This window comes from Ambystoma mexicanum, chromosome 7q (genome assembly GCF_040938575.1).
Source record: "Ambystoma mexicanum isolate Mex_15411 chromosome 7q, UKY_AmexF1_1, whole genome shotgun sequence".
NCBI classification, from domain to species: domain Eukaryota; kingdom Metazoa; phylum Chordata; class Amphibia; order Caudata; family Ambystomatidae; genus Ambystoma; species Ambystoma mexicanum.
In genome coordinates this window covers 591,977,120-592,121,298 of record NC_090941.1, presented here as the reverse complement: position 1 = coordinate 592,121,298, position 144,179 = coordinate 591,977,120, and the positions used below count along the sequence as shown (strand labels likewise).

General features: G+C 41.3%; 1 protein-coding gene across 16 annotated transcripts; it reads right to left on the bottom strand.

Moving 5' to 3' along the window:
- Positions 1 to 32,271: 32,271 nt before the first annotated feature.
- On the bottom strand, positions 32,272 to 139,024 carry POSTN (periostin). Of its 16 annotated transcripts, XM_069640500.1 has the most exons (25): positions 138,658 to 139,024; positions 135,128 to 135,226; positions 105,737 to 105,801; positions 103,738 to 103,895; positions 102,786 to 102,950; positions 101,324 to 101,470; positions 96,658 to 96,799; positions 86,047 to 86,259; positions 84,360 to 84,494; positions 82,991 to 83,139; positions 82,300 to 82,436; positions 79,433 to 79,563; positions 77,626 to 77,756; positions 73,607 to 73,709; positions 72,190 to 72,257; positions 66,329 to 66,374; positions 63,750 to 63,827; positions 54,668 to 54,733; positions 53,180 to 53,239; positions 51,863 to 51,961; positions 46,720 to 46,809; positions 42,987 to 43,070; positions 41,188 to 41,265; positions 34,580 to 34,624; positions 32,272 to 33,299 (listed from the first exon to the last, which is right to left on the bottom strand). In XM_069640500.1, exons 1-25 carry the CDS (start codon positions 138,777 to 138,779, stop codon positions 33,205 to 33,207), a joined length of 2,706 nt encoding a protein of 901 aa, XP_069496601.1. In that variant the 5' UTR covers positions 138,780 to 139,024; the 3' UTR covers positions 32,272 to 33,204. The 16 variants fall into 16 exon arrangements, with proteins under 16 accessions (XP_069496601.1, XP_069496602.1, XP_069496605.1 ...); XM_069640501.1 differs by lacking the exon at positions 34,580 to 34,624; XM_069640504.1 differs by lacking the exon at positions 41,188 to 41,265.
- Between the last annotated feature and the right edge of the window lie 5,155 nt (positions 139,025 to 144,179).

Here is a 144,179-nt window from a genome sequence, read left to right as displayed (position 1 = left end):
TTGTATGTGCAGAATTTGTCAAATGGCATGGGCACAGTCACATGTATACATTGCATTGAGTCGTTGGCTCTTTCGAATACGGGGCTCGAACGGTACTGCCGCCCATAATGCGATTGGCTGTTCAAAATAGGTACAAAGTCATGAAGCCGCATCAATGTAACTTTCAAAGTGATTGGGCCTTTCATTGATGGAGCTACTGCCACGGGCTGGTGCGACTCTTCATTGGTGATGTGATTGGTCAATAGTCTTGCCGCAAACACGTCACTGCACTTGGGAATACCCACTCATACGGAAAACACATTCTTATTCGCTATTTCATCTACCGTGGTTACACCCCTCTCCAAAACACCTTTTTCATGTTTTCTGTCATTGCTTTTCGTGTCTTGTTGGGTGAACTTCATTGTAAGCCTTCAGGAACTTTTAAAAGCAGTACCATGATATAGCCATTTCTTTTTTACCTTTCTTCTTCCTATACCTTTGTCCTTTGTCTTGTGCTTTGTAGTTTGTTAGTTTTTGTTATTTTAGCTTGTTATATTTTTAAAAAGCTTTTTGATGTTAAGCGGCAGAGTTCTTTTTGTGTTATGTATTTTTACACTTTTTATTTTTCCTCCATGGTCCTGTATTTCAATATGACTATGGTTTCACTGAAAGGCAGGGATCACTGTCTTCCAGACTCTGGGAAAAATATTTGTGATATCTGAAAAATTGAGATCTGGAACAATAGATTGTCAAAACATTTGAATTATCGACTCATACATGAAAATCAATAATATTTATTGGGATTTCTCAAAAAATATATTTTCATGGGAAATACAAACAATAACAGATTGCAGCCACTCACTCAAGAATTCAATTAATTCAACCCTTACACAACATTCAATCCATCCATGTAAACAGAGGAACTGTTGATTCATTATGGACGTGTACAAAAAACATTACAACATAAAGGAACACTGTAGATAAAACAACAACAAAGCCAAAGAGAGACTGTTAGGAAACAATATATGATTTGAAATGTAGACAGGAGATGACTGGAATGGCTCATTTGTGCCAATGTTGGCTTCCTGCTATAAAAAGAACACTGACCGGTTTTGACGTTGACAAAATGATTCAGAATGTCTTCATCAGCGAAATTAATAGACCTAAAAACAAACATATACAGATTTTCAATTAAAAATACAGCAAAACTTCCTGAATTTGTATCCAAACACCTAAAATCTAGAAGACAAACTATATGTACTGACAAACTAGGTCATCTATTTCACGCACAACCAAATGTGGCAATAGGCTTCCATGGTGAATTAAGAAACTTGTGCAAAAGGAACAAAAGGGTCATCAACTATAGGTGTCACCAGTAATTGGGACCCCGTCAATCAGTGAAAGACATGCTGACAAGCCAGCCAAACCTAATCAGAACCTCGCTGTGAGACTATGAGTGCCTAATGATGGTCACAGGCAGTGGCGCACCATCTCCAATGTCAGTTGTACTAACAACTCAAGTGTAAATACAACATTTAGCAGCTCAACTACCTTGTTGAAGTCTGCCAACCCATCATCAATAGCTACTGCACCAGCTACTGAGACGGACATGCAACAGTCAACAGTGCTAGCACACCATCACAACTATCTTCTGTGCCAACCATTGAAGTGAGAAAAGAACACATGACAGTTCAGCTACCTGGACAGGGGATGTCAAGGGCTCCAGTGCAGACAGCTCGGGGATTAGCAGGGTGAGAATGAATCTGCATCAGGGTGTGCGCGTACACCACTCAGAATGCATCTCGATTTGCTGGGGCTAACTGCTGAACTGGGCAGTTTGCAGAGGGAGGCAGAGCTGGAATTACTGCTTGGCGGGGCACTAACAGTTGAATAGTGTGTGTGCCAGGAAATTAGCTGCGTAAAAAGGAAATGAGACAAAAGCCCATAGTCAGAAGCCGAGCCCAAAGAAATGTTAGCAGTGTCTCTCAAACATCGCGGTAGGCCCTGCTGACTCTCAATATGACCAGTAGTAACGGTGAGGTGGTTTGGGTGGCTTCAGCTTTACCACCGTGGAAGACGCAATGTGCACAAAGAAACAAAGCTGACAGTTGGCAATATTTCCATGTAAAGGACCATCAAAGCAAAAAGGAAATCGGGGAGTTCGGCAGTAAGGCTTTTGCTGAGGGGACCATCACACAAGCCACCGCAAAGCTTGGGACAACTATATTAATTCAACATCTTGTCCATGTTCACTGGGATGCAGTGGATGAATCCTATAAGAAGGCTCATGTGAAACATAAGGTCAAAGAACATGGAGTAAGATCAGCAGAAACGTATTTGTCATCTGAGTCACAGACTTCCAACATGATTACTAAATATTTTCCACCATCTAACACCCAACCTCAGTCCATCCTGCATGCACTTGATCTTTCTAACTTTATTTTGATGTGTAAAACCTGTTACAACTTGATCGAGGTGGGAGGTGGCACCCTACAGGGTTTGGGCAAGGCTCTTTCAGAAAATATGGCCAATTGCCAACGCTAGGTATATTTTAAAGTTTCCATTTTTTAACCCTATTCTTTGTTATATGTATGAATCCTGTTTTTCCATTCCAAGTTCCTAACTCTTTTTTCCTTCTTCCACGAAACGGTCCTGTTCAGGGCCAACTTTTCAGTTATAAAAATAGACAATAAAAACACATGCTGTATATATGGATCAACTTTAATTGATACTTTGAATACAGTGGGCCCCATGACGGGTCCGGCATTAACCCTGCGGGTGCTACCGGTGGGTTGCCGTCGAACCTGCAAATATTTTCCAATGCCTGACTTCCTGGTGCCATGGTGAGATTACAACCCCGGCGGCCCGGGAAGTCAGGCACCTGTATAATGTTAGTCCCCATTCCCATAGAGTCCCATAGGAGAGTGGGAAACCAGAAGCACCGGCAGAGTGCTAACAGTGCCAGTGCATCTGTAACCGGTCTGCCCACCATGGCCGCTATGCGCAGCAGGGTCAGACCTGTTTTTTCATTGAATTTCACAGTTTTTTATTTGTGCAACTTAACCATAACGTCCCCTTAACAATGCTTTTTCATTGAATATATATGTATATATATATATATATATATATATACATATATATATATATATATATAACAGGGCCTGGAGAGGTGGCCCTGTAGTTATGGTTAAGTTGCTCAACCCATAGGAAGAGCACTTTTTGGCCGACTTATAACTTTGCCCCTCCTAGACAAATCCTTACGAACCTTTGTAAAACCAGTATATGGACATATACGCAATGGAAAAAAGAATTAGCTCTTGCCTACAGCCCAAACTGCTGGACGGAATTTAATGAAATTTGCGGCAGGAGTGGGGGCTTGGTCCCGAAAGCATGCTTTTGTAAATCTGGTGTAAATCTGTCCAGTTTTTTTTTTAAATGACCAAAACGTAGGTTGAAAAAAAAATTGTGATATATGGGTTCGGTTTGCAGACTCACTTCCCTGTTCGGTCAGTGGACGGGCCTCCGATTGGCCCAGAGGCCGATGTTTAGTGTGCAGACAGACGCACCGGCTGATTGGATGGCAAAACGCATGATGGGCGTCATATTTTTGGAAACGCCCGCCATGTTGGATCCACGGACAACTGCCATTGTCCGCGAACACCGCAGTAAAAATATATTAAGAAACACAACATTGCCCTTGCCAAACTAATGAAACAATCTCTGAAGTGGTGAGAGGTGATGAGGATGAGATAAGATATGGCCTTAAAAAGTCCTAAAACAGGTGTTTTTGTTCTCTGGTGTTTATGAACAGTTGGGCCATTCCTGAGAAGTTTGTGAACATCTGAAATGTGGGGGCATCTATGCTTACTTGTGCATTACAGGGTTGGTGAAAATCAGTTTTTGATGTCTTATAACTTTGGTGCCACTCAATGAACCTGCATGAAATTCTGGACTTTCATTCTAACCCATGACTCTGAATGGTTCTGCAAAGTGTGGTGCTGTTTTGTCAAGAGGGAACAAAAATATGTTAAAGGCCTATAAATGTGGTACTATTTGACAAATCTGAACATCAGTTTGCAAAATGATTGTAGAACCTAGTTACGCATGTTTTTGCAAAGTTTGGTGGGATTTTGTCAAGAGGGTGCAAAATTAGAGGGGGGTCTCAACATTTTTAGATGGCTTATAACTTTATTGCTGTTTGACGAATATGAACAAAGGTTTTCAGAAAGATTGCACACCCAAACTTGAATGTTTGTTCAAAGTCTGAATGGATTTTATCAAGTGGGGGATAGGTTATATGACTTTTGCATGTACGTACATTTTGACATTTTTGAGAAGAAGAAAACATGGGCGGATTTGCAGCAAACTCATGTAAGGAGCTTTGGCAAGGACCTGAAAGCATGGTTTTTCAAATGTGCCAGTGTTTGTTTTTTTTTTAAGTGTCATAATGTAGGTGAAATACCTTTGGTGACTGAGGTATAGCCTACCGCCGTGGGCAGTGGCCAGAATGTATGGGGCATGGCCTAAATCCATGACATGACCTAGACAATCTGGCTACTGGCCATGACCACGAGGGACCATTAACAGAGTTAATGTGGGCATGGCCACCAGGGACCGCCTATGGTTCCATGTAATAATGTCCGCTCCAAAATATTGCCATGCAAATAAATTGGTGAAAAAATTGCTGTTTTTGTGGCGCCATTATTACATGAAACATGCGGGGGACAACCCCACAACCCCTTAACCCTTTTTTATTTTTCAGGTGGAACCACAACCTCGCAGCCCCCGCTGCCCATGTCCCTATATATATGGTCACTTATATAATGTTGCCACAGAATTTTCCCAGCCACATTATATACAGCGACCATATATATAGGGATATAATTACCTGGTACCCCGGCTATGTGATAAAGATTTTCCAAATTGGGATAGGTTTGAATGGAGAAAACAATCTACTTGCGGTTACATCCTGAATTGGTGGACTTGATAACAGAAACCCTACGCGACAAGGATTAGCAAGGACCTGAAAGCATGTTTTTGGAAATATGTCTTGTGTTTTATTTTGAAAAGTGTAAGAATGGAAGCAGAAAAACTAGTGATATACATTTGGTGTGTGTGTAGTGCGCCTGGCCCTCGTCAAACACAAATGTGTACTCTGATTTGCTTATTGGGAAATGCAGCATGGCTGAAGCCTATGCCCAATGGATTTGAAGACTGGCCATGGCTACAAGCCATGAGCGCTGGCCATTGGTTACATTATTAGAGTGGAGTGGACACTAAGCTAGGATGCAGGGTAGGTGCAGTGAATAATAGGGGTGGCTTGGTTTGGCTGGGGTGAGTGTGGAGCCTTATGCCATAGGCAATTGAACGATGATTTCCGTCCCCAGCATGCAATGCTGCTAATGACAGACATAAGTTTATGTTGCAAAAAATATGTTTTTTAAAGGAGATTTATAGTTCTTTCATATATATGAAAAGTGGAATTATGAATAACTTTTATGCAGTGATGTAGTACCATGAAGCATTCTGACCTATAAAAACCTATAACATTGACAGAAAAAACTTTGTTAAAGGGATGTTACGTTAAGATGTTTCCCAGCCTTGGGACTTCTCTGCTCCAGTAGTTATCCAGTGGTGTCCCACCTTGCCATCCCTTGGCATTTCCATCCTGGGTTCTCATGAAAACTTGCCCATTTGTACTGGTCCTTCTATGCATGCACTTCTCTCACTGCACCATGCATGTGTGCATTTATAGGGGCATTGTGCACAATTGTTGTGTATAAGCAAGGGAAATGCAGATGCAAAACATAAGTAAAAGACTGTTAAGTGGTGGTTGGTGTGTGGAAGCTTAGTGTGGTCATAAGGTTATACGTACAGTTTTTGGAAGTGATTGGTGGTTGGATGCGTGACTGTTTGAAAGCAGTCATTGTGATAATGTTACACATATAACATTAAAAAGAGTAGAAGGGCTGCCCTGTGCAATGGTGTGCACCTGCCATTTGGGTCTTTTAATGATCCATGGCCTGGAAATGGGACTCTGGAAACGGGCCCGTTATTAGCTCGAACTCCTTTCCCACAGAGCCCTATGGGGGCTCAAATGGGAATGTGGATTGGATTTGTGAATGAGGAATTACTGGGTCCTCCAAGGTTGGAATGACCCTGTAATTCCTCATTCACAGAACTCAGAGCTGGAACCCGGTATGGAGGCAGCCATGCCTTTATTAAAGGCATGGCTGCCTCCATACTCGTAATGAGGCCCTATATATTTTTTCAATTTTTTAACTGTGAAATGAACCTTTTTTTTTAAGGAGAGGTCAGAAAGTAAGGTCAGGGGGAATGAGGGAAGAGGCACCAACTACTAATATGGAGGGGCAGGTGGACAGAGGAAGATGTTGCTTGTGTGTTACATCTAAGGTAGGGGGCAGTGTTTCTCATTCTGCTTAATTATAGCTTCAGAACTATTTTTATAATTGCTCCCCCATGGGGATTGGTGTGTTACAATATATACAGAGTCCTGTTGTCTTCGAAAGATGTGGACCAACAGCCTCTTTTATCACTTGCAAGGTAGCTGGTGGGATTTTGTGTCACATAGAAGTAGGCTGTGTGGTTACAGTATTGGTTGAGGAAGATGAGAGGGAGGAAGACTACTACCTGCTAAGAAAGGATCAACTTTTCTGAGAGCATTGCAGTGGTTGTATTTGGAGTGGTGGTTAATGGAGATGGTCCCATAGGAGTACTGTCCAGGTATTCCACGACTGAGTACAATGTTACAATGAGTGCATTTTACTTTGGTAGCTTTAGCCTTTGGTATATTCCCAACAGTGGTAAATAACTGCCACACCCATTTTTCTCTCTGGGTGCTAGAGGTAAGCACTTCCTCTACCTCATCTTCTTGGTCCTCTTCATTGTCTTTGGAAGTACTGCACTTTTTTTGTGGTGTAGGTCCTCCAGCTGGTGGTGGTGGAGGTGGTGGCTCTTGGGGAGGAGGGATGGTAATAGCTGATGCCATTTTTAAGATGAATAGCAGTTTTGCTAATATTCTTCCCAGTATGTGCTCTGTGCTATATAGTTATTGGATAATGAGTAAGAATAAGTGTAGGAGCTGTGCAAGGGTACATTTTGAGCTTGAAGGTTCCTAGATCAGCAGAAAAAGCAATTCTGAACAGTTTGCAAAACACGGACCAGATCGTGAAGTGTGTACGCGATCGTGGACACGTCGTCATGCCACACTTGAGTGCGTGGCCAAGTAACACTGTCCGGCAAGTCTGTAATTATGTCAGCTGTTCGCGGACGCCAATGAACAGAAGAATGCTGGAAAAAGTTGCAAAAAGTGTATATAAGTGTTATAAATAGAAGTTGGAACATTGCTGAGTTTCAAGGTAAAATTTTGTAAATTGGACACAAATGTTCCTATATTGCGGTAAGCATAATATTAGTAAGTTGTAAGAAATTTCTATGCACTGGTAAACACTCATGAAATTAACTGAAACATCTTTGTTAAAGGGACGGTATGGTTAAGTTGCACTTATATAATAATATGAAATTCACTAAAAAAACATTATTAAAGGGAAGTTATGGTTGTTGAAGGGAAGTTATGGTTACAATTAAAACCGAAAATCCCCAGGAATTCATCAGTTATGGTAAGCTAAGCCACCATACCTCGTGCCACCACTGTGCACTGATAAGACCCAGGACATGAAAGATGACATCACAAATGCCATTGATGACATCACTGATGACATCACACATGAAGTTAATTTTAATAAACAGTCCCTGCAAGGGTTTAAGTTTAAAATGCTGGACTCAAGATATTAGGGGTAATAGGGAGAACTATCATGAACTACATAATGTATTAAAGAATGTCCTCTTGTAAAGAAATAATCATATTCTATTATCGTTGTTAGTAAAGGAACTTAATAATTCATACATATAGGCAATGGTTGCAGCATGCAGCATTGCCTGGTAATTTCCGATAGTAAAATAATGAATGCTACCGTGTGAGAGTTTTGAGTAATGTTAAACATGGAATAAATAGGTAACAATTGAAAACTTATAACACACTTGTGTTAGTAGAAAACATACATATAAAACACACAATGCATACAAATTAGAGGCACATACAGCGAAACTACACTAAGGAAGAAAGAAACAACAGCACCAAAAAATGACACTAACATTAGATTTATTCATCAAGTACACACATTTATTGTATTTATGAGCTGTTATTACTGCTCCATGTATGTGCACTATGGGCTCAGATTAAACTCTAACAAAAGTACTTTAAAAACATACAAAAAGGTTAATGTATAGATAAATAGCAACTTTTAAATTCTGGAAATTCTCATTGTCATCTTTCATGTTGTTGCTTAGCTTACCATAACTGTCAAATTTCTGAGGTTTTCGGTTTTACTTGTAACCATAATCATACCTTCCATAACAGACCCATTCTGCTGGGCACACTCTTGATACCCTTATTTCTTCTGACCTTCCCCTCTCTGTCCCTCTCTCCACTCCTCTCTCCTGGAGTGATCACTTTCTCCTCTCCTCCCACCTTACCCTCCCTACCCCACAGGCAAAGCCACCCTCATCACTGCCATCTTCCTTCTCGGTCATCCGACCCATGAAGCGTGTGTCAGTTGAGGCTTTTGCTGCCACCTTCTCGCCCCTTCTTCCCCCCTCGGCTGACTCCCACCCTGACACAGCCCTCTCCACTCTCTACTCTGCTATATCTGATACTCTTGATATCCTTGCCCCGTCATGAGAATCCGCCTGAAGCCCAAAGCCAAATGTAACTCCTGGTATGACTCAGATCTCGTCACCCTTAAACGCATTTGCAGGGTGGCAGAGAGGAAATGGCGTGCTTCATGTTCATCCTCTGACAAACTGGCCTGTCACCTGCTCCAAAGGAAATACCGGCTCTCCGTTCTCACCAAGAAGAGAGCCCTTATCCAAGCCCGCATCACTGCGGCATCTAACAATTCGGCTGAACTCTTTAAAATCTGCAAGGAACTGGCCAACCCTGCTGCAGTCTCTACCTCTCCTGTCCCCTCCTAGGCCCTCTGTACGGCATTGGCCTTTCACTTCATTTCAAAAACTCAGGACATCCTGTCCTCACTCTCCTCCCATCAACTCCCCCCCTCTATTCCCTGCCCGTCCTCTGACCCTTCTGCAGCCACCCTCCTCTCTCCTTCTCTGCCTTTCCCCTTTTTTCTGCTGATGAGGTTTCGAGACAAGTCCGATCTTTGAAAGTCTCGTCAACACAGGTCCACCCCTGCTCCTCCAAAACTATTAAGGACCACACCGACTCCTTGGCTCTTGCCCTTGCTGACTTCTGAAATCACTCCTTCACCTCTGGAGTCTTCCCATCCCCTCTCAAGCACTCCCTTGTGCACCCCCTTCTTAAGAAACCCTCTTCCGACCCGTCCTGCCCAGCTAACTATCGCCCTAACTCTATCACTCCTTTCCTGGGCAAGCTCCTGGAGAAACTTGCCATCTCCCAGCTTAATCTCCATGCCGGATCTGTTGGCAGCCTTCATGACCATCAGTCTGGCATCAGAGCTGCCAGAAGCACGGAAACTGCTCTCCTGAACATCCTTGAGGACCTGCTCTCGAATCTTGACTCTAACATTCCATGTGTTCTCATTTTGCTTGATCTCTCTTCTGCCTTTGATACTGTCAACCATACCATCCTGTTCAACCGTCTCCGTGATAACCTGGGTATCACTGGTCAGGCTCTGGCTTGGCTGACCTCTTTCCTCTCAAATCGACCCTCCCAGGTTCAACTGGGGTCTTTCCTGTCTGACATCTTTTTCTCTACCTGTGCTGTCCCCCAGGGTTCTAACCTCTCTCCCTGGCTGTTCAACCAGTATCTGGTACTTCTCGCCCACCGCATCGCTGCTCTCTGCCCCAACTTTCAGTGCTATGCGGATGATACGCAGCTCATTTTCAGGCTACCCTCGGCCTCCTCTTCTCCTTCCCTCATCTCTGACTGTATTTCTGCTATCCAGAAATGGTGTGCCGCCAACGATCTCTGCCTTAATGCCAGTAAGACCGAGGTTCTACTCATCGGCACACCCACTCCCTCCTTCCCTGCAGCTCTCTGGCCGGCCTCTCTTGGCCCTCTTCCTGCTCCTACCTGCAAGGCAAAAAACCTCTGGGTCATCTTCGACTCCACAGTCTCCTTCTCGCCTCACATTTCTGACGTTTCTAAGAAGTCACACTACCAGCTGCACCTCCTCAGAGGTATCCTTCCTTTTCTCTGCTTCCCCCAGAAGCTCACTGTCTCCAGAGCCCTGGTTCTCTCGAAGCTGGACTACTGTAACAGCCTCTATCTAAATCTTCCTGCCTCTACTCTCCGCCCTCTGCAACTCATCCAGAACAGGACTGCAAGACTTGTCCTTGGCCTCAAGCCTCAAATCTCTCCAGGACTGAAATCGCTACACTGGCTCCCTGTGGCTGCGAGGATTAAGTTCAAAACCCTCTGCATTGTCCACAAAGCTTTCTGGGGCCAAAATACCTTCAACTCTCCCTTCCTAAATATCTTCCTTCTCAAGCACTTTGCTCATCCGCCTCCAACTCCCTCAGGGTCAGCCGCTTCTCCAAGCAACGAGTTGGGGGGAGATCTCTCTCTGCAGCAGGGGCCTCCCTCTGGAACAGCCTTCCTGCCTCCCTGAAACTTGAGGAGAACCATCTCCGGTTCCGGAAGCACCTCAAAACCTTCTTCTTTGCTTCTGCTTTCTCTCCCCCTCTCCCCTGCTAAATCACTGAAACTGTACTGAATCAGCAACTGGGCCACTCACCAATCTCGATCTTTGGCCCAGCCACTCTCCCCTGCACTGCCTTCCTGGCAACCCCTGCACTGCGGGACTGTCTCTGTATCCCTACAGCCCCCCTTCCCAGCACTTGTCTGCACTTATCTTGCACTTGCCACCAGCTGGCCCTTATTATTTATCTTGTTTATCTTGTTCGTTACTAACCCTGTACTGCACTTTCCTCTCTCCCTTTCTCCCTCCCACTTTTTCCCGTCCCCCCTACCCATGCACTTGCGCGATCTGAATGACACCTGGCCTAGTAGGATCGCTGTCTGTCTCCCCTTGTTCCCCCCTCCCTGCCTCGTCGCGCCTTGAAACACTTGTGTATAGGCGCGTTACAAATGCCATATCATATCATATCTTTAACCAAGTTTTTTTTTATTGAATATATATAGATACATATAACCACAAGAGGCTTCTCTGGGAATGCCAATCAGGAAGAAATTGCCTCATCCCAGCAACACCAGGAAAAATATCAGAGATTCCAACCATGGATGGACTATGCGATCAGGGAATGGGTGCAGGAGCTAACAATGGGCCAATTACGACCGGCCCGTTGTTAGCTCCCTGTTCCCCTCACGGGACCCACTCTGGACGTCTAGTAAAACCAGACGTCCAGACCTTGTAATCATGCGGAATGCGTTTAATGGCGCAGGTAATTGTGCGCCGTTAAACGCATTCCGCAATAGTTGTAATGAGGCCCATAGACTCGCACAACAGTACACGATGACTACCGGCTGCAAACACCCCAGGCCCAGCCAACGGACCCACCGGGCTGAGGCCGGCAACAGCACATCACTGCTCTCTTGCACTTTTCCAGCTTCCTCCCACTAACCCCCCTCCCTTCCTCTTTCAGAGCCGTCAGAGCGCCAGGGGACCACTCCGGTGGTGATAGTGTGCGGTACAAATGTCCTTTAACATTAACATTAACATTTGATGCTGAAGAATTCACATCTAATGGTAGGGGCATTTGTAGATGGAGAGGTGAAGTGATCACCTTTGGATGAGAGGGAATAGATGTTCACAGCTATGATGACAATGGTGTGAAGTATTATATTAAGCACGTTTTTGTGATGGGAAGAATGTCCAGTTCTCGGCTGAAATTAAGTCATGCATGTTATGGGTGTGTTAACTGCTAATAGGACGTTGAATTATGCATTTGCAGCAACATTTCCCTTGCATCTGGAGTATTGGGTGATGTGTTAATGTTGGAGAACAGTTAGTCCACAGTGCGTACCCTTTGTGAAGCATTTCCTAGGTGACAAGGTTTGCAATGGTATTCTTGTTGATAAGGGAGTTTGTCCTGTGGAATCAGACGAATGGCTGCTGTGTGTTCCGGGATTTGGAGGCATGGTGTAATTAGATCTTGAAGATAACAAGGTCCTTGCTTTTGTATCCTCCTATTTGTCAGCGGGGCACACCAGTAGTCATGAATGTTGCCTTGTCATTGTCTGCCCTTTGCTAGAATAAGTATGGCTGAGAAGCACTTAAATGAATGGAGAAGAGGTTGAGGTGTAAGGTTTCACCCAATTTGTGAGATATTAAGGGCCCATTAGCCCAGCAGTTTGGTATGTCATTCATAGAATAAAGAACACCATGCTTTTCATTATTGTGATCCAAAACATAGGGCCTCATTACACGGATGGCGTTAGGGATTTACCGGTACCGGTAAAATACTGGTACCGGTAAATCCCTACCGCCTTACTACGAGGTCCCTTTGCGGGTTGGGGGGTTTAACGCCTGCTTTTTGCAGGCGTTAAAATCCAACCCGCTAAGGGACCTCGGAGCTAATTACGGCACCGCAAAATTGCGGTGCCGTAATTAGCGCCTTCCCCATTCCCATAGAGCCCTATGGGGCAGAAATGGGAATGGGGAAGGGCAATGGCGGAAGGGGGATTTACCGCCCCTCCAACCTTGGAATGGTGCAGTAAATCCCCTTTCCGCCAAGGCGGTGCCGGTATTTTACCGGCATGAGCCATGGCGCTAATAGCGCCATGGCTCACCGCCTTCCGTGTAATGAGGCCCATTGATAGTAATTCAATGGAAGTCTGCTCATATTTGCTGCGATTTACAGTTAAGGGTACTGCTTTGTTTTGAATGAGTTAAGGATTATGCAAATCACTTTGGCAAACCCTGTGTTGATGCGGTTGCAAATAGTCACTTTTTAGGATGACTAAAGCATTCACATTTACCAGCATGTCTAAAGGGAAGGATTACATCAGGATATGCAGTTGGTATTTGCACTTAATGTTTTCTTTGTTTTGTTTATTTATCTATTGTGCGCGCCGGACCCGAGGGTTTCAGGGCGCAGGTGATAAGAGTACGTACAGCTTAGTTACAAAGGTTGCAGAGCATAGTTAAACAGTTTCTCCTCAGAGTTACAGAGGTTGAGGATCAGGGGAGGCATAGTGGACATATACGTGTCGACATGACATCAAAACATAGAAGGCACAGGTACTAAGTAACTATCATGACTTTGTCTAGAGTACATTACAGGATACAGAGATACATGCGGGCAAAGCGAATATTAATGCAGCAGGAGGATGTGTAGGAAGGGCATGCTACTTGCCTTTCTCTATGAGCCATTTGATTAGATTCTGCCTGAATTTGGTGAAAGTTTGGTCTGACCTTAGTGTGTGTGGTAAGGAGTTCCACAGTTCTGCTGACCTAACTGGGAAGCTGGAACCTCCAGTGGTAGATCATTTGAAAGGTGGCACTTGACGACAGTTGCAGTTGACTGTTCTTGAGGGTCTGATTGAGGTTTTTCTGACAAATCGTTCTGTTAGGTAGCGAGGGGCTTACTTATTTAAGCATGTGTGGATGAGGGAAGCAGTTTTAAGATAGATTTTTTCTTGGGTAGATAACCATGTATATTTCCTTCTTATTTCTGATATGTGATCTCTTCTTGGAATGCTTAGAGCGGCTCTAAACTCGTTATTTTGCAGTACCTGTATTTTATGGATAATGGCCCTCATTACGACCCTTGCGGAAATCGACTGACCGGACCGCAACAGCGTAAATAGCGTTTCCGCCATTGCACGAAGGAGCAAAGTGCGGCCAATCACGACCCATCGGGCACGAGCATTACGCCATGGCGGAATCCGAAAGGCTGCGATGGCGGAAATGACCCCAAAACGGCCCTTACCGCCGCCGTACGCTGCACCAGGTGCAATACCGCCACCCATCTTAGCGGTCACCGTAATGAGCGGTCACCGTAACGAGCGTGCACCGCAAATTACGGCCACCGTAAATATACGGAAACGGAAGTAAAAGCATGTGGCCGGAACGGGAAACAGCACGCCGCACAACTATAAAATCCGAATCCCAACACAACCATAAAAAATCCGACCCTGACACATCCCAACCCGTTAGCAACCCCAGTTAAAAAAATAAATATGGGAAAGGTAGCCAAGAAAGCGTGTGACCGCAAGCGGCAGGTACACTTCTCCCGAGAGGAACTGACCGTGCTCACCGAGACCCTACAGGAAAATTCCGCCGTCGTCTTCTCCAGTCAAATGACCAGGACGGCCCTTGCCAACAAGAAGGCCATATGGGCCCTGGTGGCACAGCGCGTAAGTGCGGTGGGGACAACACCCCGCACGCCACAGCAATGTCGCAAGCGGTGGGACGACCTGCGGATCCGCGTACGCAGCATACTTTCTGCGAACAGGAACATCGCCACAGCTACCGGGGGGGGTTCAGAGTCGCCCATCAAGTTGACCCCCTGGGAGGAAATCTGCGCCTCCACCATAGGAATGGAGAGCATAGAGGGAGTCGGAGGGATGGAGAAAGGAGTGCCGACATCCGGAGAATCAGGTAGGTTGGCCAAGAGAAACAATGCGAAATCCACAAACCACGAACATGTGCAGTACCATGTGACCCCATAGTGCAATACATACTTAGCCCTGACAGCGCCCTCTAAAAGTCAGAATGAACAAACAAATCAATCAAGAAGCCATAAACAACCCCTACATGTGCAGCATGCACCCCCTAACTGCAGGCAGCCAAATGAATGCATCCTCAATCCACACGGAAATGAGACCACCTCCAAGGCCCAGTCCCAAACCAGCCTCATGTACCACCCCAATGCATTTGATACGTTGCCATTCCAAATCCGACAGACCCATAACTAACGCTCGCCCCTCTTTACTCCACCACAGGGTCCGATACCAACGACGAGCTGCAGGACACCCCTACCAGCACGCCTGCAAAGAGGGCCAGGACCAACGTCCCAAGAGCCTCCACCTCAGGTGCAAGGATCAAGACACGGCAGCAGCAGGAATCAAGTGGCAGCACACTGGAGGGGACTGCAACAGGCACCCCAGCAGCCAGCAAGTCCACAACCCCAGCACCACAGGTCCCCCCAAAGAACGTATCTGATGGCACCGCCTCTGGTGGTAGCAGCACCATAGGGGACACAGCTGTCATGCCAGCATGCTCCGACACGGAAAACAGTGCTGGCGACGTAGGTACCATCCATGACCTTTCCCAATCCCCCTGCATGTCCCATCCCCTACACCATGACGAAACCACGCAGGGGCACCCTGAAGACGACGACTGGCCAACCCCCACAAGTCCTGTGCCAAGGCAACATGTGTTGAGCAGCCCCCCTGTCACACCACCGCAAATGTCCATGGCCCAGCAGAGGCAACAATCCCTCGACCTGCTGATCGAGCAACAGCAGGAAGCGTCCACGCTACTCAAGGACCATGCAAATGAATGCGGGGGTTCCAGGGCAGCCATGGAAACATCCACCGAGACACTCAGGGCACAAATAGAGAAAAGTAGTGAGAGCCTCAGGGGAGAAATGGAGAGAAGCACCGAGAGCCTGAGAGCACAAATGGAGAAAAGCACCGAGAGCCTGAGGGGGGAACTGCATGCGACGTCCAAAGACGTTTGTGCTGAACTTGCTGCTGTGCGCCGTGTGCTCTCGGAGCTCTCACAAACCCTCAGAGACATGCATGGACGCGAGCAGGCAGAGACCTCATCCGTGGCAAGTTCCGTCCAGGGCAGCCCCCAACGCAGATCTGGCAGGAACCTGCGCTCCACGGGCAGGGGTGCCCCTGATACCCGTAGAGGGGGCTTGCAATAGCGTCTACCCACGGACAGCATGCATATTTGGACACTGGTGTTGGGGGGGAGGTAGTAGGGTGGAGGGGGTGTGTTGGGCTTCACTGGGTGGCGGGTCCATAGGGTGTATAAATCAAATCACATCAACAATACAGCACCACATTATCATCCAATGACATGTGTGGACATTGATATTTGCGTACGAGGCCTTCATAGGCGTACAGTCCACAATGTGCCTGTACTACACACACACAGTGCCACAGGTCCCCTTTCCGTGTAATAGGCACCATGCGTGGTTGCTAGAAGCATGCATCTATGATGCTCTGTCGGATTGCACGTGCATCCTGTGCCTCATGGACTCCTTGAGGTGCCTCCACATCCCCACCCTCATCATCATCATCATCTTCAGGTGCATGCAGTACAGCGTCAGGGGGCATGGGCACATTCCTACGTATGCACATGTTGTGCAGCATGACACATGCCATGACCATCTTAGAAACCTTCTCATGGCTGTATATGAGTGCCCCGCCAGACCTGCTGAGGCTGCGGAAACGAGCCTTCAGTAGGCCGAATGCCTGTTCAATGACCACACGGGTACGTGAGTGGGCATGGTTGTAGTCCTCCTCATGCTCGTTCTGTGGGTTCCGGATTGGTGTAAGGAGCCATCTCTTCAGTGGATACCCGGCATCACCTGTATGAGACGAATAAAGGGTGTCAGTGGAATGATAGTGCTAAGTACCCCCCCCCCCCCCCCCCCTGCAAGGACATTGACGCATCAAATGGGCCACGATGTCATGCATGAAATGAGACTCACCGAGTAGCCAGGATCTGTGCCCTGCGTGTCGCTCCATGTAGCGTGGTATTCTTGTGTTCCTCAGGACCATTGAATCATGGGTAGATCCTGGAAATCTGGCACAACAATGCGTAAAGATCTTGTTGGAGTCACACACCATTTGCACATTGATTGAATGAAATTGTTTCCGGTTGCGGTACTGGACCTCCATGGCATGTGGGACAACCAATTCAACATGGGTGCAGTCGATGGCACCAATGCAACCCGGGATGCCGCCAAGTGCATGGAATCCCACTTTAGCGTTGGTAATCTCCTGGTACGTGCGTGGTAGTGTGATGTGGTCGTCGGCGTGCTTCAGGAGGGCATCGTGCACTTGGAAGAGTGTCCGTGAGAACAGTGGCTGTGAAATGCCATGCAACTGTCCCACTGTGTGCTGGTAGGTGCCTGTGGCCAGGAAGTGGAGTGCAGACACCACCTTCAGTAGGGGTGGGATGGCGGTTGGGCTATCTATCATGCTCACGAGGTCAGCATGTGTCATGTCCACAATGGCGATTATGGTGTCCCGGTCCAAACGGTAGAGGGTGTGGATCTGCTCAGCAGTGAGGTTGAACGGATCGGCTCGGAGGCGTGGGATTGCGGGCCGCCTGCGTGGTGGTGGTGGCAGTGCTTGTGGGCCTTGCTGACCCTGCCTTGCCCTCCTCCTCCTCCTTCTCCTCCGTCTCCCCTGTGCGCCCGGTTGTTGTACCTGTTGTTGTTCGTCGTCTTCTTGTAGTTGTAGCACTTGCAGTGCTATCTGGTACCCCAGGCCCAACATCGCTAGTCCTGCCGGTAGCATTTTGGAGTGGGAGTGGTTGTGGGAGGGGTTTGGGTCTGCAATATATGTGCTGTCGGCCTGTATGGCCTCCACCTGTGCTGATTGAATGAATCTGTGGCAGATGCAATCCCTTCTGGTCGAGCACGGCCCGCACGTAAGGCTGCATTTGGCCGCATGGCATCTTGGGATTGGAATCATGTATCAAATCCCGATGGCAGTGTGATGTACTTTGACTGATTTTCATGCTATGCTCCCATTGTTACACATGCTATGATTGCAGCCGCTTACATACCTGTGAAGAGTCAGTGGTATGTAGGGCTCGATCGATGGCCGACCCTCATGCAGCACAGTAACGTACTTCACCGACGGGCGTGGCGTGCCATTTGTGATTGCAGCCAGTTAGCATCATGACACACAGCCGCACTACATTGATGTAATTGTGAATGCAAGCGTTCACAGAAGCCTTTTCGACGTAATGTTGCAAGTGAGGAATTCGAAGGCCAGCATTTTTGGTTTTGAAGTAGCGGCGAGGATACGCCCACAGGTCTGGCTGGAAATGTAACGTTCTATTGTAGAATGTCCTTGGGACATGGCCCATAACGAGCAGGCAATGAATGATATGAATTGAATGGGATGCGCAATAGCGTAGTGGACGATAAGGCAGGACGTTCCCAAATCCATCTTGCTTCACAACACTACAGATCCGGCCGGGGGCACAGTGGTTTTTGCGGACTGCATTACGCACAGACGCGATGGAAGTTTCACATATTATGTGAGTGAATATTCATGCGTTTTCATTGCGGGATGAGGGAATGATGTGTGGATGCATGGACTGATGAATCCGTTTAGGGTCTGCCATGTACATGGGTTTCTTGGTTCACTCCCCTTCCCCTGCGTTATGTGATGCAAGGCTGCCATAGTGGGACATACGTCTCTCTGCCCTTGTCGGATCCTCCCTGTCTCGACGCGCCTTCATACACGTGTGTCTAGGCACGTTACTAATCCCATGTCATGGGTTCTATCTTGACGGACGCATGCACAGTAACCGACGTTGCCAATGGTGTATTTAGCTCGATTGGTTTCGTTGTGATTCGATACTGGATTAGGGGTGTGTATATTCCTTTGGAGTGGGCTAGCATGCATATGGGTGTGGATTTGGTGTGTTGAATGAAGATTGTAATGCATCATGAGTCCCGTAATGCAATCGGTTGATTTGTGTTTCTTTTGGGTGACAGGTATCTCCTGCCCTATTGCAGATGCCATCTCTACGCCACTCCTCCAGATGGTTTTTACTCTCGACTCCTGCAGCTTCGGGTGAATCAGTGGAGCACCATTTCGATCATATGGGACGATCGCCAATGGGCCACATGCCCTTACGCTGTACTGGTGGCTAGGTGCAACATTTCGGCCTTTCAGCTCGACTAGTGCCTGCCTCATGGGACGGACCTGCGGTTCTTGCCGCTTCCATGTTGCCTTTTGGAACGTTGATGTAAGCCCTGTGTGCCATGATGGTACAGGGCGTCACACAAGTGGAAGCCGGTCAATTATTGCAGATGCAGCCCTCGGTGATGATGGTTGTTTTGGTGGGATTTTGCAAATTGATGTGGGGCCTTTGTCATTTGGATGTGCATTTATATTGTATTCCGATATTTGTCGTGTTGCGTTGTTCTTTGCAGGTGATGTGGCGATTTTCGCTTTGTGGCGGTATGTATTGCATGATGATCTGCTTTGTGTTCCGCCTTCTGAGTTGACTTGTGTGGTACATGCTTCTGCTGATGGTTGGTTTGTTTACTGGCATGAGTACAGGGCTGGTGCAATCCCCCTCAGGATGCTGTTGTGGATGTTGCCTTGCGCTGGTGGCAAGCGATGGGGGACTACTGTTGTTTTGTGTCATGTGTTCTTGATTTTCATTTTGATGTGTTGTACCTTCACATGCCTGTGCTGCGTCAGTACGGCTATGGTGACATGCCGTACATGGATGCCCACTCACGGGGCGCTTTGAGCCCCTGCATGCTTTTCTACGTTGGCATGCATGGGTGAATAGTGGATTTCACTGGTTGCATAGTGTGTGTACATTGCGCCTGCCAGGAGTTGTGCAATGAGGCCAGGGAGTGGAGTACAGGCACTCAGTGGGCCATTTACGGTTGGTTCGCGTTGCCGTATTTCTCGCCATGGCGGAATGGTACTTTACGACGTGCTTGATGGCGTTCAGTACATGTCCGCTAGGGTCAGAATTCGCGTACCGTTGCGCCATGGCGGTGATTCCGGTTTTGCAAGGCGCGCGTGCGCGTACTTGGTGCAGTTAGCGTTGCCGTTCACTGCGGTGTCGCTAATGGCATCGTACTTTACGGTGACGGGTCATGATCGCAACGAGCGGTGTTCGATGGCGGTATTGCATTTCCGCCATCATTTTTCCATTTCCGCAAGGGTCGTAATGAGGCCCAATGTGTTTATTCACCCCTATGTATAGGGCATTACAATAATCAAGTTCTGATAAGATGAGGGCTCTAGATAAGATCAGACAGCTGTCAGCTGATAGGAATTGTTTCACAGCTCGTATTAATTTGCATGTGTATGCTGTAGAAGAGGCCAAGGAATTTACCTGTTTGCTGAATGATAGTGGTGAGTCTAAGTAAAAGCCTAATGTTTTTACTTCTATGGTGACATTGATAATGTTCCCATCGATGATGAAAGACGAGTAGACAGGGCTGAGTTTGGTCATGTGAGATGAGGTGTCCAGGATGATGAGCTCTGTTTTGTCATCGTTCAGACACAAGCCGTGATTGGCCATCCATGCCTGAACGATGCTATGGACTCTGTTCACCATTGCCAGATCCTCCTCATAGTCCCCAGTGAGTGGTAAGAGGATCTGGGTATAATCTGCATAATTAGTGTAGGTGAAACCCAGATGGTCAAGATCATCAAAGAGTGGCTTGGTGAAAATGTTGTAGAGCGTTGGATAGACACATGATCGCTGGGGCACTCTGCAAGTAATGGGTATAGAGTCTGCTGCTGCCGATGGGGAGAAGACCCTCATCATCCTGTCACTGAGGAATGACTGTATCCCTACTATAGCTTCTTTCGAGAAGTGTGCTGCTGAGTCCAGGTGACTGCATAAAAGGTTGTGGTCCACCAGGTCAAATGCAGCCAAGACGTCAAGTAGGAGGAGAAGTGCTCATTTTCCCTTATCTCTGAGTGAGTCTATTTGGGCCTTCACATAAATAACTGCTGTTTCTGTGCCATGTTGTGGCCTGAGCCTAGAAGCAGGTTCAGCTCTAGGATGTTTTGAGTTTGGGTGTATGCTACCTCATCTAAGATTTTTAATAGGAATGGCACAGTGTTGATGGGCCTGTAGTTGGTAGGTATATTGGGGTCTAATGTTTGTTTTTTCAGAAGTGGGAGTACCCATGATTCTTTTAGATTGCACAGGATGGTGCCAGTGGTGAAGGAGGCGTTCATGAGTTTAGTGATGAAGGGAGCTAGATCTCTGGCTGCACCCTTGATCAGTTGAGCTGGGCATTGGTCACATTTACCGTTAGATGGTTTGAGAGCAATAATTGTTTTCTCAACCTCAATAATTGAGACTTTGGAGAAGTTACATTGAATATAGCCTTTAGTCTTGGGCAGAGGTATTTTATTGGGGGGGGGGGTGTCTGAGCAGTCAGTAAGGCTTTCTTTTGAGCTATTTTGTTTTGGAGGTTGGTGACATTGTTGACTAGTGCATGCTGAATGTCCGAGCACCATGTTCTATCTTTGATAGAATCATCCTGTGCTATGATAGGAGTTTCTAGTTCTTTTAGAATGGTGAAGAGCTCCTTCATGCTAGAGTTTGCTTGTGTGATTCTGTCGTTATAAGTTTCTTATTTGGCTATGAGGATATACTTTTTGTATTGAGTTGAGATATTGATTAGATTCATTGTATTTTCTACTGTGGAATGTAGTTTCCAAGCCGTTTCACATCTTCTTTTCTCTAATCTTAGGTTTTTTAGATGGGGTGTAAACCAGGAGGTGAGATGATTTTTAGGTTTACTATTCCTATCAAGAGCAGTAGTCATAGGGCCTCATTACGACCCAGGCGCCTGCCTGGGCCGTGACTTTACCACCATGGCGTAAACTATGTTTACGCCATGGTGGTTGGCGGACTTACCGCCCCATTCCGACCTTGGCGGGGCGGTAAGTCCCCAATCCCCATTTACCCTTCCCCATTCCCATTTTTGCCCCATAGGGCATAATGGGAGTGGGGAAGGCGTTAATTACGCCACCATAAATTACGGTTGCGCAATTAACTCCATGGTCCCTTAGCGCCATGGATTTTAACACCTGCTAAAAGCAGGTGTTAAATCCGCCATGGCGCTAAGGGACCTCGTACTCAGGCGGTAAGGGTCGGCGCTGTTTACGCTGCCGTAAACCCCTTACCGCCTGGGTCGTAATGAGGCCCATGGTGTTATTATATTCTTCTACTAATATACTTGGGTCTGAATGGTCTGGTAGAGAATTAAGATTGGGTAAGATATGGGGTAGGAGGTTGTCTACTGTAATATTTTTCTTGTTTCTGGTTAATGTGGTGGGGTGGTGTTTGTACAGTGGGCCTTTTAGTATCTAGAGTAAAGGAAATAAGTTGGTGGTCAGTCCAGGTTTGTGGAGCGATGGAGGAGATGGAGACATTACAATTGTGATTGGCTACCCAATTGAGAGTTCTCCCTTTAATATGTGTAGGTGCGTTCACTCTCTGTGTGAAGCTAAGTTCAGTTAGGATATTAGCTACAGAAGTAGCCTGGTGGTCCTTGATATCATCGAATCCTAGGTTAAAGTCTCCAAGCAATAAGGTTTGTGAGGTATTTTTTAGATTTTCTGAGATGATGGTGGAGATGTCTTCATTAAAGGTGCTGCTAGGGCCTCGTGCTCTATATAGGAGATGAATATTTAAAGTTTGGGAGTTGGCAGTAGGTAGTTTTATGGATAGTGACTCAAGATTTAAGATTAGGCATGGAGGTTATTCTCATAGAGAGATTAGTTTTTGCAATGATCGCTATTCCTCCGCCGCGTGATTCTAGTCTGTCTGCTCTAAGGATGGTTTAATTGTCAGGGACTGCTAAGGTCAGTGCAGGGCCTGCTGCATCATGTAGCCAGGATTCAGTGATGGCAATTAAGTCGTAGTCATCTGCTAAGATAACGTCTGCTATTTCTGTTGCGTGGGCAACTAGGGATCTAGCATTTATTAGGGCACCTTTAAGGTCTGGTCCTGACTGTGGTAGTTGAAGTGAGTTGAGGGGGGCATGTGAGTTAGTAGTGGTCTTGCTTTTTTTAGAGTGAGTCTTAGAGTTAGGTGGCGGGGTGGTCTTTGTTAGGTTATGTAGTTTAGGACGAATATGGTCTAAATTGATGCCATATCTGATGAGGGGTTCACATATTTTAGGCAATCGTGCACAGAGTCTAAGGTTTCTCTGTGCTATGTTGCATGGGTTTTTTGTAATAGGTACCACCATGGGTGTGCCTGCATTGTCTAAGGACACTTTAGAGGACATGGTGATATGGGCGACGGCAGAGTTTACTGTATTAGTGGACCATGCCATAATAAGTAGTACTATTAAGTTAATTAATATGCCCAAGTAGGCTTGGGTCGACAAGGTGAGGTACATAATGTATTGAGGCAAATTGGGCAGTGTGGCAAGAGGGCAGATCAAACACTAAAGTATTGACAGTACAGTGGTAAACAATTGACAGGGCGCAGTAAGGTGGAAGAATTACTAGCGCAGTCAGTTACTATGCCATATAAATGTCTAGAAAATCATATTGCACATTGCAATTATAGGCAACTAGGATTGCTATTGGTGCAAGTATGTAGGGCAGGAGTGTAAAATTAGGCACATTAAGTAGAGGCAGTCCAGAAGGCCACTGGCAAGTGGACACAATCATGTAGTAGCATCAGGAATTCCTATAGGTGCAAACCTGTAACTATGACCAAAAGATATGTGAAGTCAAATAATGATTATGCTAGACATAACATACATGAGGACATAGAGATAAGCTTGCTACCAAAATATTAAAGGCTAACACGCGTGCAATTCTTAGTGGTGATAAGTATGGTGAAAGCGCACAAATTGAAGCTTAATACGAATATAGTGGGCAACGGCTAGATCAAGCTATGCAAAGCGCTACCTACTGCAACATTATAAGGGTTAGATTTGAGCGTTTTAGGTTCCGGGAAGTATAACAGTTGGCAAGTAATGTTAACTATATACAGATAGCTTGTATAGTTGTGCAAGGCAGCGGGATGATAAGTAGTTCTTACCCTGTGTTTAGGATTTTGTGCAGAGTACGAAGTCTAGATGTAATGAGCAGATGGGCAACAATGGCTGGCGCTTCACTGCCGTAGAAAAGGTGAAAGCAATCGGGGGCATATAGCACAGTGAAGGCAATCAGGGGGCGTGCAGGAGTAACATATAATCGCTACATAGTCTTTCGTATGCAGTATCAATTGAGGAGAAATAGCATTTGGTGTGATGAGTAGTAAATACAGATGAGCCAGGTTATGTATCAGTGGCAAGGTTTTGCAGTGAGGCCAGTTATCCTCAGTTGCGAGCGCAGTGTGGGTTGGCTGGCAGGGAACAATGATGTGGATGCACGGCTGTCCTGTGTCTGCTAGGCATAGCGAGGAAATAGCGCTAATTTAAGTCAAATAATTAATGCTATACATTATGGCAGGCTGGTTATTAATGCAACAAATGGTAGTGGATCACGTGACTTTCAAATATAGTTCATTAGATGCGCGGAAGTAAACGTTTGGGTGCAGTGGCAGTCTGTACTGGTAGGGTGATAAGGGGGTACCTCTAGTTGTGCAGAGCAAAAGGGGGTAGGCTATGCTACGCTTCCATGAGCACAACAGGCGCAGAACAGGACCTTATCCTTGTGGGCCTTTTCAGCAGTGGGCCAGATTCCTGCGGAAATGGTGCATTTAAAGAAACGCTGGCTGTTGCTTAGCAACAAAAAAATAACAGCCTCGTTTTCATGCCGTACATGGGACGGCGGCAGCCATTCAACTGATAGGCAGCCTTGATGGGTGTGCGGTTGATACGCCTACTGTGAGAAATCCCTTGATGTCATGGCTTCTCCCCAAGGGAGGAGCCCCTTCCCATGAGGTCAGGGTGGTGAGGCAACTAACCGATAGTCCCGCTGGGGGTGTTACACAGTGGGAGGATCTCATGGGGAGGAATTCTGCCTCTGGGTTTAAGGACCACAATCTGGGTGCACAACTGGCCACACCATTACACCCTTGGATCTCTTTGTCTTCTCCTTACCTCTTCTTCTTGGACTCCAGGTCCATGGTTCCTGTCAGTTGGAGGAGTTGGGTACTGAGATGAAGAAGAAGTGCAGAGCCATCAAGAACAACTCATGGCAGAAGAAGTCTGGTCTTCTGCGGAGAAATGACCCAAAGCGGAGAATAGTAAGTGAGGAACCTGCTCAGAACGGAAAATCCATAGGGCAGGAGATGAAGATGCTGACCGAGGAGAAGGAGCATCTCTATGGGGTCAATCAACAGCAGACCCTCAAGGCTGGTGAGGCAGTATCATAGCCTCCAGGCAGAGGTGGACCGTGCAGTCCATAACTAGGTTGCAGACTACAGGAAGCTGAGAGCCATGAGATGCCACAGTTTTCAGGATGCCAGAGAAGACATAAAGCAGGCAAGTGCAGACCCCGGGAAAGACTGGAGCTCTGCAGGAATATCACAGAAGGTATGAGAGAGATGCTACAGGAGGGGGATCAAAAGGGTCTTGGCTACCATGGGATAACATCTGGTTCAGGAGGGGCAAGCATATGTCCCCTGAAAGGAATGAATAAGAGGTACGGGTCCGGGACCCTTACTCTGAGAAAGACACAAGTCATATTCTTGGCATTACCTGGCAGGGAAGGGAACCAGGTGGGTAAAACCAAAGAAGATCTGAAACCCAAATGGGATGTTACAAGTGTAAAAGATGGGAGCCATTACTATTGGGTACAGTGAACTGTGAGCAAGACATCAGGAGAATGGAGCAATTCTGGAGCTATTTTCCTGATAATTTGAAAAGCCAGCACAAGCTGGAAAAACCTGGGCATGGGACTCATTCCCCCAAGCTAGCTGCAAGTAAAGACCTGGGAAGGAAGTAATTCCCCCTGGGTACCGTTGAGCGTGATGTTGACTGTTAAACGAATATACCAGGACTAGGGAGTCATTCCCCGGCTACAGCTACATCTGCAAAAAAATGGCAGAGAAGCCTGGGGAAGGGAGCCATTCTCCAGGATAAAGAAAAGCCACAGTCAAGAGAAGTTAGTCAGTCAATTGAGAAAGCTGACCACAGTAACTTCAGCCAGGGGATGGTAGTCATTCCTTATGACAGAGGTATAGCTAGGGGGAGAGAGGGGACTATAGCGCTGGGTCTTTTGGTTGTAGCCCCAGATAGAAGCTCAGGGGTTGCAACCAAAAAGGCTAGCAAGCCCCCAGTTCCGACAGTCCCAAAATTAGCATAGGGCCGGATCTTTTCCAGACCTAGCAAAACCCCTGCCCTATGTTGTTGTTTGTGAAACAGTGAAAGTCAGATACCAAACCAAAAGGCCAGGGGATGGGAGTCATTACCCCTGAACAGAGCAAGTATTGTGCTAGGAACATTTGATCCAGGGAAATGGAGTCATTCCCCCTGGAGTGAAAAAACTGAAAACCTTCTGATACAGAGTATTTTAGGATTGGCTGTGCTTTATTTGTGAAGAAGTGGGACCACGGGAAGGGAGTCATCCTCCTGGTAAAGAACTTGCAAGGCAAATCATGACAAGTAACTGTGATACCCTGGCCGGGAGAAGGGAGACATTCTCCTCGACCAAGAGCATTGCCACAACATTTAGTTATGTTATAAGTGGAAGGGACAGAGATAGGGGGCCTCATTACGACCCAGGCGGAGGACCATGGTGCTATTAGCACCATGGTCCATGCCGGTGTCCGCCATGGCGGAATGGGGAATTACCACCCCATTCCGAGGTTGGTGGGGCGGTAATTCCCCATGCTGCCATTGCCCTTCCCCATTCCCATTTTTGCCCCATAGGGCTCAATGGGAATGGGGAAGGCGCTAATAACAGTACCGCAAATTGCGGTACCGTTATTAGCACCAAAGTCCCTTTGCGGGTCCCTACTTTAACGGCTGGAAAAACCAGCCCTTAAGGTCAGGTCCCACAAAGGGACCTCGTAATCAGGCGTTAAGGGTTTAACGGCGCCGACACCTTTTACGGCGCCGTTAAACCCTGAACGCCAGGGTCGTAATGAGGCCCAAGGACTTTTTGACACAGGGCGGTGGACTCTTTAAGTTACAACGACATTCTGACCACCTCATTAGTATTTAAATTGAGGCATTGAACCTCCTCTTAGAGATAGGGAAATGTAGGTTTTCTCTTTATTTTCATGCCTAATGAAAGTCTAGAGCAATCACTATGCTACAGTGTGTCAGTCTCCTGCTTCTGCACCCCTACACTACGTGCTGACTATGTCAACTGGGATTGAAGCCTAATAAGGGTGTCCATGGGAATGTGAGTCTACTAATAAATGTGGCGCCAACCAGTACGGTAGCTGTTTTGGATATATTAAGAGAAAGTATGTTGTCAGTCATCCTGATCTAAGTCATTGCAACTCAGTTTGTCAGTTTGTTTTGGTTGATATGAGCATACTGTGATCAATCATAATGATAATGATGTGGAGTTTATATAGCACCTTTATCCAAAGTGCTTTACAGAGTACATATTTACATACAATATCATCCAACTGAAATTGGTACTCATTTATCGACCTCGGAAGGATGAAAGGCTGAGATGGCCTTGCCAGGATTCAAACCTACGACTTGCAAATCACGCTCAGATCGCAGCAGTGAGCGCTCACCCCGCTGAGCTATCTTACTGGCTATCATATACTGACAGTCATTACCATGCAGGTGGAAAGGGAGGCTGAACTTTGTAAATGGTTGTATCAGTGTTTTGGGGTGAACAGAATTAATTCAGTCTGTTATGGAGGATGTGGTTGGATTTGCAAAATGTCTGGATTAGTATTGTGGGCAAATGTTCAATTAACTTGGCTATAAGTGACAAAGAGGAAACAGGTCTAAGGATAGGCATGTCTATTATGACAGCATTCATTTGTATTAGGGAGAGTCAGTAGCCTCTTTAAGAGAAGGGGATCAAGGCTGATTAAAAAAACAATAGCATAGTTTCATAAGGCCGTGCAAAGTTAGCCATTGTTCCTTAATAAGTTTTATTGAACAGGGAACGACTTGGTGTTATGTGGTGTGGAATACTTTTATCCATGCCACTGCACCACACTGCACCCCTTTGCCAATGGGGAAAGGAAATTGCCAAGAATAAAATTGTGCAGAGTTCATAACCCACCAAAAGAGCTGCAAACCCTGCCACATACACCGGCAAAGTGGTGTAAAAGCAGGAATCACTGCTGACATCTGTCATCACTGTTGTCAACTGTCATCTGTCACTGGAAAGAAGCCCACAGACTGGCTAAAATCCGAAAATGCCCCTAAATACAGTTTCCTAATCAGTGGCAATCTTCAAAGTGCTGTTTTGGCGCTAATCTGTGTTATTTTCCCCAGTGAATTATTGATAGGAAAGTGTGCTGGAATCATGCATCCTCCAGGCAGTCAGAGGAATCCAGGCATCACAGCCTGACAGCTGTCTAAAGATATTGGCTGCAAAACTCGGCTTAAATGTATTTTCTTTGTCCTGAAAAATTGCAAAATCCACTATTTCAAGCATGTTGGTGAAGGGCTAATTCTTTTAAAATGTGTACATCCTTCATACACTGTGCTTATATTTTATATTTGAAATGAAAATAATTTAATGACCAAGAGCCCAGTATGGGGCCAATCCACATGTGAATTCTGATCTGATAGTGCCTGGCCTGCGAACACTGACATCTCCGTATGACACTCCCTTGAGAACAGGAAGGCTAATGGATGTTAATGGTTCATGCATAATCCGAGCAAGCCGCTCAATGGGGCTGCATTAGACATTCGTCTGCTGGCTTACCAAAGAACAAAGGATGTGCTGAATTGGCCTCTGTAAGGAGGAGCAGGATGTGGGGGAGGTTTCTCAGTGAACTTCAAAGGACTGGCCATCTGCTCACTTTGGAAGTAAGAAAAAAAACCTGGACTGGATTTTGAATGGATATTACTTGTTTTGGCCTCAGAACCTTATGACATTTAACATGACAGCCAAAAAAAGTAGACAAGTGAAACATACAAACTTATACATCTGAACTCATGCTAGACAGTTGAAGATGTGGTAGGAGTTCTTACTACATAAGGAACCAAAGATACACTAAAACACTGACTGTGGCAAAACTATTAATGTTGCAAGCTTAAAAATGTATGTACACGATCCACTGATCAGCACCCAGAGGTGTATCGAATTAGAAATGATTAATCCAAAGTGTTATGGGTAAAAATGATAAAAATCCATAGAATGCCAAATACAGCTCTCACAAAGATTGAAATTGAATGTAAATGTAGACAATCAAATGTGAAAAATATGTGTCTAATTTTATGAGGGTACATAATGGTAGGCATTTACATTTATGCAAAAGTATGTTTTGGGTACAAATCCAGGTGGGAGTTCCTAAATCCTGTCATTAGATGCCAGCTCTGTTTAGGCTGCCAACCAAAACAAAGTGCACGCCTGTAGCCACTCACAGACATGGGGGGCGGGAGGGTGTTTTGAAGTTCTGCCCATGCCATAAAATTTGTAATGGAGAAATATAGGAAGGGCACTACACATAATAACTCGGCTTCCAGAACACACTGCTTCCAGGACACACTGTTTCCAGAACCCATCCAGATGTCTGTGCAGCACCTTATTGCAGAACTTTTCAACTTGTAGCTGACTACAGAAGTCTTTTAAAGATCCAGATTCTAGCATTGCAAAATTATTGCTAGCCTGACCCCATTGCAAAAATCCCAAACTTGAAGGGACTACATTTTAATTCAGCTTGGCTGGCTACCATTAGGCTTGCCCGCTGAAAGCTTGCATCTGGATATCTACCGTGTCCAATAACCAGAAGTGGCCCTTCCGAATCCAGTCTGAGGTGCAGTCCAAACTTGGCCAGAACTGCGCCGCTGATCCAAATCCCTCCAGAGGTGCCTGTTTGCTGGTAGACCTGCCCAATCCAATGACCAGAACTGACGGTCCACTTTAATTACAAAGGACTGTAAGTATGAATAGGAAGAACAGTGACCCATAATATATTTGCATTGTATGATCCCAATCTCAATCCCATCCCATCTTTAATTCAGAACCATAGTATTGTTAGAACTATTCTTGCTCTGACATTTCTCTCATCTGTGTTACTAAACCATAACTCCTTATTGATTTGATTAAGAAAAGTAATTCCCAAACCAAACGGAAACTAGAGTATCACCCATGAACAGTTATGATTAGCCGTGAATAACTGATTCCTGTGTGGCATTCTCTTTTTTGTAGTCCTTAATATAGCATAAGAAAACTCATCTGTCATTTTTAAACCCAAAATGTTGTTTCCATTTTCGCGCCTATTTCGAAAAACCGCCTCTCATGAAAACCTCTATAACTCCTTCAGTTTTAAAGATAGAAACAGAATTTCACCTCTCACTGATACCTAACATCCTTAGCTATCTCTAGAATCCACACAGAACCCAATCTAGAATTTCCACAGTGCGAAACAGGGTGATCGACCCGTTATATCCAAAATCGCATAAGGAAAAGTTTGCCGCAAATTGACATTTTGAAAAGTTTACACATGTGAACAGCTTTAAATTATTTCCCACTTTGACTTTGAGATTCCTATTGTTTCCTATTGATTAAATCATTGCTTTTGTTTGCTTGCATCTGTTCAAAGCGGCTCCCGTATAACTGTATAATAATTTAAGCATTTTTGACCACATTCAATTCCGTTTTTCTCTTGTGTTGAAAGGGGAAGGTGAGAGTGATATTCTGTTTCACCTGTGTTATTCCTGAGAACCTACTCTCTACTCACAACTATTTATATTGTATATTGGTGGGTTGAGGGGTGTTGCAGGGGGGACCCCTAACCGTAGTGTTATCTGTTCCAAACCAAGCCAAATGTATTCTTTTCTTTGCTGCATTTGTTTTTGTGCTCATTACTTGATTCCTAGTGCATTCAAGATATTATTCAGTGTTCTGTCACCCATTGGTGATTGTTGTTACCTAATTAAAATATATTGTGATTTAAATTCTAAATACATAAATAAATAGTTACTTGCCTTATTCCTGGTTCAGTGTTACTGGGGCAGGGGGGGAGGTATCAGGAGAAGGGTGTGAAATGAGTGGTATATCATTTAGAATATTGAATTTATAGATAAAAATAAATCAGGGTTGCATTGCGCACTACACGCTGGGCGAGTTTTGGATGTGCTCCAGATTGAAATCACTTACAGCTGGAAATCTTGATGTTAAACACTAGTATTTGCAATTGAACTGTGAGGGAATATTCTCTTTTATGTTTGCATTTTTTTCATTGACTTAGGATGCCATGTCATTGGCCACTTTTTTGATTGTTTGAGTGCAGAAATCTCTTTGCTCTCTTTAGTAAGCTGTAATTTGAAATGAGAAATATGTGTGCTGATTTACTTTAGGCTTTTTCATTTTATAAATGGAAATACACAGTTGTTTTTCACAAAATAGTTCAATGATAACCGTTCGAGTGGGTTAAGCAGAGCAACTCAAAAGGTTTTGGGGAGGAATGGACATTTTTCCATGTTAACTTAATTTACCTGCCTTTCATTTTTAGTGCGCCAAGGTGTCTAGCAAATCATGTATTGCTTCTTGCTTTCATTTTAGAAGTAAGTTTTTGCAAGCACAACAGGTCAATATTGACCTGTGGAGGGAAGATACGTTGGTATGAGGGACAGAGGAAGCTAAATTCTCCAGCAATGTGTTGGTGAAATGATGAGAAAGTGCTTCTACCGTTACATTTCTTTCAGGTCCTACGAATAGATGGTGATCCATCCAGGAACGTAGGGGTGAAACTACATCTGAGATCTTGAAGGTAGGCATGACATTTAGATTGTGGCCTAAGTAGTATAAAGGCCTCAAGTATGCTGGGTGAATTCAAACCTGAACATGCTACCTACGCGGTCAGAACCATATGTTTAAATTATCAAATGGCTAGCAGCTTGTCAGCTGAGTACACTAACATGGCAATGTGGTCTGTGTAATCTTTGAGGAAATTAGGTTTGGGAAGGTATTTCATAATTGTCAGCTCAGCCCTATATATGAGGCAAAAGGGAACAGTGGGTTGAATAACTAGATCAACATTTGCATAACATATTATGGAATAATACTTTTTGATGTTCATTTTGCAGGAATGAAGATTTGATACTGGAGTGGTCACACTTAAGTTAGTTTCGAAAAACATGAAACTTCTCTATGTATGGTTAGTTCAACTGGTTGAAAAATAAGAACTGGTAAACAGTTAATGAAGCACAAGCATGTTATTATGTTTCAGGGTTTTAGGAGAAAGGTTTTTGCTAGACTGAATTTTATTGTCAAAGCTACTTTATTATTATTTGCATTTCTTACATGCTTGTTAGTTGAATTGCTTAATGGTCTTCCTTTAATGTGTTCTATGACGCAGCAATATCTGTAAAGTTAAATCGTATGTAACAAGTCTTATTTAAATTGTTTGTAAGCAGCTATTTACAATGTGAGCACTTATCATTGGTTTCTATAAAAATGTGAAAATAAATATATGATTTAATTATGCAGATACAATAAAGAGAAAACAAGTATACTCTTTCAAATGTTTTATTGAATATTTGTTTCCAAAACAGAGGTAAAAAAGGCACAATTTGTGGTCACTTTGTTAGCCTTCCGACCTCAAACATAAGGCCAGGTGATGTGACTAATGTATTTTTTATTCCAGACAGTTGCATTGCAACATTTGAGATAAAATCAAGTGCAGAAAAGCATACGATTTTATCAATTTATGAATACAAAACATGAATTAAAAAAGTCATAATTTACAAACAAACCCATGTTAGACAATACCAAAAAGTAGCAAAGCTTTTTATATAAACGTTTCATACTGAGCACCAATTATTTTGTTTACATTTGAGTTTCTTGCAGACGTAACTGCTTGCATGCATTGTTAGCCACCTAAGTACTAACAATCCAATGGCTTAAGCTTCAAAAAGTGATAAGGTGTGCTTTCCTTTTGTATAAACTGGAATCTTTGCATTAACCACGCTTTGTAAACAGCTTATAAATTGCCATGAAGTCACATAGATGTTTGGGAGTTTTCCTTGAAAATTGGAAATCAATTACAGCACCAAATGGTACTGTTAAATGTATCATTTAAGGTAAACCCTTTCAGAAATGTTGTACACCATTCGTTTTATCTCAGTGATGATAGTTGCTGATGCAATTAGCACCATATCGATGACAATGTCCTATTTTCAGAAATGCAAATCATACTTCATTAGATTGAAAGTGCTACATTTGTGCACCTTGCATTTCACCCTTTAGTCCTGAAGCAGCACTTCCCTAAACCATAAAAAACAGTTGCCTACTTCTAGACCTCCATTGTACTGTATGTATTGTTCTTATGGACAATCAAGTGACATTTCCAATTGAAACATTGACATTGTCTATTTTCTTATGGCTCAAGATCCAGGTCTTTAAAATCGTTCACAAAAAAGTTTCATTTAGAGCTTAATATTTCTTCAGTGTCCAAGTTTTTCCGGTTTTGCTGCAATTTGTCTTTGGATGGGTCTTGCGGGATGGCGGGTTTTTCTTACTCTCCTTCTTAATACTGGACCTGAAATAAACAGCATTGTATTTTGTGTAAGTACACTTCAAACTGCACAATACATCTTTTTTCCTAATTGACTCACTAACAGAACCTAATACCTAAAGTTATGACAGTACTTCAAGTAGCAGGGGGTTCATATTTCAAATTCAATGGTTTTGACACACACATAATCTACCCAGTTACAATAACAAAACATACAAGAGAAGTGTGTATGATTCAATTATTTCCAATATGTTGAAACTTCACATTAAATGAAATGTGTGAGTGGTGTTATTGACCAATTGTAGATAATTTACTAATTATTGCATTGCACTAAGTTGACATTCATGTCAGATTTTAAAATGCAAGCAGGATGTTCATATTAATGAATAAGACTGGGTGACAAAATACAAAATACAAAGTGAGATAGAGGGGTAGGATGGGAGAAAGAGAAAAAGAGAAAGACTAACTGGTATGCATGTTTTATAGGTTGTGTATTTTTGTAACATGTGCATACAATAAGGATATTAACAATAAGTGAAAGGAAAATTACAGTTCCTTGGTGTATTAGACCGAACTGAATACTGTATATAACACAATTCATCATGGCATTATTATAGGATGTGTTTCACCATTTGAGTGTAATACAAAATTGTTTGCTTTCATAAATCTTTTTAGTGACAATTTAGATGTGTAATTTTTCTGGGATCATTGCTCATGATGTTGAATGATTCAAGCTGAAAAATGGTAGCTCGTCGAAATGTGAATACTGCCAGCTTCCCTTTGATTCTTGGTAAAACCAATTGATGATGTGTTTAAACGTTAGAAAATGGTGGCTATTAATTTGTGCTAATCTGTTGCTGAAGGTTTTCTATGACATTTCAGATCTGTGTATCGGCTTTGGGTTGAGTAGATTTTTGCAAACCAAGCAGCATCCTGAACTCCTTTGGAAATGTAAAAGAATAAGGAACATATTTTTTGAGCACTGTATCTTCTAGCAAACATTTATATTCACTGTAGAAACTGTTGGACAAATGCATTCAAAAGAAATCTTAAAAGTGTGAGAAGAAAGCAAGAAGAGGGAAGTAACTAGGTAGTCAGGCACGGCACAATTAGACTACTAAATGAGTATGCAAGAGAGAAGGTGACTATTATTGAATTTCTGAATTCTATCTTGATAAGGCAGCACATTGAGCTCTTCACTGAGATATAAATGTATGTATGTGTGTTCATGGGTCCACACATATAAATATATATATGTATACATGTAAGTATATATACATATATATATTTAAAGCATCCTATACCTTGTATCCTTCTGCTGCTGGTTTGTACACTCCTGGCTTGTCCATCTAGAACAATAAAATAGGAATTATTAGCAGTTGTTTACTTTTATTGGGATTTATAGTTCTATGTTGTGCCCGTGGTCCTTAGTCTTATGATCTGGAATTATGACGGATGCGCATCTTTGGAAATGATAAATACATCCCTGTGTGGCGAAAAGTGTGTTGGAACACAAAACCTTCTTTGCAAATGCATCAGTGATGCTTAAAACTGGGCTACTACCTCTGTTCCGAAAAGAAAAAGAAAACACTGAATGCCAATGATTTTATCAACTATAACCTCATCATACACCTTCCTTTACTAAGCAAATCCTTGAAAGAGCTGTACGCAGTCAACATCAAGCACACATCGACAATAACAACCTCTTGCTGACCTGCAAATTTGGCTTTGGACACAGATGCAGATTAAGGCCTGCCATCATACACACGGTAGACAATTCTCTCTGCATCCTTAGTGATGAACACTCCTGGTACTTTTTGGACTATCAAAAGCATTCTACTTAGTGGGTAATCAAACCCTCATTGTCATACCCCACAACTTCATGGGGACTTGAGGGACTGATCACCAGTGTTTCACCTCATACAAAGAACAACAGATTGTCCAGATGCATAACTCCATATCACTGCAAAAACGTGTTACCTTTGGAATCCCAATAAAATCCATCTTCTCATCCTTGACCTTCACCCTATACAATGGAGCCTGTGGGACCCATCTTTGCTAGCCATAACATCCACATTCATCAATACACATATGATACTCAACTCTAACTCAAAATATCTTCCATCAAAGACATCTGGCACCTCAAGGCCTGCCTTACCCCGATACAGACCTGTATGTCCAGTGCATACCGCAAACGGAACCGCACCAAAACAGAATTCCTCCCCTCCTCCTCCCCAATAACACCAAACACGGCCAGATACACCAATGGCCATCCACCTTGAACATAGATATTGTCAATCCATGGCTCACACCATGTGACAAGTCCCTGGGATTTCACACTGACAGGTATCTCTAAATGTAAACAAATGCAATAAGGACAATTCAGACAGAGTTTAACCAACCAATTCTCTTGAGGAAAATGATGCCCTTTCTTCCAGACAAAACAATTTGATTCATGGTAAATGCCCACATGCTTTCTCACCTGGATATTGGAAATGCACTGCTCAGTGGCCTATCCTCCTCCACCCTGGCACCAATAATAAGCATCTTGTACTCTGGAGTGTGCCTGATCAAAGGCCTTTGCAAATCTTACATTTTACCCACACTTGTTGAAGTACATTATTTGCCCCTCAAGCATACATTGGCTTCAAGACCAGCTGCATCATTTACAAAGCTGTCACCTTGCATGTTCCTTCCTACCTGACAAACAAGGCCACCATCGCTGGTGGTCAATGCTCCACAAGAAGCCAGTATCTGACCAGAGTAGAGCTTTCCTGAGCTACTTCCCCAGGCTGTATCAACATTAGACTGACACCCACCATAATGAAATTCAAACAGGTGCTCAAGACTCCCCTTTTCAAGTAGCACTTTCTTCACAGACAATAACACCCCATCCCAGCCAGCCCCAGCCAATGCCACCTCACCTGTTATTACTGTTCCTGCTATCTAAATGTAATGTAAAACAGCCCTGTTGTAACCTTTCCCCGTAACTTTTAATCCTATTACATTCATATGAACGGTACTGTGATTTCTCTTGAAGCTAAGTCTGCCCTCAATAACTACACAAAATAAAGTAATAAAGAAATAGCAATCTGACAAGGTAAACCAAGATAATTTAGCAACTCTTATGTGCAAAGCAATGTAGGGTAGCTAAAGACAAAAGGTAATGAATGACCTTCCATTAGGCATGTAACTACTTTAATAAGTGTGCATTGCATTGGGAGATATTTACAAGCAACATCATTTCTACATGGAAAACAGTTTTTGAAAAACTTATATCATCAATCTTAAAATTATGACATGTCAGCCTTTAACTGACAATTATGCAGTCATATCAGCTTTAGCTTTTGAGATTGTCTAGCAAACATATTAGTGTCAATGTTTTTTTTCCAAAAGCGTGTTTTGAAAATGATTTAACTAATCGATTGTATTAACAAATATTGAATAGAATGAATAATAGATAGTGCTATTGCAGGTACAAGAGGTAAACTATTAATATGTAATGCATGTTGACTATTTTAGATGGTGGAGTCATCCTCAATTTAACAATTCTATATTTCTTTTAAATTGGAGTAACATTTCAATACAAAGCAAGTCAGCTTTACACTAAACATTGAATACAGATACTGTACAACTGCGAGCAGCAAAAGAGCATCACCTTCCAACTTATTTGAAGCATTCGATTTAAGTGATTCCAAAGTACTGCTTGCCAGCGACTTTATTTACAAAAGTGAAATTATTACTGCAAATGCCAGAACCACTCATTACAAGTGTGTGAATACATTTCGCATTTGATACAATGAAATGTATACTATTTAATATAAGAAAATGAACAACAGATGTATAGTATGTTTTTAGATACATTCCCACTGACACACCCACATACTTTCCCCTCTTAACAGTTTGATGTGTCTGTTACTTTTGTAGAAAATAGAGGTAACAGTGCATGGTTGTAGTATTGAAGATCGGGATAGTTCTTATGTAGCTACATGGTGTGCTAATTCCTAAATAAGAAGCATTCCATTATTGCTTCAAAGTACTTGTGCAATTATAACAATGGAATATTATCAAAAGGAAACAAGTTATCACAAATTGTTTCAGAGCTGTTGATATCATTGCATGTAAATTACTGAAGTCCAGTGACAGAACATTTGGTTTAACATACATGCCTAACGGAAATCACAAGAGTAAATAAGGGGCCAAAGAAATGGCAAATAATCTTAGTGAAGTCATAATGGAACTGTGTCCAAAATCATAATGTGATTGCAGGAAGCCTGCAAATTCGGTGCAAAACAAAATCAAGTGAAGATTTAATGGCATTGTAAGGGGAAAAGATCAGGTTTTTGAAAGTGAATGGCACTTTGCTTAAAGATTTTGAAACAACATAATACAACTCTGGAACTAGAGCCTCTTGGCCAAGGCAGAAGGCCATTTGTGCTCGGAGGATAACTTTAGAAAGTCAGTAGACACCTACCAGTTAAAGAGAGATTAAAATCATGGATAACTGATTGACTACTGATGAATAGTCATATGAAACTTTTGAGTTCAAAACAATTGCATAATATGGCTCAATAGGCGGCTGCTCCAAGAATTTTAATGAACATATTTTTAAAGGAGAATATAACATGAACATTAGCCATAGAAACGTAATTATGGGGAAACTAGAAGAAGGGGCAAAGTATAGAGATGCATAACAAAAGTGATGATTTGAAAACAAAATCATAGAAGTAGAAATTGAAGGCATCAGGAGAAATGCAGCCCTGTCTATCATCTTTGTGATACCAGAGTCAGAAAATAAATTGCAATGGCAAGTAACAACAATACCCTAGTGTGAGAACATCTTGCAAGAAAGGGTTAAATAGAAGTGGTAAATGTCAGTTTCTACCAAACAAAAGGGCATCATTGATGCATTAACATTAAATACATATTTGCTCCCATTATTATGATAATAGGAATTACAATTTCACAGACTACACTTCTTACTGCACACTGATCATGTTGTTGTGGTGACACTAGCTGGCACTAGCTGTCAGCCCTTATCATCGGGTAGTCATTGTTAGAAAGAGTTTGCTTTAAAGACTAGTGTGATGAAACAACATTACACATTATTTTTGAGTTTTCAAAGGTGCATATTAGTAGATGCTTTGGGCAAGTTTTAGGAGCAACCATTCTTTTAACAACTGATGAGTACACACTAAGAATATAGGACTGACAGTGTTCAGCCTGTATGTTTCCTTTGGATGAGTATGTGCACATGAGAATTGTTTTATTGTCTTTCAGTCAGTCAATTGATAGCAATACATATTAAAGATTAACAAGATGGTTGGAGTTGTTGTCAATTATGTGTTTATTTATTTATATTTATTGAAAATGTGTCCGGATGTAGCTCAGCGAGTTATGTACTCAGTTCTGGATACGGGGCTAGACGGAAGTTCACAAGATCCAAATGGGACAGGATTAATTCAGATTATAATAATTCTAATGCCAATAAGTAGTGTACCATTCTATTGTGATATCACAGCTGTTAGTAGTGGAATGAATATGGCATCAATCAATATTTAAAATGTGACATTATTATACAGGTTGAGGGATTTCATACCCTGCATCAGTAGCCATCAATTGTTCCCAAAATGGTAATTGGAGTTGGAAACAGGTAGTCAGTAAGAATATTTATTAGAAATGTGAGGCCACAGGCCAGTGGGGTTCACAGAAAGCAAAGGGTTCACAGAAAGCAAAGAAAAACCCAGTTCAGACAAATGTATTCAAAGATCATAACTGTAAAGAAGTAGAATGATGATGCCCATTGAGGATGCCACTAACATCTCAAACAAGAAAGTCAAATTTAAAGGTGGTTCAAAATACATGACTTGAATTTTGTTGTAGATATTGACTGTGGCATTGAAATGCTAACAATAATATGTCAATGTTTTATGGGGCCACATCATTGACTGGAATCCTACAAAATGGCCAGGTTATATATATGGAGGAAGAAAGGAAATATTTTCAGGTGGATTACATGCTCTAAAATAGGGCAGAAATTAATAGCGCGTAGGACCAACACTGGGTTCACAAAGGATAAAAGCAAGGAATTACAGGTAAAAAGAAAGCTGTCACAGATGCAAAAATCATCATCCCAGCAAAAGTGGCTAACATTAAAATGAAAAAAGTTTTTTTGGTGCTATTTAACAAAAATTAAGATGCTCAGGGATATGCACTAGAAGCAAAGATAACTGTTTTGTGATTCCATTTAATTCTGAAGTTATCATCATATAATAGTATGCTAAAATTGTAAAGAGTATAATTATTACATGATGTCATATATTTACATCACTGAGTTAACTTATTTTCAAATAAAATGGAACTAATAATGACAACCTTTCCTATTACCATTCGATTTTGAATTACTGTAGTTTGCTCCTTTATAGCTCTGAAAATAATCATTTAAGGAATATTTTGCGGCACCAGTTTTGTCATGATATGGTTTCTCACAGTAAGGAACATCAATGTTGTAACAAGAGCTGCTAAAACATGGATTTTAGATGACTGAAATGTACAGTAAGTAAAGGGGTGAAGTTATATGAAAGGATGTATAAATCAAAAGCAACTACAGTTCTGCTTTCAGTCCATGTCCCTCGTGTCCACTTTAAATCTCATCTTTGATAGGAGACCAAGGCTAACAGCATTAGGAATGTATGAGAAAATGTCAATTTCTTAATGCATTAGTGATTCATTATTTTCTGGATAGGTATGAGGGTGTCTCTCTTAAATGTATGTTTACATCTTACAGAATTGTCTACAATTAGAATAGTTGATGGTACTAGACATATAATGAGATCACTTTCCTGTTCTCATGTCAAAAATGAAACATAAACTTTAGTTAGAGATCATTTCTTAGCATGTTCTATTCAAAGCAGACCACCAACACTGTATTTGGATACATCCCTAAACCAGAGAAATACCTTAAAGTCATTGCAAATTGTTCTAGTTCAGGTCACTCAAGACAGACCCTAACCTCCGTAACACCTTACTGAATGGTTATATTCCTCAATGCATTCCACAGTAAATCCTTTGGAACCTCTGAACTATAGCTCATATCCAATCTTCTTTGGTTCATCAGGAGTTATTATTCTATTCAAGCAAATACTTATGTATTACTTATGAACAGTCATAATTATGCTAGTCAAAACAACACATTTCCAGGCATATTTTCAATGTTATGGTACATCAATGAAATGCAATACCTTTTCTTGTGGCATCATATTAACAGATAATCATTTGGAGTATAAGACAGAGGAGGAATGATACATTTTAAAAAAATTATTCTCAAGAAAAGGTTATACAGATTGAGTATGATGTTAGAATGTTTAATAGATGCATTCAAACATTGTATTTATTGAAGACACTTGTTAATCAATCCGTTGATCAAAGTTATCAGAAAGAAAAAAAAAACATCTGTTCAACATGCCTTACTTATTAAATTTCATTGTAGGAATGAATATTCATTTCATGATTGTTGCAACATTCAAATTCATAAATTGGTTTAGTTATATTCATGTTTTTGGAAAGGTTATTAATTGGCAAATAGTGTTTGAAAACACGTAACGTTTGGAATGAATATTCATTGCTCACCAATATTTCTGTTAAGCCGGTTTTGTTTTAAAAACTGAAATGATGCAAACGAATCAGTAATTTTCTATATGTATTTTTTAATGTTCTGTCAATAATTGTATTTATCAATTTTTAACTGATAATTGAGTTTCATTTTCCCATACTCAACAAATGTGTAAGTCGCCAATAATGTTAGATTTCAATTTCAGTCTTTAAAACAGAAAAGAGCAACTTAGAATTGAGGTATCCACCACCAGAACCTGTTATAATGTATGAGGTTAGTTGTTCCAGCGCACTCACTAACCTCCCTGGAGAAGCCGTTTGAGTTCTTCTTCATCAAGTGAGTGAATATCACCTTCAAACTTTGTGACCTTGGTAACTTCTGATAGAATACATGTGCATAGCATCAATTGTTTTGTTATCAATGCAATGAACATAAGACATCGGCATTCATTAAATGGTGTGGATGTTCTACTTGCATAATGTGATTTAACCCCACTTCTTTCTTGATGCCACTCGGAAGCTATTCCTATTTGTTTACCAACCCACAGGTCTGTACACATTCTGAATCTGCAAAGCATAACGCAAATAACACATTACAAAACGATTTCCCATAAAACTGTATGAAGACTATACACAGAGGTGTTCACTGCACTAACTTCAAACCTATAATGTTATCCTGTAATGCAGTATGGCCTAATAAAGTGTGATATTGCCTGGATGAAAGTATGACCTAAGGCAAAGATGATGGTGATGGCTTGTGCAGGGCAAAGATTTCAAGTGATAGTAACCTGTGCCAAAGTCTATGAGGCAATACGCCTACTCATGTGGTGATGACATTATGCTACAAACACTAAAAATAGATGGACGCATGCATGGCCCATAAAAGATGTCCTATCTCTCTTGCTATCCTGTCTGGAAGCAAGACAGAGTAGGGTGGGATATATGCATTTCACGGGAGGAACATCTGAAGCAGAGTAAGAGCAATAAGGGCAGAGAAAGCACACACACAAACCACAATGTGCGTGTTTGTGTTTGTGTGTGTGTTATCTCAGTGCCCTGTACATGAAGGATCTGGTCTTCTGGTAGTGCACCATTCTATAAATTAATATAAAAGTCAATTTATATTTTGTGCAAATTTCAATTTGGCAGACAGAATACATTTTTTCATCTTTGAGTCTATTTTTTCTTTAACCGGTTTCTATAATGTGTATATGGTCATCCCATTGCATAAATGAATACACCTAAAAAGAATCATGTGTATATCTATATATGCCAAATTATATTCCTCTTCATGTGTTAGATATCATAAGTGATTTAGCATTCCGCAATATACTTGTTTTAAGTCAGGCCCTGCATTAACTGAAAATATATATTACTAACATACAATAGCCCAAAACTAGAACATACATTGTTATGAAGCTTTATAAAGCTTGGTATATGATTGTATGTAAAATGTGTGAAAAGAGGCTACCAAGTTGAGTGTGACTGCATCTCCTTGAACGAGATGTGGCAAAGGTCACGTGTCCAGTTTTCAATAGGTTGCACCAGGGCAAATGCGTACATTACAGCTGCCATCCTCATCAAAGGAGGCATTTTCCATTAAATTTGTTATACAGTGCAGTATTCATACTTTCTGTACAATGGAACGTTGTTCATTCTCTAGTTTCATGAATATCTATCCTATGTCTTATAATTTTGTTTCCATATTCTACAATTTGGCATTTCACGCAAATGTTCCCTAAAGTTAAGAGAAGTTATTATTTCATTCTCCAGCTGAGACCAATAAATGTAATCATTAAATAAAATATATTCATGGTTCCTCAAAGTTCTACTGTCTGTTTAATACTTCAAAGTATTGTATGTGTCTGATTGAGTTCAACAGCACATTTTGGTCAAGTTCAGGTTTTATAACCTATATTTCAAAGGTGTCTTTCTTGTCCTAAACTGTTTTCATGTATCTGCGAATGTGCTTCTGCAAAGCGGGTGTGCAAAAAAATAGAATCCACAATATGTAATACCCCCTTGGATGTTTTGTGTTGTGGCTGTGAGCTGTCCCTGTAACCTGCCTTTTTATTAGCGGGCCCTGCTCCCCATACTAACCTGATTCAAGCAATTTCTTTAGACTAGCTTCATCAAATTCTGATCCATCACCTGTTGACACTCTGGTGATTGTGAATTCAGGACCTACATTAAATCCGTAAAAGTCAAGTCAAAGTAAGAACACAGACAGGCTGCAGGGTTGACTTTCAGCGGATTTAGAGTTCTTCTCGGAAAATATAAGCAAACACTTCTGTACAAGAGATCATCCATCAAAACATGAGCGTGACACTAGACAAGTAGACATATGTTACATTAACATTGCCTGACGGAGGTCAATTTCGAATACCCTTTCCAAAGAACATTTAAACAATGCATGACTTCTGCACATTTTCACAGTTGGTCTGGTGTAACTTGGCGTTATAGGTTTTGTGTTTCAAGCCTTCCAACATAGGTTTTGTCTGTAAACCTAGTCACATATCTTAACAACGACGGTGAAAGTGAACTCTGCAGACACTGGAATACAGGTAAAATCTACTTGGGAGTGCCAGCATAGCTGATAACATGGGGACGTTGTGAAAAGGAGCATTTGTGGGTCCGAAATATAGGCCGATTCCATACTTTATGAAATTGAACCACGCCCTATAGATTTTTGCAAAAGAAAATTTAACGAACATGACACAAATGCAACATCTAACCCTAATATTTTGGACTGAAGGGGGACAGTATTGCAGCATGCTTGTATCACAAAAACCACAAACCACATTTTCCCAGAATAATGTTTACGTTTGGGGTTGCTTTCTCATGGTCACATTGTGGTGGGTACTGCTGAGTATATATTTTTTACCATCACATACTATGTGTTGATTTAACTTAAAACTAATGAAACCATCAGCGCATAGGAGGAAACACTGTGGATATAGGCCTGACACGGCACATTCTATTCACAGTGAGTGAGGCCACACAATACATCTGCAAATATACCACATCAAGTTGCCACTTCGTCCCTATACCTTCGTACCATTAAAACATAATGAGACGCATCCAAAAACTGACGACGGACCCTGCCATGCCGATGCCTTTTCTATTTATTGTTGGCGGCTCAGCTTCTATACATACGTTTGGTTGACCTTTTGAGGAGTTGTAAATAGGTAAAGACCTGCAGGTAAATGTTCTGGGGCCAATACTGACTTCATGCTGAGGTGGGAATTTGGGTATGGTATATTTCCATGCGCATCGGTAGATTTCTGCTGGACTTGCAGCCCAGTTTACATTTGCAGCATATCATGGGACAATGCAGATGTACTATGACTATGCATTAGGTAAAAGGTTCTATGCTCCCCACATTGCACTGATGCCCCTAGTACATAGGCACAGCAGACATTGTGCTCGGGTACCATTTGCATTTTCTTTGTCCCACGAGATAATGCTCACCTACAGATTGGACTGTGGCTGGTAGGAAAGGAGTACATGTGCCTGTATTACGTCTGCATGACTAACTACAAGATGGAACCCATCCGTGGATGGGAATGTGTATCCTACTTCTATGGTGTGCACCATGAGCATGTGTACTATTGGTATCCACTTGGGAGCGGACTGGTGACGTGGATGAACCAGGTTTCTTTCTCTTTTCCTACCATGTATAAAAGAAACATCACGCATCAATGGAAGGAGGTATCTTGACAAGTGGAAATAAGTGTCTCGTAGGTCATGCATTCTGTGAAAGGCTGATCTGTGGATCTTATTTTGAGCAAGAAGGCCACCATAGTGGTAACAATGTTTCTTATGTGTTAGGCATATTTGTCCTTTCATCGGCTCCTTTGAAAAACAGATGCCTGAGGTGGTATCCCTAAAAAACCCACAGAGGCACTGGGACTAGAAGTTTAATGGAGTTTTCATGCCTCTACTGCTCCTTGGGAAGAAACGTGGCCTTTGTTTAAGTAGATGTCTTGGCACATATTCCTCCAAATGAGCATTCACATGGATTACATAGTCTGGTTGTTGTCGATAACATATATTAAACATATTTTACTTCTTTGCCCAGAACCAAAAATCATCAGGCAATACATTTCTAAGAATGTGCTGAATTATTGAATTAATATCTCTATCAGAATCTGTGAGTTTTAATTTCTGATGCTCATGGCAAGCTATTGCTTGAATAATGCAAGCAGGCTACTACACCCACACTGAGGTAAAGCATTAGATCACATTTTGTTTTGTGAGTGGAGGAATCTGGACAGAGTTGCACTTTTCGGAAGTATGGATGCATGATTGCACTTGGGGGATCAGGTGGAAAATGAGGTAATGGGGTCTTTTGACCACGCACCTTTTAATGCTTGTCAAAAAGACTGAATAATATAGACATCATTTAAAGCCTGCCCCTCGCTATGCGCAACAGCATCAGCCAGAACTAGGATGTTGAAGCTGCCGGCTGCAGTCTTCAGACACGGTAGGTGTCTGTGTGTGGGAAGCAAGCAGTGGGATTGTGTGTGTGACGGTGAGCAAGGGATGCAGCAATCATGGGAACAGAGGACACAGGATTTGTTAGGCTGCAACCAGCATTGAGGGATGGGTGAGGCGGCTGGGTGGGAAGTCACTTTACCTAGGGTTAAGGGGTTGTATGTCCCATGTATCATGTTCTGGCTGTTTGAGTTGGGTGAACCCCCCCGATTTTGATAGAAATATGCCTGTTGAAGACTGTACAGAATTGGGCAATAAAAAGCAATAGTTTTGGTGTGTGGCCTGCAGCGGGTGGGTTTGTGACATAGAACTACTAAGAACTCTCCAGCACAGCATAATAGAAAACTGTATCTAACCTGTCATCCTTCTAAAGTGGTGGCAAAAGACTAGAGGCTGTGCTAACAATATGATGCTGTGAAAGGATGAGTGCAAGGTGTCACCATACATGTTGGAATTGTGAAATCGTGTTCTCTAAGCAGGAAACAGTCTTTCATACTACAATGATCAAAGTAACTATTATTAAACAGAGTTTGCAATACCATAAGCAGAGTAGCAGGACTGTTTCTAATGTTTTGAATTTCACAACCATTTGGTGTTGTCTTTTCTGTCATTGGTGCCTTAAACCAAATATATAAATACAGGCCATTCATATGGACAGGCCTGATGCAGAATGAAACATGATCCAGCCTGCTATAAAGTTCTTACCCTTCATGTGCTGAAGTTGCAAACCCTTTTGAGCTGTGTACACTATACCAAAAGTTAGAAGTTGGCAGTAGATGTCTTACTCGGCAGTCAGTTAGTCATTAGTGGAAAGGAACTGCTTTTACAAGTGCTATTACTTCAGTACTTGTTTATGCCCACTAGTCATTCAGTGTAAAATGTATTAGTCTCTCAAAAGGTCTTAGAGTTGATTGCACCATACAGAGCCACACATACTAGCACACCCGCTTCCCGATTGTAACCTTAGCAATTCAAGCAGTTGTTGAACTGTTATTCATCCATGTCAGTGATTTTTTAAAATTATTTTAAAAAATTCAATATCCTGATCAAACAATTCATATACATAAGTTAAAATGTATGTTTACATTGTTCACATTTTCATTGGTGGTATACGTAAACATCTTACGTTATTTTTTTGCATGCACATTTGTGGCAGTTGTGAAACCGGTGGTATACTTGTTACTCTGCAAGGTTATTCTTAATGTATATATTGTAGGCCGTATCTGATTGTGTGTAATATGTTAGACCTGGACAAGGACTTCCTACATTTTGTAACCATGGGAATCTCAATATTATTACATTGGACGCCATTAGAAATACTAATCAAGCACTTTACCTTGAATTATTCTTTCTTCAGTGAATCCACCTTCATTCAGACCAATCTGATCACCATCAATGACTTTGGTGAATGTCTTAACAATGGGCTCTGCGGTAAAATAATTGTATTACATAATCAAATAAAGCAGAGAAAATACCCAGAATGGATAATAATATGCTTTCACAAGTTCTTCATTTGGTAAGTGCCTATTTGCAAAACAAAATTGATTACTTCAACTTACATCATAGGACTGTTTTTTATCAATTAATAGGAAAAGTTAAACATTCAGGGTGTTATCATTGTTGGTGTTAAAAAAGCCCAGAAATACTACTCTTCATTCTCACAATACTGCAAAATAAAAACCACCAAATAAAATCATTATTCTTTCTTGACAACAATATTTCTCAGTACTTCAAAAATATCTACACACATCATAATGAAGGTGACCAGATGCAACAACATAAACTGTGCTTCAAACCAGTTGTACGTAAACTCAATTGATCTTATTCTATTAAATTTCGTGTGCATGAATTCTAATTGTTTCACTGTTATAATAGTCATACTGAGTGTGGTAAATCACACTGCTCATGTTTGTAGCCTATGAACTGGCAATGTCTCAACTTGCAGGCAAGCATATCATTGTTTTTATACAAGCCCAAAGGAGTTGTTGCCATGTTAAATTGTTCAATTTAAACTGTTTATGATAGGCTTTCAATGATGTTCACAATTGTACACTGAAAGACCTTCACACAAATATAATGATTTAACAAAATGCACAAGCAGGGTATATTTAAAATCCATGATTGTGACAGATTTAATTTTGAAGGAGTTATATATGAGTGACTAATGATTTGAATTATAGGAACATTCAACACAAAATGTGTTATTCCAATTTGGTCACCTCCATAGATCACTCTCGTCCTGTGAGTCTCGCCTTCATTAAACATTTTGAAATCTGGTTCACCTTCAATCACCCTAGTTACTTTCGTTATTATGGGCTCTGAAATATATTTTTACAAGAGATGAGAACGTTATGATTTGGAATGTTCTGTTATTTACAGCAGTCTAGGCAAACAACAGTCGATGTCTAAGAAAATAACCTGTATCATTGATTCTACTATATGCAAGAACACACTTTAAAACAATAAATAGATGATGCTCAAATATCTGTCACTCTGTATACAATGGGGCTTATCATTCCCCAGAGGAAATAACATAAAGCAAGTACATTTGGAGTGTTAGACTATCATGCACCTCGGAAATTACAAATGGAAATATTGTAAATTATGAAAAGAGATGCATATTAAAGATCGTAATCACAAAGGCAGAAGCTTATAACATATTTTGAGAGCTAAGTATTATGATCCCTGCACAGTCCCATCAAACATCTGAAATGCATTGTTGATCCAAATAGTTCAGAGATTAAATGCACCATTGAAAGGTCTGAGACTTCCTGTACATTTTATTTGTTCACTAACTAACCAGTTTAGATTCACAACCTCCTCCATATGGATCATTAAATGAAATAATTCCCTTGCTGTCCTCTTTACAAAACCTATCTTTCATCCCTTGACCTCTCCCAATCTTTTAAGTATAACATACTATACCCTGTGCTCTAAAAATTAAGTATCAAAGAGCTTCCACATGTCAAATAAGTACAGCAAGGATGAACATTAGATTCCAAAATAGGGCCAGGTTCATAAACTTCTTCTCTCCTCTATAATATTCCTGCCCACTTTTGGATGCCATGGTGTCTGCCTGCTGACGTCATCCACCTCAACAATAATTTGGAATCTGATTCAAGGGTTTAGGACACAGTAGGAAACAGGTGTTTTGTCCAGATGTGTGCACCTACAGCTCGCCTCATCCCTACCCAGTAAAGCCAATTATGAGGTATCATGGGAGTCATCGTCCAAGATATCTTGCATGCCACAGGTTGCCTACCAGTGGATTAGGAAAATACAGGCAATTGATGTTATGTGTGGAATTCTGGCCATGACACCCTCTTGAAAACAATATTCTATACAGGGAATTTTGCATTTATATCTGCAAAATCACACCGGGAATTATGGGGTTAGGAAAATCTAAAGCAGCTACAGGTCAAGATGACTTTTTCAACAGACTTTTATGGTTATCAAGTCCAGCTCCTAATTTATATGTACACAGTGAATTGTGCATTAGCTGTAGTTACCATTTTGGAGAGCCCGGGACAATGCAATTGTGGATGTCCATATGGAGCAATCCAGAAGCAGTTCTTTCTCAAAAAATCCCATATGACATCAATATGAGTGACTGTGCTAGGAATATTCCTTGGTTACAACATAACATTGTCCAGCTCAGGGCAATTAACTAAATTAATAAGTTAGATCATAGACCACACTACGATTCAAAAACGAGATATTACTATATTTAAAAATAAAATTTGTACAGTTTTGAAGGCAATAGAGAACCAGAAGAGCTATTAAAAATTAACAATAGATTGCACTTTAGCATTAGCCTTTATAGGTCCATTTAACCATATTTACTGTGGTGTCAGGACTTGAAATGGGCGAACCAACTTGAAAATGATGCATGCCTATTTTAAGCAATGGGGTTCAATTCAGCTCGAAAGAATGGAACCGTTTGGAGCTGAGTATTTGTTAGCTTGGCTTGGCTTGAATCCAGCTATTTGGTAATGCTGAATTCTAGGATGCTGAAACAGTATTTTATAAATCAGTATTACTGGGGGGGGGGAATTATACAACAGGACATAAAAATGAAGGCAAATGAAAAAAGTCAGAGGATGCACTTTTTCATTAAATACATTTTAGAAATGTGTAGCTCGCCTAATCCACACAGGTGATCTTTGCATTTCAGTGGGGCTGCGCAGTGGCGCGAACGATGTACTGGCCGTCCCACTTGCATAAAGTAGTCCTCGGACCGCAAACCCAGCACTAATGAATGACAGGCTCTCAGCATCTTTAGGAATGCTGAGAGCACATTTCACAATGATGGGCACTTAAAAGGCCCTTCATCATGAAATGATGAAAAGAAAAAAAAGTATTTCTATCCTTCTTTGAAGGATAGAAATTGAAGTGGAACAGCAGCAGTCCATAAAACTGCTTTTTCCTTAAAAGGAGCATGCATGGCAGTGTCCGCCCTTGTGCATTCCAGTGTTCCTACCCGCACACTGTGCAGCGGAATGTGACTATTTTCTGTGCATTTAAAACATTGCATTTGTGGATTCAGGATGCATTTTGAAATGTGCATAAACACCCTCATATGTGTACAAATGTGCAAAGTGTGTGAAAAGGGGCATCTGGATGTGCACATTTGTGATGCACACATTCAGATGCCTTTTAAGAATATGATGCACTTTTTTTACACAAGTGATGAGATGTGCAAGTGCATCTCACCACGTGAGGCTAAATATTTTTCTGCATCTGTTCAATTCTCATGGATGTTAAATGTTGTTTATCCCAATTTCGGCGATAGTGATCCATGGCCCTAATTGGCTACAATCAGTTCTTGCCAAATAGGACATTTACCGAATCTGAATGACTCGCAAGACTTCTCTGTGGGTGCTCGAAAGGCTCAAGCCGATTCAAACCTTTTCTTCCAAGGTTGGAACTGGCATTTCAGCTGAGCACTTTAAGGCTCATCCACCCCTAGTCAGCAGACAGGAAATGGATGTCTTGTTTAAGAACTAACCTCCTACCAAGTGGCAAATTCTGTGGCACAAGTTCGGGAAAGGTTGACAAGCTCAACCTGTGCCCTTTAAGCATTGGGATGGAGGAAACAATGCAGCACTTTCTATTATTCTGACCAGAATACCCTTACTACTGATAGTAGACTCTTGTACCAATTTTAATGAGTGAAGGTCTTGTAAACTATACAATACTGTCAGGAGGATAGCTCAGGGGCAACGCTCTCGTCTTGGAAGCAGGGTGACACGGAACAACACAGGTTCAATCCACAGGTCTGCGCTTAGAAAGCTCTGGGTATTAAGCATGTTATAAATAACCAATTATTATAGTACATTTATTTTGGAATGCTTCTCTTAGGATTCGACTATCTGCGAACTAGAGATTAATAATAATTAAACGCTTGCAGCTGCCTTGACTTTGTTATTTAAAATTACCTTTCTGGTATGTTGACTCTATATTTATTGACTTTATTGTTTCTGTAAATAATTACATGAATCTCCAAATCAATAGGGCTGCTTATTTCTTCTTTTAGTTGAACCTTTTTAGGTGTTTTGAGATATGATTACTGCAAAACATAAGGATTTTTTTTTTCAAGCAATCCTTTGTATAGCATCAACCGAAATGTTGCACGGGCTATTTGCATTGGGTTTTTCACACTTCATTGTGGCTTTTGCATGATGAAACATATTTGATGTTATTTATGGATGTTTTATTGACTTTCAGATATTGAATATGATTATCACGCACGTCTGTTTTCATAAATTATTTATTTATGTACTGTATCGTTTGTATTATGTTCTTTTATGGTAGTTTATCGAAATACACAATGTTGACTGATTGACGGTCTTCACTGCTCTAAATAACTTTGCAAACCTGTTTCTGGCATGGTGTCTGCCTGCTGAAGTATTCCACATCTTCACTTATGTTCAATCTAATACAAAGAATTAGGGCAGGGGTCAGACACCTGTGATTCTCCAGAGGCTTCGGCCTGCAGCTCTCCTGAGCCACAGCAGTATAGACAATGGTGAGGGAGCATGGAAGTCAAATTCCAAGACATCTAGAGAGCCAAAGGTTGCCTCTCCTGGATTAGGAAAGATAGGGCTGGTGCATTGACATTTCTCAACTGCTCATTAATGACTATTCCTGACAAACTCCCCTTTCCGATCCCTGCATTTTGGCTGGGTTCAGGATAGTGTCATTGTGGTGCTGGGATGAGTCGAAGGAATTGAAAGGGAAACATTATTAAAATGTAAGGGTTCCTTTGCAAATATGACATCGTAGCATAGGATGTGTGTTTTGCAATCCGCTGTCCACCTACATCCAAGCACCTCAACAATTGAGTTATGTAACTATTGCTTAATCAATATTCCAACCTTCCTCTTTTGTCATCAAAAAATGTATGCATAAATAAATAAATAAATAAATAAATAAATAAATAAATAAGCAACCTTAAAGTGGCAGATTAGTATACTGACCTCCTTGAATAACCTTAGTCATTCGCGTCTGTCCTTCCTTGACCAGTTTGAATTCTGGCTCGCCTTCAATCACTCTAGTGATTTTGGTGATAGAGGGCTCTGAAACATATCGGAAAAGGGGACGAAGGAACATTGTCAGTGTACAACTATGAAGTGAGGTCATGGAAGCCCCAGGGCGCAGTTCAAAAAGCTGCAGGTGTTCCCAACGTAGAACAAAAATATGCACACATGGAAAACGTAATCGGAAGCACCCGCATATATTTACTTCACGTCGAAACAGCTGCAGTTTCTTACCCAGAATCATGTATTTATTTCACAAAGATATTGACTGTCAGGGTCTCACTCCAGAGCAAAACGGGAATGTAAACATTTTTAAATCATGCTGTGTCTGGCAATGCATAGGGTGGCCATGCTCTCTGTGAAGGTGAACACTTCTTCATGAGACATTCCATACAAGCATTCCTTAAGTGAGTTTACATCTCATGCAGGTGCTAATCTTTGATCGGAAGCAGGCATGTGTATCCTTGGCAGTGCTGTGCTTCTTTCCTCCACAGATGTCCAGCTTATGACCATATAGGTAACTCGAGCATCTTCAATATACAATTAATATTAGGCAAAATGTGTGACAGTCAGGCATCAGTGTGCGGCTTGTGACCGGCGTGGTAGCTAAGAGTGTGAAGCATTGCATTGTGCGTGGATCATACATAACACAAGCAAAGTGCAGCAAAGTAATAAAAGAGCAAAAGACCCATAAAAGTACACGTTCATCGATGCAGAAGTCACATGAGTTATAGGTCATTGCATGGTGAGGAAGGTCCCACCTCAAGCTACCACACAGCAAGGTTATAGATCAGGGACTATTGCTCCAGCTTGTGGACCTGAGCAGTGTAGGTTACAACCTTGCAAGCAGTAGCTCTGAGGATCACTTTGCCTATGTGGTAATACCAATACCATATGATGGACTGTAAAGCACAGCAGATGAATTGAACAAAAGAGGTTATATAATCACACTCGTATCATTAATACCACATTTGAACAGCTGTTTTGGTTTTCCACTCAGGATGCAATGAGCCATATGCATGATATTTCTGTATGAACTAGTATCTTTTACTTAGGCAGATTGTGCATGATGTGACACCAACTAGGATTCTTATTCTTCAGCAGTTCTTGTGTGCTCACCCTGGATTAACCGCCATTAGATAGGTCACATGTCGGCAAGTACCTGCCGTATCGGCGTGAACAGCAGTGAAGCATGTACTTAAAGCCGAGCAAACGAATGAGTCGTTCTGTGCTCACCACGCTCCATATCGAGTGTACCTGTGAGTGTCTCCTCGGGCGCATCGAGAAGTGTGGCTTCTTCATCCTTTGACATATGTTCTAGTTGTGCAAGGTAATATACAATATCCTTTTGTTATATGAACATGAGCAAGAGCATTGGAGAAAGGTATCAGAAAACACAGGGCCAAAAACACAGTATTGTCGAAATTATGTTAGAAGGCGCAATGTCATAGACAGGTGGAAGAATACGCATTTGGTTGATAGTAGTTTGAAGCACAAAGAAACATCTGTAACACAATATGTTTGAGAGTATGCAAGGCTAAAGGAGAAGTGGGCATGAGGGTGAGGATTTTGGAAAGTGTGTGCTGGGAGATATTAATGTATTTTTTATCAACTACAGCACAAAGCTTTAAGACTCAGAATGTCTGTCCCATCATCTGTTGGTTCTGGGCAAGATGAGGACTGTGATGTTGAGCAACAGGCATATGTACTTAAAAAAAAAAGTCAGAGTTACTATAAAATAAGTCTAACCAGCTGCTGCTGTTAATTTAGATTAAGGAATTACAAACATGAGGAATTTGGTGCAATGACCAAGTAAAAATAGGTCTACTGCATGCAGATGGTATTGTCATTATGACACAATATAAATGAACACTATGTTTTTATTGCACAAAATTGTCTTCAATACTAATGGCACCATATGTAAAACAGTAAAACACCAAAAGCAACACATAACCATGGACTTAAGACGGTTTGATTCTAGACCCGTGTGGTTCATGTTACCCCTGCATTCTGCAGTGTAGCACTTCCTAGGCACATACAATCAATGACATATGTGCTTGTGTTAGCTATTTCTACTGACTAAAGGTGGAGCCTTAGCTATTACTATTAATAGGCCAACCATAGATAATGACAGATTTCTGAAATGTACAATGTATAATTGGAACAGACTTCAGTAATTAATTACCTATACATTTGCTGCGAGGTTATTTCTGGGAGAAACCTTTAGATAAAGGCATTACAAAGATGGCGTATGTCACATGATATTTGAGAATGTTCCTCTTCATTCTCATACTATGTAGCAATTCATGGCTACTCACATAATTGCCTGGGCTTAATTCCTTGAGTTAGATATTTTGAATGTTGGCTTAGCCATTGCTTTCAATGGCCGAGAAATGGATAATGACAGATTTCTGAATTGTGCAATGTGTCATTGAAGCTAAATTCAGTAATCCGGTTTTTAATGCCATAGATGTGCTTGATATCCAAATCCTTCCCCACTTACAGACAACTTATGATACCCAATAGCTGCTTTGGTCCTTTTCCTAAATCAATTCCAGTGACTGTCTAGGACCCCAATCTAGTTTCACATTCATAAATAATAGGAATTGGTGACTGAATTTTAAGTGACAGATTTCGATTTTGATTCCTGATCACTAAAATACATGAATCAAATTGAGAGGAATGAGGAATCTCAGCAACAGGCAAACAAGGCGTATCAAAATATGTACAATGATGATTTCTTACCTTGAATTACTTTTCGAATAGTCTGGCCACCTCCAATCACCTTTGTGATTATTTGAATTGGCTTCTCTGAAAATGGGAAGGAACACAAACAACAGTATGAGAATGTTTGAAAATAACAAGGCCTTTCCACGTATTAATTACTGCTCCATCATCTTACCATGCCTGTTGGGAAGTGTTTTTTTAGTTTGAGTGAATGCCAATGGGTAGTTTGAGTGCACATTGCAAATCAAACATAAACACTCAACTTCTACGTTTCCAGCCACTTCTAAATGTGTATAAGATTGTTCTTACTCATACTCCAATTGGAAATCCCTTGTAATGTTTTGGGCATCTGATATTAACAATATTCAGTAAATCCGGTCTGAAAATGTGCTTTTGTGATCTTTTGTGTATGGCGGGCCACACAAAAGGAGGTTGAGTGTAAAAGACACAGAGAGCTTTGCAAGAGAGTGGCAGAATGTGAAAGTGTCCAATGCTTCAGGTGAAAGAGTGGTTTATGTATGGGTATTATTTATATTTTATTGAGCATGTGTAAGGCGCTTATACAACAACATTGTGTTTCAAAGCGCAACAAGGCTAAATGGGAAGGGGACAGAGGAAATAATAGCAACAATGGCAAAAACAGTAAATATGCAGTTGTGGTCCTACTAATCCCTATGGCATTCAGCCATTTAAGTGCATTGAGGAGAAGTGCAGGGGATGGGGATGGAAGGAGGGGGAGCAGAGGCGTGGAAAAATGCTGGAGGAGGGCCCGGGAGGGAAGTACTAAGGGGAGCCAAGGAGATCCTCAGGCTAAGTGCTGATGCAGTCGACTCTCAAGGGTCGGGTGCAGAGCTGACAAGCAGGGGCCCGCAAGGGCAGTGCAGTGGGCAGGATGCTGGTATTGACCGGGAAGAAGGGCCTGGAATGCTGTGAGATACATGAGAATCAGGCCACCCGTCACAGTGGCAGTGGGGTATTTAAGAGGGAAGGGAAAAATATAGAGAAGATCAGAGGTTAGAGTAGTTTTCCGGAACTTAAGGAGGTCCAGCTCAAGTCAAAGAGGGGCATGGAGGCTGTTCCAGAGGGAGGCACCAGCCGAGAAGAGAGACCTGCCCCCCCCACTCTCTGCTTGGAGTAGCATTTGACAGTCAAAGTGTTGGAGCTAGAAGAGTGTAGGGCTCTAGCTGGGGAGTATTTAGGGAGGGGAAGCTGGAGATTATGTGGTCGCAGAAGCCCTGTGGATGATGCAGAGGGTCTTAGATTTGATCCTTGCAGCCACCGGGAGCCAGTGGAGAGATTTTAGGGCCAGAGAGATATTGCCCCTGGGCTTGAGGCCAAGGATAAGTCTTGCAGCCCTATTCTGGATTAGTTGGAAGGGTGAAAGGAGGAAAGATGGAGATTGAGAAAGAGGCCATTGCAGTAGTCCAGCTTGGAGAGGACCATAGCTCTGGAGACATTGAGCTTCTGGGGAATGGTGAGAAAACAAATAATGCCTCTGGAAATGGGACTTCTTGGTAAAGTCCATGATGTGAGAGGTGAAGGAGAGAGGGGAATCAAAGATGACCCCAAGGTTTTTGGCCTCACCAGATGGTGGGGGTAGAGGGCCCAAAAAGGGTGACCAGAGTATAGGAGGAAAATAGGGCACAGGTGTCCTGAGCTGTTGCAAATATGTATTCATAACATTGAATGTATCTGTTTGCATTGTGCACACTAGAAACCAAATGCCAACCTACTCAAACTTGAGAGATTGCTTTTATGGCCTTTCTCGAAGAAAAATCATATATGTGTGAAATTTCTTTTTTTAGACTTTTGTATTGCATTCATGGTAAATACAGTTGTATACAATAATCCAGGACATACAAATGCCTCAAGGTGTATCAAATCCATTGTAACATTATCACAACAAGCTATTGAAGTGCATATGCATTTGCATGAAGTGCATTCAAGTGCTTCCAAATTATAAATATGTAGATATGAAAAATAAGAAGAAATGTCCTATATAAGGATTGTTTCGTTATATACATTTCAGAAATTGGACATTCATGAAAAAGTCTATCAGAATTTTGACTCTTAAAATAATGCAAAATCTACTAATATAATATAGCCAACAGTCAACTCGATTCCAACTTCTGAATGGCTTCCTCTTCTTAAAGTGCTACTATGTAGTTACAAAGTGCTTGGATGTGTTACAAAGCACAATACAAGTATATAATTATACACACTAGATATATAAACACATTGTGTAATATGGTACTACTAGGAGGATTAGTAATACATAAATACTGATGAGATGGAATTATCAGAACAACAAATAATATATTGCAGGTTTATATACAACATTAAACAAAGACATCTTTATTCCCCAGACAAATGCAGATATATCATTAATAAACACCATATAATTTTAAACAAGATACCTTTTGTAAGCCTTTTCTGAAACCCTCTTCTCTAGACATAGCTGCCCTATTAATTGTGTATACTAATGTCCTACAGAGGGAAACAAACTCATCCGTCCATGCCCTTGTTTCTATTATGTGCCCAAACAGGATTGATGTAAATAAAAAAAATGGAAATGAACATCATCTTGACAGTCAAGATCTATCCTGAGCATACCTTGTTCCACCAAGAGATATATTGGTTTAACTACAATTCTAGAAAGTTTCTCAATAATATATTTCCAGATTTTAAAAAGAAATGTTGTGCAGGTTACAAAACAAATGTCTAGTCTACACGTGCACCATGTATTCAATTTCATGGGTGGGTGGTGTCACCAAAACACAATCTTAAATGGCTGAATCCCATTGCATAGTCTACATGTGCACCATGTATTCAATTTCATGGGTGGGTGGTGTCACCAAAACACAATCTTAAATGGCTGAATCCCATTGCACCTGTGCATATTTTCTCTGTCAATTAAAATATTTTCATAAAGGAATAACTAAACTGGGCTCTGAGATGTAGGTCTACGGGTAAGGATTTTCAGGCGGCTGGATGATTTTGGGAAACAATCCACTAGCGTACACCTGACTGTCTTCCTGGCTACAAAAACACAAGAATGTGTAAATAGGAAGCATCAAGTCCAGAGATTATGCTGGGATTCTGTTGTAAGTGACTGAGATGCTGACTATAGTCGTGCTGAGATTGGGAGTAACCAATAGGATTGTCTGAGGAGCAAAATAACTTTCTTAGGGCAGCAGTAGTATGGGTGCTGATGCTTAAGTCTCTTTTTTGGTAGTTTTGAGGGTTTTTTGTGAATTTGGAAAATGTGGCCACGTGACAGAAGGCGTTAAAGGATGTTGAATGTCTTCTATCATTGTACAGTTTTAATATTGGGTTAGAAAGACTAGAATGTGCAGTTGAGTGCCATCGACCTATGAACATTAAAGGAGGCTCATTTTCATGCGTATTGTATATATTTGGAGACAGTGCATGGTTATCAAATCATGGAAGGAATATCTAGGAATTCATAAAAACTTGTTTGAGGGTTAATGTTAATGTTAATGTTAAAGGACATTTGTACCACGCACTATCACCACCGGAGTGGTCCCCTGGTGCTCTGGCGGCTCTGAAAGAGGAGGGGAGGTTGTGTTAGTGGGGTGAAGCAGGAAAAGCACAAGAGAGCAGTGATGTGCTGTTGGCGACCTCAGCCCGGTGGCTCTGTTGGCTGGGCCTGGGGTGTTTGCGGCCGGTAGTCGTCGTGTACTGTTGTGCAAGACTATGTGTGTGTTTTTTTTTGTTGTTGCATTGTAGTGAAGTTTGTGCGGTTTGTTGTGATGTAAGTTTTGGTTGTGTTTGGTTTGGAGTTTGAGAGGTGTATGTGGAAAGGGAAATTTGTTAGTAGGGTTGGTTAGTTTGTGTCTCTATCTTGGTTGAGGCGCTCGGCTTGCGTAGTCTCCCCTGATGCGGCTCTGCCCTGCTCCGGGTCCAACTGGCCTAAAGGTTCCTTACTCCTCTGGCCCCCACCTCTAACATCCTCTCTCATAGCCCCCCTTAGCCTTCCTTCATACTCTTTTGGGTATTGCACCTGCCGATGTCAACCTCTCAGGTAGTGTGGTGATTTCCATTATCTCAACAATTCCACACCATTGTGGTACCTGCTGATAACTACGGGGCGGGCGAAAGTGTTGGTGGGATTGTCTGGGGTGGTTGACTCAGTCTCCGTGCATGCCGCCTGTGTTCCAGTCTGTCCGGTGTCACCCGTCCAGGTGCCGTGGGAGCTACCCTCCCGGGTCGTGGATGTCTGTGTACTTTCCGGTTTCCTTTAGTCATCCATTTTTCATTTTTTTGGTTTCCAGATTTAGTCTGTGGTGTTGAAGAGCCAGATTTTTAGTGATTTCCTGAATTTTAGGTGATCTTCAGTGTTTCTTATTTCTTTTGGGATGTTGTTCCAGGTTTTTGCGGCTAAGTGGTAGAAGGAGGTGCCTCCAAGTTTTTTCTTAAGGTATGGTTTGAGTTCCAGGCGATTTCGTTGCTTGATCAGAGGGGTCTTGCTGGTTTGTAGATTGTTATTTTCTTTTGTAGGAATTCTGCTCCTTGTCCGCTGATTGCCCTGTGTGTTATGCACATTGTTTTGAAGGTGATGGGTGACATATGTCAAATACCAGAGGGGTGTTCCAATTGTCAAATGTCCTTATCTCGGAGGCCCCGGTAGCGACAGAGAGTTATCCAAGCGGGGTTACAAATACCCTTCCTTTTGCAGTACAATGACCATGGATGGACAGCTAGAGCTACATTTAGGTCTGTTGATGTAATATAGTTAGCACCTTTAAGCTCAAAGATGTGGCTGTCATCATAATGTTAGCTGGACAACATTGCAGCACTGCCCTTCACAATGCAGGAAAACAACAGCTCACATTAATGCTTTGCTGTGTAGCATGTGCACGTGATATATTTTGCCCTTAAATAATGTCAATATTACTGGCAATTGATAACACTTTTGCATTGACAAATATTTCCCAAGCTCATGCAACATATAAAACAAACTATCAGACAATTACAAAAATAAAAATTATAATAATAACGGCTAGTACGCAACGTCAGCACAACTCATTCAGTCAAACTCACTCTGCCTTTTACCACCTTTGCACACTGAGCTTGTGCCCCACTTCCATGCCAATGATACCAACTGCTACGTTATGATGCCTTATGCAAGACTAGACATCACTGCCCCTTCTCAGATAAGACTAGCCTACCGTTCTGCCGTTAAAACCTGTGACAGGCTAAAGGGCTGTATTATGCTTCAACTGATATTTATGTCAATGCCAATGCAAGGAATACTATTAAGGATATTCTGCTCGGACCTATCAGTGAGAAAACTCCCATATCTAGAATACACACAGGCTTTCCCATCTAATTATCCACTGTATCAAGCCAGAACATGGCACAGTAAAACACATTTTCATTACATTTTAATATGGTCCCCTATAGCATAGACTAAGGTCAGGCATTCCTGTTACACAAACTTGCACTCCCATTCTCTCCCCGCCACAGGATGATGTCAGAATGTGGCTTCAGCTGCAGGAGATTCGCTTATCATTTCAACCTTTTGTGTCCTCCAAATTTTGATTCAGCACACAGCCAACTCTTGGCTCTGACACCTCTGTCAGCTGGCTCAGTCTAGGACACCTCATGAGGGACTTACTACGAATATCTGGTCTCTGAAACGCCACAAAATCCAGGAACTCTTCAGCACATCTCAAGGCTTTCGCACTTCCATAACCTTACTTAAAATGAAACCTACAACACATTGCACTCCTAACAGACAAGATAATTGATTTGTCCATTACGGACAGTTTCTGATTTGTTTCATGACCATTTCGGTCTAAATCTATATTACGATACATTCATCCCAGCTAATGCTTTCACTCAATCCTCATGTTATCTTTACCTTTTCTTTATTCACCTTTGTCTTTTGTTATTTCTCTAACTTTCTCCTGCTGTGCCAATTCCCACTTACCTTTATCCCCATTTCCTTCTCACTCCACAGATCACGGTCTGGTTTACACCCTGGGTAGGGTCACCGTTCACCCAAACGGACAAGGTTTTAGCACTTTAAGACCACTACAGTGGTGATGTGTGCAGAATAAAAGTGAATTAACATACCATAACATGACATAACAACAATAATAGTGATGATAAATAACCATCTGTACTTGGCAAGAAATATCACAGACATAACAAATTCCTATGCCAGGGTAGTTAGATAAAATACTTGTGACTCTACTGTTACCTGCTTTGATGACAATTGGCTGCAATTCTTTAGTTATTTTCATGCGTATTGTATATATTTGGAGACAGTGCATGGTTATCAAATCATGGAAGGAATATCTAGGAATTCATAAAAACTTGTTTGAGGGTTAATGTTAATGTTAATGTTAAAGGACATTTGTACCATGCACTATCACCACCGGAGTGGTCCCCTGGTGCTGTGGCGGCTCTGAAAGAGGAGGGGAGGTTGTGTTAGTGGGGTGAAGCAGGAAAAGCACAAGAGAGCAGTGATGTGCTGTTGGCGACCTCAGCCCGGTGGCTCTGTTGGCTGGGCCTGGGGTGTTTGCGGCCGGTAGTCGTCGTGTACTGTTGTGCAAGACTATGTGTGTGTTTTTTTTTGTTGTTGCATTGTAGTGAAGTTTGTGCGGTTTGTTGTGATGTAAGTTTTGGTTGTGTTTGGTTTGGAGTTTGAGAGGTGTATGTGGAAAGGGAAATTTGTTAGTAGGGTTGGTTAGTTTGTGTCTCTATCTTGGTTGAGGCGCTCGGCTTGCGTAGTCTCCCCTGATGCGGCTCTGCCCTGCTCTGGGTCCAACTGGCCTAAAGGTTCCTTACTCCTCTGGCCCCCACCTCTAACATCCTCTCTCATAGCCCCCCTTAGCCTTCCTTCATACTCTTTTGGGTATTGCACCTGCCGATGTCAACCTCTCAGGTAGTGTGGTGATTTCCATTATCTCAACAATTCCACACCATTGTGGTACCTGCTGATAACTACGGGGCGGGCGAAAGTGTTGGTGGGATTGTCTGGGGTGGTTGACTCAGTTTCCGTGCATGCCGCCTGTGTTCCAGTCTGTCCGGTGTCACCCGTCCAGGTGCCGTGGGAGCTACCCTCCCGGGTCGTGGATGTCTGTGTCCTTTCCGGTTTCCTTTAGTCATCCATTTTTCATTTTTTTGGTTTCCAGATTTAGTCTGTGGTGTTGAAGAGCCAGATTTTTAGTGATTTCCTGAATTTTAGGTGATCTTCAGTGTTTCTTATTTCTTTTGCGATGTTGTTCCAGGTTTTTGCGGCTAAGTGGTAGAAGGAGGTGCCTCCAAGTTTTTTCTTAAGGTATGGTTTGAGTTCCAGGCGATTTCGTTGCTTGATCAGAGGGGTCTTGCTGGTTTGTAGATTGTTATTTTCTTTTGTAGGAATTCTGCTCCTTGTCCGCTGATTGCCCTGTGTGTTATGCACATTGTTTTGAAGGTGATGGGTGACATATGTCAAATACCAGAGGGGTGTTCCAATTGTCAAATGTCCTTATCTCGGAGGCCCCGGTAGCGACAGAGAGTTATCCAAGCGGGGTTACAAATACCCTTCCTTTTGCAGTACAATGACCATGGATGGACAACTAGAGCTACATTTAGGTCTGTTGATGTAATATAGTTAGCACCTTTAAGCTCAAAGATGTGGCTGTCATCATAATGTTAGCTGGACAACATTGCAGCACTGCCCTTCACAATGCAGGAAAACAACAGCTCACATTAATGCTTTGCTGTGTAGCATGTGCACGTGATATATTTTGCCCTTAAATAATGTCAATATTACTGGCAATTGATAACACTTTTGCATTGACAAATATTTCCCAAGCTCATGCAACATATAAAACAAACTATCAGACAATTACAAAAATAAAAATTATAATAATAACGGCTAGTACGCAACGTCAGCACAACTCATTCAGTCAAACTCACTCTGCCTTTTACCACCTTTGCACACTGAGCTTGTGCCCCACTTCCATGCCAATGATACCAACTGCTACGTTATGATGCCTTATGCAAGACTAGACATCACTGCCCCTTCTCAGATAAGACTAGCCTACCGTTCTGCCGTTAAAACCTGTGACAGGCTAAAGGGCTGTATTATGCTTCAACTGATATTTATGTCAATGCCAATGCAAGGAATACTATTAAGGATATTCTGCTCGGACCTATCAGTGAGAAAACTCCCATATCTAGAATACACACAGGCTTTCCCATCTAATTATCCACTGTATCAAGCCAGAACATGGCACAGTAAAACACATTTTCATTACATTTTAATATGGTCCCCTATAGCATAGACTAAGGTCAGGCATTCCTGTTACACAAACTTGCACTCCCATTCTCTCCCCGCCACAGGATGATGTCAGAATGTGGCTTCAGCTGCAGGAGATTCGCTTATCATTTCAACCTTTTGTGTCCTCCAAATTTTGATTCAGCACACAGCCAACTCTTGGCTCTGACACCTCTGTCAGCTGGCTCAGTCTAGGACACCTCATGAGGGACTTACTACGAATATCTGGTCTCTGAAACGCCACAAAATCCAGGAACTCTTCAGCACATCTCAAGGCTTTCGCACTTCCATAACCTTACTTAAAATGAAACCTACAACACATTGCACTCCTAACAGACAAGATAATTGATTTGTCCATTACGGACAGTTTCTGATTTGTTTCATGACCATTTCGGTCTAAATCTATATTACGATACATTCATCCCAGCTAATGCTTTCACTCAATCCTCATGTTATCTTTACCTTTTCTTTATTCACCTTTGTCTTTTGTTATTTCTCTAACTTTCTCCTGCTGTGCCAATTCCCACTTACCTTTATCCCCATTTCCTTCTCACTCCACAGATCACGGTCTGGTTTACACCCTGGGTAGGGTCACCGTTCACCCAAACGGACAAGGTTTTAGCACTTTAAGACCACTACAGTGGTGATGTGTGCAGAATAAAAGTGAATTAACATACCATAACATGACATAACAACAATAATAGTGATGATAAATAACCATCTGTACTTGGCAAGAAATATCACAGACATAACAAATTCCTATGCCAGGGTAGTTAGATAAAATACTTGTGACTCTACTGTTACCTTCTTTGATGACAATTGGCTGCAATTCTTTAGTTATTTTAATGCTTGGTTCAACAACGGTGGTAATAATTTTAGTATCTGAAAGAAGAAAAGATCAACTTTAGAAAAACATAATATAAGAAAGCATGCACAAAGCACATGTTTTGCATCTCGAAGGAACGTGTGTTTGCCATAACTGGCCTATAAATTAACATTCCTTATTGTATTAATGCATAGTTTCATATGCATGTTTTGTAGTTTGCTAGCAGAGTAAACGATAGGTGTCACTAATATGCAACTTTTCTCATGATCTCTGAGGCAACTCAAGAGGAACTTATTATGCTTTCTTATGCTTGATTCGTTTTGAAATAGAGTGTAATTAATTTGAGTTCTTGAATAACATGTAATACTAGATTCCTTCCCTATCTAACCACTGCAATAACAGGTGGTATTATCACCCCATATGACACTACATTTATTGAACTGGGGAGGATGAAAGGCTGATTTGGTGACGAGACTCAAACTTGCAGGTGAACACATGAGCTATATGTTGGGACATAGGAGAATGTCTTAGCTGGTTTCAACTGTGAACCATATTGTACTGCTACTAATGCTGACACGTGGTACATGCTTCAAGGGAGGTTAGATAGGTATTGAAAATTGATTGGAAAAAATAAGACATCTCATCACCCAAGCACCTGCTGCTATTGCAGATGTGTATCTCTGATACGATACTTGTGCAATTTGGAATATACAAGCATAAGTGAAGTTTGACTGAAAATGTCACGGGAATAACTGTGAGTGTAGCTGTCATAAAAAGATTAGGAGAAAGGGTTACATTCTATTCGGTAACAGTAGGAAGTAGTCTGAAACGCATTGATTACATGTTTTGTGAAATATTCACCAAAGAATGCGAACATAGCTCAATGTATGTGAGAGAACTGTGCCTTGTGAAACACCTGCCACAAGAAGCGGATACATCTTCAGTGTTGCTCTTTTAGTTTTCCAGAAAAGACCTCTCCTGATCTAACAAACACACGGAAAAGGCAAACAATTGCTTTCACATGTTCGGCATGCCTCATGTATTCATTGTTAGACGTAATCTTGCTTGAAATATGCCAAAATAAAGTACATGAGAATAAACGAAGAACTGTGTCAGATGGTATGCCATTTGCTTTAGGGGACCACTACAATACACTGTCCTCATCAATCTCGAGTTGAGATATATCATAGCGTTCATTGTTTTCATGGGTCTGGGTGCTTGTTTTGTCCTTTTGTGACTTGATTTGATCATTCTTACAAAGGTGAAACCATGAATAGTATAGCAGAGCTGACAAATCCCTTTAGTATGAAAAAACATATGGCACATCAACTTGCATCCAACAAAATAATAATTATAGAATAGCCCTGAAAATATCACACGCAACCACTTTGCCACCCAATCTCTGACACAAAAATCACCTTAGATCACCCAGTGTCAGAGTTCAACATTAAGAAAATGCCAACCAAGCTGGCAAATAACTCACACTTTCTTTGTACACTTGAGGAAAAAGAGGGTGTTTTTTTCCCCCGGTCAGGGTATAGGGTCAGTGAGAATTTTCGACTCTTTTTTCAACTCTTGTGAATACTGTATCCAAAGCTACTCTCCTGTCCAAAACAGCACTTGACCATCTAAACTCAGGAAGGGGGAGAGTCACATTTTGATGGGAATGATATTTCCATCAAAGGGATTTCGGATCTAAAGATACAAAACTGGTGACATTGGTTAAAACACCCAGTGATAGTCGTGACTACAGAGAGCACACCTTGTTTATTGGGGTACGATCCCCTTCGGAGGTTATCACCTCTGATCTACTGTGTGAACAAGAGGTGTGCTGCTGAAAAGGTAAGTGGGTAGGGGAGAGGTAGGTAGGGGGATGCGGCGCACAGTGAGCTATGTGATGGAAGTCAGCATTTTGAAGGTCAACACTATGGGTGGTGCAGTGATCACACAGATTCATGAAAAATCAGGGCAGGGGGAGCCCTGGGCAGGTGTGGCTCATCCATAATGGGTGAGGGGTCGTTGACCCATTGGCCCCATCACCCATTATGGAGGAGCTGAGGAGCCAGCCCAGTGAAACACTGAGCACTTCCTCTGCTGCTTGTTCCAGCTGAGGGAGTGCTGCTAGGCTGGCTGAACTGTCAAAGGGAAACACTGTTTCCCTTTGCCTTGTGCAGCACTTCCAATACTGAGCATGCCACCATGACCTGCTATAAAAAATAAATGTGATCAAAAAAGCTAGGAAAAAGAGACTTGAGCAGCAACATAATCTCCACCTTTCATCTTTGGATTGCATTTAAATGGAAAGGTAAACCACCTCTGGAGTTGTTTAGTCTGTTATGTTCCGATAGAGGAGAGGCCATCTACAGAGACAATTATCACATAACATAAAAATCGATAACTTTTAAAACATCAATGGTGAACCCTAAACTGCACATAACCGTGCCTTTAGCATGAAGAAGAAGGCTTCTGAAATTCAATTCGATTTGTTGGTAGCAAACTATTGTTACACGTTCTTCCTGAAAGAACATTTTCAAATCAAATGTCAATGGCTACTTACAATAGGTGGTCTTTGGAATCTCTTTAAAGGTGCTTCCCCTGACAAACTGAAAAAGAGTAATGTGATACTGTCAGTTTTTATGATATCGAAACATGAAGTAATATGATCATTTTACTTGAAAGCTCAAAGTAACATTCTTTCCACATGGTGTTCATAAGAGTGAGGGGAGGAGGATTCACAAATGCCAAAGGAAGCATAGCAAAAACAATCTCTTGCACTCACACACACTGATGCACTAAACTGGTTTGATTTCCTACTATGATACTTTCTGGCTGTTACTAACAGACCTACAAGAAATGGATGCATGCTTTTGTAGTAACAGGCATGAAAGGATCTCAACACATTCTTCTTTGATGTGTATGTCAACGTAATCAGCAGGCTTCCAAAGAGATAGTTCTATGTTTTATTATACATAGTCCTATGGTCTACATAGATCTGAAGGTGTCTTGCAGAGGATATGGAGAAGTCAGATAGAGCTAACCCGGAACGAAGCAGGGATTTTGTGTTCTTTTTAAGGTCAAGTGATCAACACTGGACCAACGTAACAGCAGGATCACATGCCCTAGATGAGGGACCAAAGCAGAGAAGTCATACCTCACATCTCGCCTGTTTTTGAAGGGAGAGATATAAAGTTGAGCAAATTCGATTGAAGGAATTTAGAAGGAAGTGGTATCTGAAAATCCTCCTCAATGGAATGGGAAAACAAAGTGAGCAATGCCAAGATGCACTCCAAACTTCCTGCCTTCTGCATGTTACATAATTATTCATGATATAATCCCTGCTACCACCTCTGTCAGATTGTGTTTTGTACACTGAAGGCTCATCATTTCAATAGATTTCAAGTGTCCTCACCATCTTAGTTGGAGGTATTGTCGTGAGTCAACCATGTAATTATATGTACGTATGTGAGTGACTTTAGGTTCAATCAAAACCCAGACAATTATTCTTATTTAAGTAAGAATAAAGAAGAACATAGAAATCAAATGATTTTAAATCAATACAATGAAATACTTTCCAAAAATGCCAACTATATAAATGAATGTTCTGTGCACGCCACCAGGAAAGTGTGCACTTTTTAAGCAGAATGCTCATCAAATCACAGGTCTGAATTGGATAAGCATTCACAGTGCCTAGCAAAAGAAGCAGCAGTAAATATGGATTTACGGGATCAGAATTTAGGATGGCATTGTACATTGCACCCTCTGTAAAACTCTATAAAGATTAGACTAAAAAAAGAAAAAAACAGTTTTGACTGCTGGGAAACAGGTCTTCAAGGTCCATCAATTCTAATCCATCTCCTGCCTACACTAACACAACATTTCCTCTTCACTTCTGAGCTTTCATATCTGCATCATTTAGTGACATGTATTTATCCCAGTGGGATGGCATTCCACTGAACCTTTAAAGAAATATTTTAAGAGCAAATAATAGCCTGTTACCCCACAGTGCCTTCCTAATACCTAATTTCTGTTTGCTACCAGATATCTTGTGCATGGAAATAAGAAAGGAGGAATGCTTGTGCCACAAACGCCAGTAGCACCATCCAGACGTTTATACAGGTCGAGGCCACATGGCAAGACCCATGCCCATCGGGGTAATACTTGTCTCAGCCCATCAGGATTAGCAGTGGAATGCATCCACTACAGCAAACCATTGTGAATCAGCACACCACTCGGTGTATGGACTTTAACACACCAGCCTTCATAAAGGCAAAACATATGTCGTTTGACCACCTAGATCATCACATCAATAATAAAAAACACAATGAATTACAAATTACAATATAAGGAATAAGCATTCCTCCTTTCTTATATCTATGCTCAAGATCTCTGGGAACAAAAAAAACAACCATATACAGAGGTGTGGGCAACACCTCCACAACCCATAATTTATCCGCAAAAATACAAAATCAATGCTTTCAGATTAATACATCAGGAAGTACCCTAGTGTAGCATAAGTGGATTCAAATCCTAGTGCCCAAACACTTCTACTCTTCTTCTTAATACAATTGTTTCAAATCTTTGCTATTCCAATTAGGAGTTATTAAATCTCAAGTTGCCTTAATATGTCTGATTCAAGCATGGAAACAATACTGAATGTAAACTAGGCTGAAGTCTGACAACAAGTGACATTACTAGCTCAAGTCAATTTAACAAGATCTGAACCAATAGGGAACAAGCAGCACTTACAGTGTCCAATGACCTTGTATTATGAAAGCTAACTTCTTTGCTAGTGATCTGAATTGCAACAGAATAAGTAATTTCATGTTCTGACCCCTGATATCTTCCAGGGGCAATCATAAGTGCCGAAGTCGCTTGTGTGTGGTGACTGTCCCAGATATTTTCTTGAGTGACGGAAGTGCACTCCATTTGTTAAGGTTAATTTGACATTGCTGTCAGGCACCTGTTTTTGCATCTACAATTGTTTGCCCTTACGTTTGCCATCAGTTGATGATCAAGTTTGTGCATGCAGTTTGGAATTTGTTTATCTTCACTTGTCAAATTATCAGAAAGCTGGTAATGAATGTAACTTCTCTGCCAGTTAGTAGGGACCTTGTTTGGAAAATATATGTAAATATGTGCTAATTTAACCCATATTAGAATAGGTTTTATGTAAAGGTATTGAGTTTGCGTGATGAGAGGGTTTGTGGGTTTGAGTAAAATAAATGAATAAACTGAAAACACAAAAAGCTGCAGAGTCCTAGTAAAATTATTGTTGCACACAAAGCAAACGTTTCTTAACAGAAAAGGAAAGAAAAATAAATGTGAACAAATTAACTTGAAAAATAAACTGGTTTCAGTTTATTTGAACTAAGAGGCATCCTAATAATCAAAGGCCTCCTGGAGTTTAGGCAAAAATGTAATTGAAAGGCCTGTACATTTAATAAACTGAAAACAAAATCCTAATGGCCCTGAACAAAGCGGTTTTAATGGCACTTTCTCATTTAAAAAACGATTGTGTAAATCAGGCCCAATAGATACAGTTTTGAAAGTAAATCCAGCTAAAGCGTAACATTTCTCTTTTTTACCAACCAGTCTCTCTTCTGTTCAACTACACCAACATCTTCCAACATTTGTCTTTGACTGTGTGGTCAACTAAGTCGAAGAACATGTGATATCTGTTTTCTTCAAGTTTGCAGTAAAACCCCCTTGAAAACTGCTCTCACCCATGTCTCCAACTTGTTTACCACTGCTCACCATTCCTATCTCTTTTCCATTCACATTCTACACTATATCTCTATATGTATGGGATTTATAAACTAGGAACTTAGCTGGAAATCATCAGAATTCTGTACACATTTGTGCACCCAGGCGTTTACAGTAGGGTATGGTGGTAGCAGAGGAGCTGGTATAGATACGGGTAGGAGGAGAGGGTGATGTCTATGACCTTGTGGGTCACCCATTCCTTCTCAAAATCACCCCACCCCTAGGTCTTTAGGATACTGCACTTAACTGGGTGACCTCCCATCTCCATGACTGGGCCTTCTCCATCTCATGCATTGTATACATCTCCTTCTCCAATTTTCTTCCAGTGGGCATGCCACAAAGACCAGTCTGGTGGCTGCTAACATTCTCTGTATCCATCTCCTCCCTGGGTAAACTAATTTAATTCTACAGCTATCATATCTTTTTCTTTCTTGCCTTCACACCTAGCATATTGGAACACATCACCAGAAGATGCACTGCCACCCATCACTGTATGGATCTATGCTGCCTGATGTCAAAATTCACCAAAATGGAAATGATCTTTCTCCAGACCTCCAGTGCCATCTGCACTCGCCCAGACCCAATTTAATTTCTCCCTAACCTGTTCAATCCATTACATAAGGCCAGAGACTTTGGAGATCTATTTGACAGAAATCCTGATTTCAAGCACTTCACCAGTGCCAAAGTGGCTAGGATTATCCATCTTAACATCACATTGTATCCCCCTACTTTTGCCAAACCTCTAATCTTTAATCAGGTCCTCAGCAAACGTGATTACTTCTCTCTACTGCTCCTGTACCTTCATCTCTACTCCCATTAACAAAGTACTTAGTCTTCAATGTCAATACCTTGCTGACGGCATCTCACTCTCACGTGCAACGCTGGCCCTCTTCTACTAAACCTTCAATAACTGCTCTGTTCACCACATCCTATGAGCTACCTTTTACTTTTGCTCCATCTCTTTACTGTCCCCACTTTTGGAATGGACTTCTTCCAAATCAAAGGAATTCAATCAGTGGATTTTTTTATGACCAATCTCAAGCCCTTTGCTTCTCAGAGAAGTGGAACTGTATACCTCGTTTACCTATTCAGCAACTCTACATGCACTACCCCATTAAGAAACAACTGTATGCACATATGAATATTGTAAATAGTATTCATGGAAAAACTGAGCCATTACCCAAATGTGCACCACATATGTGTATGTCTAATCCCCTTTTCATATACCATTGCACTACCCTGATACCACCAATCTCGCCCTCAATAATACCATCAATATACATTTGTAAAGGTATAAACCAAAGGGACTTCCTCAGCTATCCACAATATTGGCCTGTATAGGATACTTCCAATGGAGGTTCCTGCACAATTTACCAAACTAAATAAATACAAATAAATAAAAAAAGAAAACATTGTTGCACTGCACTGGTCTAATAACAAATGTTTTACTGTGCAATGGGGCCCTGTCACTGAAATCTGCCAAAACGAGTTACGCTGACCTAAACAATCATTGATTTTTGTTTTATAATATGAGAGATTTTACAAAGAAAAAGGCACTTTGAAGGGCAAGCAGCAGGTTGATATAGGAAGGTTGTCCTGACTGAAACATACACTGATTTCTTTTGTTCAGTCTTTCTAAAGTTAATTAAACTAGAATACAACTATATTCTGCAGTCAGAAGGAGTCAGCAATGGATTGAAAAGTGCAGTTTTTCAGCTGGAGGTGTTGTGAAATAAAGGATATCTGTGGTGAAAGAAACATCTGTAAGCATACACGTTTCTCCGTCTGCCCTCTCTTCACTGCAAATCATCCAGAGAGGAAGAGCTAATCCAATGACATAATGTCATGTAATCAATATTGACAATTTATTAATGCTATAGAGATTTTCAAATTGATTTGAGACAACTTCAAGTCAGGTATAGCATAAAGTACTAAATCTCAAACTGGGATTCAAATCTTTTAAATTGTTTCAAGGCTCAAATGCAAATATTTTAAATCGCTTACTGTAAATTGACCCTCAATTGTTAAGATTTGGTCTGAATTGAGTTTGAGGTGGCATAACCAACCACATGCAGTACAATTTAAGATATTTTTTCCCTTTTTCATTTAACAGAACAGGTATTAGAAAAAAATGTGCATTTTAATTTTAAAGAACATGTTAAATTACTTTGAAATAAAGCCAATGTGTCCTTGTTGATGGGCATTCATTTATTTAAAGAAAAGCGAAGATAGAGAGGAGAATGGTTTGAAATGACCCAGGCCTTTCTGAGGCTTTATAGAAATGAAATCACTACTAATTCAGGTTTGCTCTCTTTGTAGGACTGATTTATGGTTGATTTTTTTTAAAGTAACAATACATTAATCAACATTAATGTGCACATCCAACAAATGGAAATAGGTTAATATTCAGGAGTTCTTACAGTAGTTCCAAATATCAAATATGTACTGCAACACTTGTATTAGGACTATTCAATGAAGGTTGACCAAAAAGAGGACATTTGAGAAAGGAATTGTGTCACTCACAACATTTCCTGAAATCGTGCGGCCTGTCACAAATATGATAATGATATTCAGTTGTTTTAAATACATTCATAATCAGTGTATCCTTTATTTTGAGCATTGAATCAGCATGCCTTTATAATGTCTAACACTTACCCTAATTGTGAAGTATTTAATCAATTTACCAAGGATTGCCATCAGTCCTTCATCACCAACTGCTAAATCTGCATATTGAACAAAACAATTACATAAATATGTACAATTTTGCACAATATTATAACATACCTTTTGAAACATGTATTTGTACAATACGTACCACTGACACTAGGTTACTATGCTATGTAAAAATGTATATACATTCTCATAACTATAGGGAAATATCTTCTGAAAAATGATGTGGAACTGCTCAAACACTATATGCCCCCTTACCAGTAGTGTGGTTATGATAAAACATCTGTTTCTTTCTGAATACTACGTGCTGTACTGCTCTGCACTCTTTGAGTTGAAAATCCAATATGCACTAAACACTGCTGCTTTGTGTGGGGGCAATCACCTCCATACTAAAATGTTACTGCATGTAGTTTTACCATTGTTGCATTACTACATAAACATCTAATGTAGAAACTTGCTTCAATGGAGTCTGTATGACTAGAAAATAGGGATTAAACAAGTTTCCTGCATTTGATAACAGTATTTGGATTTGACAGTATTTGCCCTGGAAATACTGTAAAATTCATATTCAGGCCAATGTGTCAAAAATATTATAGTCCAAGAATAAACATTGATATCCTTTTGCAAAAACAAATTACATAAACATTTTACAAATACAACAATATGAGCACATGTTTCTTAATATAAAACAGCTGGCCAGTAATGTAGACATGCATTTCTTTTTAACTGTGTATTACTAAAGTTAAAATCTACATCTGGTTGAACAGAGCTAAATGAAAATTACGTGTGTCCTCCGTATACACTCCAAGCTGGTCTATCAATTGAGCACATTAACATTGTTCATGATGTTTTTCTGGGTGATTAATTGTTGATTAATTATATTTCCTTTTCCACTATGTTGATAATAACATTAATGAATGTATCTATGTGGTCTAATTCAACAAGAATAATGCACTTCACATCAACTGAACTAGTGTGAAAACAAAGTAGAGACACTTCACTCTCCCTTCTGAGAACTCTTTCCCTAGAGCAGCACATGTGTGCAGTACATATCAAAAATTGATAGTAAGGCCCTAAACCACTAATAACTTAATATAAATGTGTCAAAAGTGATGCATTAATGTATATAGATGAATCACACGTTTAAAACCTCTGTGTAATCCCTATGCATTGCTATCCAAGACAAACAAATATTAAAAACAATCTTAAAATTAAATTATTTAGAAACTGCAATAATTTTTAGGTGGGACGGTGGGGAGATACACACACATTCATGGGTTACTTTTGGAGGAACTAATTGCTTTGATCAAATATAAAATACATTATATCAGTAAAATAAATTGTGACATACTGTGATCAGTTATCTGTCCATTTCTTGGTGTCTAATGTGTTCAATACTAACCTGCTGGAAACAGTAACTTGTCGACAGCATGTATAACACCATTGGAAGCCATGACATCTGGCTCCAGGGAGCTTACTCCATTAACCGAAAGTGAATCATTTATCTGATAAAGAAATAATTATTCAATCAATTAGTATAAATTTAACAGTAGATATTAAAGTACATCTGTTTTATTGCATTACTTTCAGGTAGAATTTCCATCTTGTGTGTAATTCTCCTCACTTAGTGAGTCCCCTACCACCTTTTGCTCGACTAGTGTTTTTTTCTGACTCTCCTGAGTGAGTGGGAAACATTTTCCTCACTCACTCACTCACTCACTCACTCACTCACTCACTCACTCACTCACTCACTCATTCATTCATGTTCTGTGACTCTTAGAATCCTTTTTGGAGTCTGCCTTCCTCCATCTTTTTCTATGGCATCTGTATTTTACTATTGCAACATGCAGCATCTTCTGTGCAGTGTTGCTTGGAGCTGACTTAGCTTCCCGCTTTGGTTTTCTTTTATATTCCTGTGATACCTTAGTGTTACCTGGAGGGTGGATACTTGTTATCCCACCTATGCTTTTCTTTTGTGAGATCAGGCCACCTGAGCTTATGTTGAGTGCTGTGGGATACATAGTATTCCTATTCTCACTTCTCCTGTAACTTTCTTGTTACAGTGGCAAGTCTACCTGAGTGGCTGGCAGCAGTAGATATTTTTATTTATGTATTTATGTATTTTGGCATTTCTATAGCCCACAAAATCCAAAGGCATTTAGTTGCTTTTTCTTAGGAAAATGGTTACATTAGCAAGTTATAGTTGCAGGGACTTTTTCAAGACTTTTCATGATTTTTACATGCAGGATGCTGATGCAGCTGTGGTACAGGACACATGGATTACCATTGACCTAAAATGGTGCATATCTTCTTTTTTCACCAACTCACAATGGCTTGCTCGTTCTTAAGCCTTCATCTGCTAACCTGGGTGGGGTAAGTACTGCTCACTGCTAATTGGCTGGGTTCCTGCAGAAAAGGTGAGAGTCTTGATGATGAAGCCAAAGTCGACCACTGGAAGATCCATTCTGAAGAAGACGAAAGAAGAAGACATCTGCAGCTACCTCCAGTGACTGCCAAAGCTGACTGAGTGATTGCTGCTGCTCCAACCCTATCTTCTCTGAGACAGGGAAAATCCAGAATGGCAGTCTTCCTCCTTTGGACTAGTGAGCCTAAGCAGTCTCGAGACAATCTGCTATTTGGGCCACCCCACAAAGTGTTGCGATCTTCCTGGCTTGCAAAATCTGAATACACTCAGACCTCAGGCACTTCTGTGGTGCATCATCTTGCTGAGCCCTGTTCCAGCTGCAAACATGTGAGTATCTTCCTGACCCTACTGAGATTTCATCCTGACGATAGAAGGCCCCTCAGAAGAGTCAAGGACCGAGAAAAAAAAAAGTCTGCTTCGTGAAAACCATTGCTGTTCCAAAGCCAGAGTCGAGTCTCCACAACCATGTGCCATGAGGCTCATCTGCTTGGCATCCATGTGACAGAGTCTGACCATCTGCTCCTGCCAAAAGTTCTTCCTCCAGTCGCCAAGATGAGATAACCAAACCAGAGCTGTTGTAGTGTTCCCATGGGAACCTGTTGGTGATATTGCATTTCTTCAACATAGAAGGTACTATCTGTCTCCTGGGTACTTACCTGGGCCATTGTTGTGTTGCTGTTTGCTCCTCCTGGGCATGTAGAGTCACGTTGGTGTGGATGACCTAACTGTGATCTCCCAGGCCTTAGGACATCAATCCTTTAGGGTAAAATCCTTCAGGTGGCCTACCCAGTAGCCCAGAGCCCTTTGAATCAAAATGTGTTAATTACTTTCTACGGAAAACATCACCTGTACATTTGACACCTTTGACTGCATTCACCTTCTTTTGTTCTGCCACCCAAGGACTACTGTTTCCCCAGTTGCCCCATCTGACTTTTGAGACTCTGATTCCGCAGATAGGGTTGGACTTATAAAAATAAGGCTTTCCTGGAGTTGTTAACTTACCGGTAGTGCTAGTTCAATAAATGTTGGCTAATGTATTTTTTGCTAACTTGAAACTACTCTTGTACTTACCTGATTATCATCTAAAGGTCTACTGTTTGAAATGGGTATTGCTACAGCAAATATCTTGTGTAAATATCAATATGTGTGAATTGTTTTACTTTCCTGAATCGTTTTGAATTTAACATTGCCTTGTATATAAAACCATAAGCACATTTCTATATAACTACAGTGTGTGTTTCCTTAACTATACGTGTGCTCAAATGTCTTAGTACTCGTCTATATCCCTTCTCCCTCCTAGACTAAGCTTAGCTGCTCGTCCATTGCTACCAAACCTTTTCGGTAGTTCAGACCAAACCTAAGAGTTGAAGCCTTGTACTCCTATGAGTGAGTCTTCTACTGTCCTACCACAGGTGGACTTTACTAAAACTCCCTAACAATTACAACAAAGCATTTTCTATCAATAGACTCCCTTTCCTTATTAAATACTTAATAATTAGCTTAATAATTAGCTGTCTTGAATACATTAGCTTGATTTTGGATTCCACAGGTCTTTAACTTCTATTGCCATGGTTGATTTTCCCATGTATTCCTTCCAATGTTTTATCATTTTAATGAATTATTTTAGAATGAATATACATTTAATTAAAATGTGTCCTTCTGATTAGTACATGTATGTTTCTTGATTAAATTGTAGGCAATGAATTTCTACCTATATAGACTCCTGCAAATGATGATATTATAGGCAACACATTCTCATCCATTTTCCAAACCGTGTGCTGAAGATGTTGCTTCTTACTTGAATCTTTCTTCACATATTGCATATGTTTATTTGCAAGTTAATAACTGTTTCTGCACCATCTTTCCAAGTGCCATTTCTACATAGTTTATGACCTTTCTCACACATCTATTGTATATTTGTATTTTGTGTCAAAACATCTTTATTTACTGCCTCATTCTAATAAGTGCCTCTTCAATCATGAGTTGGAAGTCTGGATATTAAGTGAAAGCGTCTGTGTGTGTGTGTGTGTGTGTGTTTGCAACAACTAACATCCAAACATACCTGAACTTGAGTTTAATTATTTGCTTTGATGAAAACGTGTTTAATATTTAAAATATGATGTCCAGTCCCATATTTGGATCATGTTTTTATACGCCAGATTGGTGCTTTTGTTAATTTTTGATAATGATGGATATGTAAAGTAAAACATAAATGTAACTTTCATGAACGCTCAAAAGTATACCTTGTAGCAGTTTTATGACATGTTCCAAAGACATATTCGGAATGTAGTATGGTTTGAAATAAGAGTTTGACTATACTCTCTAATTTGTACTACTTAATTTCCATTTTTGTTTGTGTGCAATGAATCACTAACTCTACTAATTCTGTTTCATCCACATAGTTATAGTGATAAACAGAGATTTCCTTGCACTTTTGATTTGTCAATTTTAAATAGTAAAACAATGTACTGCCATGCATTATATGAGTGACATGCCAGCTTATAGGAATGCTTGATTGTTTACTCAATATGTTTGTTCTCAGTAGCAGTTCATAAAAATAAATAAATACATAAATAAAACAGAACTTTTCAGGCAAGCTCTAAATCAACCCATCATAAGAGCTTTATGACTTGCAATGAAGACATTTTCAGAATACAATGAAAAGAAGCAAAGTAGAGTTTGTAAACAAAGGGTCAGTTTGTTGTATTTCAATTCATATGCGTAATTTCCAAAGTGTATTGTGTGGCATTGACTACCTTTACCAATTGTGTTTCATCTATATATGTTTAAAGTGAGAAAAAGCTATTTCCATACATTATTGACTTGTCAATTCTAAATACAAAATTATGTTTTAGTATATAATTGGTGAGTATTTTTCATAGTTCAATGAATTTAATTTAAGTAGAATACCTGTTTTCATAAAATAGATGAAGGTTGTAATGCAAGCAAAATCATATATACAAAAAATTATTGCTATACAATCGATGTTTACTTACAGATTTAACCATAAGTTTGCTTCCTTGGATTGATTTCAGAATGTTTGTGACACCCTGTTCAAATCCACCGCCAATGAACACACCTCTTGTAAGATGATAAAGAATGATATTCTGAAGAGCAAGTTTGTTTTCTGCAAATAAAAAAAGCATAATCAATGTACACCATTAGCACCGTTGCTTTAGAAATGTCCTTGAGTAGTGGACCTATGGAATGGTGATCGTGTTTAGATGCATCCCTTCTTATTGCAGTACACACTTGAAATTGCATTAGATTCTATATAAGCTCATTATAAGTGCTATTAGATCAGAAGTGCTCAAAGGAAAGAGAGTTTTCTCTCTTTTCCCAAAATATATAAAATGTTACTTTATATGATGGGACTGCATTTCACAGAACGTTCTTAATTTCAAATGTTAGAAAGGGGAATCTCAAAATGACAATAAAGATGTTTAAACAATAGTTATAGCTTCAAAAGATGTTAAAAACAAAAACAGCATTACATAACTTTTTGAACTAATATTCGTTGAGTAGTGGCAGAGAAAGAAACTGACTTTCTCAATGTTGAATAAACTAATTTACAATGTCACTACAACACACATAGAAAATGGTATTAGTTAGGTGCCCAATGTTGACAAGTATAAGCAATTCAGGCCCCTCAAATAGTGCTTCCATTGAAATCCGTGCATTTTGTTAAATCGTTGAAACTAAATCTCAGTATCACAAACTGTAAAATATAAGTTTGGAAAACACAACTATTTCACAAGTAACCCACATTCTGTGAATCACAACATCATTTTTACTTTTCTACTTTTTTATGTATTGTTCCAGAAAGTACTGATTTGCAGTGTTTATATTTTCACAATACAGCCAGGCAGTTGAAATGTGTTCTCATGCTCATACATTTGTCAGCTAAAGCACATTTCATTCAGTTCATGGTCACTTATCTTAACGAAATGGAGACCCATTTTAAATAAGGCACTCAGAAATGGGTTTCCGTGGACATGCAATTAATTATACTGCTCAATGTCTGGCCTGGTCTCCTGGGACTATACCTGATTTATGGGGCCGAAGCAGAAATGCTGACTCAAAATAAGTGTGGTTCTGTTTACTGTTGAACACGTCCTTTAAGACTCATCACATGATGAAATGATAACTCTTATGCGGGAGTAGGGCTAATTTCAGCAGGTTCCTACTACTCTTGCGATAGGAGTCAAAAGACATGTGATTGTCAGGTGCATGGAGCACATTTATATATGCAGTGAAGGTCATGAAGTGCAAATGCCATGCAGTCAGCTCCATCGTGCTGTAACACATGGATTCCGTTCGCGCAAATGAGAATCTGTGTATTGTGCTTGCTGTATGCAACATGTTGTGAAGACTCTTGTAAAGGCATTATGCTGATGGCAGGTTTTGCATATTAAGAGCTCAGTTTTTATGTGGCACAGATTCTTTTGCTTATGCATCTACAAGACTACCATTGCAATATCTTTCATTCAGCATGCAGCAATCCTTACTTGCATGATGTTAGACCACAGAAAATTACAGATGTATGGCAAAATCCTTAATAAAGGTTTTTTGAGAACTGAAGTAAAGATCTTTGTGCCTGTTCTGATGAGAAATGATATCCCATATAATTGTATGTCCACTATTGGAGTGGCATTTTCCTGGAAACTCATATGTTCGCTCTGTTACCTCAACCCCCGACCCCCTTTATAACACAATAATATCTGTTGCCATGCATTTCACATTATTAAGATGCCTACATTGATGTGGATAACCCAAGATGTCTTCAACAAGTATTTTACTTACGTCTCAAAGATGCCATTTCAGCATCACTAAGGCCTTTAAATGCATCATTAGTTGGGACAAACAAGGTCCAGTCTCCAGCTTCAGACAAAAGATCCTTCAAATCTGCAGCTTCAACCAGGCTCAGGAAAATGCTAAAACGAATAAGAACGTAAGTAAGCTTCACAAGTACAAATTATATTTGGCAAATTGAGTAAACAAACTGAATTCTGCCGTAAAAGAAAGATAGGGGTAGTCCTTTTCTACTTTTCGAAGATGCCAGTGCATAGTGATCCCCGGATGACAAAATGAAAGAGAAACCCCACTGACTTCCTCTACAGCAACTTGGGATATGTACGTGATCCACAGCAATGATGTGGCAGTGGTGAGTATGTGCATGAGTGCCCTGTGTGTGCCATGCTTTTCAGTGGTGCAGATCAGTGGCAAAATATAATGGCCGTGTTTCTTAGGACTCTTTTTGTTATGGTATGAATGCCACTTCGATTAGAACTCCCCATTGCGCATTATGGGCCTGATTTACAACGTGTTTTTCAGTGGGATTACACCATGGTAAAACACTTTTGTTAATCAGACCCAATATGTCAAAATATTTCAAAACTGATATGAAAGCATGAACCTAACATTTGGACCAAGCTTGAGAGGTTTGCACCATCTTCACAAAACGTGGTACGTGCAATGTTGATCACAGAAAACATAGGAAACTATGCATCCTTAGATTTGGAAGCACAAAATAATTAATTGAGCAAATGATATGATGCATGTCTATAATGCCTCTGAAAAATGTATTGTGTCTAGTGACTGATCTAAAGCAACAGTCTGGACCATATCTCCAAAAAGGCACACATATTCAGCCTGGAGAATGATTTTAGGATTGTAGGGATGCTTTTGAACCCAATCACTCATTAGAGCACAGTAGTAATTGTTCTTAAGATTCATTTTGAGCCAATCCCCCAAACAATCCTTAAGTATTTCAGAGGTTGTCTTCAAACAGTTTTGATACAGATAGTTCTGGGTGTCTCTGAGAGTGGAGGTCTCAAATCATGAGAAAGAACATTTCTTCAGGCTTTGGCTGTTCAGACTGATAATCTTTTGTCAACCCTCTTCACAAATGTACATTTTTGGGGCTGCTAAATATAATGGGCAATCTTGTGTAAATGTGACCAAAGGTATAGTTGTAGGTCACTGTCTCCCCGACACCCCAACCAGCCCTCCCTGATCCTTGTGATATCTGGTTAACCTGGACATGGGCACTTGTTGCCAAGTCATATCATGTTCCCAAATCCCACCACCAACTTGTAAAGGGATTTAAGAGCTTCCTGAACCAGGAATAGGGAAACTTCATGTCTAGCATGAAAAATGGCCAACCTAGACAAGGCTTTCCTAACTGTGAATCAGTCCGGTCTTGTGCTACAAATACAATATTTTGTATTTTGGGCACAAGGCCATGGAGAGCGCATTCAATACTAAAGTGAAGTTCAATGAGAGATGGCATAACACCTCCCAAAGCATTTAAGCAGAAATTGCCTTTTCTAATTAATTCAGTGTGGTGCTAAATTTTATGATTTACACCGATTAAAACAGGTGAAGGCAGCGATCCACTCAAGCATAGCGCCTCATTAGAGGTTTGATGTTGCAGTAAAAAAGTGGCAGTAAATCCATTGATTACCCTTTTTTGGCAGTTACCGCCACTTTTACTGCACCAATGAATGATAGCTTTGTCCTGGAAGACGAAGATCTACCTCCAGAAAGTAATTCCCCCACTTCAAGTAAAAAAAGCAATGGATAAACCATAGCAGACCTATCACTCTTGGCAATTCCAATTGATTCCATGTGATGTCTTAGAGATGCCACAATTGAGATTTAACACTGACTTTAGTAAATCATTTTTTTTAATAAATGTACTCTGTATATATGCTTGAATTGAGTTTAATTAACATTGGTGCAGAAACGTACCTAACTATCCTACACCGCTATCCTTTCCCTTACTGACTGAGTGAATATCAGTCTTAGTTAGGCATCTGCAGCCTAAAACACGATTATATATCTGATCTACTATATTGGACTACTTTCAGAGTTGTGCACAGAAACAATATTCACTCCACCTTTAAACCTAACACTGCCTTTACCCCACTTGTGATCCAATGGTAAATCTGTGGGCCCAGGTGGTCTTAACAGTAAACAAATGTCAGTAATACTTCGGAAATACCATTAAACTCATAATAAGTCTCATAGTTGTTGTCAAGGTAATCCTATGTGCAGAATAACTATCTTTGTATTGGTCAGAGACAATGGGCCTCACTCCAAGTCTGGTGGTCTGGGAATAAGCAACGAACAGGCACCCTTTCTGACTGCCAGACTACGAGTATGCCTGCAGGGGCAGGTGCTCCTGGCATGTATGACTTGCTGGGAGCACCGGCCGTTGCAGGCATGGTTTCCACCGGAGCACCGACACCATTAGCAACGGTGCCGGTGCTTCCATGTCCCCATTCCCGCGGAGTCCTATTGGACTCCGCGGGAATGGGGACTTGCACTTCCCGCCACCGGGCTCCCCGGGCCGCCGGGACTTGTAATGTCCCGGTGGCCCCGGGATATCAGGCGGCAGAACAGTGTTACAAGGTTGGCGGCAACCCGCTGGTAGCACCGGTAGGTTATCGCCGACCTCGTTATGAGGCCCAATGTGGTGGCAAATGTGGCATTTATTGGAACAAGTCAAATAGCCAACAATACAGAGTTATGGATCAACGTTCACATCTTTCAAGCACCCTTCCTTAGATACATAGAATGTTGACTGGGTATTGCATTAAACAGAAACAGAGAAAGAAAGCAAGACATTGTTGAAAACACAGAAAAGCATTGTAAACACTGGTTACCTGAAACGCTTATCTTGGCTCAGAATTTGAAATAGTGAACTTTCAGCTGGTTTTATCATCTGCCTGAAAACATGAATGGCACCATTCCTTCCCTCTTTGCTTCCTCTGATCATACACGAGTTTTCAATGCATACAGCCTGAAATGGTACAAATAAAAATGTAAAACCCAAAGGTATCACAGGTCATACATTTTAAATGCTTTGCACATAATTTGTTTCAATTATTTAATGTACAATAGTACTCTATCTAGGGCAGCCAGACAACGAGCAAGCTCAGATAACAGGATATATATTCAACTGCACGCGCAAGCATTCTGGGGTGTCTGATCGCTGCTGTTTGGATCCCAGTGCTCACTGTTTCTTGCCCCCCTACTTTCTATGGCATGCTCAAAAACTGCGTTAATGTATTAATATGATATGCAACAATGCCACCGGGCTGTTGCGCGCTCTACAAATCCGAATAAAATAAATGTAAATGAAATATTGGTGGATGTTTGAATATTGTGAAATAAGAAAGGTGTCCAGGTAAAAGGAGGCATTCATAGGGCTGATTTACAAAATCATTTTTACAATAATGCAATCCATTTGAAAAACACTTTGCAAATCGGGCCACGTGTTTTAAGATGTAAAATGTATACTCGACAATGGCTGTGCACCATTTCATATCATATTTATCAATTGTATTAACTTACTGTTCTGTACACAAAGACTCTGAGGAATTTTCCTCCAAGGGTTTCCAATCGTTGACCATTATAGAGTTCATTTAGAACAAATTTAGTTTTCAAAATATGGTTTTGCAAAATTAATTTCAGAACTCGCTGGTCCATTCTTAGGGTTTCATCTAATAAGTAAAAGAAAAGTCAATACTTAAGTACAAAGCAATACATTGTCTTTCCATAACTTGAGTTAGATATTTTTGAAGACGTTCCAGGGATTTGTTGTAATGCAGTATATGTACATACTACTTTCAGACATATGCTAGGGGTTTTACTTTAACACAGTACAAATTCATCAAGTGTGCTTTAGAATGCTAGTGAAATTATTTTAGTTCATATTCTAGTAGATAGCATTCAAGAAGTAACATTAAAACACTTAAAATATCTCCTACCAGAAAGTGGCACGTAACAATGTCTCCTTAAAGGTTATATTGTAAAGACAAAATATTTCAGTATTATTTAACATAAATATGTACCCGGTGGGCAGTGGGGGGTTGTGAGCCTCTCAGCCAATGAAAAGGCACGGAATGGGGGCATTACCACATGGTAATCTAGCCGCTCCAAGCCTCCTCAGGGCTGGAGGCTGCCATCTTCCCCCACTGGGGAATAAGGTGAGCATTCCCCTTCCCACTCCACAGATTTAACCCCCTTCCCTCCACTTACCTGATTTTTTGATCCTCTTCAGGAGTGGATGTGCTGGAAACACTTCTCTCCCCAGTGCGTCCACCTCCCAATCTGTGATATGCCGCCATGAAAAAGAAGAGGGGACTTATGTAGTCCCTTCTCGCCTTTCCATGGCAGCCATTTTTTGTTTACTTTTTTCCTATTTTTTTTAAAGGAAACCATGGAAAGAGAGAAGGGACTACGTAGTCCCTTCTCCCGTTCAACGGCAGACATTTTGTTTGTTTCAATGGCCACCATGGAAAGGGAGAACAGTCTTTGTTTTCCCTTCCCTGGTGGGCATTTTTATTTGCGAAATGCCAGAATGTCTTGCAACTGAAAAATGTTGCTTTTAGAGCCCCCGATCCAACAGGCCTGGGATTCCTAATAGCAATAAGCCCCTCAACAAGGGAGCATTATCACCTTAGGTAATGCCCCAGGGCCTTCATTAAGGCCCTTGCTTAGCTCAGGCATGTAACTATGGGCCCCGGAGCATTACGTGAGGCAGTAATGCCCCCCTCCCCCGGGTTTATTACTTTATTATTTAATTCCTAACAATTAGCATCCAGAAAAAGTGGATTAATTAATTGAAATAACAGTGAATCAGAATACATTTCAATGAGACTGTCTTATAATACATTAAAGGTGGTACAGCCTATAAAGCTTTCATGTTACCCACACATACCAGAGAATGCTCCGTTCAAGGGTGCAAGGAGAGTGTATTGGCCTTCTGGCCTGAGAGATGCAGCCAATCCGAGCTGTGCCACCAAGTCTGTAAAAGTACTCTGCTGACTTCCTGCAAGTTCAATGACTTGTTTGGCTAGAAAAAAAGACACAATTCATTCAGCTTCAAATTCAACAATCTGTCCACATTGCTACTTTTCCAATGGAAGATTAGAATGTTGACAATTGGACAAATTGGGCTGTGTTAAGGTTTCTAATTCCCATTCAGACCAAGCATCAGACTCTCAAAATACGTGCCAGCCCACTCAGAAATAGTCTGCACAGAAATAAATTGTGAAATGAACACTCATTTACTTGCCCGGGGATATCCAAACACGTTTTGTGGGCTTAGTGGGCACCTCCCATTCCTCTCTAGTGCACAGACTAATTGAATGTTGGATGCTGCAAATTTGCTACCTAGGCTAACAATGGAATAAACTCCTCTTTAAAAAAGAAGTACAAACAATATGTAGAATTTAATAATTTTTAAAAACTCCATCCTCTTGTACAACCCACGCATAATGGGAAGATGTGAACCAGCACTTGCCATGCCGCACCACGTGTGGGTCCCAATATACTCCAGCATGTATATGCAGTCGACTTACACCTACCCCCAGTAGGCACATCATTGAGCAAATACTCAAAGCACTAGAATGTGTGCATGTGTGTGCTTATCATATCAGTGGGCCTTGTTACGAGTTTGGTGGTAATTCCACTGTCATTTTATTTAGGTTTTTCAAAGATATATAACCATCTGTCCTATTATAGTTTTCCAAGCTCCCTCTCACTACATACATATTATATAGTACATAATGAATAATTGATTCATAACTTTGAATAACATGTACGTTAGGCAATTGTGGACTTGAGGTGCCATTATGGTTTGAATGTATCACCAGAATCCAGTGACGGTCTTGTAGTATGTATTTTCATTAACATAATGAATGGAAATCTGCAACAAAAATTGTAATTTCCCTCGTGTACTTCATGCTCAACAAGAGACCAACATATCTCTCCTGCGCATATAAGGATATCTCTGCTTTGAGGGCAAAGAAATGCCATTGATGGTCCAACTTTCATTTGATGTGCTCCATCATTGAAGATAGGTATTTGAACTCGTTCTCATAGAGCGTCCCATTGTATTAAAAGGTGGTAGGGTGGCAGGGAATCAAAGTTACGGTGCAACCCTAATGCAGACGTTCCCTGGCTCTCCTCATCACTTTAAGGTGGATACAGAGTGATAGGAAATTGAATGAATCTGCAACCTATGTAATTTCTCCACATACACTGCTGCCAGCAGAAGATTGGTCTAAGTAGGACACACAATAAAAGTGAAGGAGAGATTTGATGTTTTCTATTCTGTTTGCATGGTTAAATAACTTTTGCATTAATGAACATGTCTTCTAATATTTTGGGCATCATATTAATGCAGAATATAATTATTAATTAAAAACAGAAACTGTTCTAATAGATATGCTGCATGAATCATATGAGTATCATGTAAGTGCAAATGTTACACATCAATACAATCATTCCACGCAATGTATGAACGTGCCACGTTGCCACTTGTTCCCCACAATGCTAGTATTATAAAGCATGAGTGAATACAACTACATATGTGCATAAAAGAAGAGATAGCTGATACTCACCAGAATTTGGAATCATCACCTGGTCAACAAGGTGAATAACACCGTTGCTGGTAACAATATCCTTGCGTTTCACAATCTTGGCTCCGTTAACCGTTAAACTGTCACCATCACAGCCAATCTCTACGGTGCTCCCTTCCAATGTTTCATGGACTGAGCCACCCATGATTGCTTCAGAACATTGGACAGAGTCAAGAACATGGAACTTAACCAGAGCTAAAAGAAAACAAAATATAGGCAAAGTGAGTATTGTTATTCACTAAATGTGCACTTTTTTAAGTGTGTAGAATATTGAAACAATCTAACAAATTTTGAGTTATTGTTTATGGTGAATTGACTTGAGTTTTGGGCTGTCAATGTTTATGGTAAACTTGATTCTACTTCTACTGTCTCTGGCAAACATCTCCTCAGCAAATGAATATTGGATACATGACTAAAATACCAAATATGTCGCAAATCTATCAGATAACACGTGCCATTTCTTGTTTAGAGTGACATATTGGTGTTCGATGTGTGCAGAGTTTAGTGATACAATGAAAATGTGGTTGTGCATTAAGGTTTCCGAATTAAGGTTGTTGAAAACGTTTTTCATCCATTGTCATGCAGGATTTCCCAAAATATTAGTAAGTGATACCTGCCAGCAACCATACAAATTAGCTTGAATGGTAATTGTATAATCCTTTACTAATCAGTCCTTAATCATTCTTGTTTGGAAGGGTGTGATTCAATTTGAGTTGTGATGGCGGTCTCTACTGATAATTTGCCAATCATGCACTGAATAGTGAGCATCAACTGGTGTATTAATGCCAGCTGTTAGATGGAATAAGATGTAATCCCAACTTAGATGGACTACTCATGTTGCACACATAAATAACTCTCATGCAGAAGAGAAGAACGCATATATCTTCAGGGACTCCTCCGTGGAAGCTGCAACATATTTCAGTGTTCTCAAAACATTGCATTCTATTTGTCTTACGACAAAGAAGCACACATTTAAACAAGTGAAGCGAAAATCAGACAAACATCTGTCATGGGGAATATATATAAGGGTAACAGACGTTCTTGTGACAATGCACTGTCATCCCGTACACAAAATCTGAAAGTTAGACGCCTGCGCCATAGCAGAGCTTGGACCTTATCTTCTACAGTCTAGAGGCCCATGCTTGGTGAGACTTCAAATGCCTGGTCTATTCCAAGTTGAGATGTTTAATATATCTGGCAATAACCTCTCTCTCCTTTTTCCTGTCTCCCTATCTCTCTATACATGTCTCTCTCTCTCTCGCACACAGACATAGACACACACACACACACACACACACACACAATCGCTCAGTTTCTAAGATATGAAATCAGAATCGTATATTAAAAACTGCCATATTGTTCTCTTGATCCAACAAAAGAAATATTGTTGAATTATGTGCAACTGTTAAACAGAAAGGTTTTCTGAAACTGAATAAAAACCACAGTTCCTATAAGAGAATTCTATGACCAACATCAATCCTTGTTGCAATAATCCAAAGCTGCAGACATGGCTCAGCTCATCAATAGGAGGAACATAAATAGTGGTGGTCTTTACAGTTGTAGTAAAGGCCAAATACATGATACAGCACATGAAATATCTTACTACATAGATGACATCAAATATATTATGAATATTAGGAACGAGGTGACTGTAGATTGGAAATATGTCTGCACCACTAAACTGGGATTTGCATGAGTAATTACTACATTGTTTTTTTCACTTTTGTGTGAAATGCACTTGTGCAATGTAAAAGTGTAAATTATGCACGCCCTGGTCACAATGAGTACTTACATACAGGCATCCTCGTATTCACACATGCCAGAACTCCCAAATATGGCCATGCAGTGGTGGTGTACATATGGCTGGGCTCATCTGTGTGGCCATGCCAAGTGTAAGTGCATACATAATTTACAATGAGAGGACCTTGACACAAACACACACACACACACACACACACACACACACACACACACATGCATGCTAAATAGGGGCTTGCATTCCCTTGTGTCTGATCAGACCATTGAAGGTTGAAACTAAATACAGAAAAATCCTACATAACCTTTGCCATACCAATATCTTTTCTACCCCTTCATTTGGTTTAGTGATGAAATGCTGAGCAGTTGAAGGCCCATCTTCTTAAATGCTCTCCTCACACCTTTGCAGGTAAAGGGTTGTGGGGAGGGCTGCTGATGCCAACAGACCAGCATCCTGTCACCATTGTTTCAAATGGGAGCAAATACATATATAATCATTCAACGTGTGCGTGGTGCTTTCATATGCAGCTATAGCAGCACTTTCGAAAACAGACAGGTAGATATTCCATGTCCTTTTGTGGAAATGGGCAATGCATATTGTGGATGGATCCTAGTTTTTGCTGCCTAAAACGTGAGGCACACTTTTCTGACCAGAGATTTACGAATCGACCTGCCATTGTTTCATTGTAGGATTAACGTGATATTTTCCTCAATCCAAATTATTTCAAGGTGCTATCAGAAATCCAGCATCTCACCACATAAGCTAGTGCCTTCCTTAATATCATTATTCAATATTATGCATTTTCATTTTGTTTTTAAAATATGTTTTGTTTGACATGCTATTCATGTCACCATTTTAATTAATTTTCCGTTGGCAAAGAACGATCTAAAATGGTTACTTGAGGGTTACTGTTTCTATGTTGAAGTCAGGAATCATCTACTAATATTGGGGCCCTCGTTAAGTATTGCGTTCTGATGCATCTTCTGATTACAGTGACTCCATTTTGGAGCTACATTCAGTGGGAGAGGAAATGACACGTTCACTGTGCAGGTCCTGTATCATGCGCTTATGTTAATTTTGAATGAGTTCAGATAGCGTTGTTTTGTTCAAGTGAATTGGGTCTTCCATTCAGGGTCCGGGGAATAGTTTATGGCATTTCATCTGAATCAGTTTGGAGCCTGCACTCCAAAGCCTATAGTGCCAATCTGATGTGCTGCAATGCCCCCAGCATGGTGGTGCACTCATTTGCTGCCAAGAATTAGCAAGCTGTAGCTTGTTGCCGGTGTGCTGATGTAATGTGTCCCAGAGCAGACGCAAACATGGATACATTGGCCCCCATCCTTATTATGCCTTCTATGTGTCTAAGCATGCAGGCATATGCAATTTAAGAACCAAAGGGCATGGCAAGGTTGACCTATGCATAACCTCAGACAATCTAGGAAGCTCGGATACAGCTAGGCCAAGGAACACTGCAAGTCAGCCGCAGCCTTGAAAACTGCCACTCACTAAGTAATCTCATCTGTTGCCCGTGGTGGTTTCCGAGCTGATTTCCAGACATCCTGCACAGAAGGCTTATCTGAAATCCCCTGACGACTTCCCTATTTTCTGTTGAAATTTGAAGCAGAGGGAACATTTTCTCTCCTACAGAACAGGGCCTTAGGGGTCACACTGCTGTGCCTTAACGGACATGACAGATGTTCACTGTAGCTTGCGGTTATGTGGATCCCAAGAGAATGGAGATTGTGTTTTCCCTTCTCTGGAAAGTCAATTTTATGATGCATTTAAAACGCATTGCAACCACGAACCATCCCCCGGCATTCCGTTTTAATTTCCTCTTGCATACTCATGGATAGGTTTCTTTCCCACACTGCTCTCCAAATTTTCACAAAAAAACACAATGGGCCTCATTACAAGTTTGCCCGTCCGGATACAATGGTACTGGTAAGCTTGCCGGGAACCGTTGTTTCCAGACCGGCAAACTATGTGTCTGCGAGCGGGAGCCTTTTAGCCCACCAGGTCTGACCTGGTGGCCGGAAAGGCACCCGCTCCCAGACCTTGGCGGATGAACCGGCACCAATCATAAACGGTGCCGGTGCATCTGTTCTCCCCAATCCCCTTGAGTCCAATGGGACTGAAATGGGAATGGGGAGTAATATTTTCTGGCTGTAATGCCCCGATAATTGTCCATTCCCGGGCGTCAGAAAATGTATGACTCCGGGCGCAGCCGTGCTGGTATTTTACCGCCAGAGTCATAATGACCCCCAATGCCTAATTGCAGCTACCACACAAGGTCAACTGAGTAGCAAAAGATCTAACTTTTTCGATCCCTCCATTTTAAGAATGATCTTTGTTAAATGGTGGCTATCTTTAAGCGGTGTTAAACAAAATACAGTGTTACCAGTTAATGAACAATCCATAAAGACACATCAAAGATCTGCTGCGGCAATGAGGGCCCAACTCGTCAAGTCCCCCTGACAGAACCTTAAGAAGAAGTGACAGTGGAGTTAATTTAAGTGGACTGCTAATCCCAAAACGTTTTTCAATGCCAGTGCTGTTGAAGTTAAACTTACTCGACAAGTCACTAATGGCAGAAATAGCACTTAGAAATATAGTTAACTTGGTTTGGTATTTGCAACAAACCACACAATTTGCTATTGTATTTTAATTACTGCAGTTTTACTACACAATGGTGAGCCCATTATGCAAAATGGCCTGGACATCATATGCAGTGCATCCAGTTTTTGTTGATGTTGTTCTGTCTGTCAGGAATGGGCATTACATTATTGTTAATATGTTCAGTGGAGCGATTGCTTTATTGGGCAGTAACCCGTTCAAATGGAGCAGTTCCCTAATTGGGCCAACACAGCATTATGGCCATTGCATGCTCCAGGGAGCTCTATCTGCAGAACGTTTTCAGAGAGGACTAATCCTGTGACATCCGGGGAGGTGGCGAAGGAGGTCATTTCTGTGGATCTAAATGCCCATTTCAACAAGCACCACAGCTCTTTCCGTATGCACTAGCCTACGTCCTGTTTGTCACAATCATTTGATGGCCAGGCAGTGTGTTTACAGCACGCAATGGGTAATATTGAGTCTTTTCAGTGTCCACTATATTTAAAAAATATTCAGTTTATTGATTACAAAATCTTATAAAACCAGAATGTCTTCAAATCCTCTATCTGATTACATAATAACATTTTGTAGACAGACCTTTTAGAACACGTTTTTGATTATTAGTGTTTTGCTTTGCCTGTGTGACTGAATGACTACGTCCCTGCAGAAGTGCAGGGATGAGTAGTGGCTAAACTGTTCACTCAGCCCCATAGTGCTACTAAACCAGCAGTGTTCCTAATCATAATGGTGAAAGAGGTACAGCCTTATAGGTATACCTCCTTTGCCTTGCTTGGAAGTGGAGTCCAATTAAGGTTCTATAACAATATAGACTTTTAACTGAACAATAAAAATGCAAATAGCTAACTAGAGACACAAGGCAAACACCTACCCCTGAGAAGAAACACAGGAAATGCAAACTGTTGTAGAATAACACTCTGGGCAGATTATATGGGGTGTCCTGGCTCTCGGTTGACACAATGGAAGTGTGCAAGAAAATGCATTTTGAGTAAAAGGCTAAGAAGAGTGGCTTAAAAGTCACTACAGTCACATAAATGGATCAGGGGTTAGGCCCTCTTCACAGTAGCTAATTTCTCTCATAGGGTCTCAACAGTGTTGGGCCATGCTTTTTGGATTCAAACCAGCAGGCTGGAGGCTTGCAACACCATTGCTGGTGTTAAGTCGAGGAGCGGTGACACAGAGTCCAGCAATGACAATTGCCTGCGAGTCAATGACATTGTGTTCAACAAGTAATGTTGGGTCAGTGATGATGGAAGAATTGGAGACCTGCCTATAGATGGTGACGGGGATCATATAGCTCGACCTGCCGTTGGGGCACTGAAGTGGAGTTAGTTTGGAAATCCACTGCAGCTGGCAGCTGGTGAAGCTGGTGACCAGGAAGCAGTCCTGGTTGGGGATGCTAGAAGACTCAGATGTGGAGACAGCAGAGTTCTGCTGTCAGTATCGAGTGAACTGAGCTACAAAGTTAGTTTAGTGTTGAGGACAAAGACTCCAGCACTTCCTGTTCAGCAGTTGGACGCCATCATAAGCGCCCAAGCTGGCATTGATGCAGTTCAGAAATACAGGGTGAGCCAGGTTGTTGTGAGTCCCAATCGAGGGGCTCCAGAGCAATGAAGGTCCTTCGGTTTCATTTCCAGGGTGCTTTGCTGGCCCCTAGAGAGGATCCAGGAACTCCAGTGAGCTGGGTGCTGGTTTCAGTGTAGCCAGCAGCTGAACCTTGGATCCACAGCAGTTCCCCCTCAATGTTCCCTCTCCTCGCCTTTAGATGCCTTATGTCTTCACCTCCATGGGAGAGGACTCTGCAAATATCTGCACTCCGAAAAATGGTCCAAAAGGGTATTCTTTTACATGTTTTACAAAAATGAATTAAAGAAGGCCTATTTTGCAGGACAAATATCATGAGCGATTGGTCCAAAGCAATCCTGTCTAATCTCTTTGTTGTGACAAGTACCATTTTCCTTCTAACATCCCACCCAGATTGCTTTGCTTGCAGGAATTGGAGGGAACAAGAAATGGAAGAGACCCCAAACAGAAGGCAAGAGCGGAAGACCCTTCCAGAGGTCTACCTTTCCTCTCTGCTACTCTAACCTAGGACAATTCATATGTCTGCTAGCCTCAAAGGCATTCCAGTGATCAACACTGTGTTGTGAGGCTGCTTTTAATGTCAGTGCTGCCTTTGAAGCATGGTTCCCAGGAGACATTCAGGGGAAGCTTCTTTGTCCTTGTGGGAAGTGTTTCCCTTCCATACCTTCCTTTTAGAAACTGAATTAATCGCATAATTTTATTAGTTGATAGAAATTCAAAAATCAGGAGCTTTCACACTCTGAAAGATGCCAATCTGCCAGACGGATCCAAATGAGAGTAGGAGTGAATAAGAGATTGGCCATTTTGTGCAGATTATATAAAACATAATATGCACACGAAAGATACACAATGGACAGTCATTGGCAACAATATAACAAGCACAAAGTGTTTTTATCTGGATTGTAGGTGATTACAAAAAAGAAAGCTCATTGTTAGCTCAGGGGAGAGAGATACAATGAGCATGATATGTGTCTGAGATAGGGTTAAAAAAATAATTGGTTAAACAGTTTGTTGCAAAACCACATGAGTGGGGAGGGAAAGAACTTCCCGTGTTGATGGTGGCTTATCAATAAACCGTTACAAAATGTTGTATTTGGTTTTCAAATGTGTTCATGGGCTTGCCCCTCAGCACCTATCTTTCACCTATCCATCTATATTAATATTCCAGATCTCCACACTCAGAATCTTTAATTTGTCATTCCTTGCACCATAAGAAATTCCAGAGGTGGTGTTTGCTTCGCTGAGATTGGTCCCCACTTATGAAACTCCTTATCTTTGCACTGTTGTGGCTCTGACTCTTATTTCACTTCTGCAAGGCCTTTTAGACATATCTCGTCACTTAGTTCTCCTGTTGTTTATATTTCAGATTTGTTGCCAGAGATTAGATGCAGTTCAGTCTCTCCAGTTTGCATCATATAACTATATCAAAATCAAAATAATTTGAAATAATCTCTGTGTTTTGTAAACAGCTTCACCTAAATTTAGAAAACAAAAACATCCTTCCACAATGTTTTCCTGGGAGACCAAAGAGCCTTCTTAATTTTGTAATTAGTAAAGTGTGAAGCTATGTGCTTATAATCTTCAGTCTATCAAATATTCTAAAAAGCAACCCATTTATATTTTTAACATGGGAAATGTAGGTTAGACTTCATTCACTGCTGTTGTTCTTTGCTTTAGCAGATTTCAGAATAAATATATTTTCATTTCAAGAGTTTTTTATCTCCGAGGTTGCAACGGCGCTACAACCCATAGGCTTCCCAGGACTCGGATAACCAAAAAGAGGAATTAGAAGTAATGGAAAAGACAAAGGTGCTCTACTTCTGATCATACAACAGCGTAGTTTACCCTCCTACTAAACTGTGATGAATGGGTTGTTTCCCTAATATCCAAATGAAGGGTATTATACCAAAAGTTGGTTTCTTTTTTTTTTTTTATCGGAGAACTAAAAGAGTTAAGCGCAATGAATATTCCAGAGGTCTTATAGAGCCAAACCATAGAAAGTGTTTTCTAAGGTACAGAGAGAAGTGCTATGGAGAGACTTATACCTAAGCATCAGTAGTTTGCCAATTAGCCTCCTGGGAACATGAGTTATATGGTCACATCTAAGGCTCTTCTCAACAATGTGTTGTAAAATGTACAGACGCTGAATAGATTGCTTCAAAGAACCTGCATATAAACAGTTATAATTGTTGATTTTGGACCCGATTATGGCCCTAGCTAATGTGGCACAATGCGATTTTTACAGAAGAGGTTGTATTTGTCTAAGAACCATTAGATTATAATGATATTTACAATGCTATTGATTTGGTGTGCCCTGAATGGAGAAGAGTCCAAACTCCTACCAAGGGATTTTGCGTTGTCCAAACTTTGAATGGAACAATTGCACAATGTGATTTCCACCAAAAAAGTGATTTCCTTTTTTCATGGGTGGAGAAATCAACAGTAGCTTGATTTTAGCTTAATTTACACCCAACCATTTGACAGACATCCAAGCAGAGATTCTGCAGCAGATGGATTCAATGAAAGGAAGATTGTTTTGAGTGTGCCCGTTTAAGTGAATCCTGATCTAAAAGTTGTCTGCATAATTTTGAAAGACAACCTCCAGGTCGAACAGTAGGTCATGCAAAGGCATAACATATATAAAAAAGAAATACAAGAGCCTTGGCGAGCGCCACATGCCAAAATCCCACATGTCATGGAGAATCACAGATGCAGAATAATGACAGTTTCAAATCCCTTGTCCATTTCCACACCTCATACAATGCAGCACTATATTTAATGGAACTGAATGAATGAGGACCCATGTCCAAGCCTGAATCTCTGGGGCCACCAACAACATGGCTGATCTTTTCAAAATCTGTAAGGAGCTTGCCAATCCTACTGCAGTTTCCACTTATCTTCTGCTCACCCAGCCCCTCTGCAATGGATTGGACTCCCACTTCACCACCAAAACCTCAGGGCTCTATCCTATTGCTGTGGCTTTTCAACACTTGCCCTTTTGGCCCACTTGATCTCCACCTTCTCCCCTTACTTCCAGTGTTATACTGATGGCACACAGCTCTCTTTCAAGTGTCCCTCCTCTTCCTCCTCTTCCACCTCTCTCATAACAGTCTGCCTGACTGCTATTCAGGCATGGTGCACTGCTAATGACCTCTGCCTTAATGCCAGTAAGACCAAGATCCTTCCCATTGGGATGCATGCTACCTCTTCGTCCCCCCCTCGCTGGCTGCCCTCCCTCTTGTGAGGCTAAAACCATTGGTGTCATCTTTGACTCTTCTCTCTCCTTCTCCCTTACATCAAGGCCCTTGCCATTGGGATGCATGCTACCTCTTCGCCCCCCACTCGCTGGTTGCCCTCCTTGGGTCCCCTCCCCTCACCATCTTGTGAGGCTAAAACCCTTAGTGTCATATTTGACTCTTCTCTCTCCTTCTCCCTTACATCATGGCCCTTGCCAAGAAAGCCAACTTTCAGCTCCACCTCCTCGGAGGCATTCTCCCTTTCATCACCTTCCCCCAGAAGCTCAATGTCTCCAGATCTCTGGTCCTCTCTAGGCTGGACTATTGCAACAGCCTCTTCCTCAATCTGCCTCTTTCCTCTCTTTGCCCCCTCTGATTAATCCAGAATAGGACTGCGAGAATTATCCTTGGCCTCAAGCCTAGGGACTGCATCTCTCCAGGCCTCATATCTCTCCACTGGCTCAAATTCAAGACCCTGTGAATCATCCACAATGCTTTCCTGGGACCGGGACCATGCTACATCAAACTTCGGTGCTCTAGCTTAAATTCTCTGCAGATCTGTTGTTTCACCATGCAAAGAGTGGGCAGTAGATCTTTATCTTTGGCAGGAGCCTCCCACTGGAATGGACTCCCTGCCTCTCTCAGACTTGAGCCAGATTTCCTAAAGTTCCAGAAGCAGCTCAAGCACCTTCTCTTCTCTTCTTCCTTCCCACTCGCCTTCCCATGCTAATGCCCCTTTTGTCTGCTGTGACTGGGGGATGGGTCCCTTATGAGTCTTACATGGCACTAGGCCCCCCTCGTCCAGTCTGCCTCATCACCTGGCCAAACGAGCACCAGTCTTCCGGGCCCCTCCTTGACCAGCCTGGAGGGTTAGCACTATCCCCCTGAGTCCGGTCCATCCTCCTTCCCCGCACTAGTGGGTGTTCCCCGTCATCCCCTGGCTCTTGCCCTCCATGCTCCCCATAGCACTTGCCAATCTGGGCTCACCATAGCACTTGCCCCTTAGGCTCCCCCTAGCACTTGCCTAACCCCAGGCCCTACGGCCTCTGCCCCCCAATTCCCCTTCCCCCTCTCGCTCCCTTACATTTCTTTCTGCTGCACTTGCACCATCCGAATGTAACAAGGCTTTGTAAAACTGTTATTGATTTTGTATCCCCTTGTTCCCCCCACAACCCCTTCCTGTCTTGTGGCACCTGGAAACACATTGTGTACAGGCTCCATATAAATATGCAATATATACTCTAAATAAAATTTAGTTAACACAATGTGTAAAGTAATTGGTGGCAATTACACCCCACACAGCAACAATGGTTGGTGTCTCTGACAATTCACATCCCTCTCATTTATCATTTGATGTATAACTTGAAATCTCATCATATGTGTTACCTTCAGCAGACTTCTTGTCTCCCACAATCCTTTCAAGGACTCCTCGTGGCAGCTTTTCAAAAGCATCATCAGTTGGAGCAAAAAGTGTGAAATGGCCGGGTTGTCCCAGAGTATCCAGAACACCGGAAGCAATGGCAGCAGCCTAGAAAAGCATAAGTGGTTTGGTAAATTGCTGCACACATAACAATTTCTCTATGATCAAACAATAACTGCATAGACATTTGTAGTTACAGATAATGACACATAACAATATTGAACACTGGGAAATTATTATTTACTGTGCTACATAGAATAATTGCACAATGGTGTGTGTCTGTGTGTAAATAAAACCATAGCTAGAATGTAGCATACTTTAAAGTACATATGCTTCGAATTAAGAGACTTGGTACAAGAAGTACTCAGCCATGTCTTCATTTACCATCAGTCGAATAACCACTCGATTTCAGGAATGCTCTGCCAATGGCGGCCAAGATGTAATAATCAGCCTGGTGGAAGAGCACAGATGATCGCCAGCAACTTAATCCCATTTTTGGGTGGGGGATTACAGGGGGCAAAGAGAGGAAAGAGGCAGATTGAGGAAGAGGCTGTTGCAATAGTCCAGCCTAGAGAGGACCAGAGATCTGGAGACATTGAGCTTCTGGGGGAAGGTGATGAAAGGGAGAATGCCTCTGAGGAGGTGGAGCTGAAAGTTGGCTTTGATTAAGCTCATAGGCCAGATATAGAGGCATTACACGTCTTTTTTCTGTGTCATATCTAGTAGATCCTGTGCTTATAATCAAGTGGATCCCTGTTGCTTGCCAAACAAGGGCGCCAGCCTCCTTCCACCAATCTTTAAACTAAAGCCGCTGAGCCGGATGCAAGCAAATGTACATGGGTTAACCTAGCAGAGCCCCATTGTCAGGTTCTCTCAGAACAAGGGGAAACACATTGTGGTAATTCATAAAGTGGGGGAGGGGTTCGTTCAGAAGACTAACGGCGCTGATGAGGTTAGGCTGCAGGTAATTGGTTTCCTTAACCTGATTTTTCATTTAGGAAAAGGTTCCAATCCCTTTCCAAAATGAATGGAAGCAATCTGAAGTATGATTGGTTAATGTTTCTTTTGTTTGGCTGGCTGTTTTGAAATCTAATGACAGTTTCAAATGCTCTTTGCCTGCAGCTCACATATCCATAGGTCTCTAACCCATTTAGACTCTCTTGTATGAATTTTGAAAACTTTTGAAGATTGATAGAAAATTACCAGATATCCAGACTCATCAGAAATATGGTGGAAACTGTTTTATTATACCAATTTGAGATTTCATAATTCTTTTGATAAAGAAGATGAGTTACAGTGACTACTGTTAACGCATTAAAATTGAACTTTGTGGAAATCATCCCAGCTGATTTATGGTGGGTTTACCTTTTACTGTTCTGGTTACGTACCAAATGTATTTACTGAAATAACCAGTGAGAAGTAATCAAAGAGCAAGAAGGAAGCTCGGGCCATGTCAAAAGCAACAAAATGTGACTTGAGCATGGGTTAGAGAAGAGGACCTTAATACGCGAATGGCATCGCATTATTTAAAGCCGCACGGAGAGACTAACACCTGAATAAAAAGTGACATGTAGGTTATGTGCAAGAACATTTTTGAGAGGTTTCAGCCACAACAGGAATGTGCATGAAACCGCTTCAAATCACAAAAGATATTAAAAGACTATTCAAAATAATAGTTACAGTTTGCAAGAGCACTACTCAAAAATGAATAGGGTATTAAAGAAATTAAAGGGCTTTGAGCTTGGCTTTTGGTTTTGGTGTTCATGTATAAATTCAATGTTAAAAAACAGGATTTCAAGAATTGTAACAAGCTCTTACTTGTTAGTTCGATGTAGGAAAAGTGTAGCTAGTTTAGACTCGTTAGGAGTTTATGTTAGGAAGTACAGTATTCAGAACATAAATTAAAAGGAAAAACACATGAAAATAAATAAGTTATAAAGGTAAAGAAACAAGGACTATCATTCAGAGGTTTTTTCAGCACTAAGATTTGTCTAGTTTGGGCAACATTACAACTGTCTCTGCTTTTAGCAGAGGTAATCAGGTAATGGAGGGGAAGACAGAGAACTAGACAGTGGAAAGAAGAAAGTAATAGACTTTTGATAGTACTCTGGTTTCTGGATGAATGTGTTTTTTAGGCCTCAGCATGAATCAAGCTGACAACTTAGAGTTTGTTATTTTATCAACCTTGCCTTTCTCTATGAGGGTGTCCTGAATGACACATTGGTTAAGCTAGAAGCAGAGGGATGCTCAGGAAGGGTATGTATGCTTCAGCATCTCCTCTGAGAATTGATGGCTGGGGCTGGACACACATATCAGCCAGTGTTAAACCAGAAAATGATATATAATCAATGATAATCAATGGGACTGTTTGATTACCTTACACATTTGAGTACATATAGTTTCACAAACCGCTCTGTGTTCCCAATGATGCTCTGGATCAGTTGCCTAGTAATGGGATAATTGCATTCCAATGATTTTGGGTGTCTGCCTGGAGTACATGTTGTGGTTAATAATAGTGTCCTTGCAGAATTACAGTGGACTCATTGGCACTCTATGCCAGTCATAACCAAAAGTAGGAATAGACATTTTTTCTCAAAAAAGAACAGCTTTCGTTGGACAGCCAGAGTATGGAAGTGTTGTATCATCATCAGGCATCAATTCACTCTCTGAGTGCATCATAACAGCAGCACTATTTACAACTAGCTAGCCCGGTACTTTAAAATGGACGATTTACACCATTTTGCCAGATAATTATTTGAATTTAGGGCAATTGAATAATACTAGTGTTTTTCACTGTCATAACTTCTAACTTCAATACTTATTCAAAAAGAAGGTGGGGGAAACTTGTAACTGTCAGAAGATCCACATAGGTGACATCAGATTCACACAACTGGGCCATTTACACTCAATATTAGTGAACAGACATGGCAAAACGGTATACCAGTGTAAAGGGGAAAAAATGATTAGACAAACATCTTTTCCCTTTGTCCCAAATATTTATCCAGCACATAATCCTTCTTACACCACACATTCCTCAAATGTAGATAGATGTGTATTCATTTTCACACCTCTCATAATACACATACATTGAGAATGTATATGTGTAAACATATGTCTAGATGCACCTAATGTTACACTTTCAGTGCATATTTCCTATTTTTACAATTCCCACCACCATTTACACGCCAAGAACTCCCAGGCATGATTTTGGATTTGCTCACTTAGGCTGGTCTAGTGGGGGTCTTCGACTGGCCAAAGTTATGCATGTTTGCATAATTTAGCAAAACGCGCAGGTCAACAAAATGGTGGTGACTTAATTTAAGAATCTTAAGTAAGTCATCCAGTAAAGAAGCTCAGTTTACATTGGAGTAATTTGCAATTTTTTCAGGCATGCTGTAAAAATTCTCTGGCCAAAACAGTGGGCCTCATTACGACTTTGGCGGTAGACATGCCCTTAATAAGGGCATGGCTGCCACCAAAACCGAACCGGGTCTGGGTTCCCTGAATGGGGAATTACCGGACCATTCCAAGTTTGGAGGGCCCGTAATTCCTCCTTCAGGGAACCCGGGCCCGGACCTTCCCCATTCCCATTTTAGCCCCCATAAGGCTCAATGGGAATGGGTGCAGGAAGCTAACAACGGGCCAATTATGATTGGCCCGTTGTTAGCTCCCTGGGCCTCTCGCGGGACCCGGTAAGAACGCCTGGTTTTACCAGGGGTCCTTACCGGGTACCGCGAGGGAACCTCGTAATCAGACGGAATGGGTTTAACGGGTCCGCCTCCATTAGCAGCACACGTTAACCCATTCCGCCAGGTGCATAATGAGGACCAGTGTCTTTCTGCAATGAATACTCAGGAATGGATGATAATACATTTGATTGCGAGTTTGCTTACAAGAATAAAGAGGTATGTTTGTAACCTAGCAACAGAAATAAAAGATATTTAAAAAAATTATAATAGTTTTACATAAAGGAAACTGTTAATTTGCATTTGCCAAGGCAGAAAAGATAGCTCACTGAGTTAGGTGTATGTCTCTGAGATCTGTATGCAACCTAAGCCACAGTCATGGGTACAAAACCAAACATCCTCCCAATGTTGATACATTGGTAGAGGTAAAAATAAGATCCATTGTTAAATTGCTTAGTAGAGAGAAGAGATCAAGCTTGAAATGCTATACAAAAACATGTGTTTTATTATTAGAATTACTCAAAAATTGGTTAAATAAGATCCATTGTTAAATTGCTTAGTAGAGAGAAGAGATCAAGCTTGAAATGCTATACAAAAACATGTGTTTTATTATTAGAATTACTCAAAAATTGGTTAAATAGGCAGCACAATTTAAATTGCACACTATTGAAAGGTTTTAATTTTGAAAACTAGCCCTCTGACTTTAAATCTGCATATTCCAAATTATCTCATTTGAATTGTTTATTCACATATCAATTGCACTGGGGCAGATTGGTCTGCAAAATAAAATGGTGGTCACCTTTTTCTCTCATACATTTTCCAATATGGAGGAGTTGCATTTCGTAATTGCAGTGCACACATGATCTCCATATGCATAGTGACTGGAAATAGGAACATGGGCACATCCTCACAAGCAGAAAAGGCTAGTTTTATAATAATGACTTACTCGCAGAGATGAGAGTTCATCTTCAGACTCCAGATAATCTTGAATGGTGTTGCCCACAGCTGTTACCACACGGTCAATCACATGAACAACACCGTTTGTTGCAATTTGATTTCCATGGATGATTCTAGCACAGTTAACAGTAACAACCTGCAACATAATAGTAATGACAAATGTTAGTGGTCACTCAAATTAAACTAAAATAGCAATTTGATATAGGTGTGATAACTCATCAAATGCCTTAGATCTATTCTGAGAGCTAAGTGACCACCTCTAGAACAAACCACTACAACACTTATGAAACCTCAGATACTGGCATGATCACATATTTGATAATGCTTTGGAATTTAGTTATGACCAAACAATATGTCTATTTGTTTCCTGCAATACAGTGATTCTTAGACAGATTTTTAAAAACATGTATTTGAATCATAAATAGGCAAGACATCTATACTTTAAAACACATGTATTTAGTCACTGTTACAGTGTTCATTGACATTGCAGATGAGGCTGGCTTCATTTTGTTAACAACACACACAATAGTGTATGTGCCTATTAGTTAGTGCTATTGGTACATTTACTTAGAAAATGTAATGATTCTTTACCACAAACATGGAAACAAGTACTTGTTTCCATGTTTGTGGTAAAGAATCAATGGTAATGGTAATGGTCTATTATTGAAATGGTTTTGTCAAACATATTCAACAATAAAGTCCCAGAAGATTTAGCTTTGGAAAGTCTTAAAATTTCCAAAGCTAAATCTTCTGGGACTTTATTGTTGAATATGTTTGACAAAACCATTTCAATAATAGACCATTAGGCTGGATGTTGATTTTGGCAAAGACATTACTGACAATGTGTTAGTCTCATTACAATAACATAGATGAAACTATAAGTAAGTTGTACATGAAACATTATCTCCATTTAGGCGATACAAAACTAAAATGTTACAAAGAGTTTGATATCAAACGCCAATTTCTTTATTGAGGCATAGTGCAGCCTTGCTCTATTAGAGGCTGGCATGTATGCTTGTCCTTTTTGGCATCTGAAGGCACTTTTTCCAAAAACAGTACTATTTCAAATGATTGCATTTGTGTATTGGTTGGTATGGTGTAAAGGGTAGCCAGCCAAAAGGTTGCTCCTCACATCACAGTTTGTCTGGGAAGGTGTGTTACAGCAGTGCAACTTTCTGAAATTTAAATGGTTATCCTGTAAATGATCCTGAGGCACGTATGTCAACTTGAAGACAATATTGTATGCTCTTTCAATAGTGTTAGAAAGTGTGAGTTAATTCATGTCTGTCCTATCCTTTCTACCAAAAATGTATTATGCCAACAGAGCACTCGATGCGAACGTGTGTGATTTCCAGCTCAGATCAACGTTTCAAGGAAATTCAGCAGATCTTTTGTTTAAAGAAAAACACAGATGACTGCATAATTGGCACATGCAAGATGAATAAACTTACTCCATTTGTATAATGGTTGATGAGGAGGTCCAGATTATTATACATGGATGTCAGCGTTATTCCATTCTTAAGGTCCTTGGTCAGCATACGCTTGTTTACCATGTGAAAGTGCAGGGCATTTAGCAGTTCAATATTTACATTGCCAAGCAAGCCATCACGAATTTCCTGCAAAAAGAAAACTTAATTAGGATTTCATGTCCAATTGCCACAAAGTTATAGAATTATTTCCTTACATATTATGCACCGATGTAATATTCATTAATGTTTCCCTTAAAACTACTGGGTCTAATTTCCAGGGAAAGTAGCTGCTACTTACATATACATTTTATGAAACAATACACGTATCATACATTCTGTGATGTGCTTCCTCTATGACTCTTTTGCCATGGCTGGACTGTCTTGTCACTATTCAAGCACAGGCACATTACAGAAAGAAGTATGTTCAGATGCCTGCCAGCATTCCAGTGTTTGTAATGAGGAGAAAACACTCATTCACAACTTGCTAATTCTCATATTTTCTTTCCAATTCCGCTCCAGAAATAGGCAGTGTATGCCAAAAATTGATTGTGTGTGATAGTGATGGGCCAGACTACGCCCATGACCAGGGATGCAGCCCTTGCATCCCCATGTGTGCATGTTCCCTATTAAAATGTAGACATCAGTAATACACACAGAGAGTACATAGGCATGGGGGACTGGGCGGAGAGGCTCTTTGCACACTGTGCCTGGCACACCTTCCAAATTCAGGTTTTCTCTGTGAAACAGGGACTAGTGTGCAGACGAATCTAGGTATTGGATACACCTAGCAGTTTACTCCTTATATTTCTCTATGGCATGTTTTTTACACATTACCACCATGTTATCAATTAAACTCATTTTGAAGTCATTGCTCCTTTAATAGTCTTATTGTTAAGTGCATATCAAATAATTTTAAGCGAAATAAGATACTTACTGGATCTAGGAGGTCCCATGCTTCATTGCTTGGTGCAAAGAAAGTAAATGATCCTTGTCCTTCAATTTCTTTTCTCAGCCCAGATTTGTCAGAATAGTCTTGTGTCACACTGGCACCAACAATGCCCAGGGTGCCATAGACATGGTCAATTGGAGCCACTGTAAATACACAAAGGATAAAACATAATGAAAAACAATGTCACCTCAAAGGAAATATAGTTAATGAAACAAGTCTTTCTCAATCAGGTTGTAAGTGTGGTTTCTTTCCAGCAGTTACCAGTTCACCAGTTAATTGGTAAATAAGGGAACCCAGGAACCTGATGATTTACGACCAGGCAGCTATTTAATTTCAAAGACCCAATCAGAGAATGGCTAACATTTGGAGTCAATCGTTTGCCCTAAACAACCAATTCAGGAGCCCCAATCTGTGTCTCAGCATGGCAAGTGAGGAGTGCCTCTCGTATATGTCTTGCATGTGCTTTCTGTTTCTTCGTTTTTAATTGAATGGTGATTTCTGTATTTGTCTGCTAGATCAGAATTAGTAAGAAATGTTGATCTCTAATTCAGTATTTCTCGTTTATCCAAAAAGCTTCCCACAACAGCATTGCCCTGCATTTATTAACACTCACATCCATTTCTTCAATTTTCACTGCGTTACTTGTAATGTTGATGCTTCAAGGTGGAAGAAAGTCATAGATCTATTGACATCCATACATGTTCACACATGGCATTTTCACGTTTTCTTGATCTTAAGTTCTCCCCAGCACAATATACAGTTTTCATAGTAAAGATATGTGAAATAGTTGCCCCTCCTGGTAAGAACTGTGCAACCTGGAAATTGTAGTCCTATAGGGAAACCAGTTTCTCTAGTCATTGTTTACTTGAAAAATAAATTGGTTTTGCCATGATTCTTAAAAGCAGAACTCATCTTAAACCAAGGTGATATGTTTTCATTGTAAATTCAAAATGCTATGGTGTATAACATGTTATTTACACATGTTGACTAAAATGTATTTTAAGACATTTAAAAGTAGATATTTTATGTTCACTTGTCAAAAGTATGTTGCAAATCCTAAAAATGGTGTGGCTTTTGTTAAAAAGTGATCAACTGTATTTATATGGAGAAATCTTTTTTTTCAAATAATTTGACCAATATTATGTATGACTAAAATGAACATGGTCAATTTCGTGTGATGTAATTAATTATATTTATGGGTTGCAAAATGGGTTTGAATTTAATCGACATTAAGATTTTGATACATTTATTAAAACATTATCTGCAATAGGTCGTTTTTTTTTTCTCCAAAAACGTGTGATGGCTACAAACTTTATAACATTATATTGGGGGCAATTTTTATGAAAAAGTACTTGCCTTTATATATTTTTTTATATTAAACATAGCCTGACACAAATGGTTAGTTTAAAGTTTGTAGGAACTAACTCCAAATCTTCAAAGCCTAAGATAGTTTACTTGATTTTTTTTAAAGAATTTGATTTGCTTGAAATTAAAAATAACGTTTGTAAAATTAAAAAATGTTGCTGACTTATCCGAAATGTACACAAGTGACATACAGTTTAAAATTAAAACAACAAATAACATTAATTGATTAATGTAAATAATGTTTTAGTTTTTAATTTAAAAAAATCCAAATGTTTTTAAAGCATGCATCACATATCATGAATGCAGTGCTTTTGTTCATCCCTACTTTGGAGTGATTTATGTTAAGAAGATATCAACGTCTGGACATTCAAATGCAGGGAAGATCTTAACTCAGCAGATATACAACCAACAAAACCGAAGCACTAATGTACACTTGTACAGCTTGGTCTGCAAAATAAACAAATTTGCTGTCAGTTGCTATCTGTCAATCTTAACATAAATAACAAGCAATAGAACATCAACTATTTCTATGGATATTGGCATTCTCAAAAGGTAACTACTGATTGGCACAGTTAAGAAAATACTTATGTATTTCAACAAAGTATGTGAGGCATTATACCTGCAGGACATCCTTGCTGTCCATCCAATTTCATGTATCCAGGGCAGCATTCATATAGCACTGTCCTGTTTAAAAAGAAGAAAAGGCAACACTATTAATTATATTTTATCTCATTGCTTACTATGCTGTGTTTGATAAATGAATATCAGCATCAGATTACTTTATCAATATTCTGCTACATTTTCATATGAATGAATGCTTCATTGTGTGTTTGAAAGATAATAGTTAATACATTTGTTAGCTAAACAAGAACAAAAATAATATTGCGGACCAAAGGATAATATGATGGTTAATATTGTAATGAAACAAATGCAATATGCATATGATTGATTATTTTCCTACAAACTATGTGAATGAAATATTGCAATAAAGGCATTTTCAATCAAAATCAATTTAGATGAGAACTGTTTGTGTTAGTTAAACACCAATAGTACATATCTCTCGTGTGACATATTGTCTTACAACTAATACAATAAAATGTTTTGTCCTTGTAAGAACATCTCTAAGAGACATCCCACTCACAGAATTCCATTATAATTTAGAATAAACTGAGATGTTTTCTGACACAGGGATCAATGAAAAAGAATAACCACCTACATTATTCAACTAGGGGGGAAAAAAACATGTTTTCCCATGGGAATTCCCACTTGAATTGCACAAGCCAGCAACATATATACTATTTTACAAGACGTTTAGATGGAAATCAACACACCTTCTCCACAAAATATGTAATGTGAGTATGGTGACTGTACTGTATCAATGATTATTTTTTTTTTCTGCTGGTTTGCAAGACACAAAAAAGATAACCCTTTTCTTAGTAGGATTGTTTGTCTAATTAAAATGTCTAAACCATAAAAAAACATTTTAATTTCAAAATATCACATATTGCATCACACATAGCAGCCTTGCAGCATGATGTTATGAGCTAACTGCCCATGTTGTTATGCAACTCTACATGCAGATCCACTTGTTAACAAAATAAGTATTCATGCAATGTGAAGACGAGGACCCAACTAGCACATGTGAGTGTCATGTGAGTGTCAGGTGTGCATCTAATACTTTGTGAAGAATCTCGTGCAGGGTTGCAGAATGACTCTAATAGCAAAGTCCTAGTGCTGCATCAAAACCTAATAAGCTATGTTGGTTGGGGGACTTGAGAGGGATTTTTCAATTTGGACTTTCAAGAAGGGTTTAATGCTTCTGTGAGCAGGGTAGAACTCTGGCTCAAATTAGCAGGGACTCTGACCGTTGCCTTGACTGATGACTGGCAAACACCTGGCAAATGCCTTTTCTGCCTTAATGGGACCTGCCCTTGAATGGCCACAATCTCAGCAGGCTAATGAGCATAGCACCTGGGCATGTTATAATGAGGTTTTAGTCTCTCTCAACATGCCAAACAACATACTAAGGAAAGTGACATTGGTGCCTGCCACACTCAACCTTCAAGTAGCCCTTTCTATGGACCGAAGGTTGTTGCTTCCATGGCTCATGATACAGTCTGGAGTTATCAGACTGTCCATTTGCCTCATCTGCCAAATATCAGATGATTGTTTTTGTTCTTCATGGGATACAGTGTACTTATATGTGACAGAGACAAAGAATGCAAGAGAGGAGATGGACAGGTGGCATGGTGAGCTGCAGATATGAGACCTTTCTGAAAGTGCAGTTTTTCAGGTTGTTTTGCGTTATAAGACTTACACTACCTTCCCTCAAACTGTCCACCTTACTGAGAAGATCTCCTAGCACTTTACACTACACAAACAAACCCAATGCAGATGCCCACCATAGGCCCTATCACACTCTCGCACATCAGCAGCTAACCAGCCCCAATGCTCTATAGCACATGAGATCTTGGGTTATATCCTATGAATAACATACTCCTATGTTCCTCAGCAAAACTCTAAGAAGCAGATTGTCACGCCAAAGGGCACTCAACAAGACCTCTTAGATTACATTACATATACATTGGCTCCACCACCTATTTGGAAAAAGGTTTGGTGAAAACTGTTATGAAACTCGCTCCATTCCTACGCCCATTTGAATGCTGAGAATTGCTAAAAACACCCATTTTACATATCCACACTACAGAGCTGCAAATGTAAAACTGAACAGATTTTTATGTCAGGCAAAAGGTATTCCGTTAAAAGACAGACAGGGGTCTGATAAGACCAGGCTCATAGTAAGGCTGTCACAGCAAATCAAAATGGGATTTACAAGGGGGCTACGTGGCAGGCGGTAGTCATGGCACTATTAGCGCCATTGCTACCCCCTTACAGCATTCCGGGTCCGGGTTCCCGAAATAGGGACTTACCGGGTCATTCCAACCTTGGAGGACCCGGTAAGTCCCCATTCCGGGAACCATTCCCCATTCTCATAGGGCTCAATGGGAATGGGGATGGAGCTAATAACGGTACTGCAATTTGTGGTACCATTATTAGCTCTGAAGTCCCTTAACGGGTCCCTTCCATAACGCCTGTTAAAGCCAGGCGTTAAGGAAGGGACCCGCTAAGGGACCTCGGAATAGGGTGGTAAGAGATTACCGGCACCGGTGCTCTTACCGGTGCCGCTAATCCCTTACCGCCTAACACGTAATGAAGCCCAATGTGTCTACACTTCCCTTTGTAAACCAGAGCTGTGCTCGAAATGTTATCATACATGACACATTGTCATTTCCCTGCAGATGCATATATATATATATATATATATATGGAAACTGTCTTCTAGACCAAATATATTTTATGGATGTGTCTATAAATTTTGATAAAACTATATATATATATATATATATATATATATATATATATATATATATATATATATATATATATGAAGGTGAATTTGTCTGGCATGTTAAACGATGGTTAACTTACAGATATGACTGTATAATGTTATCAAAGTTGTCAGGACATAAAATGCTGCAAAATCTGCAGTTGCAATGCTAGACAGAGACCTGAGTCTTCGATAAATGGTCTGGTATCTACTGGCAGTAAATAGACCAGATCACCATATCCTTAGTGAGGGTTAAGTTAGCCATCAAAACTTCAGTATAGTCAACCCCTCTATGGGGATGAACGTACTGAAAAGGACAGACCTGATGTATAAAGAGCAGCAACACATTTACATGCCACGCTTCCTGATTTGCCCATCTTATATTGTACTTCTACAGACCTAAGCTTGGATAAATAAACCATGAATCATCTCTAAAGCAGAAAGTGATCATACGTTTTCTTTTTAAACTATACGATTGGTAATTCCTTCTATATTTCAATAGCTGATCTTGAATTTATGAGAGCCCAATTCAAATGTTCAGATGGCCTTAACGTACACAAAATATTAATTGCTGGCAATCTGAGTAGAATAATAGTCAAAGTTGTCAAAGGTACTTCAGAAGAATTAGCACCTTTACATGTATAGATCTATAGGCGGGCAATGTTATGTATGTCTCAGGACTCACCTTTCCCATTAGTGCAGGAAAATAGAATGTGTGCTGAGTAGAGGAACAATATCATTGTTGTCTGTAATAAAATGTGAATAAAATGCATATCTCTAGGAAGCACACTAGAGCATTTTTCTCACGCCATGGGGAACATTCAAGATTTAGAGTAATGAGAGTTTCAATGCAGAAAGAAAATTAAACCACTCGTCCAAGGACTTTCAGCTAACAAAATGATTATGAAGAGTAAATACAAAATATGGAAAGCTGTGTGTGCATTGTACATACTGCATGTTTACTGTCATGCAATATCTCTAGGGTATGCACGTGACTTGGTCATGAACGAGCTTTCTTGAGCACATCCCCTTATTTTAGAAATGGGTGACATTTGTGATGATCTCTGTTGCAGCACTTTTATCTTCCTTGTTAAAGCACAAGAGCAGGCGGGTGAGTAAAGAAGACAGGTACTTTTAGACAACTCTGTCTTCATTGCCAAAACCGATATAGGAATTCTCACCCAAATGATGGACAATTGCATTCTTTTTCACATTTCCCCCAAATAATAAGGCTTGTCACGACACACTAACTTATGTGGAGAGACGACCCCACCCAACACATAGATATGCAAAGGTTTAAGCTTGATAACTGGTCCTCATTCTGCAAGTTAGCTCTGTGAATCAACAATGCTGAGGAATTAGGTATTATTATAATGCATTTCCATATAAATGGACCACTTTTTGTCTAAATCTAGCAGTGCATTACAATTGATAGAGTGTTATTGAAATCTACTACATACATGTTTCATAGCATAGTAGGTATTCGGTAGTTGCTTTTGCAATACGGTGTTAACATCAATGTTAAGAACTGTTAAGCCTTACTAATACAAAGAAACTTTTTTTGACGTCTCATTCTTATATTTGTCTATGCATTGTTACAAAGCATGTACAATGTATTCTAAATTATAACTTTTCTTTCTGACAAGTAGAAAATTTAATTTTATACTTGAACTAATTGACAGTGGATGAGTCAATATCTAGCATGGAGAGGAAATGAAGAAAGCATCATACCTTCCTAGCCAAGAAATACAGACTTAATACGCTTGGGTTACCAAGGTCTATGCAGCATACTGCATACTTCCTAATGGGTGACCACTGGGGATCGCATCTGGCTGCAGCTGTCATGGCAACCAATCAAAACAAATGCAAATGATGGGTTGCTATGTGGAATACAGAGGAGAAAATCTAAAATCGAGAGGGACCACTGAAGAGGTCTGCTCCATGTGAATGAGGTGAATTTAAAACGGACATCCAGACATATCGGGTATGAATACTTTTTTTGCACGTTTTGCTATTATCTCTTATACATATTGCTTCTTTGTGTTAAGTGTCCCAATCGTCCTCAAAATGCATCACTGTGACAGCAAAGGAAGAAAGTGGGGGTCCCTGACAACTGTGAGGAAAGAAGGGATTTCATTGTTTGTTCAACTTCTGCCTGCAAAAATATCAACTGCTTGAATGACAGCAATGTCAAGTCGCAATTAAGACAGCTCCTTTCTCGGTGTGTGTGATGTCTACTTTCCATCATGCACTGAATGTTTATGGAGTGACGTTTGGGGGCTCTAGAGAGTGAAAAATCTGGTGTCCGACTCCTTCCAGGAAAAAATAATCACATTTGCTGATGGTCCTCGTGCTGAGCCACAAAGTCGGGAATAGTGGGCCAATAAACTCCTGCCATTTGACAGCATTGAGGCTACCAGTCAGAAAGACTAAGAAGTTATCATCAGGGCCATTTGTAAATAAAGCCTCTCCCTAGGTGTGTAGGGTCAAGAACTACATGGACATGGCTAGAAACATGTTCTGGATTAGGAGGTCTCCCGGCACCAGAATTATTAGTAGTGGGGGCAGGAAGATCCTCCTTATAGTTGGATCCCTCTCGCTCTAATACCATGACCCAGATACACTGTCCTTGTGAGGTCTTGGATTAGTATGTACGGGTCTCCAAAAGACAACAGATGCAGATGATGTTTGTGTCTGGATGTTCGAAATACACACGAACGTTGCAATATCGTAGACAAAAATAATAAAAAATGGGGAAATCCTGTACAAAATGCCACAATTCCTGTCATGGAATGAAAAGTGTGGGCCTTTTTCAGGAATTATTGCTCTGTTTGAACTTGTCAGCAAACAGGAGAAAAGGGTTCGGTGTAGCTTGCAATACGATTAGAGAATAATGCAAATGGTACCAAACATTTGTACCTCCCCAACTTCACTTGAGTCTGACCATAGAAGCAGTCTGTGAACCGGATTGTCAGCCATGGGAACTTACACAACTTTGTAATCTTGTATGACAGAAGCTATATGTTGCTTTAAAAGATATTCCATTAAATAATGCTCAATTTTTGCAGTCAAGGAGAATGTCAGCTCGGATGAAAACAATCCCTCAAGTGCCTAAAGGAAGACCATAAATCGGTTGAAACACGTGTTGGCTGTCCATTAAACACTATTATATTTAGTTGATGATTATTTGATTACTAATTCAATTGGATTTGATGAAATATTCAATAAGTGAGGTAAGGTGTAGCACATGCTGTTCAGATTGTTGATCAATCAATCCTCACGTGCATCGACAGTGAAATCATTTCAAATGTATGCATTTAAGAAGTATGTGCCTTTGAATAGTACCATAATTACTAATTCACACCAGTGACTTTTCAACTTCACTAAATAGCATTAGTGTGACACATTTGAGCTTATTGAAGCATGGCTAGATGATGTATTTATTGGCACTTTTCTTTAGCCCTACTTCAATTATAGTCAATGCTAATAGAAATTCACAAACTCTGCAGGTTTGCAGTTCATTCTTTCTATATTTTCTCTGGGTCCTGGCACCAACCAAGTGGTTTATTGCATTCATTACATATGTGTATTGAAGTCATCTCTTGTGCACTCTCACACATCCAAAGCTTTTTCTATGGAGTTCATGTACATGACAATAAGTGTAGCATAGTAAGCTAAGCACAAGCTTTAGGCGACTTCAATCTTGGGTTGACGAGCAATAAGAAAGTGTTTAGGCTAATAGTGTAATTGGAACCCTTAGGAGTTGACACTTCTACTGTATGCAGAGATGTCTATTCACTGGAAATGACAGTGGGGGCCTGACTTATAAATGCATTCTCTTAATGATAAGGCACGCTATAAAAAAAAAAAGCCTACCCCACTTGAAGAAATGAACCAGCAACAAGTAATATAATGCAGGGTTGTATCGTCGCAGGCCACGGCCCTGTAAACTGGGTTTTAAGGTCTGTTCCCTGATTATTGAGAAGGTGGGGCAGAATATATTGAGATGTGCCAGATCTTCTTTGGGTGCCCTAAAAATGAGACAGGACTGGTCCGTTCTCCCTTTGGACCAGACCAACATCACAGCTCTCAGATGTATGCATTTAAAACTGACCCTTTACACAGAAATTGCTGAGACGGATGGTTGGCCCAGCACACATATTTGTGAAGGCCATGGGATGTAATCAGTGAGTGTAATCTATTAGCAGGCTCCATAAGCTCTAAGGATGCTCTTCTGGCCAGAAGAAGCTGGAGCACATCTGCTCTTGCAGACTTTGCAGTCTTAGGTGACAACAGAACTGGTGTAAAAAAACAATGATCCTCCCCTACATCCGCCAGCAGCAACCTCACATGCTTGAGCCAGGGAATGAGGGAATGTTTTAATAAGTCATTCTGGGCACCAAATAACTAATTAGCTCTTGAGTCAGAGTAGCTCTAGTGCTTCTCCAGTTTTTTGCCAGTGATTAACCAGTAAGGTGACAGTCAAGTTGCCCAAGTACTGACAGCCAAGCTCTTGGTGGACTGCAAAATTTGGAGCATACCCAGGCAACCCTCGAACAGTCTTAAAAATGTCATTCTCGGCCACCTGGATGAGCTCCAACCTGCCAAATTCCCACAACTCCATATCATATCTAGCCACAGATGTAGCTTTACCATGATAAAACTTTAGCACCAATTCCGGCTGTTTTGCTTTAAATGAGCCCAGAGCTCTGTATACTCCTGTGATTTCCTGCTTAAACTTTTGTAGCTGCTTCTTAGAATGTGCCACTGGCCTCAAATTTGCACAAATCTTACCCCAAGATAATCAAAAAAGTATTAACTCTTGGGAATAGCTCTACTTTACAAAGAATCACTGAGGACCTGGGGGGGAGGGGTTGTTTCTTTCCACAACACGCCATAACGGCCAATATCCAGACATTTATCTTGAGCCCACGATAGGCCATAAAACCAGAACATTCACCCACAAGATGCGGTAATGATCTGGTGGTGCGGGCAAGCAAAGCCACATCAACAGCATAAGCAAGTACTGGCAGATGTCTATTACCCAGCTTGGGAAAATCAGAAGATGACTTTAACAAGTGTACATATAGGCATTTTTGTATAAAGACAGAAGAGGAGTGGAGCCAGGACACAACCCTGATGCACCCCACACTCCACTTGGAATGAGGGGATACCTTGTCATCAGCTCCACTCCTCACTTGGGCCATTGAAGAGAGATGCAATCTCTCCATCAGGTCCACCAATGAACCGGAGCAGTTCATGGATCTGAGCACGTTCCACAGCCTATCACGATTGACTTTATTGAAGGCCATGCTCAGATCCATGAAAGCCAAAAGAATTGGCACCTCCTAACAAACAGGGAATGTACTGCAATCAAGTAGAGATTCAAAGTCTGCTCTTCTGTGCCCAGACCCGGTCTAAAGCCAATTTGGATAGTGGAGAGGATATCTGCATTCTCAACCGAGGACTCAAGTCTCCCAAGGATATCCAATCGCAAGATCTCAAAAGCGGAATCCAACAGGGCTATCAGCTTATAGGACCCCGGCTGTTCCCTTGGGCCCTTTTTATATATTGGGCAGATCAGTTCCTGAGACGAGCATGCTAGGCTAGGTCCTCCAGCACAGACAGCATTAAATCCAAGAGTCAAAACGGGACCCCACAAATCTGGCTGTGCCATAAACAGATCTACTGGTGCGCTAATATTCTACAGTGTGTTTCCTGTCCAGCACTCTTTGAAGTCCCAACAATGGTCTCATCTAAGGTAAATTGTAACTCTGAGGTTGATGTAACTGTTAAAGCTGTTTATTTCCATCTTAAATTGTTGAAGCCTCTACTACCTCATATTTCAGAGAAAGATTGTCCAGTGGTAGTTGGGGCATTAGTTAATTCTAGGTTAGATTATTGTAATGTCCTGCTTATGGGTAACCCGAAAAATCAAATGCAGCATTTGCAGGATGCTCAGAATACAGCTGTCAGGCTCATTTTCTCATTGTCTAGGAAATCAGCTATCTCTCAGTTTCGCATGAGTCTTCACTGGCTTCCAGTGCATCAGAGGGTCCTGTTTAAGACCCTCTGACTGGTCTTCAAATGTCTTCATGGCTTGGGTCCCCCTTATTTTTGTTCACAAATTGTTGTTTACCACGCAAACTGCCTTCTTCAATCCTTGGGACAAAATTTTTTGATAGTTCCATCATCTAAAACTGTCTATAGGGGTGAAAGATGTTTCTCCTCTGCAGGCTCACAAGCCTAGAATCTGTTTCCAAATGATGTTCGTGAAAATGATTCCATTTGTGATTTTAGGGAAAGACTAAACATTTTCCTCTTTGAATAATGGTCTAGGATGACTGTTCCGCCTTCTGTTCAACTACTTATACCAGATGCAGTCACTGCTTGGTGTTATGGATACGTGTAATATAAGTTCAAAATCAAATCAAATCATCAATAATAATTTATGAGAATTATTACTAAATCACCTAGTTTTGGCTCACATTATTTCAATTTTTCTATTTTATGCTAAATGTGGATATTTTCAGAATAATATTTCATACTTCGCAGGCATTTAGCGGCTTGTATTGTTTTAACCAAGTAGATAACTTGATATTTTATTTCATTATCAACATCAAAACAAAAACCAAATAAAAGCATATAATGTATATTCTTAGGAATATTCTTAGGAAGTTTGGACTGTCATATTTTTAAGGTGTTCAGTCATCTTTTTGTAAATCTTTTGTTACCTGTATGCGTTGGTGGAATGTTTCAGGTATTTATTCTTACGTCTTTGCGTAATCTATTTATATGCTTTTTGTTTTTTACGCATCAAGAGTGTATTGTACTTTGATCTCGTATGTGTTTTGATTTTATATTGAATACAGGTATTTTAATGTTGATATTTTCTATGAAGAATCCGTAGCCGTTCATCCAGTTTAAAAAAATGTGATAAGTCTTCCTGAAATGTTGAGGTTGCCATTTTTGAACGCATTAGATAATTCAGTTCCACTTAAATAAGCTCATTGGAAATGTTTCCATTTGCATTTGAGTTACCTCCTATAGCAAATCCTTCAAATTGAGATTTTGTAAATAGCAGTATTAGTGGAATTACAGAACAGCAGAGAAAGGAATAGAGGCAGTGATTCAAAACTTAAAACAATACATTGAGTGTGAAATTAATAAGTAAAACAAGACAGAAGCAGAAGGGCAACTTTGAAGTACTAAACTAGTTTCAGAAAATGTTGCTCGGAACTAGTACACCCTTCTGCAAACTGTGCAGTAAGATGCCTAAGCTAATTCTTTAAAGTGCTACAAATGTCCCTTCTGTATCGACAATTGAGTTACAACTGGATCTATAAACTCAGTGATGAGAGAGCATCTTATTAAATGAATGAATAAGAACAGATGTTACTTTTTATTCATTCAGAAGATGCACAATGTAGATGGAAACATTTGTGAGATTATCACCATAGTTTTGATATGAAACCAAAACATTGAATAGATTATAACCATGGTTTTGATATGAAACCAATCGACTTTCTAGTGCAACTGTAATGAGGCTCCATAAAACAACAAGCCAGTGAGGACATTAATGCCATCCCTCAATGCAATTTTCCATGTTTCATCTAATTTCTGAAACACACCAAATTCACTAATGAAAACAATACTGGGCCAAACTATTTGTTGTCCTCCTTGTTAACAATATTTTTTTTTTATTTTATTTTTTTTATTTGATTCAACTGTTTTCACAGTTTTAACAAAGTTTGTTGTTCAGAGAGTTTGTGTTCCCAAGGGATTCTGATCTATTGCGCTTCTGTGTCTAGACAGGTGAAAATGTACTTGTCAGATTGGATCTTCTTTCTTCAGGTTTATGTTCTGGAAGAACTGGCCGACTGCGATTACTGATTTTACATTTCCACCTGACATCAGGATATTCCACCAATATTCCTCCTCCCCGCAACTGCTGTTTTTGGATAAGTGGCCCATATGTATCATTCTTTTGGCCGCTAGTCCCGGGCATGACAGCAGCAGATGCCTCAAGGTTTCTATTATTTCGGGTTTGTTGCAGAATCTGCAGAGGTTATTAGCAGCAGAACCTCTGATGAATAGGATTTCTTTCGTGTGTAAGAGATTCAGCCTGGCTCTTAGAAAGGTGTTTCTAATTTGCTTACTTGGACCTTGTAGTAAATAGCTCATGGGTTCATTTTGTTTTTGGTAATTGACTGGTAGGTCCGCAGCCAGTTTGTATTTAGCGGCCTCTTCCAGCGTTTTAATCCAATCCATTTGTTTAAATTTTTTAACTGTTTTGGCGGGGTTACTTTCTAGTTCTTCCCATGAGCTTCCAATTTCCTCAAGGGTTTCTGTATTTCTTTGCTCCCAAGAGGCTAGGATGTTGTTCTCTCCTGTTTTGAGTTCTTTCTTTATAAACTTGAAGATCTTCACAGAGGATAGTCTAATTTTCCGGTTCAGCATTAAGATGTTTAGCTTGACTCTTCCTTTTAAAGAGATGACATTGATTTCTCTGCGAATAGATGCCATCGGAGTAGAGTTTGGGAGCATTAGAATTTTCCTCCAAAATAATCCTTCTAGCTTCTGCCAGATCCGTTCTGGAATCATGGGCATCGCTTCTGCACCATAGGTAATGGCGGGTACCACTTTCGCTGTGTAGAAGTTCAGCACTGGTTTCAGTGAGAATTTTCCGTATTTTTTGTCCATGAGTCGAGCTTGTGTTATCATAATTTTGGTCTTGGCAATCAAGGATTCCTGCATGGGGGTTTCAAAGCGATTTGCGCTTATCATAACTCCCAGGTATCGGAATGATTTTACTTTCTCCAGTTTCCCTCCAGCCAGGAACCATTTAGAATTTTCTTTTTGTGTAGTGGATTTTTCCAGAGTCATTATTTTTGTTTTTGATGAGTTTAGAATCAGATCGTTGGTCTCAAGATATTCTGCGAGCGAAGTGAGTTTGCGTTGTAGCCCTATGGCGGTTTGATCCAGTAGTAAAATATCGTCGGCATAGAGTAGTCTGCCAACCGTTTCATCTCCAATTCTAGGCGGAAATGTTCTAATGTTGGGGTCCCAGTGTTGGTAGTCTCCAATGAACGCGTTGTACAGTGCGGGGGCCAGTGGGCAACCTTGTTTCACACCTCTGTGAGTGTTAATCTCCTCTGAAAGTTGTCCTTTTCCATTGAGTCTGACCCTCATGGATGTTCCAGAGTACAGCTCCATGATTGGGTTCAGGATTGATGTCGGGCAGTTCCCTGTCCTCAGTTTAGTCCATAGGCGCTCTCTATTCACCGTGTCGAATGCGTGAGAGAGGTCTATGAACGCCAGGTGTATCTTTGGTCGTCCCTCTAGCACCTTGGCTTTCAATACACTGAGTAACATTATGTTTGCCAGTGTTCCGATATTTTTTACAAATCCTGTCTGAAAGTCATCCTGTAATTCGGAAGTGACTGCCCAATTCTTAAATTTGTCTAGGAGGAAGACTCCAAACAATTTCCCAATGGTGTATATTGTTGTTCTGCTGTAACTATTTAATATACTATGCAAATGATGCTTATTTTGATAACTCCAACTTAGTTTAAATTAACATGGAAACAGCAATTGCGCATGCTAGTTTCTAAATCAGTCCCTCTGAGATCTTGAGCTATTCAGGGCAGGGATACATGTCATGTCATTGATGACTTGTCAGTGACTTGCATCATCCTAGATGACTCTCTGCTACTCAGTCATTTGGACGAGGGGTTATCAGAGGTTTCCACTATTTTCAATCTGTTGTAGTGTGAGGGAGACTACAGATGGATTTGAATCCCTTTCCTATGTGTTGCTCTATTCAGATTTTAAGGGGCTCCTGTTTTTACCATCTATGCATACTTATTGGTCTGCTACGTTATGAGTTTATGTAGCAGATAGTTGGTAAATCTTACTCTTTTGTGGATGGAAAGGTATTTATATTTCAACTTAGTGGTCGATCACTAAAATAATGCACATTATTTTCTTTTCTGCAGACAGGATTGGATACTGTCAAACTGATGAATCCTCAACGATGAATAGGGCTAACTGTTGCGTTTCATATCACTTTCTAAAAATAGAAATGTCGGGATGTCGTTCCCATGGACCATAAAATAGGATTCTTATATTGTAATTTATATTGTAACCTACTCAGCTTGCAATCTGAGGTCTCAACAAAATCTCACATCTTGCACGTAGTTGGCTCCCTTGCTACTATATAAAAATGCTGCACCAATGAGTATGTTTCTCATAGAACCACACTTGATAATGATTTGAATAGCCGTCAGTCATGCAAAATTTGATTATGGGAATTAATACAGGGATGTTCAATTTGCATCTCTAGGTCCCTGCTGTAGTCACTAAAATTATGTATGAATTATGCCATGAGAATTGTGACAAATGTCTCAGAGCAATCAATGTCCCTATTCCTTGGAAAACATCACTGGACACCAGTAAAAAACAATCTGACTGTATTATTTAGGTCACAGATTATGCTTTATTTATTTTTTAAATGTTCTGTTCTAAAGGGCATTCAGTTTTGAAGAAAGCCATGCTATGCTACGTGTTTCCATTGACACATCACGTGTTTGGGTAACCGCTGGCATTCAGAACAGTGATGAATAAGAACCTGTAGTCCTGACATTACCTGTATGTGGTCTCTTAGTAGTGCTAGCTGGTTTGAGGAACACGCACAAACATATAGAGATTTGCATACGTATATGATCCACTAAACAACCATGGAATTTCATACGAGAAATTGCCCATCTCACCAACTCTCAATGAAACTTTTAGGGCCTGATGTTTTAGCATGGGAACCTCCCATTGAAAACATGTTTGTAATCAGGCCCTTAGTGTTCAGATTCCTTTGTTCCTAACTAGGTTGTGCATTGCCCTAGAAGACTGATAAAATTGACATCACAAAAAGAAAATCCAAAGTCATCCCTTTGAATTTTCGGCCGCTTGATGTTGTTCAGCTTGCACAATGCTCATGTTAAAAGGAAACATTCTTGTGAATGCAGAGAGGAGTGATTGTTTTAGTGGTGCAAGTAATCATTGCCATTAGTTCACTTAGATGGAGCCAAATGCTAACAAAGGCATTTTTATGATAACGTGGTCTCATATCTGCTTACAGTAATTGTCACTACAAATAATATTGTCTACTTCTGTTTAGGTGAGTAAACCAGTAAAATCAATTTGGCAATTGTCTGACATTTTTGCAAAACTATGCTCAATTAGTACTCCAAAATCATATAAGTCTGTGTGAAGGACATCCATGTTTTGCAACTACTGTTCACTCTAACACTCTGGGCCCAATTCTCATGTGGGTGTTAGTCCCAAAAAGGTTGTAAAAAGTGTTTATGACCTTTTCGGTACTTAAGACCTATTCTATCTCTGTCTGAACTTGTTCTATAGCACTTAGCTTCCTTGCGAATTTGAGAGCTATACTAATAGCAATAGACATGTGACTCTCTAGATTACCATGGACTGTGTTTTTCCTAGAAGGGGTGCTTGCATCATTTCATCACATTTTGCAACATCCCTCAGAGAAAAGACAGTACACTGAAAATGTAGGACAACCCATGCATTTCGGATTCATGTGCCACCAAAAGAGCTGTGAATTCCACTGGATCCAGATCATTTGGTTTTAGCAACTATTGGCACAGAAAATGAATTAAGGAAAGAAGACTGAATATTGTGGACCTTATTATGTCTGTGTAGATACTGTATTATGTAATATTGTGCATATTTTTAATTGTGTGTATGTATGTATGTATGTATATAGGTTTTATATGTGCAATGGTTCTTTTAAACACATGCATAATAAATAAATTAAAATCATTATTATTGTGAAAATAACAAATAATGGATACAAATGAGAGATATTACTTAAATTGCGTGTTTTCACTCAGGACATTGAGCGTTAATGGTAACCAACCAATAGCATAACCATTTCATAAACGTTCTCACAAATGCAGAAGGGGAGATTTGGGTTTGATATTTAAAGCTTGTACGCTCATATTTTATTTGGATGAGCCCCAAGGCTACCAAACTTTTTATTTCATGACAACACTGTCTAGAATCTACTCGAAATAACTGACAACAAAGTTGAAAAGGCTGCATATATTCAGTAAGAAAAATGGCAGGTGTGAATTGGGTTTCATAATCTACAACTTTTGAGCAGTTGTTAAAGAAGAATGAATCATATTAATTCACTCAAAATGTTCTTAAATTCCAGAAATTACACAAATCGCAAACATGTTAGAGGCTGAGAGGTGAGTGATGTCCCACACAACTTACCTTTCCTTAACGTCTTCTTTTGAAACAGGCATACAACTGTTCGCAAAAAATTATAAAAGCATTTACATAAAGTGCTACATTTTTTTATTTGGCTTTCAGGTGATGGCTTAAGCTTAAGCTTAACCTCCATCTGGAGATTTGTTTGTGCTCACATGTTTCCTAACATTAACACCTCCTTGGAATTTGCCACATTTTATTTTTGTTTATGGACTGCTGCCTACAAATGGTAATCTTTTGATTTTTTGTGTGATTTAAATGTGATATTTCACAGTGTTCTGATTTAATATAATTCAAAAAAATGTTGTGATATCCTTAGTTTTGAGAAAATAATCTAAGTAAGGAATAAGAAATAGAGGACATGGGCATTAGGCCCAACAATAGACACGCTTTACATAGCATTCCCAATATGAGAAATTCTCATACCAGATAAAACTGCATTTTTTTCATTGACCCCCAAATCCATGAAAAACCTAACTGGTCACATGGTACAGTGACATCTGCCCTCTTGGACAGTCACGTGAACATTTTCATCAAGCTCATATCTCAAAGTTGGTGGACTCTGTGCCTTAATTTACTAATGCATATCACATCACAGATAGGCAAGCAGTTGACTAAAGGGAAGGTCATTAAATTATTCTATCATGCAGAGAAAAGGTCACAACGTTAGATCTAGATTATTTGAATTCACCATTTGACAGTGTAGATTGAAATTGTTTTGCTGTATCCTGTTAAATAACACCTCTGTACGATGCATCTCAAACTCTAGAAGGGATTCAAATGAACCAAGAGTCCAACTAAATCCTCTACGCCTTGCTAAAGGCCATCAACTGAAATGGCCACTATCGTCAATGATCCTTAGACATAGGATAAAACACCATATGAAAGTATAGGGGCAGCGATATGGGTTGAGGGGAGCAATATGAATTGATTGTGAGCCATGAGACGATCCAAAGTATTTTGTTCCGGTCTCATGGGGTAAGTGGGTGTTTTCTTTTTATGCATAAGGATTAGTAATCTCTGTGCACATGTTTACATTTCCATTCTAGGGATATTCTACTGGTATATTTCTAGCCACTGTTCTGAAGAACAGCATATATACCTAATGCAGACTAAGATTGTTGGATCTATATGGAAATATAACATGCATTGGACGATGAAAAATCCTACGTAGGATTAAATTAGGAGAGTAGAATTGTCAGTGACAGAGGTATGCAAGTAATATATATTTTCACAGATACGCACAGTTCTTGGTTAGAACAAGAACAGGAGCAAAAAGAAATGAATGGAGCTCAAAGAGAATCAGACAAAGGGCACTCTATGAAAGCTAGTTTGTGCAAGACAGGATATGTCAAATAATACTTTAAAACCATTACTTCTGAACTCATTGATTATTCCTATCACAGTAATGCCATGAAAGGGACCATAAAGTGGTACAGGAGAATTGGGAGAACCGGGGTGGTTTTCTGGACCCTGACAGTTTACACATTTTAAATATGAATAGCTGTATAGATTTGGAGCAATCAAACCTAGCACATTAGCTATAGTCTGAAAGAGTATTAAGGTGTCCATTGTGGTGAACACAGGATCAAGCCTGCCAGAGGATGTAAACACAGGATCTTTAAACTGATTTTTAAAGCATCTGAAGGATAAGGCTGAACCAAGTATCCAAATGTAAAGCAAGAATCCACGCATGGTCTATGTGTCAAGAGTAAAAAGAAATGGCCTACCTGGATGATTGTGGTCATTATTTTTCAATGGCAAAATAGATGTTTCTAGGGTACTTCATGCGAATGTTCAAGGTGGCTAATGCTCTTGTCATCAGGAAACAGCCAAGAAAACGTGACATCCTCAAGATTCTTTAAAACTTGTTATTAAAAAGGCAGGCCACGAACACTGCCTCTTATAATGGTGTAGTTTATTTGGAGTGTTCTAACAAATAAAGTTAAACAAAATAATAAAGAGGGTGCAGGAACGTGGCATGCATGACAATCTGGATACCACACTTTTCTGGGTCCATTTACTCCCAGAACCTTTTCATCTTGAATTAATGAGTTCCAAATTAACAGGTTTTGATTTCAGTGGAGCAGCACATCGAAATGCATTAATTGAGAACAACAGTAACTTGATGTCTTCTCTGTGGGTTCAAACTAGTAGAGCAAATAAAAGCAAGGTCCAGGTTTCAACATCTCAAAAGGCCATGCCCTGTCATGGCAATCATTGGAGAGATTTTGAGTCACACACAGTTTTTCCCTGAACTTATTGTCACAATGTCCAAGGTTGAATTATTTCACATGCTTCAGTGACTTCTTGCAGTGCCCTTTCAATGGTTACCTTTCAGCAAATCCCCAAATCTCTGTGACCGCGGGTGTGAGTACATCATGTACAGTCTAAAGGATGTGCAACAGGTCCTTGGCTGGGGCTATGGAGGGAGGGAGTTATATCTCTAGCATTTGGGAATTTTGGCTAACATTTATCTAAAAACTCTAGCTGTTCTCATGCAACCTTCATAACCGTCTTCAGTCTTGGGACCTCTCACCTTCTCTTCTCAAATGGCATCATCTTACTCTGAACTCCTATCACCCCCTTGTTGCTTCACCAGGTGCACATATCTCTTCTCATTCCCACTGGTCCCCATATGTTAGCTGAGTCTGTGCATCTATCGCTCTGACACCTCCTGCACAGGAAATTCTCTTTCTTGTTTCTCACTTTGGTTAATTCTACCCCTAACTCCTCTGAATACATCAGCTCTTCGTGTTACTCTTTTATCCTTTCTCACCTTCTTTCATATGGTGTTTCTTCACCCCCTTTTGTTCTATCACCTCCTCCTCTTGCTTTCTTGGCAACCCTTCCTACTGGTGTCTCACGACCTACTCATCCAGATGGCTAGCAACCTCCTCCAGGTGGTCGCCACTGCCTCTTCTAAAGGTCTCAACAATGTTCCTCTCTTGTTCTCACCTTTCTTCCTCTGAGACTCTTCGCTCCTCCTTCTCCTGCTCTTTCAACACCTCCTCCTCTAGATGTTTATGTTTGTCTCCCTCCTGTTCATGAACATCATATTGCTGCTCTATCCCCATCTGTTCTTCTCAATGATTCACCACCTTCTCCCATTTGTTACCACTGCCTCTCTCAATTCTCTCAGTACCTCCATGGTTTCTTTACCTCCACCTGTCCTGGTTCTCTCTCACTACCTCCAAGAAATATGTATCTGTTTTCCCCTTTTTACTTTTGCCCCTAACTTGTTCGATTGTTCTCTGTCCCTACCTCGCTCTTCCCAAGACACTCTCTATTCTCCCTTTCAAGTTACCTCCTTCTCATTACTGCCATCCCTTTAACAACTTCCCTCTTCTTTAGCTTCTTCCCAAATAGGATCTCTTCCTGCACACCTCTCTCATTCGCCACACTCCACCACTGCTCTATCCAGACTCCCACCTCTGACTGCAAAATGAAGGATCACATACAGGGGCCTGCCCCTTCCCCTTTGCAACCTCTTTCAGCTATGTTTCACAATAGTTTCACTCAATGGATTGGTGGGTCTGAAGTTACAGGTGGTATTCAACGCACACAGTAGGATCATCCCTCTAACTCGCAATGCAGCTCCATGTAGTTAGCTGAAACTGGAGCTTGACCCATCTTGAATCTGTTTCTTGCCTGTGCATGCTGGGAAGTCTTGAAGAAGAGCTGGGAACTTTCTGGTGTTCTTGTGTTCACAAGTCCCAGGGCTGGTGAACAGGCATGACTGTGGGTGAGGTTTGGCCTTTAACAAGGTTTATGGGACTTAGTTAGATTTTTGATTCACTGTTATCCCTGCTAGTGTTCATGATGCATTGCGCAAATGTGTTTTTTAACAGAGAAGGTAATGTAATTGTAATCTACACTGCCAATGGCTCTGTATTATGGTTAAAGGAAACTTGATCTAATGTGTTTATGTGTCATCAGAGATTAATTTAATAATCTTCCTTATAGTTAACAGATTGGGTTGGAGGTCCCTACTGGGTTATTATTGTTGGATTTTGCACCAGAGGTTTTGAGTGCCTTGGCCACGTATCTTTTTGAATGTCAGTCATATTATGTTTCACTGTACTATGGCCCCAACCCATGTCATTTTTTAAGTCCAGAAATTAGTCATCTTACCTGAATTGCTTGGCACCTATTTTGAAAGCTCTCATATTTAAGCTTAATGCTTCATTGTCCTGTTGGAGTTGTGATCTCCCAAAACTGCTGGACGTGGTAATGTTACACCATGCAGTATCATTCAGTAATCATAGTTTATTATGTCTGATTCATCAACTTTGACTATACTGTGTGTGCATTTGAACATGCATTGCTCTCACCATGCTGGGTTATTGAGAGGAACAGTGTATGCAATAATGCAATGTAAGTTTCTTAAGTAATGTATTATAAGTACCTGGTGGCATATGATGGACTCTTCATCCTTGCCCCCAGTTCACACATTAGGTTCTCTTACACCTCTGCTTCCTATGTGTTACATTGTCCTACTGCTTTATAGAACCAAGACCCTGGTGGTTGTTAATGTGTGGTACAGAGAGATAACTAGTCATGGAGTATTCTCCTCAAACTGCTTCTGAGCCTGTGATACACAAGCACAAGAAATAATCTTATAAAAAGGATGGGTATAACAATATTTTAGATAATCCATAGCTAAGATTTTATCTTAGGTGTGCCATCAGGCACAAGCCGACACATGTTTCATGCCTAAATCGCATTTTCTAAGCTCTTGTGCTGCAGTGTAAATCGCTGTATATCGATGACGATACCCATATTTAGTTAAGATATTATAGACATGTAAACTGGGGCCATAAGTATGCAGTGTCATGTACGTGTAGGTGGAATGCAGGGCCTACTCCTTTGTCTGGTGCCTTCACACCTTTAACCTTATTAGAGTAAGGCCATTTCTTAACAGTACAAAGACAGAGTTCCACATGGACACTTGTCCTCCCATATTATTTCAGTAAGTGGGTATGTTTGTGACTTCCTTGCCATGTCTTGTGTTGAATCACTAGTTGCCAGAAGGTGTTGTCTTCGACCTTATGAAGAAAGATTCTGTACAACTGTTAAGAAATGACTACTGCTTGCACGAGTACGGGAATAAGTCCTGGTTTATATACTCGTACTCAAGCCCACACTACTACTAAACCAGCAACGACCCCAATTAGGCACAACAGGAATGATATACCTGAATAAGGCAAGATTTTGCTGTTCAAGGGGGGGGATGCTAACAGAGACGCAATCAAGCAACAATAGTACTGTGGAACCAAAATAAAGGAATTCTCCAATCAAGGTTCTAGAAAAATAAAGTAGTACTTTTCAATTGAACTACAAATACACAAACACTATTAAAGACACTACAGCCCACTGTGTGAGGAAGTACACAGAATATGCAGACTTTTGGGTGAAAGGCGGCACTCTGGGTATAAAGATAGGGTTCTGTAGGCAAATTGCTTTGCAGTAATGTTCATGTTTGAAGTTGTGCTTTAGAAAGGAGTGGAGTGGGGGGGTCTTACATTTTCTCAAGACCCTTGACACTAGGCAAAGAGTACAGAACCGCTGGACATTACTTAAATGTTCTTATTATGCTTGACAGCATTGATCTGGGAGTCGTATTTCTCACTGAGGCATCAATTCGACATTGAGTCAGTTGGGCCTCATTACAAGGTGGGTGGTAAGGGATTACCGGTACCGGTAGGGCACTGATGCCGGTAATCCCTTACCCCCCTACTACGAGGTCCCTTAGCGGGTCCCTTCCTTAACGCCTGGTTTTACCAGGCGTTATGAAAGGGACCCGTTAAGGGACTTCAGAGCTAATAACAGTAGCGCAATTTGCGGTACCGTTATTAGCACCTTCCCCATTCCCATTGAGCCCTATGGGGGCTCAAATGGGAATGGGGAATGGCTTTTTCAATGGGCACTTACCGGTCCCGCAAAGGTCGGAATAGACTGGTAAGTCCCCATTGAACGGGACCGGACATGATACTGGTATTGGAGGTAGTCATGGCACTAGTAGCGCCATGACTACCTCCAACGTAGTAATGAGGCCCAGTGAGCAGGTCGATTGGGTACAACACTATGCGGTTTACCAACAGCAACAGATCAAAGCTTGAGGAAGTTGGGAGACACTGCACAATGTCTGTTCAGCAGTGCTTTGATGGTTGATGGGTCTAAGATGCAGAGGAAGCAGTGACTGAGCTTCAATATTGAGTAGGTTTGAGACTTTGCATGTCCAAAGCAGCTACAGTGAGTTCTTGCAGTGTGTGAAAGGGTTTTGAAAGGTGTGCGAGACAGCATGAAGTATCTTAATGATGAAAGGAGAGACAATGACAGATGTGTGTGATTGTTGGGTTGCTGTGAGGACCTGCCTATGGTCGAAGAGGTTAAGGTAAGTCCTATTTTTGCCCTTCCCAGCCAGGATGTTTACCACAGAATAGCTCGAAGAGCTGATGCTTTCAGTAAACAGATTCCTGTTTAACAGTTTCTCAGCAGCAGGCAGGCTTCCTCCAAAAGCAGGCTACTTCATATGGTCCTCTGAAGTGGGTAAGAGGATGGTCTTGCCACTTCCCTGAAAGTCTTTATCTCCACCTCTGCAACAGAGGACTTTGAGCAGTATGTCCCCTAATAAAGTTCCAGAAGAAACCTTCTTCTTGTGGTCCACAGATGATTCAGATTTGGGAGTGGGGAGTCTCACCGCCTTATGTACTTATTTTCCCACAGTGGATTTGTCCATTTAAGGCCTCCTGTAAGAGTCCAATCCGGACTGTGGTGACAATAAGACCTGCCTGGTGATGTCATTCCAGAGTGCTGTGTCTACAGGAAGTGGGAAGGGGGCACGGAAGTATGAGTGACTAAATAAATGTCAAGATGCTGAGGCCATCTCCTGAGAACAACATCTGAGCTGGGCTACTATAACTCCTTTACCGTCTATCTTACATCCAAGTGACCCCAGCGATTAGCAACCTGGTGTGACCACTGCATCATGCTGGCAAGGGTTTCTTTAAAGCACTGGTTCTCATGTTTATCCCAAAAAAGGCCAATGAGAAAGGTACAATAACTTGGGTTGTGCAAATGCCAGAACTGCAACCTTAGAGTGAATCGTTCTGAAGTACGTATAAATGTTCCCTCCAAGTCGTAGACGACTACCACGTTGTAGCAGATTTGGCAAGCAAAATCAGGTTTACACTTTGTAAGCAAACAAGTTCGTTTCAGCAGACTGTTTATCAGGAATGTACTTGTTACTCTCTGGCTGTCATGTTGCCAAAATACATGGCATTTCCCTGGGATGTTACAGGACAGTGTAAAACAAAGAGAATACATGTGCACTATATTTGGTAGCATGGAGCTTTTATGAATGTGGTGCCTGGTAAGCAGAGATCACCTTCTGAGTTGGAATTGCCAATATAATTGTGTGTTACAAGAATCAAAAAAGAACAGGCTAGTACACCCTGACATACTGACAAGCGCTTTAAGCGTTTTAATGTGGATCCTCTATTTTCTTTAAATGTGTAGCAAATAGTACTTCTACTGTTTTCAGTCGCCTTTGAATCTGTCGACCATGGTCTGGGTTAGGGGCACAGTGTCAGCCTGGATTTCAATCTTCTTGGGTGGCATGTATGGAGCGGTCTCCTTGCCACCTGTCATCTCCTCCCACCACCACACTCCATGTAGTGTCCCAGAGGGTTTCTCTACCTCTCACTGGTATTGTTTAATATGTTCGTTCAATTGTGAAGTTCATCGCATTGCTTTTAGTATGAAGATGACACCTAGATCATGTCCAATTGTACTGGTGGTAAGGGCGTTGCTGATGCTCAATGTGTCATCGGTATGAGTGCCTTTAGAGAATGGAAGGCCACTGAAGGACTGAAACTGAACAGTGGAAAAAGAGTGATTCTACTGGTCACAGTTTTCCCCATTGTGTGTTTTTGCCTAGTAATACAGTCTGCTTCCCGTTGCTGGTTAATGCCGTCAACAATCGGTGTGTTTCCCTGGACCCTAATCTTTTCTTAAAAGTCACAGATTGGTGCAATAGCATTTGTTATGCTTCGACCATCCGTGCCTTTCCTCTTCTTAATGTCAGGTCTCTTCATATCACTGTGGCAATGAAATTGGTGCTGACTATTGTAGCATCATTGCAGTTGGACTGCATGACCTAGTGCACGTTTCCAAAATGTTTCCTGGGGTATCTTTAAACTAGACAAAGTAGCCAGCCTCTTCCCAAGTGCCTGCAAGTGTCTGTGCTGCCCACCCAGGATGTATTACACATCTCATAGAGTGTGATATTAGAGGTACTTCGAAAGACTCATAAGGCATGAGATTTGATAGGTCCCCCATTTTTTATTGCGAAATGGCAAACTCATCAGCACCCTTGGTACGTGTGCCCCTCTGCGCTATGTACAATGCTTAACTTGCAAGGATGGGTGGTTGATCTTTTACCACGTCACGCCTGGCAAGTTGGAGACTTCCTGATTTTTAAATTAAAAAAACAAATCAGTCTCTTTTCTCAGTCAAACTATGCAATGACTCTTAATCCTTGTAGATCATGGCTTCTGTTTGATTGGTTCGTTCAACAAATCCAGACCACCCCAATGTCAATATAGGCTTTATCAAATTCAGCCAAAAAACGACATGTATTATAAAAAAGTACATATGTGACCTTTTATGCCATCACAATCTGTATATTCTTCCAGTATATACATAATGTACAAATATAGTCTGAAGAAAACACAATCATCTGGTTTAATTCAGCGTGGCTGGGCTCACGGTTTTTTTCTTTTTTTGCTGTCTTAATGTACAACGTTATGCTGTATAATCATGGCCCCAGTCCATGTGCAGCGTGTGGGTGTAGTGTACCCTTGGGGGAGATTTCAATGGGAAACAGATGCGGGGTTTGCAGAAATCTCCAAATTACCACATGCAGACCCACTCATTTTCCCTTTATGTCATTGGATCCCCCCCAGCCGTACAAATACAATGTTGGCAGCAATCCCTCACTAGAACTCAGCAGATTTGAACGTTAAAAAAAAGTTTTTCCACATACTGCTGGCAACAGTAACTCATGCTATTTTTTTTTCCAGCTAAGCCTCATTTTACAATCCCGGTGGAAGTGCAGACACTCGTTACTGTAGCACTTATGTATATAAAAAATCACCCAATAAATTCCAGATAGTATTTTTAGTCTTTGAACGGGCTGGTCTGGAAATGCACGGCGTCTCCATTTCCACTTTATAGGCGACAGTGACCCTTACTCGTGGCCTACAAAACTCTGCTGCATTGTAAGAGACCCAGCTTGGGTCCACTCTGAGCTGGATATGGAGGGAGGCATTCACTGAGCTTTGAGCAAGCAGGCCAACGCGATGACATTTGAATGACGTCCATCTTATGCTATGGATGCTGGGGAATTCTGGCACTGTCTGGAGAATGGTCTGGACGCCTCTCAGAGAGAAAAGTTAAAGGCGCTCTCCTAATTGGAACAGATGCTCTGGATCTGTACTGTAAAGCTGTTTATTAACAAAAGCATTACTTTGGTGTGAATATAAATCGCACAGATTTTCGACTCTCCACTATAAATGCCAAGTCAAGGCCATTTTACAAAGTGTTTAAAGTAGTATATTTTTTCCATATCTCCTTCCTCCACAGAGTACTTGTGGCCATGCACATGGAAAGCTAAGTTAACCTCTTCTATGGAAATTATATGGATTAGCAACTGGGAGGTGCAGCTCAGCCAATCAGATGGCTCGGAATGCGGACATTAGCAGGCTATAATGGCCCCATTTGGAGTTGCCGAACCGGTTCCCCATACATCCCGATTTGGTAAGAGATGTAAATTACAACTATGTTTATTGAAAATGTTGATAAGGCACAAGGTGAGTAAAGATAGATAACAATAGGTCATTATGTCCCAAATTGCTGTATGTCTGCCAAATGCACAAATATAAACACTGCATTATATTGTAGTAGTCATTTATACAACACATGTTACCATTGGTATGGTCTCAAAGCGTTTTGTGCTTGAAATGGCCTTGGGGACCATAGTCCAGGTATGGGAAAGTTCTTAGAGGAAGCTTAAGATGCGTGTGTGCATTTGGCCAAGATTAGGACTTACGAGGGCTGGCTAGGCTCCGGTATGCATCCCAAGAGCTCAGGCATGTGGATGGGTGCTGAAGGAGATCACCACAGAGCAGCGCTAGTGAAGGAGAGTCGATATTCACCCAGCTAGATCGATATTTCTCAGAGGTTCTCACTGTACTGTAATGGCAGAAGTGTTGGGGCAAGTCTGGTTTTTCAGTGTGAAGCGGTTATGTGACCAGCTAGACCGAATTTGTCATAGTCATTGTGTTTTAAAGTGTCTGGATTGATAGCCGTGCCTGCGGCAGATGTCCACCAAAGTGGTGCATTTATACATACCTTGAGCTCAGATCGAGATTATCTTTGGTGTCGCTGTCTCATCCGATCGTCTGTGGGGAAGAAAAAGCCAGCTAGCTTTGCAGACTTCCTAGACACTATGGACAGACTACCCTCAAGTCTATCGAGTGAAATAGACTGGCTTTCCTTGAACATCTTTCTAAGCAGGACAGAAAGGCTACCATAGAATGTTAGTGTAATGAGATTCTCTAAGTGCAATTGACAGTCTACCTATTTTTCTTACTACATATCTTCGAAGTTCTGAGAATGCTAACCAAAGGAGTCCACTAAGAGTAAAATCAAGGATACCTGTATATAACCACTGTGCGTTACAATAGCTAACTTAAGCCGTTATACATGCAATGGAGGGTTACCAACATATATCTTTGAGCGTCATGGGTGGCCTAAAGATTATACGATACTAATGATCTAAGTGTAACACATGTGTTAACCTGCATGTGCTTGTTTCTTGTTGCAATGCCAGGCTACCCGCATATCTAGGTACAACACCATGGCTATTCTTACAGGTACCGTAAGCATATAAAAGGGCTTATATCAAGAAACAATCAGGTCCAGAACCAAGGGCCCAGAGCAGTGGCAAGCTATCCCAACCAATCTATAAGCACAGGAGGGTCAATTCTAATACATCTTCTTAGTGCAATTAACAGTTTGTCCTCAAAGGTGCATTGAGCCGGTTCACCCTATGATCTTCAGAGTGCTGGGGATACCGTCATAAAACATCTGTGTTAATGGAAAGGCTAGTGAGAGAGTGCTATGCCATTCCTACCCCCAAAGTCCACCTAAGTGTGTCACATTTCCTACCCCCAAATCCATCTAAGCGCGTCACATTTCCTATCCCCAAATCCATCTAAGTGCGTCACATTTCCTACCCCCAAATCCATCTGTGTTACATTTTCCACTCCCCAATCCATCTATAAGCTACATCATTCCTACCTCCACAAATCCATTGATGTGTGCCACATTTGCTACTCCCAAAATCCATCTAAGTGATACATCATTCGTACACCCCTAAAATCACACCCACCAGCCAATCGCATGGGGCAGAGGCGGGAGGAGGGAAGGAGAAAGGCCAGGGGAAGGATTGGGGTGGAAACCAGGAAAAGGAGCTGCAGAACAAGAGAAAAAGGGATGAAAACACAGAGGAAAGAGAGCATGGTGGAGGGGGCAAGAAGAGGGCACTCACCTAGAATGGGACTGCTGCAGCTGGAGCCGCATGGGCCTGCTGCCGATGGGTCAAGGAAACTAGGCTTTTCCAAGCCAATCACAGGGGGCAGAGGCAGGGTGACATTTTATTAGTGAAGAGTTTTAAAGAAAGCAGCGCAAAGGCAGTTATTAACAATTGGGACTAGAGCTGACATGTCATCACCAAATATTGTATTGAAGTTGTTTTATTTGTCAGTTCAACGGTTGGGGTAGGTTTTAGCATGTTTGTGAGATATGCCTTTTTGACGTGCCCTTTAAGGAACCAGCAAAGAAGTGTAGCGAGCATGTGTACTGCCACTACACATGGCCCTTTTTTTAGCATACACAGTGGATCTGCTCAAGTTAGTTTGTGGGCTTGTGGACCCATAAGGTCAAGAATGTTAAAACGAAGGCTCACTCAATTTCATTATTTAAATATTGCGGTCTGTAAATTAATTTTTTTTGGGATATTCGAAATACAAAGTTGGATTGTAACCATTCCATGGGCTGATAAGCCCAGCCCGTGAGGCAGTCAGGGGGTCTCAAACGGTGAATTAACCCTGTGGGTACAATACAGGAGGACTGCCCTTTCCCCAGTTTTTTTTTCTTCACATGACAGCAGCAAACACAGTTTAGATACACTTTTCAAAAGGTGTGAACCTCAGCATTTGGTCCAGGAAATAGTGCCGAGGGAAGTGAAGGACTTTGCCCCGTTCTCGCTGAAGACCAAAGGCGGTTCCCTTCATGCTGGAAAGAGGCACATGACTTGTCGCAAACTCTGAGCTAACTATGAACATGTTAGTAAAGAGGAAAAAAAAAGAAGAAAAAAAAAATCTGGGACATTTTCACTTTCAAAACAAGGGGTGTCCAGCTGGTTGACACTCTCTTCCTGAACCATACATAGCAACTAGATGTCGTGCAAATGCAACATGGTGAATGCTGAGTGGGGAGTGGTGCAATAGGCTGCGAGCAATGCTAGTTTGTGTAGAGTTCAATAAAAATTACAGTACCACCATTTATTAACAGTTTTTTTTTCTTGGAAAGGGGTGGGGCATAATCGACCCCATTGAATACTAACATCCAGACATTTTTTTTGGTTGCATTTTCACAATGAGGAATTATGAAAAAGAGTACCGTAAAATGAATGCTATTGGAAGCTATGTGCAAAAGTGAAGTTTCATGGGGCTGTCTCATCTGACACAAAGGGCTGGATATGAATATTTTGCAACTGAGGGGAACTGCTCCAAAATAAGACTGGGGCATTTGTATTCCAGAATGGAATCCAGCATGCTGCTATGGGTGAGGTTTGCGCGCAGTATAACGGGGAACGTATCTGGTGTACGTGTGTGCACCAGGCACACAAAGTGTAACCAATACTGAGTTGAGCTCTGCAGGAACACGAACACCGGCATTGCTAACCTGCGGGAGCTATTGCCTGTGCCTTCATCTCTGTCCTTTAACTGCCCCTCCCCCACTTCATCCAAAATGAACTATAAAGATAAATGTCGACGTTATAACAAAGTGAGTGATGTTAAAAGAACGTATTCGATTGGACACGAAGAAACACGCCCAGTGCTCGTAAGTGCGTATGTAAAGAATAGGTTTCAAACGGCCCTGGAGACTGACGTAGCCCGCCCATGCCCCCGGGTAACATTCCGCCATAATGGGACCCAATATTCCCGCCCGTTATGCCTCGGCACTGGTCTCGAGCGCGGCTTGAGGAAAGATAGGAACCGACTTGCCTATTTGCGAGTAGAATTGCTCAAGTCAAAGCAGGAGGTCCGTTAATACGAAACGGTCCTGTCCCGCGCGCGCGCCCTCAGGGCCTGTGACTCATGTATGAACTTGCTCCCGCCTGGGAGCCCGCGTGCAGCTCGGGTTTCCTTCGCACGCCGTGCCCACTTCTGGCTTATTTTGGAGTACTTTCACAGAAAGGTTCGGATTTAAGGGAGGGGGGAAACGAGTGCGCGTGAGACTACAGTCAGATGTCTGTGAGAGGCACTTGGAGCCGAGGGCGGGAAAAGGGCAGTGTGGCGTAGCACACAATGGGACGTGAAAGGGGTTGCACAAATGTAGCTATGGAGTCTACTCCTTGACATACAAGGTAGGTGAGCTGAATCAAAAAGGCGCCTCGGGCAGTAGTGGCCCCGGCTGGAGTGAGTTCGACACATTTGAGGGGACGTTGTTTAACGGTCTTAGCCAATTTAAACAGCGCAGCCCACGCCCCACTAGCCAATGTGGCGCCCGAAAAATGTCACATTATTTCTTTCACACACTTGATTGAACTGTGCAGGGAGGTTAACTCATACAGAAGAAATTAATCGATATTTTCTAATCCGTGCTCCTCATTTTGAAAAATCTAATAAACGATGTGCTACACCCACCACCTCACATCTGTTTAGCACACATTCGCCTAAAGGACCCCTGTTTAGAAGCATGTGTGTCAATAAATATGAAGAGGGATTTTCTCCCACTTAATCCCAGGCCACTCGTGCTGCCTTTGGGGCCTGGCGTTCCCTTAAAGAACAGACGATATTTTGGCAGGCAGACAACCCGAGTGGCTGCGTGCTGATGTTCATGTATGCCCTGAAAGCGTCCCGTGAGCACTACATTGTAAACGGCCGCTGAACTGGCATGCACATGTCTGCATCTAGGGCTGGCATCTTTTCCCCAAACTGCCCCGGGGGAAGCGTGTGGCCAGATACTTACGCCCGCTTGCCACAGATCGTGCCCTGGTACCAGTTCCTGCAGGTGCTGAAGTACTTTTTCTTTGTTCCCATAACTTGCTGGAGAGCGCAGACATTGGGGCTGCAGGGAAAGAAGAAAAAAAAACACCACTCTTAATTAGCGCAGTTGAATTACAAATGCATGACTTTTATTATCTGGTTTACGTGTTGGCAGGTCCTCCAGAAGTCATTTTAATTGGCAACAGCAGTGGTTTACGCTGGTTCCCCCGTGCCCCATCCCTTAACCCCACTATGTCTCGTGGGGTCAAACAGGAACTCTGCCTCCCTATAACCTTAGCCCTGATAATCAATCTCTTGTACAGCCCTTAGACAAAATCATCCCTTCTCTATCTCCAGAAAGAGTGCATTTTTCAGCCATGCACAATCATTTGCAAAACACATGAGTAGCAAAATCCCACCTCGGCTGCACTACTTGATCACGTGTTACATTTGCGGACCGCAGTTATGTGCGTCCTGGTCTCACAGAGAGAGTGGTCGCCCCCCAACCCCCCAAACAAGCCACCCCCCCCTTCCGCCTGGTCCTATTTCTAAAGGATCGTGTTGGTAATTGGTGTTACGTACAGTTGTGTTAAAGAGTCTGTATGCGCCGTTTAGCTTTCGGAGGGCATCCTTTGTTCTGCACCGGGGGATGCCTTTGTTCTACCACGTTTCCACCTCTGAGTGATATGCTGATTATTTATTTATTTATTTTTCTTTATTGTGCATTTGGTTAATTAATAAAAGCACATATTTACAGAAAATCACATCATTCAATGAATTACATAAAATATTCAGGCACATATGCCGGGTACACAACAAAAAAAACTCAAGAGCAGAGGCGTTGCTAGGAGGTCCTAGGGGCTATACCCCGGGATCTTTTGGTTGTAGCCCAGGATAGAAGCTCAGGAGCTACAACCAAAAGGCTGTAGCTAGCCCGAGTCTCGACAGTCCCGACATTAGCATAGCCCCGGATCTTTTCCAGACCTAGCAACACCCCTGCTTAAGAGCACACCGTGTGCAAATGAAATAAGTACCTTATGCACATGTGAAGTAAGGGCCAGCCTTATCTCTAGTTAGAGGACGGGGGGAGGGATACTATATATCTCAAGGAAGTAGGGGTTCCGTGTGCAATGCCTGCTGCAGAGAAGTTGAGGGGTATATCGAAGAGGGCCTCTGTATTACACAAGGACTTTCTGTGTGTTGTGGAACCTGGACACATTGCCACCACAATCAGTGTCCCAGCACCATTGAGCAGATAGGGGTCTAACCCCACCCTCCCCCCTGAAATGTTGGGCTATGTTGACTCCACTTGGCTGACCTACAGAGCCGTGGCCTGACAGAACAGGACACAGCCATTAAACGCGCCTGAGCTTCACTGTTAACAAAGGCCCTGAGAATACAATCATAAAGCATTTCATTGTTAGCACCTGCGTTCGTATGCATACGTTTTTAGGCAATAGAAATCGTGATGGGGGTTAGTACTAGCATGTCAGGGGAGTGATGGTAGGGGTAATGGGGAACAGGAAACAGCTCATTCTCACAGCAGGCCTTAACTGTCTGGTATCAGACGTGCAGGAGAGCGTTAACTGCTTGTAACATTAAAGCGGCACTAGACTACTCACATAATGCCCCCACACAAATAAGTTTGCCCCTCCCCTACGGTCTCCGAGGTTAGTGTATTTCCCAACATTTGAAAGGGTAGCCCCCAAACCCCTGCCCCCCACATTTTACCCTAGGTGCACTGTGCTTCAAATGCATCAAGTTGACCACCTGTGCCCACTGAGCGTGTTCAGCTTGGCTTGTCCAAATGGGCAGTCCCGGACAGCTTCATCCCATTACTATGAGTGGAGCAATAATGCCCTCACAGTGTCTAAGGGCAAGCCTTGCGCACGAGTGACTGCCACACGGTGCCGAGCACTGCCAAACTCCCTCCCTGCTGTGCACCCAAGGCACGGCTCAGCTCCCGTGAGTGGGAAGCCGTGCCTTTGTTCCAGGGCTGTAACCGAATCATCGCTTTCTTCCGCCGCTCGCCACTATTTGGAATACCAGACACTCCTAAGTAAATAGCCCCGCAGTCGTGCGGGTCTTAAAGGCGCCCGCCCTGCCTCTGTCTGTGGAAGCAGGGCCCCCGCGGTTTACATCGGAACGGACGCCAATTCCCAATAAACTCCGCCTGATTTTACTGGTAACCAAAACACATGCAACATGCACATTTCTCAAATACAATGCGGCGCTGGGACATTGTTATGGCTGGTGTTGAATTGGAATAATCTTGAACAATGAGAACTGTTCGTTTACATAATTATACCAATCGACGGGTTGATCAGAACGCATGCATAGAATGAGTGCACATGCAAATACAGTAAACAACAATTAAAAGCACACTACCCAGTGCTGAACAACTGAAAGAAGGCTAACATGGCAGGTAGTGTCAGAACCGCTGACGATGTGTGGGGGCCCATTTCAACGTGATGGTTGGGAGCCCCATGCTTAGGCGCAAAACACTCTCAGGCACCTTACAGTGGTGACAAAGATGAGGTTAATAGCCGCTGAGTATCACGAGACAGCCAGCCAGCAGGAGCAGAAACACGAAATGACCACTGAAGAACTCTGAAGCCTTCTTTATCAGCAAGTGGCTGACGTGGAGGAACCATTGTTAGATTCAAAGAGGCGAGAACACTTCTGTAAATGGGAAGACACACGCAGCTTGTAATGGGAGCGCTCAAAGCGCATATGTTAAGCACCAGAACGAAAACAGAGAAACACATATATTTCTGTGTTACAAGACAGCTGACTGGCAACATGGGGGCAGTTGCAGGGGGCCCCGTGAGGCTCGAGGTCCCTTGGAAAAACGTGAAATGACCTGACGCCGTCCCTGTGTACTGTTATACAAAACAATGCATAAGGATTGCATCTACTTTCCTGTATGGCTGTATAAACTCATTTGAGGCTCTGCGTTTTGCAATTATCCACAAACAGCTACCTTTCAATCCCCTAATCTTCAAAAGACAAAAAGTGTGAAACAATCCAGTGTGACATGTTTCAGGTTCTCAGACACTAGTGGGGTGTGTTCGTTCTCTAGTATTCCAACACTAGAATGTTGTTAAGTAAAAATGCAGCTTCACACTTCCAGTTGTCATTCCAGGCAAACGTTTTTTAGTCACTTTAAGGCGTTTTTTGAATGCACTCTGAAAACCTTGGAATGCTGCCAAGACATCTGGCATAATATTTCATTTATCATATGAATGGTTGCGCTTTTCACATCTATTCTACATTTCAAAAGAGGTAATGGGCCAGTGGTGTACTTATATTAGTTTAGTGCACGGGGCACAGGGCATTTCTATTGTGTTGTTTGCACCACTTGCTGTATACCTGAACCACCCACCAAGCCATGGATCATGTATTTTCCTTAATAACTACATTAGTAAAACTTTACATTTTCATCAGATGACTTTTCTCATTCACTTAACTTCCCCCAAACGCTTGCCAAATATTTAAAAGCGACACACTTACCCTTCCTTCTTCGCCCTGATTCGACTGTGGGACAGGATTTTGTCATAGTACGCGGAGGAGTCTGCGGGGTCAAATGCAGAAAGCAAGAAGAGGGCAAAGGCTGGCAGGAAGAGGAGCTTCATCGTGTCGTCCCCTTATTGTTGCTGACTAGTCAAAAAGGAGAACTGGCAGGGGATCTGCCGAGCCCCTTCATTATATACCGGCTTCAGGGCAGTGGGAGGGGAGCAAGCAACAACCCGAGACACTGCAACACCCCCAGGAGCATCAGCACTTTCCATCTGTCAGCTCCAGTCTGGGGGGTGCCCACGCAGCCTGGCTGTGCCGCAGAGCCTTCCAAGGTTGCTCTGCATGTCAGTGACCTGTAACTGGCGCGTGTGCATTTTGCAAGCTCCGACACCTATGCACAATGCAGGCATTTTGAAGAGAGAGGGGAAGTCGCACAATCAGAGCCCTGCCCGTGGAACTAATTGGAAGCACACACCTTACCTGTATGTCTCTTATTTCGATTTCTGGTGGTGTCCCTTTTTTGGATCGCACAATGCTCTCACTGGATTCGTTCCAAGATTAATCGAAAAGAAACGTAACAGCCACTCATAAACTTCGAATATTAGCGGCCACTGCCAGCCTTTGATTTGATGCAGATTGGTCGCACCAATCACCACATTCTATTTTAAGGCATTTGGACAGAGCACCAACACCCAATTACCACATGCTGATTCTGAACTGGACATTGAGTTGCCTTTGAGTGACAGGTTAAATGCCGCTATGGACAGGCAGGCTTTTCAGCTAAGCGGAAGTGACGTCTAGCCTAGTTGGCTTGGAAAACCCCAACGACCCGGGCCCCTGTATACACCAACACTTGTCCCCATCCCAACAATCATTACTTAAAATAGTCCAATGCCAACCCTCTGGGAAAAATGCACTCGCCCCCATTGGCTGATCACAGAACGCTCCTTCGGTCAAACAGCCTAATTATGGTGACGTCATCTACCCCTAATTATATTGCAGAAGTCGAAATGAATATACGAACAGTGACTTTTGCTCCAGCAGTCTGGCACTTGCGCGCACAGGTACATTGCTAGGGCTCCCCTGTGGTGTGCGGCTGATGCTTATTTTATGGCTTCCGAAAGAGAACACCTCTGATCAGGGGATCCTAAAACCCAGGAAGCTTGCATTAATGTTCAAAGGGTGGAGTGTGTCCCGCAGAATCATGCCGGGGCTCGGTAGTACCAAAGGACGTGTTCCCAAGTGACTCCACGTTTGCAGCAGTGCAAACCATTCAGGGCAGTTTCTAGCCAACTTGGTGCCCAGGCCGAAACACCAGGATGCGCCCGCCCACACCCTCCATCCTGACTGGCAACACGTCACTCCCAAACTACTCCTCCGTGCAGTGCGACAAAACCCCTCCTCAATATGAATAAATAATTGCTGTATAAATGAAGCTAGTTTCATTATATTGTAATTCATGTACTTTACAGAAGAATTCTGATGTGAAAACACGGATGTTGCTGCCCAAGTAAATGGTTTTTCTGTCACCTGCTCTTAGTGAAGGCCGTGCCTGAATGCAGTTTCAAACTGTCCGTACTGGCACACTGCGGTGTGACCAGCCTACTCTGGTCTGAGGGCCCACTGATTAGTGGCCCTGTGTTGCAGGTGCTCTGTTTGTACCACCTCACTAGTATTTTGCACGGGGCAATACTAGGCTAACTATATGAATTATTTTCTGATAGCAGGTTATCATTCCAAGATGGACAGTCTGGGCCACTCTTATTGTACTCTTTCAAAATACCTCTCTGAGAGAGGGAAAGGGGACAAATAGCACCAATGAGGATATCTGTATGCTTTGCATTAAATCACAGAGCATTTCAGGACTATAACAGTGATCAGAGATCTCTATATTGGATAAACAAGTCTCTGATAAAAGGATTGTATGTGTGAATCTCTAAATTCATAACCGATGTGGCTTGGTGCTCACATCACGGTTCACAACACACCCTAACATTAACATTTTTGTAACAATGAACCATACATGCTCATTTGGACAGCTTAAGTTTATGGATGTGAGTATTAAATGGCTGCAACACTAAGAATTTTAGATAAGGACTGGGTCTCAGTGTGAGCATGCCTAAACCCAATGCAGAAACATCTTTAGGGAATTATATCCATAGACAGGACATGATATTGCACAAGAGAGACCGAATAAACAATGCACAGAAAGGCTACACAGAAAGGATTGTACCTCTTACAAACTTTAGCCTGACCAGTAATAATATGATGAAGCATTTTAAACAAAACAGGCTTCTAATGCATGGTAAATGGTCCACAGTTGCTCAGCCACTACCTCCTCACTGTTACGCAGGCCTCATGGTTATTTCGGCAAAAAAGAACAGGCCCATGCTCGAACAGAGCCGGCATTAGCATCTCTTATACTGGCCTTCAGCTAGTGAAAATCATGGTGTGGCAGTGTGGAAAGGGCGTTTGGCCAAGTGGATGTACAATTTGAGGCAACTTCTTTGATTGCTGGCATGGTCATCCGAGCCACATACACAAAACATTCCAGTATGCTATATTATGGACATTGGGCACATCAGACAACAACAGGTATATGTGCTGTTACATAAGGGAGCACCACATAGACACCATTAACCAACAGGGTGGTGACTTGTGCAGCGCACAAATCATTGCTGCACACATATCACTGCATTGATGAGGTGCCATCTGGCGTGCCCGCTAGGCAGTGGTTGGATTGTTTAGAAAATTTAAAGTATTTTGATGCTACGCATGCATTTAGTCCATGCCCCAAAGCAGCCACTAGAATACTTAAGCAAGAAAATGACAGCAGTTTATCTTCCCAGGGATGCGCCAAATGTAACTAAAAAGTAATATACAAAAACACGTTTTGGTGTGTCAAATAAAGATACATGAAAATAAAGAAAATAGTTTTCAACTTTTCAGTGCGGCATGTTAATTCTCTTTGAAGAATGCATCGGTTTAATCAGCTAACTGATACTTGTGTTGGCCTGGTGAATAAAAATGACCCATGTTAAGTTCTTAACATTGAAATGTTAAGCACATGCTGTGTAAAAACAATGGCTTGTAAAGTGAGCTAAATGTATAAATTGCCCAGTTGTCAAGGGTGTAAACACAAAGAATGAAGGGCACAGTGTGTGTGACTCCAGAGCATCTAACACGCTGCGTTTGGAATATGCATTCCTTTGCATATTCCAAACGAACTGCAGTCGGCAGAGATCAGCCAGCCGCACATGGCAGAGAAGCTCTCACCGGCACAGCAGGCTGCTTAATCTGTTGTCCGGGCAAGCTCGGAAGCAGCGTTTTGGGTGGGCCCCTTACAGCGCCCTCCTCCTCAGCTATTAAGCTCTGCTCCCCGGGCCGTAACCCGCTCAGCCTAGGCCAAGAAACGGGACTGGTGTCTTGTTAACTCAGCCCAAATTCTCAGAGAACCTTCTGATAGAGGTGATAAGAGCGGAACTGTCAGTACCTTTCTGAGTGAGTTTCAGAAAGTATCAAGGAGGTATCAAAGGGGAACACGGCCTTCTTTGTGCATTCATTATGAGTGTAATGTGTGTGCTGTCCGAGAGTGTTTCCAATAGTTAGCTGAGGCAGCTACTGCGCTCGAGGCATCCCATGATTTCAGCCTAACTTTTGCAACTGAATCCTGCTCCAAATCAACTGACCATGAACCATATAACATATTAGCATATTACCATATGACATATTAGCACATGGAAGTGGTTAATGACCTTCTATCAGCCAATCAGAATGTTCAGACTTCAGCCAATAATTAGTGGTATTGACTGCATTCTGAACAATCTGACTTCAGACGCAGAGAAACAGCAATCCATCTTCCAGTCATGCGTTCCTATAACATAACACTACCTCTCTGGGAGGACCTGCAACACCCAATTTACCAGACCAAAGAGAAAGCCAAAACATGTCAAAAACGTTCACTTTTTTATAGAGAAACCATGGGCTTCATTCTGAGTCCGTCGGTAACCCTGCCGGTGCTACTGGGAGTGGGGACACGGGAGCAACGGCACCATTGCTAATGGTGCCAGTGCTCCCATGAAAAGTCTACCTACCGTGACCACTGTGTCCGGCAGGGTCACACCTGTCGGGCACAGCAGCCCCAGCAGGCTGACTTGTAGTTTGCCAGTCTAGAAACAAGTGTGCCAGTAAGCTTACCAGCACCCTTGTTTTCAGACCGGCAAACTTATAATGAGGCCCCATGTATTTTTACATTACACCTAATGCATGCTGAGTTAAAAATCTTTCCAGTCCAAATAAGTTAGCAATTACAATTCTTTTCTTATAAAGACAAACTTGTTTGTTTAAGTATTACAAAATAAAAGCTCATTTAAATTACTAACATGGTTTGAGTATTTATTTTACTCACTAATAAACGTTTACTACTTTACAACCACAACTACGAAACCTATATTGCCATCAGCAGTATCTGCTAATACCCCTACAGAGCTTCGGAGGGGCCATTATCGCTTGGGACAGTGACCCTTCCACAATTGATGTCATTCAGCTTCCACTCGGGAAATAACTTGCGGGTGGGTCATTATCTCATGATAATGATCCCTCGCTCTGTCTATAAGGCTATAGTAATTCGGAAACAAAGCCCATGAATGAGGGCTGCTACTGTACTGACAATAAGCACTTACATAGCAGGGTTTATGCATGCCGCATCTAAAACTATGTTTTTATTCAAAATTCTCTTAATTAACTCACAGTGAATCATGTAGAAGCCTGACAGTAAACAGAGTAAACCAGTGCATAGACGAGCTGCATAGGTGGACATCTATGACTGCATTTTAATGGACTTTACACAAATTAGGAAATGTGGAGAAACTAAGACCCCAAAGAGTGTCAGCTGAGAAGCTGGGAAGTGAAAGTATCATGACTGTGACATTGGAGCACCAATTGGCACCCATTGTGGACTATTTGGGACTCGTTCATCTCCATAATCCTCCCCGGACAATGCCTATTCATATTATTGCTGTTACTTTCCATTTACAAGAATTTGGAACTCCCTTATTTAATTTCAGCAACTACATAGCCCATAATGCACCATGTGACACTTCTCATTCCCTGGCTGTTCCCATGCAGCAGTCTTAGAACTACAGTCCCCAGAAGCCGTGAGAGATCAGTGCTGCTTTCACTTTCCAGCACCAAAGAGGGGAAAGGCATATTACCTTCAGGTGTGGTGCTCCAGGTGCTGCTAATGAGTCTGATTCAGCAGGGCAGGTCAGTATTTAAGCAACTGCCTGCAGGAGCACAGGACACATGCACTGAGTTTGCTCCCAGCCCCTTGTGAGTTGACCCTTGAATTTCTTCTGTATTCTGTTGCTTCCAGAACCTGCTTCTGTTCCAGTGTCCTGTGGCCTCTGACTTGCAGCCCTGCTATTCTGCCTTCACTCCCCTGCCTTATGCCCTGTACCTCTCTGCTTCCAGCACCGCAGTCCTGCTCCTCCGCTTGCAGTCCCCTGTTCTCTGTC

Bases quoted from the DNA above. Each gene is read 5' to 3' on its own strand.
- POSTN (XM_069640500.1), bottom strand. From the start codon at position 138,779: ATGAAGCTCCTCTTCCTGCCAGCCTTTGCCCTCTTCTTGCTTTCTGCA. The intron at 105,802-135,127 runs GTAAGTATCTGG...CTTTTTAAACAG, and splicing joins ACGATCTGTGGCAAGCGGGC to GACAGTGCTATATGAATGCT. The intron at 46,810-51,862 runs GTCAGTATACTA...ATTTTACCGCAG, and splicing joins GACTAAGGTTATTCAAGGAG to AGCCCATTGTTAAGACATTC.